At 38.4% G+C, this 110,684-nt stretch overlaps 1 protein-coding gene across 1 annotated transcript; it reads right to left on the bottom strand.

Annotated features, from left to right (window-relative positions):
• Positions 1-33,749: 33,749 nt before the first annotated feature.
• LOC129480061 (neutral ceramidase) lies at positions 33,750-94,593 on the bottom strand. The gene is made up of 20 exons (XM_055273868.2): positions 94,467-94,593; positions 91,171-91,439; positions 89,145-89,294; positions 82,856-83,032; positions 81,393-81,520; positions 80,169-80,246; positions 65,389-65,509; positions 61,866-61,991; positions 60,083-60,169; positions 58,152-58,256; positions 57,945-58,026; positions 53,115-53,230; positions 51,993-52,087; positions 50,771-50,810; positions 49,933-50,028; positions 46,159-46,254; positions 43,287-43,433; positions 39,162-39,221; positions 36,031-36,119; positions 33,750-33,939 (listed from the first exon to the last, which is right to left on the bottom strand). Exons 1-20 carry the CDS (start codon positions 94,591-94,593, stop codon positions 33,750-33,752), a joined length of 2,379 nt encoding a protein of 792 aa, XP_055129843.2.
• Positions 94,594-110,684: the final 16,091 nt, after the last annotated feature.

Genomic DNA, 110,684 nt, shown 5'->3' with positions numbered 1-110,684 from the left:
AGAAAATTCAGTAGACTCTACAATAAAGCTACTTGTATCTTATTTCTTCTTTAAGAAATAAGAATAAATTTGCTCTTAAAGAAGAAATAAAAGTAGCTTTATTGTCATATCATTTATTTGTCCTATTATTTATTATCATTTCTTTGTTCATTTGTCCTATTTTTTCTTAATAAAAAAACAATAAGTGAGTTTAGCAAGGTTTCAGGGTATAAGATTAATCTACAAAAATCAATTTTATTTCTATATACTAGCAACAAACTACCCAAAGTTGAAATTTAAAAAGCAATACAACTGGCAATACCATCAAAGAATATGAAATAGGGATAAATGTTTTAAAAAGATATAAAAGACTTATGCAATGAAAACTATAAACATTGCTGAGAGTAAATAAAGAAAACCCAAATAAATGGAGAGATACACAATGTTCATGGGTCAGAAGACCCAATGTTGCCAAAATGTGAATTCTCCCCAATAATAGTTTCAGTGCAACCCCAGTCAAAATTCCAGCAGGTTTATTTAGAAGTTGTCAAGATGATTATAAAATTTATATGAAAATGCATATAGGACCTGCTAACACAACTTTGAAAAGAAGAACAAAGCTTGAAGTCTTGTACTACCTGACTTCCAGAATTATTTTATAGCTAAAGTAACTAAGACATTGCAATATTGGTGTCAGATATTAAAGCAGATCCATGGAACAAAATAGAGTCCAAAGATATATATATATATATATATATATATATATATATATATATGTGGCTAATTGATTTTTGACAGATGTGTAAACTTAATTCAGTGGAGAAAACATAGTTGTTTCAACAAAGGGTGATGAAAGCAATTGAATATCTATTGGTAAAACAATAAAGTTCGATTCATATCTCACACCATACAGCAAAACTAACTCAAAATGCATCCTAGAAAAACATTTAAAACTTAAAACAATAAAACATCTAGAAGAAAACATAGGAAAAATATTGTTACCCTAAGATAGGCAAATATTTCTTAGATATAACACCAAAAGCATGATCTATAAAAAACCAAATTGATAACTTGAACTTTATCAAAATTTAAAACTTCTGGTCTTTAAAAGAGAATGAAACAAGCCACAGACTAGGAGAAAATCTTTGCAAAGAATATATCTTATAAAGTCTGTGTATCTAGGAGATATAGAGCTCTCAACATTTAACACTAAGAGCAAAAGCCTCATTTTTAAAAATGGACAGAGATTTGAATGGACATTTCACCAAAGAAGATATACAGAGGACAAAATTACCTAAAAAGATGTTCAACATCATTAGTCATTAGAGAAATGCAAATTAAAATCACAATTACATATCCCTATACATGTATTAGACTAGCTAAAATTAAATAGACTAGCTGTAAGAAATGTTGGCAAGGTTGTAGAAGAACTGGAAGTCTTACATGCTGCTCTTGGGAATGTAAAATGATACAATGAATTTTGAAACAATTTGGCAGTGCCTTAGAAAATTAAAGGTACACTCACGTATGATCCAGCCATTCCACTTCTGTATATTTACCCAAGATAAATGAAAGCGTATTTCCATATAAAAACTTACGTATGAATGTTCCTATCAGCTTTCTCTGTAATAATCAAAATCTATCCATACAATGGAACATGACTCATCAAGAAAAAAGAAATAAACTATTGATATGCTACAACATGGGTGAAATGGAAAATAATTACATTGGGTGAAAGAACTCAAACATAAAATAACACATACAGTATTAATTAATTTTAAACAATTCTGGAAAATGGAAACTACCCTATAGTGACAGAAAGCAAGTCTGAGTTTCCCTGAGTTTGGAGCTGAGAAAGGTAGGGAGATTACAAAGAAACACCAGGAAGCATCTTTGGGTGACTGATATGTTCACTATCTTGAATGTGTTGACATTTTCACAGGTGCATACATATGTCAAAGTTTATCAAATTGTGTAATTTAAATGTGTACTATGTATTACGTATCAATTGCTCTTCAATAACACTGCTTTTTAAAAGAGTTTAACATATTCCTATCATATAATCCAGCCATTCCATTCCTAGGTATTGACCCAAGAGAAACAAAATCCTGTATTCATACAAAGACTTGTGCATGAATGTTCATAGTGGCATTATTTGTAACAGCCAATAACTGGAATAAAACCCAAACATTCACCAACGGGTGAATGAAGGAATAAACAAATTGTGGCACATTCATTCAATGGAATGCTACTCAGCAACTAAAATGTAAACATGCTGCAACATGGATGAATGTTAAAATAAGTATGTTGCATACAACAGAAGCCAAACAAAGGAGAGTAGATACTGCATGATTCCATTTATATTATATTCTAGAATATGCAAGTGCATGTAGAGTGAGACAACACAGGTTGTGGTTGTTTGGGGAGAGGGGCAAAGCAGCACTAGGAAACTTTCCAGGGTGATAGATTTGTTCATCATCTTGACTATGATGATGGTTTTGTGAGAATAGACATGTCAAAACTTATCAAATGTTATAATTTTATTTCTGTAATTTATTTGTGCAATTTATTGCATGTCAATAATACCTCAATAGAAAAACGAAAAACAAAATGAGCATAAAATAGCAAAAGCAGTAAATACTTTCTGGGTATAAGAAAGCACTGGCTCAGCTAAATTGCTGTCTGCCCTTCAGCAAGTCCTCTATCATCTCCGGACCCCCATTTCTGATTTTGTTATGTGAAAATCAGCTTGATGCTCTTTCATATTTGTTCCACTTCTAATAGGCTATGCTAATATTTTTAATCATTGACATCAAGGTTCTTCAAAAGACTTTAAAGAGCCTGCCTGTGAGCTTCCTTAAGAATCTTCAAAATTCATTAACTGAAGAGAGAGAAATGGCTCACCGTCCACATTTCTGGGTCCCCAGGGAAGGAACTACATGCTCCCCAACTTGTGCAGGATCTCAGAACAAGTGCCCCAGGTAGTAAAATGTTTTATAAGGAGACCTGACTCATTCTTGTCTTGGTAGCTCCTATAGGTCTGCAATTCTGCCACCATCATCCCACAAATAACCTAAAATTTTAGTGAGAACACAACCAGGGAGAGCTTAATTTGAAAGATGATGATCCTTCCTGCCTTTCCAAAGGCAGTGGGTATAGTTGAAGGCAATATTAGCCTATACCTTCCATCTAACAGTTATGAAAATTTAAACTCCTATTTTTAAGAGTGTGTACCCATCATGCATGTGTATGGTTACATTATAACTTATTAGTACTCAGAGTGAGCTCTCTTTGCTTGCTTTTTCTAACAAGAGCTGGGATAAATCATAACCCTTGACTTGTCTTACTGATTTCCTGTTAGAGGTTGTGGACTTTATTGTTAGCCTAATGTTTCTCTGCTAAGTGCCTTGGGACTCATAATCCAACCACAGTTCCATCCCTGAATCAAAATCATGAGACAAAATATTCATGAGATAAAACACCCAATCAAGTGTCAGTGTGAAGGCCAGAATATTTTGTGGCTTGTCATTCGACAGAGCTTAGGAGAGAAGCAGAACCAGATAATGATTCATACCATCTGCTTCTGCATAGTAGAAATTTCCTAAAGGTACATAATTTTGATGTGGCTCTAAAGTGCCTGGCTCAATGCCAGGGACCAACTGGGGAGTTCAGTGACCTGAGTTCTAGGTCCAGATTTACAACCAATTTAACCTGTGTTTTGGTCAAACCATGTAAGGTGCCTAGCTGGTCAGGCTCCTCCTTTGTAAAAGGACATAAAGGGCTCCTACACTCCCTTCCCTTAAGGAACTAGTTGGGTGACCCAAATGAGTGAAGTACACCTGTAAGACTCCAGCGAGTAGGACACAGTTGTGTCAACTCTGATCATTCTGAAGAGTGCACCTTTTGCCTTGATGCATCCAAGTACAATGAATACTGAGAAAAATAAAATGTGTGCAAAATAAAACTTGCCTACAACCCACAGTTTTTAAACTCTGGCCTCGAAGATTGCCAAAGTCTATTCTATTCCTAAAAACCTAAGATTGTGCAAGCCAAAGTGCACTGGACAGTATGTGTACAGTAGCTTAGATCAAGTATGACATCCAGTGGCCTATTTGGCTAATGACACTTAGAGACTTTGAAGGAATCTGGGGAATTCTGATCTCTTTGGCATTTAATCTTGCAGAAAAAATTTCAACTGAAGAATGGGAACTGGAACTAACTAGTATTCTCCATTGGGTTGCAGGCACTGCAAGAGGAATTTTTGCCATTTATTCTGAACACACCTCACAGTAACTATGCAACCAATATTATTAACTATCAAAATGGACAAGAAAACAGAAAGAGACATAGAGACAAACTAATTTGCCTAACTATCTTACCAACCTTGCAAATAAGAATTTCTAAATACTGACTCCTGAAAACATGCTGCACCCATCATTCCAAGATTTCAGAGAACATGTTTCCAAGTTTCTATTTTACAAATGTGGAAATTAACCTGAGGCAGGATAAGTGATACCCAAAACATAGCTACTTAAGGACAGAGATGAGGCTGGAACCCAAGGATTGCAGAAGATCTACCAATTAATTTTGAGATCCAATATATCATAGAAATGTCTTTACCTCCAAACAAGGCCCTTAAAACACAGACTATGTGGAGGAGGAGCCAAGATGGCCAAATAGGAACCGCTCCAGTCTAGAGCTCCCAGCATGAGCAACACAGAAGACGGGTGATTTCTGCATTTCCAACTGAGGTACTGGGTTCATCTCACTGGGGAATGTTGGAAAGTGGTTGCAGGACAGTGGGTGCAGCGCACCAAGCATGAGCCAAAGCAGGGCGAGGCATCGCCTCACCCAGGAAGTGCAAGGGGTCAGGGAATTCCCTTTCCTAGTCAAAGAAAGGGGTGATAGATGGCACCTGGAAAATCGTGTCACTCCCACCCTAATACTGCGCTTTTCCAACAGTCTTAGCAAACGGCACACCAGGAGATAATATCCTGTGCCTGGCTTGGAGGGTCCTACACCCAAGGAGCATCACTCACTGCTAGTACAGCAGTCTGAGATCAAACTGCAAGGCAGCAGTGAGGTTGGGGGAGGGGCACCCACCATTGCCGAGGCTTGAGTAGGTAAACAAAGTGGCTGGGAAGCTTGAACAGGGTGGAGCCCACCACAGCTCAAGGAGGCCTGCCTGCCTCTGTAGACTCCACCTCTGGGGGCAGGGCATGGCCAAACAAAAGGCAGCAGAAACCTCTGCATACTTAAATGTCCCTGTATGACAGCTTTGAAGAGAGTATCGGTTCTCCCAGCACGCAGCTAGAGATCTGAGAACAGACAGGCTGCCTCCTCAAGTGGGTCCCTGACCCCCAAGTAGCCTAACTGGGAGGCACCCCCCAGTAGGGGCAGACTGACACCTCACAGGGCCAGGTACTCCTCTGAGACAAAACTTCCAGAGGAATGATCAGGCAGCAACATTTGCTGTTCAACAATATCCACTGTTCTGCAGCCTCCGCTGCTGATACCCAGGCAAACAGGGTCTGGACTGGCCCTCCAGCAAACTCCAACAGACCTGCAGCTGAGGGTCCTCACTATTAGAAGGAAAACTAACAAACAGAAAGGACATCCACACCAAAACCCCATCTGTACATCACCATCGTCAAAGACCAAAGGTAGATAAAACCACAAAGATGGGGAAAAAACAGAGCAGAAAAACTGGAAACTCTAAAAATCAGAGCACCTCTCCTCCTCCAAAGGAAAACAGCTCATCACCAGCAACGGAACAAAGCTGGATGGATAAGGACTTTCACGAGTTGAGAGAGGAAGGCTTCAGATGATCAAACTACTCCAAGCTAAAGGAGGAAGTTCGAACCTGTGGCAAAGAAGTTAAAAACCTTGAAAAAAAATTAGACGAATGGCTAACTAGAATAATCAATGCAGAGAAGTCCTTAAAGGACCTGATGGAGCTGAAAACCACAGCACGAGAACTACATCACGAATGCACAAGCCTCAGTAGCTGATCCAATCAAATGGAAGAAAGGGTATCAGTGATGGAAGATCAAATGAATGAAATGAAGTGAGAAGAGAAGTTTAGAGAAAAAAGAATAAAAAGAAACAAACAAAGCCTTGAAGAAATATGGGACTGTGTGAAAAGACCAAATCTACGTCTGATTGGTGTACCTGAAAGTGATGGGGAGAATGGAACCAAGTTGGAAAACACTCTGCAGGATATTATCCAGGAGAACTTCCCCAATCTACAAGGCAGGCCAACATTCAAATTTAGGAAATACAGAGAACGCCACAAGATACTCCTCGAGAAGAGCAACTCCAAGACACATAATTGTCAGATTCACCAATGTTGAAATGAAGGAAAAAATGTTAAGGGCAGCCAGAGAGAAAGGTCGGGTTACCCACAAAGGGAAGCCCATCAAACCAAAAGCGGATCTCTCGGCAGAAACTCTACAAGCCAGAAGAGGGTGGGGGCCAATATTCAACATTCTTAAAGAAAAGAATTTTCAAACCAGAATTTCATATCCAGCCAAACTAAGCTTCATAAGTGAAGGAGAAATAAAATACTTTACAGACAAGCAAATTCTGAGAGATTTTGTCACCACCAGGCCTGCCCTAAAAGAGCTCCTGAAGGAAGCACTAAACATGGAAAGGAAGAACCGGTACTGCAAAAACACGCCAAATTGTAAAGACCATCCAGGCTAGGAAGAAACTGCTTCAACTAATGAGCAAAATAACCAGCTAACATCATAATGACAGGATCAAATTCACACATAACAATATTAACCTTAAATGTAAATCGGCTAAATACTCCAATTAAAAGATACAGACTGGCAAACTGGATAAAGAGTCAAGACCCATCAGTGTGCTGTATTCAGGAAACCCATGTCACATGCAGAGACACACATAGGCTCAAAATAAAGGGATGGAGGAAGATCTACCAAGCAAATGGAAAACAAAAAAAGGCAGGGGTTGCAATCCTAGTCTCTGATAAAACAGACGTTGAACCAACAGAGATCGAAAGAGACAAAGAAGGCCATTACATAATGGTAAAGGGATCAATTCAACAAGAAGAGCTAACTACCCTAAATATATATGCACCCAATACAGGAGCACCCAGATTCATAAAGCAAGTCCTTAGAGACCTACAAAGAGACTTAGACTCCCACACAATAATAATGGGAGACTTTAACACCCCACTGTCAACATTAGACAGATCAACGAGACAGAAAGTTAACAAGGATACCCAGGAATTGAACTCAGCTCTGCACCAAGTGGACCTAATAGACATCTACAGAACTCTCCACCCCAAATCAACAGAATATACATTGTTTTCAGCACCACACCACACCTCTTCCAAAACTGACCACATAATTGGAAGTAAATCACTCCTCAGCAAATGTAAAAGAACAGAAATTATAACAAACTGTCTCTCAGACCACAGTGTAATCAAACTAGAACTGAGGATTAAGAAAATCACTCAAAACCGCTCAACTACATGGAAACTGAACAACCTGCTCCTGAATGACTACTCGGTACATAACGAAATGAAGGCAGAAATAAAGATGTTCTTTGAAACCAAGGAGAACAAAACACAACATGCCAGAATCTGTGGGACACATTCAAAGCAGTGTGTAGAGGGAAATTTATAGCACTAAATGCCCACAGGAGAAAGCAGGAAAGATCTAAAATTGACACCCTAACATCACAATTAAAAGAACTAGAGAAGCAAGAGCAAACACATTCAAAAGCTAGCAGAAGGAAAGAAATAACTAAGATCAGAGCAGAACTGAATGAGATAGAGACACAAAAAAACCCTTCAAAAGAATCAGTGAATCCAGGAGCTAGTTTTTTTAAAAGATCAACAAAACTGATAGACCGCTAGCAGGACTAATAAAGAAGAAAAGAGAGAAGAATCAAATAGACACAATGAAAAATGATAAAGGGGATATCACCACCAATCCCAAAGAAATACAAACTACCATCAGAGAATGCTATAAACACCTCTACACAAATAAACTAGAAAATCTAGAAGAAATGGATAAATTCCTCGACACATACACTCTCCCAAGACTAAACCAGGAGGAAGTTGAATCTCTGAATAGACCAATAACAGGCTCTGAAATTGAGGCAAAACTTAATAGCTAAACAACCAAAAAAAGTCCAGGACTAGATGGATTTGCAGCTGAATTCTACCAGAGGCACAAGGAGGAGCTGCTACCATTCCTTCTGAAACTATTCCAATCAACAGAAAAAGAGGGAATCCTCCCTAATTCATTTGATGAGGCCAGCATCATCCTGATACCAAAGCCTGGCAGAGACATAACAAAAAAAGAGAATTTTAGACCAATATCCCTGATGAACATCGATGCAAAAATCCTCAATAAAATACTGGCAAACCGAATCCAGCAGCACATCAAAAAGCTTAACCACTGTGATCAAGTGAGCTTCATCCCTGGGATGCACGGCTGGTTCAACATATGCAAATCAATAAATGTAATCCAGCATATAAACAGAACCAAAGACAAAAACCACATGATTATCTCAATAGATGCAGAAAACGCCTTTGACAAAATTCAACAACCCTTCATGCTAAAAACTCTCAATAAATTAGGTATTGTTGGGACGTATCTCAAAATAATAAGAGCTATCTATGACAAACCCAGAGCCAATATCATTCCCTTTGAAAACTGGCACAAGACAGGGATTCCCTCTCTCACCACTCCTATTCAACACAGTGTTGGAAGTTCTGGACAGGGCAATCAGGCAGGAGAAGGAAATAAAGGGTATTCAATTAGGAAAAGAGGAAGTCAAATTGTCCCTGTTTGCAGATGACGTGATTGTATATCTAGAAAACCCCATCATCTCAGCCCAAAATCTCCTTAAGCTGATAGGCAACTTCAGCAAAGTCTCAGAATACAAAATCAATGTGCAAAAATCACAAGCATTCTTATACACCAATAACAGACAAACAGCCAAATCATGAGTGAACTCCCATTCACAATTGCTTCAAAGAGAATAAAATACCTAGGAATCCAACTTACAAGGGAGGTGAAGGACCTCTTCAAGGAGAACTACAAAGCACTGCTCAATGAAATAAAAGAGGATACAAACAAATGGAAGAGCACTCCATGCTCATGTGTAGGAAGAATCAATATCGTGAAAATGGCCATACTTCCAAAGGTAATTTATAGATTCAATGCCATCCCCATCAAGCTACCAATGACTTTCTTCACAGAATTGGAAAAAACTACTTTAAAGTTCATATGGAACCAGAAAAGAGCCCACATTGCCAAGTCAATCCTAAGCCAAAAGAACAAAGCTGGAGGCATCACGCTACCTGACTTCAAACTATACTACAAGGCTACAGTAACCAAAACAGCATGGTACTGTTACCAAAACAGAGATATAGACTAATGGAACAGAACAGAGCCCTCAGAAATAATGTCACATATCTACAACTATCTGATCTTTGACAAACCTGACAAAAACAAGAAATGGGGAAATGATTCCCTATTTAATAAATGGTGCTGGGAAAACTGGCTAGCCATATGTAGAAAGCTGGAACTGGATCCCTTCCTTACAACTTATACAAAAATTAATTCAAGATGGATTAAAGACTTAAATGTTAGACCTAAAACCATAAAAACCCCGGAAGAAAACCTAGGCAATACCATTCAGGACATAGGCATGGGCAAGGACTTCATGTCTAAAACACCAAAAGCAATGGAAAACAAAAGCCAAAATTGACAAATGGGATCTAATTAAACTAAATAACTTCTGCACAGCAAAAGGAACTACTATCAGAGTGAACAGGCAAACTAGAGAATTTTGCAATGTACTCATCTGACAAAGGGCTAATATCCAGAATCTACAATGAACTCAAACAAATTTACAAGAAAAAAACAAACAACCCCATCAAAAGTGGGCAAACTCCTTTGAACGGATACTTCTCAAAAGAAGACGTTTATGCAGCCAAAAGACACATGAAAAAATGCTCGTCATCACTGGCCATCAGAGAAATGCAAATCAAAACCACAATGAGATACCATCTCACACCAGTTAAAATGGCGATCATTAAAAAGTCAGGAAAGAACAGGTGCTGAGAGGATGTGGAGATACAGGAACACTTTTACACTGTTGTTGGGACTGTAAACTAGTTCAACCATTGTGGAAGTCAGTGTGGCGATTCCTCAGGGATCTAGAACTAGAAATACCATTTGACCCAGCCATCCCATTACTGGGTATATACCCAAAGGATTATAAAACATGCTGCTATAAAGACACATGCACACGTATGTTTATTGTGGCACTATTCACAATAGCAAAGACTTGGAACCAACCCAAATGTCCAAGAGTGATAGACTAGATTAAGAAAATGTGGCACATATACACCATGGAATACTATGCAGCCATAAAAATGATGAGTTCATGTCCTTTGTAGGGACATGGATGAAAGTGGAAACCATCATTCTCAGCAAACTATCATGAGGACAAAAAACCAAACACTGCATATTCTCACTCATAGGTGGGAATTGAACAATGAGAACACATGGACACAGGAAGGGGAACATCACACACCAGGGCCTGTTGTAGTGTGGGGGGAGGGGGGAGGGATAGCATTAGGAGATATACCTAATGTAAATGATGAGTTAATGGGTGCAGCACACCAACATGGCACATGGATACATATGTAACAAACCTGCACCTTGTGCACATGTACCCTAAAACTTAAAGTATATTAAAAAAAAAACACAAACTATGCTCACAAAGACCCTTTGCCTTACTTCAGAAAAAGAGGTAGAGTTACTATTAAGCCCCTACCCTGACAACTGGGAGACTAGAAATGAGCCTATTATAACGAATTGGCAGCAGAAAAGGGACAAAAGAAGAATTAATAATTTTTAAAAATATCTCTTGAATGTGTGTAGTGCTATTAGCATTGGGGCAAAAAGTCTGATGCCCTTTAAGTTCCAAAGGCTTTACCCTGTACAATCTTGCATAATCACTAATGTCCACAATGATGACACTGGGCCATTAAGGGAGACTGAATTATTCTTACAGTCCTATATTTAATCATGTAAGGAAACACGTAATCTAATTTGGAAATCTTTAAGATTCAAAATAATGAGAGTTAATATTTTGTGTGCAGCTAAATATCTTATCTTGAAGACAGGCTTTCATTTGCCACATTCTTAAACCCTTGAGTGTGGTCTATAGAAGTAGTCAGAAGTCATTTCCCATCTGGCCCAAAATTCTTCTCCCATTATTCTTTGGTTTATGCCACAAATATAAGTGCACCATTCCCAGATAAGGACTATATTCAATATCCACAGCCAGCCTGTTTTGCTATGACAAAACCTGGTCCCTTTCAGTTCAGTCTCAGAACAGTCACATTCAAGAAGCAGTTTATAAGGAATTCAAATTTTTACTTACATTTCCCAAATGACTGAAAGGAATTCAAATATAAAGTCCGGAGTAACCTTGGTAAAGGTGTCATCTCGCCTTTGTCCACTTCCCTCACATACTGCATCTTCTCTGGGATTTTCAGTAAATGTTTTTTCTGCTCCCCTATCAATGAGGCTTTTCTTCCACCTGAAATTTCTCCCCAATATCCACCTCCATTTTTTGTCTCCTTTATCTTCTTAGCCATTCCCATTTGTCAAAAGTTAACTCCTACTTTAGAGTTTAACTCAAATACAATAAAATCTTCTTTTCAAGGAATTCTTCAATCCTATCACTGAAACTGAATTCCTTCTACTACATTACAATGACTTCTTTAGTTGACATCCAAGAGTAATAGGTAGACTTAAAGAAAAGATAAGAACAGGCTCTAGAGCCATCAATCCTATTTTATTTGTTTAGTTACCATTTATTATGCCCCTTCTGTATGCCAAGCATGTTGCATGCATTTTGCATGTGTTAACTCTTTAAGTCTCGCTGCTTGCCTATGAGATAATTACTATAAACATCATGCTTTAAGATATGATAGCTATAGTTTAAAGAAATTAAGTACTTTGCCAATAATCACATAGCCAATGAGTGGCATACCCAAGTTTCAAATCCAGAAATGCTGACTCCAGAGCTGAGGTTATTAACCAGTGGGGTGGCCATGGAGGAATGCCACTCGGACCTCCTTTAAGAGAACCTGCCACAGTGAGCATAGTTGCATCTGCCACATTGTTCATACTGTTACAGTAGGTAACTAGTCAGACATGAGTAGGGCGGGAGAAGGCTCCCACTACCCCCACACACACCAAAAATGTTAGACCACTATCAGGTGATGATCAGGCAGTTGTTAGCTGTCGCTCTAAAATAATAATTGATTACAGCTGGTGCCAGGGAAAGGCAGCCTCCCAATAGATAGAAACACTGAATCTGGTGATCAGCAGCTTCCCAACAAGATCTCAGGAGTTGGGTGAGTGGGCTCAAGCATGTGCATTAAGAGGCAAATGGTAGAGTTTAACTGGTATATGACCTTCTAGGATCCTTCTTTTGGAAAGAGAACACCGTAAGTGAGCATGCATCCAACTCCAATAAACACACTGCACATGCTCACTTCCCAAGTTCTAGCAGGCCACTGCACATGTGGACAGCCCAATCCAAGAGAAGAATCAGTGGAGAAGGGACACAAGACCCCAGAAGAATGCCAACATACAAAACTCCAAGTCAAAAGGTAAAACCACACACTTGATCTCTGAAGTTGCCCACTTGGCCCTCTTCTTACTTCCTTTCATTCCTGCTCTAAAACTTGCCTCGGTCTCTCCTTCTGCCTTATGCCCCTCAGTCAAATTCTTTCTTCTGAGGAGGTGAGAATTGAGGTTGCTGCTGGCCCATATGGATTTGCCAGTAACAATAACAAGATCATACTTTCCCTGGGTTACCCCCCAAAAATGGCTAAGCACAGCACAAGGACAAGAGCTGAGCCATTATTGTCATTCTTGCCCAACACAAGATCCCTTTATCAAGCACTCTTTGCTGAGGAAGCCCTCGCCAGCCTGACTAATGCTTTCTCAAGACTGCACTGTGGTGTGAGGATCTTCCTTTTCAATCATGCCTTCCTCCATCTCTCCTTTCACAAATACCATATCTGCCTGCAGTCTGAAGGTTCACCAAACTGTTTCTGCTCCTTTCCCCTTTACCCTAAATAGGTGTTTTTCCATTAAATCTCTAGCATGCCTAAGCCCACCTCAGTTTCTGCTCCTTGAAAGACACAGGTGGTACCATAAGTGGTCCAGGAAAACAGGTAATATAATGGGGTTCCAGGACTGGCTCACTCACCACCCATTTGGCAAGAAGGACTCCATCCCAAATAGAATATCAAGTACAGATAGTCCCTAGCACAGGTGATAGGCCAACTGCTGAAGTTTACATCGATGTTGACCTGGGAAGATGCCCTAGTCACAGTTCAGTGATTCAGTGGGAACAGCTCAATGATTTGGGCATTTGAAAGATATTTGGGACCTACTCCTGCAAAGACAGCAGAGCTGGTAAATAGTTATCAAGTTATTATAAGGCTTCACAGGGACATCATGTGAAAGTGAGGATGATTGGCAACCAGCTACAAGCTAAGTGAGGAAACCATGGAGCCTCTTTGTTAATTTATCTCTTGCAATAAAAAAGAAGACATAGCCGAGGAGCAGATTTAGAACTTGATAGTTAGAAATGCAGAGCTTCAGAGACATTTAAATACACAGCCAAAGTAGGTCAGTTATACTAAGGCCAGGACTCTGGTTAGGAAAAGATGGGACCCTGGAATATGGGATGGGGATATCTGAGTGGATGGCCACAAGGATTTTGGCTCTGGAGACTATCCAGACCTTGCAGAGGTGGCCCACTGCACCACAGTAAGAACCAGCACTTCAATTAAGTGGAAGACACTTCAGAAGTTTTAACTCCACAAGGCAACGGGTAACTTCCAAAAGAGATGCTCCCATCTCCTCTTTTTACTCCCACACCACCCCAATGGGTACGATTATATCCAACATAACCCAGCTCAGGACACACTGGGCTTCATAAGAGGGAAAGGATTATATATACTTCAAAGAAATGGCAAGAATTACCTAGTAGGTACACACAGGAGCTGGGACTGGATTGGATTGGGCTTTGGCTTGATCAAGAGGCCAAAGCATAAGACTTGGAAAGGAAGAATTCATGGACTCGAAGGCACTTTCTTGAGATATAGGATTTAATGCTCTGGGAAGGGTCCCTGGGCAAGGGGCAAACTCACTACTGAGTGGGATACTAGTTTCCCATTGCCGATGTAACACATTACCACAACCTTAATGGCTTAACACAACACAAATTATGTAACTTACAGTTGCAGAGATCAGACAGTCTGAAATAGGTCTTACTGGGCTAAAATGAAGGTGTTGGCAAGCTGCATACCTTCTGGAGACTCTAAGGGAGAATCTGTTTCCTCATCTTCTTTGGTGTCTAGAGCCTGCTTATGTTCTTTGGTTCGTGGCCCATTCATCCATCTTCAAAATCAAGTGTAGAATCTTCAAATTTCTCTCCCTCTGTAACCATCCTGCTTCTGTTTTTCACTTACAGGGACCCTTGTGGTTATAATGGGATACTGGGATACACCTGAGTAATACAGGATAATCTCCCTATCCCAAGATCCTTGATTTATCCGTACCTGCAAAGTTCATTTTGCCATGTAAAATAATATGTTCACAAGTTCTGGGGATCAGGATACAGACACCTTTAGAGGGAGGGGGCATTATTCTGCCTACCTCAGGTAACTTTTTGGAACCCGAAAAACCAAAAGCCCACACTGATTGAAGCAGAAGTACTTAGATTTTCCTGGAATATGGAAAATACCTGGAGACTTTGGAGATTATTGGATATAGGATTTAAGTTTATATTAACTCCTGGAAATATCATCAAAGCATCGTCATTATCACCTGTTAAAGTGGAGCTTATTGCGTATCAGGTAATAAATGGGAACTGGCTAAAGTCTGGCTTACTGGGGCCCCACCAGGTCCACAAACCCACCTAATGCTAACTGCTATTCACCTGAGCCAGTGTTGTTGAACAACAGTCTCCCCGAGGAAAGAAAATAAAAGCCCAATGCCTGGTGGTCCTCTTTGTTTCTAGAGAGAGACCATTCCACTCCTAGATATACTGCTGTGGCCAATCTACAGGATGCGATACAAGCCGGCTGCCACTGGGGCCATATGAGCCTGCAGACCTCGTGGTGTGGGAGGGATCGGGGACAGGATGAGATGCATTGTGAAGTGTATGGCAAACCCTAAGGACACATTTACACCACAGGCCAGTGAGTATCTAGCCAGGCCATATCATCCACAGTGAAGAAACAGCTCCCGGCTCATTACGGGGCCCTGCTATCGATGAAATGCCTGACACCTGCTTCTCAAATGGTCTGAACTCACAGCCCCTCTGTTAAACTGAATCACTTGTTCCAGCCTCCCTCCTCCTAGAGCTGAGAGATAGTCCACAGGAGGCCAGGCTAGAAGCCCAGCTGAGGACCACCACACACTAACGCATGCAGCAGCCCCTCCACAACAACAGTGTACCTCACCTCAACCCTCTACCAGAGTGAGCTCCTTCCCCATCGAGTACAGGGTGTGGTGTTTAAATGATTTCCTACAAAACCAAGAGGGGTTTTCTGAAGGAGCTTCACTCTAGGAGTATATTTTTCCTTCTACCAAGCTCCTCAACTCCTAAAGCAAGTAGATCTATGTCACATTTGCCCTGGAATCTCAAGAGCTTTGCCCGTTGCTCCAGGTCCCTGGTGCAATTGTTTACTATTCTCCCATTCTATGCCATTTTACCAAAATCCTTCCTCCAAATTCACCAACCTCTCAAGGCCACAGCAGCTTACAGGCAGATTCTGAACACGGAGGATTGCACAATCATCTTGAAAGTGAACATCGGCCCCAGCTCACTTCTAGCCACAGAGTTCTATGGCTTCCCCTGGAAAGAGAAGAAGAGTAAGGAAAGATCTTCTGGCCGGGCGCGGTGGCTCATGCCTGTAATCCCAGCACTTTGGGAGGCCGAGGCGGGCAGATCACGAGGTCAGGAGATCAAGACCATCCTGGCTAACACGGTGAAACCCCGTCTCTACTAAAAATACAAAAAATTAGCCAGGCAAGGTGGCGGGCGCCTGTAGTCCCAGCTACGTGGGAGGCTGAGGCAGGAGAATGGCGTGAACCCCAGGGGGCGGAGCCTGCAGTGAGCCGAGATCGCGCCACTGCACTCCAGCCTGGGCGATAGCAAGACTCCATCTCAAAAAAAAAAAAAAAAAAGATCATCTAACTTGGGAACCCTAAAGGGAAGAGAGGGGCCAAAAAGCCTACAGTAGCACCTAAATTCAAACCAAACATACAATTGGGATGAAAAGATACAATTATTTTCATAATCTTCCATAATAAGATTTATAATCCAAAGTCTAAGCTTTTTTCCTATCTCCTCAAACTTTTTCATCCTCCTTTTGTAAGTCCACAATTGAAGAATTGAAGCCAGGGGGCAGGACAAATGAATTCTACAACATGGGGCAGACACCCAAGTTTCCTCTACATACTTCATAAATCTTGTCATCTGCTTTCCTACATAGTTGTCTTTGTGGGGTTTTATAGACCCATAATAGTTTGGAATAAGAGAATGAAATATCCAGGATCTCATTTGGTACTCAGTTCAGCCCAAAGACATAAGATAAACTATTTCCTGTTGATATGTGGAGAAACTGAGCCACAGAGGGACAGAGAGTGAGGGACACAGCCAGGATTCAAAGAGCTCACCTTGTCCTGTCCCCTGTCCTGAAGGGAAGCTCTCAACCAGCTTTCAGATATAAAGGACCCAAATAGTCATCTTAAAAAAATAGCTCTGGACAAGTGACCTTCTAGAGTTGCCCATTCTTTGATATTTGTTTCTTATTGGTAAGGTACAAAATCTGTGATCTCTTCAAGAGAGAGTCTTTGAAAATTGAATCCAATATAACTGAGTCATAAATTCTGCTTTCGTGGCTAAGAAACCCAGAGCTTAGTAGAGACCTGGAGGTGACATATCTTATCCAAATTAAGAATTCCTTGGAGACATTCTTTCTCTCCAAGTATCCCTCAAAACAGAGCCAACTTTAGGAGTAGTAAATGGCTGTGTTTTTGAGGAGTTACACACAAAGACCACTCATCACAAACAGGATACCATTTCCAACATTCAAAGGAACAAATCACTTGCTTCTCCAAGAAGAACCTTTAAAGTGTCTCTATTCCAGGGAAATGTCAACTGAAAAGGGGGGCTCTTGTGACTCACCTTGTCAAGCAAATGATCTTGACCTCAACCACGTGAAAACCAAAATGACCTATTGAGAGGCCATGTAATTCAGTGAGAATAGCATGAGCTTAGAAATCAGGCAGGCCTGAGTTTTCATTCTAGCACTGCCATTTTCTAACCATATGCTTCGTACAGGTTGCTTCAACTCTGTCAACTCCTACTGCCTCCTTTGTAAAACAGGGATAACATCACAGGGCTGTAAGGAGGTGTAGTCAGTTAATATGGCTGAAGCACCTAGCACAGTATCTGGCATCCGAGAGACCAGTATTGGGAACACATTAAAATAAACAGGCCATATTCAACAAAATGTAAGAAACATTGAATTAGACAAACTTAAACAGGTTTCTTGCCTTCAGAGCTTCTGGAAAACTGTGTTGTCCTAATGTGCATGGTAATTCTTCAAGAGAGGGACTATTATAGCAATTCCCAAATATATTGGATCATAGAACTTTTTTCGTGGCACTAACATAAACAATGCTGAAAAAAACAATTTGGAGCAAAACCTAATAGACCCTTAACAGACATTACTTTCCTCCTTTCTTCTCTCATCCAGACTTCTTTACCTCCTAAAACTAACATACAAATAAGACACTTTGGTCTTTGTGACTTCAGGGACATCAGAAGTGTACTTTTGGGTTTTGATATTTTAACCTTACACTCTATCATTTAAAATAGTAGTTTTATGAAAGGAAACAGCCAGGCACTGTGGCTTAAGCCTGTCATTCCAGCTACTTCGGAGGCTGAGGCAGGAGAATGACTTGAGCCAGGAATTTGAGGCTACAGTGAGCTATGATGACACCACTGCACTCCAACCTGGGCGACAGAATAAGACTGCAAGACCCATCTTTAAAAAACAAACACGCCCAACCCCCCAAAAAAGCAAAACAAACAATTTAACATGTATTGACAAGATACTTATGAATAAGTGTTATTTATACTGAATTTTTAAAGATGGCTTTGAGAACCTCCCCAAAGGACTCAAACAAAGCACTATAATATAAGTTCAGGCAAATTATGAGATTAAAATATATGGACTTAAATAACAAGCAAAACATTTTCCTTCATTGTCATCTGGCCTACATTTACAGTCTTTGCATTATTTCCTGTCCGATTCAGTAGATGGCGCTGCAGATTGAACATAGAGAAAATCCCATAGAGTTGGTGTGGATTCATCCTTGGGTGAATACTGATTTGTTTTGTTTTGCTAACCCTCGATGTTGTTCATCTGCCAAGAGGGGAACTTGTGTATTTTGTGGGAGTGGGATGGGGTAAAGTAGTGTAAGTAATGATTTTCTGCCCCTACTGGAAACTCTCCCTGTGCCTCCTAACCCCTTGAAAATTGGCATTTATAGAATTCCCTAGCTCAAGAAGGCCAAATGCAGGACTATCATTTGACTACCAATGCAGACCCGGCCCATATCAGACAGTGCTAATCACCACCCCAGGCCTGTGACCAGACAGTGCTGATCAATCATAGCCACTTTTCCACTGGAGCCAAACAACATTTCTCAATTCTTTTCAATACACTTTTCCAAGCAGCTACTATAAATCTCTCAACAAAGGCGCAACGATGCAATCTATTTCTAATACCTGCCAGAGAGTTCAGAGTTTTTTCAAGATCAAATCCTTGATAATACTCAAAGTTGTTAAGAAATGTATCCAAGCTTATCAGGTGATTTGTGACAGAACCAGGACAAGAATTCAGGACCCTTGACTCTCGCGGAAGAGTTTATATTCCACCCTGACTTAATGCCCTACTGCTAAGGGTCAGACTGCTGAAGTACAGCCCCTGAGGACCAAGTTCAGATAACCGAGCACAAAAGGTTTGTCTGGTCTCTGGTGGCCCCACTCATCATTTGGAGATAGGGAGGGGAAAAACAGGCAGAAATTAAACCCAAAAACAGTTGATGGGGGCCTGTACTATTTGCGCAGGCCAATTTTGTGCTGGCCCAAGATAATCCTGCTCCATGGACCCAGAAGGGCTTAGCCCTCCAGTTGCTCCTCCTTCAGGGCTGTCCACCTTCAGTTGCAAAGAATTTTTATCCATTTTTTTAATAACGCAATCAGGTATCAACTTTGAGTCAAATGGTAGGTCCCTTCATTAATATTGCATTTCCAGGAACAGCTTTTTCAGCTTCTGATTTTGCTGTCTAAACGTGTTTTGGGGAAAAAAGAGGGTGAAGCTCTTAAACTATATCCTCTGACTTTTTTCCCCCCAAACTACTGATGATGTCAGAATGAGCATTTTCAGTGGGTTTGGGGGCATTTCTAGATGAAATTCAGTCATAAATTTAAATATCATGCGTGCAAAAGTAGTATTGCCTCCCTCGGTCTCATTCCTGATTTTCATCTAGCAGTTGAAACTCTTAAAGGCACTGCTATTCTCCACTCAACTCAGATTTGAAATCTGTCATTTTGAAATCCCCCCTTTCCTTTATCCTGTTTCCACCAATCGTACTAATTCTTGTCTCTTCTGCATCTACCTTTTTTTTTAAATGTCAATGAAATATTTCAAGCCAGTACAAAAGGTCAAAATAATAACCTAATGGACACCCACGTACTCATCATTAAGTTCTGTCAAATGTTTGCATTTTGCCAAACTTTGTGGTATTTTTTTAATAAAAGTCATGTTTACGATTAAAGGCCTTTCAAATCCATCTGATTCCATTTATTTATTGCTTTAGCTAGCAAATATTTATCAGTCATTACTAAGTGCTAAGCCCTATTCTAGGATTGGGTGCACATCAGTAAATGAAAGAAAGCCCCTGCTTTCCTGGAGCTTACATGACCCAGAAGTTACCTCCATCCCAAATTTGGTATAAATGGTTTCACACACATTTTCTCATTTATTCCATTTTATATACCAAAACAGTATACACTATTATCATGCATGTTTTCAAACTTTATCTAAAGGGCACTTTATTAACATGTAGTACATATGCTTCTGCCACTTACCTTTTTGCTTCACAAGTCGATAATTATTTTGAGACCTGTAGCTCCAGTTCATATATGTTAACTAGAGTGTTCCATTGTGTAGAACACCATAATTTATTGATCTACTTTCCCTGTTGAGGAACATTTAGGTTATTTTGCAATTTTCATAAATAAAAAACATTCTGTGATGAATAAGTCCCTCTCCCCAGGATTATATTTAGATGGCCTCTTTCCCACTCATTACATTTGCCAATGCCTTGTTCCTAAGAGGAGTTCAGCCCATATGTGCTCTCTTGAATATTCTTCTAGAGTTGACCAGAAGTTTATTAGTGGACCACTCTATCTTTCAGAGAGAGTGGAGATTCCTCTCCTATCTTCAGAAAAGAATTTACATAATACAAGGATAAGAGAAAACTATCCCCATTACTAAAAGATACGATTTTATTGGAAGAAGTATAAATAAGGTGAATTGGAGCAAAATGCCCTTTGTCTTCTTTGGCACAAGCTTCCTTGAGTCCAGCACTCCTTTATTCTTCTTATCAGTATAGTAGTAATATCTGTAATGGTCTTTCTCAACCCTGACTGCCTATTAGAAGCCCTGGGAAGACTTTAAAAAGCCTGACCCTCAACCACTCATCATACCAATCAACTGAGAATGTCTGGAGTGGGTTCAAACATTAGTACATTTTTTAAAGTTCCTCAGATATCTGTAACTGCAGCCAAGGTTGAGAACCACAGAGCTAGGGTAGGGGTGATCCTCAAATTATGGGCCCCAGCATGCTGCTGTGTGCTGAGCTCTCTGCCAAATTTTGGTCAATGTGCGCAATTTATTTGCACTCTTACTAAAGATGCATGTGGTTCTTTGATTCTTAAAATGATCACCATTTAGCATTCTGTCACCATTTGTGTAGAATGGCTTACTGCGCTGACCATGTACTTATGTAACCCCAAGGCTAAGTCCTTCCATGTTCCACTAAACTTGTGACATTTCTCTGGCTTCAGTTGAATGTTGTCAATGCCTCTTACCTACAGAAGACTGAGTGCCCTTTACCCCTGTACAACATGTCACACAATTTTTTTCTTGGCTCACTGTTCTGACAGGTGCCATTATAATAGTGTGTTCCCTCTCTAGTAGTAAAAATGAATTGCACGTATTTACTGAAGTATACAGTGTTGTCCAGCCCCGTGTTCTAGAACTAATATAAGGATCTTTTTCCATCTTGAAATTTGTTCTTTATATCAGTAGTTACCTTTTAATCTCTTAAAATGTATTACCAAAAATTCAACTATTATAAATAAATCATGAAGCTTGAAAGATTAAAAAGCCACAATCTAGAGGGCTCATATTAGGTTGTGAAAAGCAAAAGGGTTCAAGGAGCCTACTTCTTCTGGTTTTAGTGTACATTCATGTTTCTCAAACTTAGGTCTTTCTAGGAGTTCAATGGTTATCTATAAGAAATTTATAATGTTGTATTTTGATTCCAAGCAAAGTCAAAATATTTATATAAGTGCAGGACTGTTCTCCAGGTGGCCTTGGACTGACCAAGTTCTCCCCTTCTTTCTTGTTTGCAGTTCTTAAGAATAACTAGAATGTGCTGAAAATACAATATCCTGAGGAAGGGAGTAACTGCATGGAATAGCATAGGCCTTATTCCTGTCCCTCCTAGGGAATGTGATATTTTGAGTTAGACAAGAACTGCCTCATACAGCTCAGGCTTTGTTCCTCTCTCCCCTGGAAGCAGGATGTTCTTCAAAGTTTTGCTTAGTGAACCACATTGCCCCTGAGGTATATAATCCAGAAGAGGCTGCCTTTCTGGGTCCTTCAGCTGTAGCACAAGTGGGACACATGGAGTTGAGGCACCATCTGCCCCAGGAAGGTTGCTTAAACTTTGGGGGACTGTCTCACATTGTATCCTAGACAGGGTCTTGCTCTGTCACCCAGGCTGGAGTGCAGAGGCAAGATCTCGGCTCACTACAAACTCCAGCTCCCAGGTTCACACCATTCTCCTGCCTCAGCCTCCCGAGTAGCTGGGACTACAGGCGCCCTCCACCACACCCAGCTAATTTTTTGGATTTTTAGTAGAGATGGGTTTTCACCATGTTAGCCAGGATGGTCTTGATCTCCTGACCTCGTGATCCACCTGCCTCGGCCTCCCAAAGTGCTGGGATTACAGGCGTGAACCACCGCACCAGGGCCCTAGGCTTCTTTTATCACTTTCTGCTGTTTGTAGTAATAAATCTACGTCATTTAACTTGTTGCATATGAGTGTGTTCTGTCTCACAAGCTGCAAACAAGTTGGTAACCAGTGCACAGTGAACTTGCTCCATAATAAGCACACTGGGAACTATATTGAGTACTTCTTATGTGCTAGGGATTCTAAGTGTTTAACATGCATATCTCATTAATCCTCACAAGGTGGGATAAAGTATTACATTAGAGTTGAAGAAAAAGCATAGAACACTTATTAGCTGGGCCTAAGGATGCATAGCTGATAGGTGATAAGGATGGGACTCAAACCCAAAGCATGTAACTCCTAGGCCCACCTTTGTAATCACTACACTATGCTATTCCTTAAACTATCACAGCTTACTGAAGAAAGAAGTGAGATGGGCTTAAATGTAATTGATGCCTTGTGCCATGTGATGATCAACTGATGCCTTGGCATCTGCTCAAATATGAACTTCATGATAGAACAAACAGAGAAGAGTGATGATTAGAAGTGAGTCATCAAACTCACTATAGCATAGTGGACTCAAAAAGACTCATACAAGAGAGGTCAGAAACATAGTCACATTATAAGTGATTTAATTTCTGTAATAGAGCTTCATGAACCACATTTAAAAATTATTATTTGATTCTTCTGGTTCATAGGTATTCAGTGTATTCAGTATTCTTTACTTATTTTTATAGTTGCAGAAGATTGATAAATAAAATGACTTATTCCTAATTTTTTCTACATACTTAATATTTTAATACCAATTTATAAGAAAATATGGGATCCATGAGGATTGTTTTTCCTTTGAACTCCATTTATCACTCAAGTTTAAGGAACACTGATGTAGACTTAAGGACAAAGATGCACCAGACGTCCCAAAGTTCACAGAGGGTCCAGTCCTGGTCCCCAGGGCTTAGGATCCAAAGCCCCAGTGTCTCTTGCCCAGCCTTGTGCTGTCTGTTTGGATCCAGCAACACAAATTATCAAGGACAGCTGACTGAGCATTCAGGTTTTCCAGGAACCTATTTTACTCCCATTTTCTTACCTCTATAACTATCTAACTTGTCCATAGATGTAGCCCACTGATATAGTTTAGATTTTGTCCCCACCCAAATCTCATGTCAAATTGGAGGACGGGCCTGGTGGAAAGTGACTGGATCATGGGGACGAGTTTTCTTCTTGCTGTTCTTGTGATAGTGAGTTCTCACAAGTTCTGATGATTTAAATGTGTGTGGTAATTCTCCCTTCTCTTTCTCTCTCTCCTGCCACCCTGTGAAGACAGTGCTTGCTTCCGCTTCACATTCCGCCTGATTGTAAGTTTCCTGAGGCCTTCCAGTCATGCTTCCTGTACAGCCTGCAGAACTCTGAGTCAATTAAACCTCTTTTCTTCATAAATTACCCAGTCTCAGGGAGTTCTCTTTAGCAGTGTGAGAACAGACTAATATACCCACCATCACAGGTGACCATACTTTAAATGAACACCCTACAAGTAGAAGAAATAATTTCAGAGCTCAGAGACAAGGCTTTTTGAATTAACCCAGTCAAACAAAAATAAAGAAAAAAGAATGAAAACAAATGAACAGTCTCCAAGATACATGGGATTATGTGAAATGGCAAAACCTAAGAATAGTTGGTCTTCCTGAGGGAGAAGAGAAGATAATAAGTGTGGAAAACTTATGTGAGAGAATAATTGAGGAAAACTTCCCTGGCCTGGCTAGAGAGCTAGATATCCAAATCCAAGAATCACAGAGAATTTCTGGGAAATTCAGTGCAAAAAAATCTTCAGGCTATCTAAAGGCAAATAGTCATCAGTCTATCTAAAGTCAATATGAAAGAAAGAATTCTAAGAGCAATAAGGCAAAAGCAACAGGTAGCCTACAGAGGAAAACTTATCAGACTAACAGCAAACTTCTTGGCAGCAACCTTACAAGCCAGAAAGGACTGGGGTCCCAGCTTCAATCTCCTTAAACAGAACAACTGTCAGCCAAGAATTTTGTATCCCACAAAACTAAGTTTCATAAATGAAGGAGAAACGGTCATTTTCCGAAAAACAAATGCTGAGAAAATTTGTCACCACCAAACCAGCACTACAAGCAATGCTAAAACATGAGTTAAGCTATCTAGGTAACAACATAATGAAGAGAACTGTAGTTCACATCTCAATATTAACATTGAATGTCAATGGCCTAAACACTCCACTTAAAAGACACAGAATAGCAGAATGGATTAAAAAAAATTACAATCCAAATATCTGCTATCTTCAAGAGACTCACTTAACACAGAAGGATTCGTATAAACTCAAGGAAAAATGGTTGAAAAAGGTATTCTATGCAAATGGAAACCAAAAGCAAGCACGAGCAGCTATTCTCTTTTTTTTTTTTGTAGACAGATTCTCGCTCTGTTGCCAGGCTGGAGTACAGTGGCATGATCTTGGCTCACTGCAACCCCGCCTCACGGGTTCAAGCAATTATCCTGCCTCAGCCTCCCAAGTAGCTGGGACTACAGGCATGTCATGTTAGCCAGGATGGATCTCCTGACATCGTGATCTACCCACCTCAGCCTCCCAAAGTGCTGGGATTACAGGTGTGATCCACTGCACCCATCCAGAGTAGCTATTCTTATATCAAACACAACAGACTTCAAGGCAACAACAGTAAAAATACATATATATGAAGATGGTCACTATATAATGATCAAATGAATTGATAATCAATTCAACAAGAAGATATTATAATCCTAAATTTATATGCACCAAACACTGGAGCTCCCAGATTCACAAAACAAATACTACTACACCTAAGAAATGAGATAGATAGCAAAAAAATAATAGTGATAGACATAGCACTAGACAGATCTTTGAGACATAAGGTCAACAGAGAAACAACACACTTAAATGACATGCTAGAACAAATGGACTTAACAGACATTTACAAAACATTCTACCTAAGATCTGCAAAATATAAATTTTTCTCATTAGCACATGAAACATTCTTCAAGATAGACCATATGATAGCTCACAAAACAAGTCTCAATCCTTTTTTTTAAAATTGAACTCATATCAAGTATCTTTTCAGACCACAGTGGAATAAAATTAGAAATCAATTCCAAAAGAAACCCTCAAGACTACAAATACATGGAAATTAATCTGCTACTGAATGATATCTGGGTTAACAGTGAAATAAAGATAGGAATTAAACATTCTTTGAATTGAAAGATAATGATGACACAAGCTATCAAAACCTCTGGGATATAACAAAAGTGTGCTAAGAGGAAAGCTGATAGTACCAAATGCCTTCATCAAAAAGTTTGAAAGAGCACAAACTGACAACCGAATGTCACACCTCAAGGAGCTGGAAAAACAAGAACAAACTAAACTTAAAGCTAGAAGAAGAAAAGAAATAACAAAGATCAGAACAGAACTAAATGAAATTCAAACAAACAAATAAAAAGATCAGTAAAACAAAAAGTTGATTCTTTGAAAAAACAAACAAAATTAATAGATCATTGGCTAGATTAACCCAGAAAAGAAGAGAGAAGATCCAGATAAGCTCAATTAGAAATGAAACTGGAGACATTAGAACCGACACCACAGAAATACAAAAGATCATTGAAGACTATTATTGTAACTGCCCAGTGGGTTCACCTTGCCCGCTGCCTAGACAGAGCAGATTTATCAAGATAGGGGTGTTGCAGTGGAGAAAAAGTAATTCATGCAGAACCAGTTGTGCAGGAGACCAGAGTTTTATTGTGACTCAAATCAGTCTCCCCGAGCATCACGGATCAGGGTTTTTAAAGATAATTTGGTGGGTAGGGGCTTGAGAACTGGAGAGTGCTGATTGGTCTGATTGGAGATGAAATCTTAAGGGGTCAAAGTGAATTTTTCTTGCTGTCTTCTGTTCCTGTGTGCGATGGCAGAACTGGTTCAGTATTCTTGCCAAAAGAAAAAAAAAAATCGACCTGAATCTAATCAAACTGTGAGATCTAGCTAATATTTAAAGGAAAGAGCAAGGATAAAATAAGTTAAAATACACCATGAATAAACAATTGGTCCAAAGAAGCAATGGGAAAATCTACCGGATAAACAACAGGATTTCCTTAACAAACAAAGGCATGAAAGAAGAGATCATGAGAAATGTTATATATTAAGAGTGACATAAGAGACAAACCAAATGCTATATATGGAACTTGTCTGCACTCTGGTTAAACAAATCCAGTGTAAAAGACATTTTTTTAGATAATCATGGAAATTTGACCACAGACTGGGTATTGGATGATGTTAGGGGGTTATTGTTAACTTTGTCAGACATGAGAATGACCCTGTAGTTAAGATTTTTTAAGTCGTTATCTGTTAGAAAAATATACCAAGGTATTTACAGGGTAAATACTCTCCAGTTCAACCTCCCTCTCCATTCCAGAGAATGGTGAGGAGACAGATGAAACAACATTAGCAAAATGTTTGTACCTTCTGAAGCCGGATAATGGGGTAGGTGGAGTATCATCAGACTATTCCCTCTAGCTGCTTGTATGTTTCAAAATTTCCATAATAAAAGGATTTTTTAAGGTCTCAGAATACTCAATGACAGTCTAAGGTTGGAATCAGAGTGGAATTCTCACGATGCGCCTCCCATGGTAGAGGCACAGGAAGAATAATATGCATGGAAGGGGATCCTCAGGTTCCCCTCGGCAGCCTTCATATTCCCCAGCAAGGAGGAAACATAGTATTTCCACAGGACCCCACTACATTTTCTGCTAAAAGGTGGACACTGTTTAAAGAAAATCAAAAGCACCCCAAAGACTGGAAGATCTCTCTTCAATAGGGTCTGTAAAGCATTCTCTATTCATAAATGCATTTCCTGAAATAGAACATATTCACGTATTTAAACGTAAAGTGAATCACTTACAGAAAACACTGTTATTACTTTCTGCAATGCCTTTCTACAATCTGAATACAACTGTCTTCTGCCTTAATTTAAAACTAGGCCTACCATATATATATATATATATATATTTTTTTTTTTTTTTTTTTTTTTTTGAGACGGAGTCTCACTCTTTCGCCCAGGCCGGACTGCAGTGGCACTATCTCGGCTCACTGCAAGCTCCGCCTCCTGGGTTCACGCCATTCTCCTGCCTCAGCCTCCCGAGTAGTTGGGACTACAGGCACCTGCCACCACGCCCATCTAATTTTTTGTATTTTTAGTAGAGACGGGGTTTCACCGTGTTAGCCAGGATGGTCTCGATCTCCTGACCTCGTGATCCACCCGCCTCGGCCTCCCAAAGTGCTGGGATTACAGGCATGAGCCACCGTGCCCGGCCTAGGACTACCATATTTTTTAAAGTACAGCACAATTCCTTTCTGGCTTTGCCTCCATGTAAACAGAAAGGACTATACACTGACATGTCCCCTATTTGCTGCAGAGCTTATAGTACTTGCATAATAAATTAGAGAGAAAAAAGACCAACTCAGTTCAACTGCAACTGAGAAGAAACTGCATAATGATACTTACCCTGATTCTGTCAACTTGTAAATATGTATAATAGATATTCACACTTACCCACAACCCATAAAAGATCAACTTCCAAAATTGCAGAATATTTATTCTCTGTAAAATTTTAGTTAGAGCTGCATCCCAGCTGATTCATTTGGCATTTAATGGTATGTAAATTAGTTTTGGAATTTACTACAGTCTTAGACAATGATAGATGACATTCATAGGCAATCAATGATAGACAAGATCACTTGCCATAAAATGACTATGTTATCCAGGAAAGTAAAGAAGAGACTTAATTACTGGCCCTCTAAACTGGAAGGCACCCAAGAATCTCTTTTAGCAGGTGACTAAAGGGGAAGACATTAATCTATTGACCAGTGTGCTTATTTCCAAAGCCTGCCATAGCAAAGTAACACAGATGGGGTGGCCTAAACAACAGAAATGTATTGTCTCATGATTCTGGAGGCTAGAATTTCAAGATCAAAGTGTCAACAGTGCTGGTTCCTTCTGAGGGCTATAATAAAGAATCTGTTCCATGTCAGCCTCCTAGCTTCTGGTGATTGCCGGCAATCTTTGGCAATCATTTGCTTGTAGAGACATCACTTTGATCTCTGCCTTCCTGTTCACATTTCATTCTTCCTGTGTGTGTCTCTCCATGCGGCATTCTTTTTTATAAAAATACCAGTCATATTGGATTACGGGCCCACTTTCCTCCAGTATGATGTCAACTTAATTAATCACATCTTCAATGATTTTATTTCCAAATAAGGTCGCATTCTGAGATACTGAGGGTTAGGACTTCAACATATCATTTTGGGGATGCACATTTCAACCCATAACAACTCAGAGAGTCAAAAAAACAAAGAGGCCACCATACCATTTTCCATAGGTCAACTAGTAAAGACCTGCTTTCTGATTGTATACACCCAGAAATAGGACCAACAGAAGCTGGGTCCCTGATAACTTGGCAGTATGCAGGCCAAGATGCTTTGAATTTTATGTGGGTGGCTCAGATTTTTAGTATTCACAAGTATTTATGAACTTGTAAGGCTGGAACTCTGAACCCTATCTAAACGGAGAGGATGGTCTTCATTGGCTATACTTGCCATTTTAGCAGGTACAACAAACAAACAAAAAACAAAAGAAATCATAGATTTGGAAATATGAAATTGACATAAGCAAAAGAAGTCTCTTAATAATTCAATTCCATGGGTTTGTCTATGGACAGGGTTATAGCCCTGAAGACAGAAGGATGACCCAAGTGGTACTGGAAACTGGGAGTCAAGGTAAGTTTTTTGGTTATAGAAAATGTATTTTATTATTAGAGCAAGTGTCAAATACATTCAAGGACACTGATGTTATAGGGGAACAGTCTCAAGGGGGAAAAATGCTAATACAAGTATAAAACCAAATTGCTATTTAGGAAGGTAAAGTTTAGTGCTGCCTCACTGTCAACTCTTTCCTTATACTCTAACTACAGACTTGATAAAGTACTCAATATTCCCTCTACATGGAATAGTTTATTTGCCCAGTACACAAACATAAACACACACAAATACACACAACACCATTGCCTTTCTTCTAGCTAATTTCTACATATCTTTTAAGTCTTAGCTTATATGTTGTTTCTTCCAGGAAACTTACTGAAACATCCCCAAGACCATATTAGGTGCCCTCTCTAATTCCCTGAACAATAACAATATGGGTCACCCTGTACAGTAATTACCTGTTCATGTTTGCTCTGTTCATTAAACTCTAAGTTCCTTTTGGCAGGGAATAGCTTTGCCTTCATTATTGTTTCATTCTTAGGATTTAGCATAATTTCTGCCACAAAGTATATAGGTGCTTGATATAAATCTGTGAAAGGAATGTATACATTTTGCAATACAGAAAGCAATTTTTTCATCATGATTCCGAAGTGTGTTCTTTTCCAAGATATATTTTCTAGAGTAAAACTAGTTCTAATTATTTCAAAGAGCAGTTAAGTTGGATATGCAGATATTATTGCTTGCCCATTGTGGTAACCTTTATGGCTGCTTGCAAACATCCTGGTTCCATCACCTGCCCAGTGAAAAATGCACAGTAATGTGGGAGCTTCACGAACTATTGCATGATTCTCCCTGTCCCTTCCCCGTAATCATGGAAGCACCTGTTCCTGTTCCCTCACAATGGAAGAATGTTTAGAATGGAAGTCTCTGTCAGGCTGTGAACTCAAATGAGATGTGGAACAGATCCTTCAGCTAACCCCAATGGACAGGTCGTGAGATCAAGAAATAAATCTCTAATGTTGTAGCATAACTAATCTGTCTTGACTAACATACTTTTATAACAGTTACTTTGGCTATCTCGTCTTTCTTACTATCAGAACTTGCCTCACTCTCTAGAAGCACAAAATACTAAATATTCTTTTTTCCAGCCTCCCGTGCAGGTAAGAGTAGCTGTGTGGCACAGTTCTGAACAAGGAAATAGAAGGAAAATTCAACTTGTCTTCTTACTATTTTCCAACTTCCAAAAGAGCATTATAAAGAGAACTCTCTCCTCCCATTTTGCTGCTGCATTCAATTGTATGTAGACATGAGGTAGCGATCTTTCAGCTAAGGGGATAAGCCTAAGGATTAAGTCAATATATTAAGAAGAGCCACGAGTCGCTGCACCAAACCTGAATTTATCACTTCAAGACTTACTGCTATGTGAGGTTATAAATGTCTTTAGTGTTTGGATGGATGTTGATCAGGAATATTTTCTGAGTTACAGCTGAATGCATTCTAACTAATTGTGTAAGGAATGTGCAAATTTCCCTCTCTGATACCCTATCACTCTAAAATTTCGGAAGCCAATATAAACCACAGCAAGTCAGGTTGGATACCCAGGAAGCAAGAGCATCATTTGGAAGAACTAAACACATGAGAAGTTCATCTAGTGATGAAACCTTTTGGCTAAAGATAGAATCCATGCGCTAATCTTAGAAAAAGACAGTAAGCTTACTTACATTGGAGGAGAAGCATAAGAGGGCACATTAGAAAAGGACATTCATAAGTAAATTCATTCTTTGTCTTTTTGTTCAGAATTAGCTCATGAAACAATTTCATAGTTAGCTACCTGCCTGGGAAATTTTTTTGCCCAACTAGTAAAAAAGAGAAAGAAAATAAAAGAAATGCCAACCATACATGTGTTTTACCAGCAGTACATCTTCAGAAGTTGGAAAGGAACTGATAAAGAAGTGGTTCCCTTGTTCTTCAGCGGTTATTTACAAGTCATTTGCATCACTTTCCAACCTAATTTACATGTAATCTACCACCTTTTGTTCCACCTCTTTTTTTAAAAAAGTGTTCGTTTGTCTACATTACCTTTCATTAGACAATACTTTTATGAGTGTAATTCTTAATTTATTATTAAATAATCCATTGAATATTGACAATTTTACACAGTACTCATCAAAAAGTCTAGACCTGGAAAAGAGATTATTCAGTGCTTTTCGAAGAAGTCACAGAATCCTCAAAACCAGAGTAGGCAGGGTACAGCAAATTAAATGCAGACACTTTAACATGAGAAACAAAATCTCCAAAATTGTTCTTCTACCTACCCAATCTGCCATGTTCCACTTTTTCCACCAATTTCAGGAGCTTCCGCCACATGGTTTTGCTCCAATGAGCCAGTCCCTGCAGCATCCACAGACGCAAATTGGATCTGTGTTATTATATCAACAGATAAGTTCAATTACTTCATGATATTCTTTTATGCACAGGTAAAGAACTGATGATAATCCAGGAATTTGGTTTTATTTTTACACATGAACTGCAAACATAGAACTGCATGCCCTAGAAGAAATGACAGCTGGTGAGAAAATAGGTTTCTGTGGATTATCTGGGGCCAAGAGTGCTAGGTGCAGAAGGATCAGTAGATGATACAGTGGCCACCTTGGTACAGTTGCCAGTGAGCTATCAGGAATCACAAGTAGATTGAGGAAAGCTTCAATAGAAGGAATAGAGGTAGTGGAAACTGATTCATGAACCCTTCCGAATAATAACAAATACTTTAAAAAACCACATCATGAGTTCTAATATAATTTTCTTGTCTGGGATCAGCTACTTTCAGGATCACTTGTTCTTGTAGGCTTCTGAGCTTTTACACTAAAGACTGTGGTGTCATTAGAAAAATGATCACAACACTTGGAATCCCTGATTACCTAATCCTCCAGCAGTTAATGTCCACGGAAACAGCCTCTAGGATACCAATTCATCAGAAAGTGTTCCAGGTTCATTCTAATTCAATAAATTATGTTGAGATTAAGTTATACATAATGGATGTTAATATTACCATTATTAATATTGTTATTATTTTCAAACCTTAAAGTTTATTTTTGAAATACAGATTGGTTTTTTTTCCCTAAAATGCTAAAGCTTTTACATACATACAAAAGTATGACCTGGGGTTTGGAAATTTGCTTTGCAGTCTGGGAGCTCGTAGTTAACTTAAAGAATTTTAAACGCAATTAGTACTTTCAGGCAATCAATGTCAGATTGTCATATCGTATTCTTTGGGGCATGAGGCTAGGTATTTTACAATGCCCAAAAATAACTTTCAAAATAGTATTTAGCAAACTGTCTGGAGCCTTTTTCCCCCAAAATTATAGTATCCAACACAGATGATACACAAGACGTAACTTGAACGTTACTGATTTTTTAAATACCTCCCCAGAATTTACAATTAAATTGATTATTTTCTCCTTCATAATAGTTACCTTTTGACACTTACACATTCACCCCAAGTACAAATTCACTAATTATCAAGGCCTAGGCACTATTATAATTCTGCATATAAACCTTCAATATTCTATGATTGAATGGGTCCCTGAGTGAGTGAGTGAGCAAATGGTAAAAGAACAGATAAATTAATTTAGAACCTCTGCTTTGAGGAGTGCTTTCCCAGCCAGTAATACTTTTAATATCTACGCTAATGGCAAAACTTTCTGGTTTGGGGTGAATTTGATTAATGAAAAGAGTCAAAAATCATTTGGAATAAGTCTTGGGAGTAAGAGACACAATCCAGTGGGATAAGGACACTTAGGAAAACACAAGACATGATCAAAATATTAGAAGTCTGACTTTCTCATAATTGGGTTCTGAAGGCAATTCCAGAAATGATTTGAGCATCCACAGCAGCTCTGAACTAGGCATGTTAACTCCAGAATGACTGCTGAGAAAGACTATGTTATTTTGAATGAAGGAAAACTGACATGCTGATTTTCTGTTTCTCTAATTAGGCTCATACATTTATGGTCAAGGTTTATATCATATTTTCTAAATGCGATTAGAAGAAAAGACCATTTTTCTTATATGTAAGATGAAGGGTAAGACCAGATGATTTCTATAAACTTTCCCAGTAGTAACATTCAGTAATTCTATATATAAATAAATAGTTTAAACATTGTTCACATTAGTGAGCCATTCTCACTAATATTTCAGAGGTTTTATATTGAAGGGACTCTCCTTTAAACAACCCCAAGACTTCAAGGGAAATCATGCTTTAGGCTGTAGACCACAAAGTATATGGCTGCTGGAACAAGATATATGGGACAAACCTCTCTCTCTCTCTCTCTCTCTCTCTCTCTCTTTCTCTCTCTCTCTCTCTCTCTTTCTCTCTCTCTCTCTCTCTCTCACACACACACACACACACACACACACCTCTGCCCCATCAGCAGTAAACTATCTGTCCCCAAATAGGGACGATTATAGAAGTCAGCATAGCAGTTCACTAGTTCACATTCATTTGAAATCACTTATATAATGTGTACAGAGTAAAGCTGTTCTTTAAATGATCTGTCAAATTTTCACTAAGTAGTTACAACTTCAAAAGACGGGGAAGTGCCTTCAAATGAAAGTATGACAGCAGGCTTCAGAATGTCCTGCTTCCGATTGTGTCCAAAATATCTTATTCTGTAGATTCCAGGCTGGGCAGTGTCTGGAATATGCCATTCTACTGTTGCATTACTCAGACCCAGGAGTCCCTTGTGCCAATAAAAACTGTTGATAAAAAACAAACAAGCAAGCAAAACTCAATTTTACTTTTAAAAATGTGTAATTAGAAAAATACGTGATTATTCATTTAATGAATATTCAGGGAATACCTACAATGAGCAAGGCACTATCAAGACATTGAAGATACAGCAATGAACAAAACAGACAAAAACGTCTATTTTCTAGAAGAGAAACTTTAAAGAATAGCAATTTGTAGAAATAGCTTTATTTGTTCTACCTTTCTACCTACCTAAATTACACTCACCCCAGGAAACCTTACCTGACAGCCACAAGATGTCTCTCCTGCTGTAGAATTGCAAAGCACTCTTTTAGCCCTTATCTGACACTTATTTTCACATCTAGATTCATTTGTTTTATAGATAGATAGATGATAGATAGATAGATCATAGATGATAGATAGATAGATAGAGGATAGATAGATAGATGATAGATAGATAGATAGATAGATAGATAGATAGATAGATAGATAGATAATAGATAGATAGATGATAGATAAAATGAATACATGTCAGACTCTCTTCTAGAAGTACTGAGGGTACAGTAAGGAGCAAGATAGACATGGTCCCAAGTTTTATGAAGCTTATGTTCTACTGAGTTGAGGATGGAAATAAATGCAATAAACAAAAAGCAATAAATATAAAAATCTTAAGAATGACAAGTGTAATGTAGAAAACAAGACAGAAGTTTTTTTAGGGAGATGTCATTTAAACTGAGTCTGCAGAAAACTGGAGGAAAAAACATTCTAACAAGAAGGAACAGAAAATACAAAGTGTCCAAAGCAGGAACAAACTTGATGTGGCCACAAAGCAGAAAGCAGGTCAGTTGGTACAGGGAATGGTAAACTATGGAAGAGTGCTTGAGATGAGAGAAACAGATGGACCAGATCATGTTGGCCCCTGCAGATCACAGCAGAGAGTTCAGACACTCTTCTAGACTCAGTGAGATACAACGGGCTAACTGATTGATATCCTCAGTTACGCTGAAAGTAAATCTCTTGGGCACAGAAAGTGTGCTCGACATTCTATGTTTCTCAGTGATGGGTTCAGTACTCTCAACATTTGATTATTCTGCTGCTAATGAACAAGGCAGAGATCTAAACATATCCTCAGTATTGACTGCTATTAGCTAAAAACTTTTAGCATTTAAATATAAATCATTCTTTTTATTACCCGTATAACCTTTTTAACGATAAGCATACATTACTTGTTTTAAAATGTACCTATACTCTACAGCTCTAAATACCAAAGAAAAATTTTGCCCATATTTGTATATGGCTATCAAGTGGGCCATGGTCAAATTCCTATGTTCAGTTAACCATCTGAACCATACTAACAGACTTACATTTAACAAACTAATATCACTTAGTTTGAGGCAATCTGAATTAGACCCAAATTGCCAAAAACTGTACCTACTTCCATGCCACTGTCATGGAATGTTAAATTTATAGACTTAGAAACAGAAATATTGTCTTATTTCAGACACATTGTCAAACCTTCAAAATATCTATTCAGCTCAGGAATTTGGTAGCAAAAGGCAGAGATATGTCTCTCTGGGGAAATTGCCTGAGTATATTATCTCCTTGCTCAAGTCATTAAGAGTTAAACACCCAAGCCTCTAGTGTTTTAGTAACTCAAATGAAGAATCGTTGATCATATACAAACATGCGATACGTGTCAGGTATAGACTCATTTTCCCTATAGAAATATCAAGCTCTACAGAGACATCTCAACACTTTTACTCTACACTCCTTTCAACCAATTTGCAAGGAAGCTAGTTAGATTTTACAAATAATACCTGTGTCCATGGGAAAAAAAAAAAACAGAACAGATGTCTCTAAGAATGGAAGCCATAACCTCATTAGCACCTAATCTTACAGAAGCACACACCACATTGTTTTGTAGAAAAATGAATCAAAATGAAATCTAATAAATCAACTAAATATGTCCAGAAACCTCCTTGGGAATTTGATATCATTAATACCTTGTATTTAGCCAATCTTTTCATTTGTCTTCCCAGCATTACAAGCCAACTGTTTTCAAAGCTTGAAAGACAAAAATATTCAATAAACGTGCTCACCGAGTCTCCCAGGAGGCATCATTATACACTATCTGCCATGATGTTGAAGTAGCCTCATATTTCTCCACAGTGAGGAAGGTCTGATGGGTCTGAAATGCAATTAATAAAACTGATCAGGTAATGCATAGTCACAGAAGGAACCTGTTTGTAAATACTCCCCTTGTTGACCATATGTTAGCCTACCAATACCTTGTGTGAAAATGTGTTAGAATTTCATCCAAATACTTAGGCTTTCCTCTTAACATTCTATGCAATGTACTCAGAATGTTAATTTATCCGGCCTATTAAAAAACATGACTTTTTTAGAAATGTGAAAGAAGTATAATTTTAGAGTTAATAGCAAATTTTGGAAATTAGGGCAGAAAAGAGGCTGAGAATAAAACTTACTTGAGATTTTAAAAAGGTATGTCAAGCCTTTTCATGATATGCCTATTGATCTATATATCCCAAGACTTTCTCTAGTCACCTCAAGATTTAGAAGTGAAAATAGTAAAGTTTAATCTACTTTCCATCTCCAGGTGAATGAATTATTAGTTAACGTACCTCCCTGAGTGAAATAATTGAAAAGAATACATAAATCTTCCCTATCCTAGGGTGCTAAAGGAGGTCTGTAGATTTTTTATAACAGATTTCTAGAAACCACATCATAAAAAGATTTTATTTCCCCATTGGAAGATTATTATAATAGAAGAATTTGTTTCAGACCAAGAATTCAGCTTCAAACAAAGCACAAATTTGAATGATATGACAAGTTAATAAAGACAAAGGCTACAAATTTCTAGTATCCCTTTAAATCCTTGAGATTGTGACCCTAAAAGGCACATGTCTAATTCACCTATATTTATCACAGTCCTTTACATCTGTCATTTACTGGTGCTCAAATAACCCCTTGCTAAATGTATCACCTATTTACATGTGGGCATGTAATTGTTTAAAATTCTTCTTTAAGTATTCGACTGATGAATTACATTCAACAAGGAAGTTTTCATAACCATAGGAACTTGTAAAGAGAGTTATTTCTGTCTCTTTATGGCAAATGACATTGGGAAGGCCTTAGATGGAGAAGATATGGTGGGCTTTTTGAATATGTCTAGAGTATAGACTGAAGAACAAGTCTAGGCCTCTGAATACCAGGGATAAAACATATGACAATCTTTTCCCAACTGCTCTACCGTAATCTCTTCCAGATGCATAATTAGGTAATATAAGTTACTTTATCTCTCTAGGCCTCAGTTTATTCATCTGGAAAATAGTGGTAATAAAACTTAACTTATTGGGTAGTCGTAAGGATGGAATTAATCATGTGATAATGCATATAAAGCACTTTAATAGGAATACTTGCAAATACTACCTGCAAAATAGTAAGCATTCCATAAATAGTGATGATAATTACTAATAAAGAAGGGTGCTAGAAATTGTTTTAAACCAAGTCCCAGAGCATTCTTTGAAATTAATTCTATTACCACTATAGTAGTTTAAATGTTTTGTTCTCCTGCTTCTCCATGGCAATAATGATGACAGAATTTCTCTACCCTAGGGATATCAGGTGACAGCTAAACATGCAGTTTTGATATAACACTTTGATATCTTCAGAAAATAATGTTATAAACATGTAACTATTGTGGCACAGATTCACTTACTAAAGAAATTACTTCAAACAGGTGCATACTGACTATCTAAGAAGTAGAAGACTTTCCTCCAATGTCATATTTGAGAATGTCATATTGCCACAATTGTTATCTTGGCAATAATGACATTTTAATGAACAGGAATGGGAAGGTTCTTTTGGAAGGAAGGTATTTTTGGATTATAAGTGACTATGGGCCCTGGGAAGAACAGCTAATTGATATAAGGAATGCATACTCAGCCACAGTGAAAACCATGACCTTGAAATCACAGTCATATGCCCACTCTTTTTCCACTATAAATTCCTTTATTATTTGAGGTTTTACAACTAGAATGTGGCCAGTTATTGCTTGTGTAGTTATAAGTACATTTTAAGGAAGTTATAGAAGTATACATTAATTTTATTAATAGATATATTACATATGTATATAGTTTATCATACATATAAAAACAAAAAAGTCTGAAATGCTTTATTAAAAAACTCTTAACAGCTATTACCTCTGGAAAGCAGGTTCGTGGGTAGAAGAGCACTTATATATTCTATTTTCTACACTTCTATATTGTTTTAACATTGGGCATGTATTTTGAATGTCATTTTTTAGGTTTAATAAATAAATGCTCTATTGGCACCGGTAGTAAATACTAGGGAAATGGCCAATGCAAGATAAAGTAAAGCACATGCACCAGGACTCCAAGCCAGGAGAATATACACCCGGGGATCTGTGGCCGTTCCACAACAGTACAGATAGGACCAGAGATGGTAGTGTAAAGGAGGAGGAGAGAGCCAAAAAGAGAATAAGAAGCCAAAGACACACATCCTTCAGCTGGCCCTTTGACTATTTCACAACATTTGGTAGAGTTCTATATATTTGAATACAGGCATATATCGGATACATCCTGAGAAGTGCATTGTTAGGCAAATTCATCATTGTATGAGCATCACAGACTTAGACTTACACAAACTTAGATGGTGTAGCCTCCTACACACCTAGGCTATATGGTATATCCTGTGGCTCCTAGGCTACAAATTTGTACGGCCCATTACTGTACTGAATGTTGTAGGCAATTGTAACACAATGGTAAGTATTTGTGTATCTAAACATACCTAAACATAGAAAAGGTACAGTAAAAGTAGAGTGTTATAATCTCATGGGACCACTGTCATAAATGCAGTTCATCTTTGACTGAAACATCATTATATGTGGCGCATAACTGTATATATGGGATTGTATTCAACTTAACATCTTCTTGACAGACAATGCAGTCATACATGCATTATGCTATACTTGGTCCTAAGTGGAGCCAATTATATGTTTCCTGTGTGCTTTTACCCAGACTCAATCCACATTAACTACCTATTGAATATTTTCCTGTACCTACAAAATAAGATGGAAAACAAGTTGGAACATTTTGTCTTTATGTTATTAACCTCTAGAGGGATATTTAAATGAATGAATGGCTAAAAAGTGGATTTACATTTGTAAAAGAAAATCATTGATGCCTACCTGGTTTTGTACTGAATTCTTCGGGTTAGCACCTACAAATATAACTTCAGCAACTTCTCCCTGAAAGTAAAAATTCATTTAATGACTTCTAATAAAAGGATTTTTGCTATAATCATATTTTGGGCATCATTTATTATAAATTATATGATTTAGGGTGCCTTTATAGATTTTGTTCTATTTAATCAAGTAAGTTATCTTCTAAGAATATTAAACCTTGCAACAATAGACATAGCAATGTTTGGCCAATGAGTCTGCTTTTGGTAGACTCAGATACAAGTGAAGATCTAGAGCTGTATTTTATATTAGTGACAGCATATTAAAATGGCTTCTTTGGGCCTTGATAATTCCTCACACCTCCCTCCCAACACAAATACAGGGAATATTTGAATCAAATTAGAACAGTCAAAACTTTCCACAGATTACTTATATTTATGCTTACATTTATAGTTAAGCTTTTATTTTTATAAGAAATAGAGTGACAGGATGTGTATTTATCCTCCCACCTGAAACAACTAAAAAACTGGAAAATATATATATATTAAACAATGGATTTTCAAGTGACAAAGAAAGACAGTAATATTTGAGTGGCAGCAGACAAACAAGAACCCTGTAATCCACCAGCTCAATGTCATCAGAGTTTAGGGCCACGGCAGAAGGAGGAGAATTCAGGCCAAGTCTGGCAGTCTAAGTTGAGGATATGGAGCTGGGTGTCCACAAAAGCCAAATAGTCTTGAGTTTATAGCACAGAGCATCATAGAGAGGATAGCTGCACAGAGACAGAAATCTGAATATTTGCAGAAAGCTCCCCTCAAGTTTGCATGCATATAAGGGAACTACTGGAAGCCAGGAAAAGAATGGGCTAACAGAATTACAGGCTCATAGAGAGTTGTGACAAGATTCTGTTCCCACCAGGCCAGACTGGAAAACCTCATAATTCAAAAGAATTTTACATCAGTGCATGAGGGGATGAGGGGTGCTGGGGGAAGTGAGGAAGGGATTTGCTCAAGATGAAAAGCTGCTCTGGTCCTGCCTAAAAAATTTAGTAATAGGTAATGCAATAGGTAAAAGCAATAAAACTAAATGCTAGTTCTTTGAGGACACTAATTACCAAAATTAGAAAGAAAGAGGGGATATCATTGTCAACTCTTCAGAAATTAAAAGGATTATAGGGGATTATCATGAGCAATAACAACTTTTATATTACACCAACAAATTAAACAGCTTATATGAAATGAGAAAATTCCTAAAACGATACCAATTCCTATAAAGATAAATTCCTAGAAAGGCACAAAATTGATGCAAGGAAAAAAATAGGACATATGAATGGGCATATAACAAGTAGAGAAATTGAATTAGTAATGAAAATTTTGCCATAAAGAAAAGCCAGGTCCATATGGCCTTGCTGGTCAATCCAATCAAATATTTAAAGAGTAAATAATGCCAATCTTTTGGATACTTTTTCAGAAAGTACAAGAGGAAACATTTCCCAACTCATTCTTTGAAATCACTATTGCCCCAATACCAAAGGCAAAGAAAACACATAAAAAGAAAACTAAAAATATCCCTCATGGACATGAGTGGAAAACTCCTTACGATATATTAGCAAATCAAATTCAGCAACATCTAAAAAGGATTACACACCATGACTAAATGATCTGGCATTTATTTAACATCTGAAAACCAATGAATGCAAATACCTTATTAAAATAACAAAAGACAAAACCACATTGTCACCTCAGTAGAAAAAAAATTGCAAAACTCCAACACTGATTTCTGACAAAAACTCTCAATAAGCTAGGCATAAAACATGAAAAAGAGAATCTACAAAAATCCTAAAGAAAACATCATACTAAATGGTGAAAAACTGAATACTTTTCTACTAATATTGGAAACAAGACAAGAGTGTCCAGTCTCACAACTTCTATTTGACATTGGATTGGATCTTCAGCAAAAAGAACAAAGCTGAAGGTACCACACAACCTGACTGTAAAATATACTACAAAGCTATAGTAATCAACACAGCATGGCATTGGCCTAAAGTAATCAACACACCATTGGTACACATAGACCAATGGAGCCCAGAAATAAGCCCGCACATTTATGGTAAATTGATTTTTGACAAAGGTGCCAAGAACGCACAATGGGGAAGTGAGAGTCTCTTCAATAAATGCTGCTGGGAAAACTGGATATGCACACGCAGAAGAATGAAATATAAAAATTAACTCAAAATTGATTAAAGATTTAAATATAAAACCTGAAACTATAAAACAACTGAAAGAAAACCTAGAGGAAAAGCTCCATGATGTTGGTGTAGGCAATGTTTTTTTTTTTTAATATGACCCCTAATGCAAAAGCAACAAAAGCAAAAACAGACACATGTTACATCAAACTAAACAGTTTCTACACAACCAAAAAAACAATTAACAAAGTGAGGAGACAACCTAAAGAATGAGAGAAAACATTTGCAAACTATGCATCCAATAAAGAGTTAATATCCAAAAGATATAAGGTACTCAAACAACTCTACAGCAAGAAAACAAATAACCCAATTTGAAAATAAGAAAAGGACCTGAATAAACATTTCTCCAAAGAAGACATACAAGTGCTCAACAGGGTATTTTTTTAAATGTTCAATGTCAGTGATCATCGAAGAAATGCAAATTAAAATTACAACAAGATATCACCTAATACCTGTTAGAATGCATAATATTAAAAAAGACAACAAGACAAGTGTTGATAAGAATGTAGAAAAAGGTAACTCTTGCACACTGTTCATGAGAATGTGAATTAGTGCAGCCATTATGAAAAGCAGCAAGAGGTTTCTCAAAAAATTAAAAATAGAACTACTGTAAGATATTACACACAATACCATTTCTGGGTATATAGAGAAAGGAAATGAAATCAGTTTATTGAAGAGATATGTGCACTCCCATGTTTATTGCAGCACTGTTCACAATAGCCAAGATATGAAACAACCTAAGTGTCCATCAATGGATGAATGGATAAAGAAAATGTAGTACATATACACAGTGGAATACTATTCAGCCATAAATAAGAATGAGATCCTTACATTTGATAAAACATGGATAAACCTGGAGAACATTAGATTCAGTGAAATAAGCCAGATACAGAAAGATAAATACCACATGATCTCTCTTATATATAGAACCTTAAAGAGTTAAACTCATAGAAGTAGAGAATAGAATGTTGGCAGAAGGTTAGTTACCAGGGGCTAGGAGGCTAGGGGGTTGAGGAGGTATTGATCAAAGAATATAAAATTTCATTTAGACAAGGGGAATAAGTTCAAGAGAGCTACTGTACAACTTGATGGCTTCAGTTAAAAACAACATATTGTGTTTTAAAAATGGTTAAGAAAGTCTCAAATTTTCTCACAACAAAAAATAATATGTGACATAATGTATATGTTAATTAGCTCAATTGAGCCATTCCCCAGGTATACATATTTCAAAACACCATCTTGTACACAATAAATATATATAATTTTTATTTATCAATTAGAAAATTAAATAAAATTTTTTAAAAAGCAAAACATTCTATTGAAGGTTCTAGCCAGTCCAATAAAGAAAAATGATTAGGTGCATTTGGAAAAGAAATACAGGAAGGAATAAATAAGTTTATTTGTATTCACAGATGACATGATACCATATGTAGAAATTCCTAAGGAATCCAGACTCCCCTCTTACTCATCCTTCCTCCCCCCCAAAAAAATTGTTGAAACTAATAACTGATTCAGCAAGCTTTCAGGGCACAAGATTGATATAAAACAGTAATGGTACAAATTCTGCTTCATTTCTGTACGTTTTTCCTATCCTTGACTTAAGAGACAACCCTCAGTGCCAGTGAATAGTTAGTTCCATGATCATTTATTTAAGAAAAGGAATAATTTGGATTTTAGAATTTCAATTTGACACGATTACTTACAAAAAATAAATATTTCCCCATTCTCATTACTTTTGCAGAGATAAGAACAATTGTCAAAATTATCATTGCTAACAGTTTGTCTACAGCATGATTAGAGGCAAATGGTGACACTAAGTGACATCCTTCCCCTCATCCCCCAAAACAACCCTCTAAAGAATTCCAAGGTCTGCGCGTGAGTCTTACCACTCTGTATTCATGTTTTGCTGGCTGCAGGACATCCCCAAAAGTTCTGCCTTTTGGTGCTCTATCCACAATATTAGGAATTAATGGAACTATTAATTGTTTGAAAAAGGGAGGTTCTGGACCTCTGCTCAGGTTGGCTACCGTGTCCTGGAACAGAGAGCATTTGTTAAGGAGTGCACATGTAGAGTTAAAGACCCTTTCCCCAGGCCTCCAGCCCCAGAAATGCCTGCATTAATGGAAGAGCGCACACACACGTATACATACTCCAAGAGCTAACAACCTTGAGCAAAATAGGAAGGTAGCCTTTCTAAGCATGAGCCTAGAAATTCATAATTTAAATTCTTGTCACTGGAAGAAAGTGTTGGTCATAGGCAACTCTTTTATTCCCCTAGACAACATAAGGACAGTGACCAGAGTACAATGTTGGAAGCATACTCTCAAATTGTCTGACTTTGTACAGGGGCCTAACATGCAAAAAGGTAATTATAACATGACAGTGTAATTATTATTTTAATTTTTAAAAAGTATTGAGCCACTCTCACCTGGAGTCAGTACCAAGTTTTTTCCTAGATTCTTGTCTGTGCTAATAAAAGAATATAATAAATATATTTTTAATTTAAAATTTAATATCATCCCATATCCTGACCGGTTTAATCTATGTTGCCCGCAAAGTTTACCATTTTTAATAGTGTCATAAAAATACAAATCTCCATGGTGTATATGTGCCACATTTTCTTAATCCAGTCTATCGTTGTTGGACATTTGGGTTGGTTCCAACTCTTTGCTATTGTGAATAGTGCCGCAATAAACATACGTGTGTGCATGTGTCTTTATAGCAGCATGATTTATAGTCCTTTGGGTATAAAAATGTGGCACATATACACCATGGAATACTATGCAGCCATAAAAAATGATGAGTTCGTGTCCTTTGTAGGGACATGGATGAAACTGGAAAACATCATTCTCAGTAAACTATCGCAAGGACAAAAAACCAAACACCGCATGTTCTCACTCATAGGTGGGAATTGAACAATGAGAACTCATGGACACAGGAAGGGGAACATCACACTCCGGGGACTGTTGTGGGGTGGGGGGAGGGGGGAGGGACAGCATTAGGAGATACACCTAATGCTAAATGACGAGTTAATGGGTACAGGAAATCAACATGGCACATGGATACATATGTAACAAACCTGCACATTGTGCACATGTACCCTAAAACCCTAAAGTATAATAAAAAATAAAAATAAATAAAAAAAAAAGAAATAGAACAAATAAATGTTATGTGAATTCTAAAAAAAAAAAAAAAAAATACAAATCTCAATTTTCAAATATCCCTATGTATACATTAGGTTGGTACAAAAGTAATTGGCATTTTGCCATTACTTTCAATGAATATTTAATGCTCTTTATTCCTCACATTATAGATTTAATCTTTACAACTACATATGAGATAGGTTATGTATTACCATTCCAATTTTGCAAACAAGAAAATAGGCTTAGACACATTCAGTGGTTTTTTTCAAGATCACATAGCTAGTTTTAAGGTGCTTGACCAGAAATTTGACTGTAAAACAAATTTCCACCAAATTAATTGCATTTTTCTTCATTGTCACTACAAAATTTGAAGAATCTATTTTCATGGGAAGAACTATAGACCTAAGAGCGTAGTGACAGTTAAACAGTAGTTATCTCTAGGGATGGGTTATAGGTTTATGCTTTTCTGTATAATCTGAATGTCCTACAAATAGATTTGGCTTTTATAATAGAAATAAATAAATACAAACAGTTATTCAAAAAAAGTAACATAAACTGAGAGCAAAATTATGATAAAATGAAAATAAATATCAATTGATTAAAATATGTGCAAAGAAATTATATAAAATACTGAAATTTCCAACACACAATAACTAATAATACAAGCATATGAAATTTTCAACATTTGACTGATGCGACCTACAGAGACAACCATTTCATTTATTTCAATTTAATATATTCAAGCTCTTTCATTAAAAGGGCTTTATTTTCTTTGCTATGCCACAATTGTTTCACATTTTTTATTGAGGCTTACATATTATTATATAAGGGGCTGCTTATTATTTTAAGCTCTTTATCTTGTTTGTTGATTAACCTCCTGACATCACAGTTGCAGCTTCATAAACAACTGTATCCAAAGGGAAGATTTCCACAAGTGAAGTTCCTTTAAATCAAGTAAACTTGTTCAGTGGTATATATTTTAGGTAGATGCAATGTGTTCATTCCAAGGCACCACTATTTTTACATCAAATCTAAGCTTCCATTGATTTAACAACTCATATTATCTTTTGAACCGCCAAGAAAGTAAAAGCATGCTACTAATTATAATAATAAACTTCCTCTGATTGGAAAATGCATCCCAATTTCCGAGATATTACAATGTGGAAAATGGGCATCTTAGAATGCTGACCTACTCAACTTTTGGAGTAAGTGGGGAGAATCTGGCAAGGATTAGAGAACACAGGTTCAACTCCCAGGTGTAGTAGGCTTCATTACTTATCTTCAAGCCTATGTGCTCCTCTGAAAACTGGGGAGAAATGATATCTCCTTAACTTCACATGATGGTTGTAAAAATAATAAGATAATATATATGAAAGAAGCTGCCACCATGAAAGCATGTTAACTAGATCCAAAATTTGGAAAGAAATTTTATTTATTTTCTTAGAGATACCACAAAGCTATAAATTTTGTAAAATATAAAAGTTGTCAAACTGAACACTCGAAGCTAAGGTTCTCTTTTGCTTCCCTCTGCATTTTCTTACCCAGACACAGACACATACAGACATACACACACACACACACACACACACACACACACACACAAATATTTGATTACCGTAGCAATAGCCTTAGCAAGGTTCCTGAAGAGCTGAATGTAAGCAGATAATGTGTGCGGTCCATAAATTGTCGATGCTGCCTCATATCGCTGAGCCTGCAGGAAAGGCAGGGAGAGTTGTATATGGCTCTGCATATTTAAATCCATTTACAGAGGTGTAGCATTTTAGGTAAATGTGATGCTTGACATCTCACATTATTCAAAACTGGCATAATCTTCAAGATTATGTATGACAAAAGAGGATGGGCATTTCCATGTACTGGCCAAGGTAAGTGACTCCTATGAACTACCTATTAAAAGCAATGGGTTCTCTCTGCTTATGCCGTTTAGACTGTCATTCTACTTACTATGAAAAAGGGTGCTAGCTCCTAAGCTTTAGTCTGTTATAAGTACTTGTAATATAAATGCTTTCCCTCAGGGCCTATATCAGAAGAAAAAAGAAAACAAAATAAAAAGAGTCCTGGTAACTTCTGGATAAATAGTTAGAAGGTACTAACTGGAGGACATTTAATCCATCATAAAGCCATGAAATTGAGCCAAATGCATGTTTTAGCTGACCTCCAGGCCTTTGGTTCTTCTACAGGAACTTCAAAGTTATCAAATCTAAAACCAACCTCACCACTCCAGACATATCAGCTTCCTCCACAACATTCTCATCTCAGCGAATGTCATCTTTCCAGTCTCCCATGTGAGGATCAGCCGGCAGTTACCTTAGACTCCTCTCTCCCTCATCCTGTATCCTGTCGGTCTCCACATCTGGTAATTCTGTCTCCTTCAAATCTCCTGAGATCTTTCATTTTCCTGTCTTACTTTCTCCTAAGGTATAAGTAGATTTTACCTTAGTTCAAACCCTCATTTCTCACCCAGATCTCTTTTTTTATATTTATATTAGGTTCAGGGGTACATGTGCAGGTTTGTTATATAGGTAAATCACATGTCATGAGGGTTGGTTATACAGATTATTTCATCAGCCAGGTAATAAGCACAGTACCTGATAAGTAGTTTTTCGATCCTCTCCCTCCTCCCAGCCTTCACCCTCAAGTATGCATGTCCATGTCTTGCCCAGATCTTAACTATACTATGGCTTCTTAATCAGTCTTCTGCCTATACACAAGCCCTTCCAATTCATTTTCTACACTGCCATCCTATTGAACTTTCTAAATCACAAAATTTTATCAAAGCATTCTCTTGCTTAGAATCCTACTGCAGTTCCCCCAAAGCCTTCCTTACTGAGTGAAGGGTCAGTAGCACAGCATGTAAGACTATCCATCAGTTAACCTGTGTCTCCCACTCTGGCTCCCATCTCCTTACCATCACCCTCCCCATACTTATTCCATGCTACTCAACTAATTATGGTCCATCAATGTGCCTGCCCTCTGGACCTTTGCATATATAGTTTCTTCTACATAGGATACATTCTTACTTTTTATTTGTTTAACTCTCACTTGTTCTCAAGAACTCATACAGATGTTACATCTTCCTGAACAGTCCCAGTCCTCAAATACCCAGTCTGGGCTGGTGCTCTTTCTCTTTATTTTCATAACACCTTGTGCATGCCTTTCATGAAAATGTAATCATTTGTTCTCTTTTCTGTCTTTCTACTAGACCCCTGACTTCTAGTGATCTTGGGGGAAGGGACAGATTCTTTTCATCATTATGCCCCAGAAAGCGGCTAGCACAGTATCTGTCACAATACATATCTGTTGAATGAATGAAGTAATTAATAGTAATCCTTGCGGGAGTATATCCCTGTGATATGGACAGGAGACAGGAAAATACTGGGTAGAAGAGAGTGGTTCCCTGGCAAAGGCCCCACCCTTAAGCCTGGAAACCTGTGGCCCTAAACAAGAACAAGCATTTCTGTTTTTGCACCCAAACATTCCTGTTTTGCCTTTTTGTTCACTATGCACCCCTATCCTGTACCCATATAAGCCCCAAACCCCCAGCTCCACAAGCAGACCAGGAGACGAACAGAAAAGCAGAATGGCAAAATGGCACAGCAGAGAAAAGAGAAGGAGCATCTGAACTCTGAGAGGAGTTCGGCTGTGGATGGTTGGAAAGGAGATTGGCCACTGGACAGCCAAACTCCAGGGGAAGATCATCTTCCCACTCCATCCCCTTTCCAAGTCCCCATTCATCCCTCGGAGAGCTACCTCTACCACTCAATAAAACCCTGAATTCATCCTTCATGTCTATTTGCAACCTGATTCTTCCTAGACACTGGACAAGGACCTGGGTACCAAGAGGGCACTGAGCTCTTTAACACTTAAGCTATCTGCAGACAGCAAAGCTAAAAAAGTGCACTGTATGTAACACATGCCCACTTGGGCTTCTGGAGTAGCAGGCACCCATACCTAGATACTGCTGCAGGGACCACATGGAATTTGCTCCTGCCAGCGCCCAAAAGCACTTACCTTGGCTCCTGCACCTGCCTGTCTGTGTGCTCCCCTTCCCATTAAGGGTTTGAGCATATACAGCAGCCAAACAGATGAGCCACACCCCTGTTGCACATACTGCAAGGGGGTTCAGGGAACTTTCCCGTCTCACTTGGACCAGGAGACAAGCTAGTAGGGGTTCCTAACCTTGTTTGTGACATGGACTCCTTTGGCAGCCCTAAGGACCTCCCTCAGAATAATGTTTCTAAAGGTGTAAAATAAAAATACATGGAATTGACAAAGGAAACCAGTTAGGTTGAAATATATTTACCATACTATAATAAACCAATGTTGTGATACAGTAATGTATGTGCTTCTTTATTATGCTATTGAATAACAAGATATATCTGTGGATCTAATAACTACTGTGATTATAAAATAGCAATAAGAGTAAAAGACATTTCTAGACCTGCAATCACTATATGTGATATGAAAATATCTGTGGGGCCTATTGGTGACAGAGGTACTGCTAAAATAATTTGTTTGTTTCCTATATTTATAATTGACAGAAATGCTTAATAATAGTAAGAGGTAGTGAAGAAAGGATGTAATTATTCCTATCCAAGTTTAGCATCATTAAGACCCCTTTCTCAGTGGGAATTCCTAGAAGGCAGCGACCTTCAGGAAAGCCAACAGAGGGTAGCAGGGCAGAGTCTACTCTTAGTATCACTGAATATTTACCAAGGAGTAGACTGTATGCCGCTGTATGCACTGCTGTTATATACCAGCAGATATATTATTAACAGAAATTATTAATTATGAGACTCTTGACTGTTTTCATGTTTTACTTAAAAAGTATTTGGGCTGCTTTCTGGACTATTTATAAACAATGAAATATTACCAGCTACCAGCCTCCCTCAAACTCTCTGGGACTCTGTTTCTTAATATATATCATCAATATAATAATACCCTACTTCTGGATATACTGTGAGGATTACTTTAAATAACATTTGCAAAGTCTTAACCAGTGCATTCAATAAACAGCTACTAGTAGGAGTTTTCTCCAGTGCTACAGAGGCTTAAGGCATCAAATGCGTTCAGAATAGTGTTAGAAATGTTTTATGCCACAACCCAGGCTTATTACCAGTGCCCCTGACAAAATAATTAATTTCAGGGAAAATGTAAGTCAGTAAAACTAGAATTCTGACCTGGCCTTAAAATGATGTATTCGAAACTCTTAAATACGACCTCTGGCTTATCATTCTCTTACCTGCTATACCTAAAACATAATCATCTCTCAGAAACATGACTGGGAAAGTTTACAAAGCAAGTCTGCATTTGACACAATAGTCTTTACTGGGGTATAATTCATTTAAATGATGAAAACGTTTTGCTTTACCTGGTATTCCTCATAAGTGGTAATGTAATGTGTATAGACATTGCATAGACCTGAAATAACAACAGTCATGTTCTGCATCCCATGAGATGCAAATTCCTAGGAGAGAAAGGTAAAACCCAATAAAATTACTCTTCATCTTTAATTATATTTTCATTCTGTTATCCTTAACACACAAGCATTGATTACATTATTAGTTTAAGATATTTTTCTTAATAAAATTTTTCTAACTCTGCACTACAGTTGGACAAGTCAATGGATCTATAAATACCTTGATGATCACAGTTGCAGATGTAGAAACTTCTTACTACTAAAATAGGGATTTAAAAAATCAACTTATTAAAAAATCTAATGGGTGGCTACTAGCTAACCAGAATAGTAATTTCCAGGGCTAAGTAACAAGACATTTTTGACATGTCATTTTAGAACCATTTACAATACTGCCTGAATATAAAGAAAATTCAAAATACAGCACAGATAAAACACAGAATTCCCAAAATGTAATACATTTTATTTAGACTGTTCACAGGAATTTAAGATATTGAGGTACTTAGAGGTTACTTAGCATTTAATGTATACAAACATTATCAAATTTTTAAAAATTGATACATAAATACCAATAAAATATTTTTAACCTAATGATAATTCCCTTATGTTTTTTAAGTCTAGTTTTTATACTACCAATATTTCATATTAACCTTAGCCATTAATTTCAAGAAATGTGGAACTCTAGTCATCTTAAAAAAGATTAATTTAAAAGATATAGGATCATAGAGATAGGATATACTTTCCTCTTTGCCAAATATGAACATGTAGATATGTTATTTTATTTTTAACTTACTGCCTGAACTGCCTCTCGAAGTCTTCGTCCAGACATGGTCCTGAGTCAAGAAAACAATTATGTAAACATTTTCCTGCTCAGACGTGTGCAGAGTATGCAGAAACACTTGCAGTGAAAGCCAAAAAACTACCCTGGCTCATCACACAATAGTAAAATATGTAGGAACCCAATCACTGTGAAAAGCTAAACTTGAGCTTTTTTCCTGCCTGTCCTAGCTTCAGAATAAATCCTAAACTGAAAACAGTCAATCTGACTAAAAGAAGGAAACAGAATCAGTGGTTATCACTGGCAAAAATCATCATTATTTTCCATTCTTGAGTCAACAAAATGATCAGTTGCAGTCTATGTTTATAAAAGCTGAGGTAGGTAGAAAATACATTACTGTATAAGTGTAATAAAGCCAATGTGGCTGAATCAGAGGTGAGGAAAGGGGAGAGAGGTAAGAAATCAGATAGGAGAGCTTGATGAAGAACAGATCATGTAGGAGCTTGCAAGTTTGAGAATTTACCTGGAATGAAATGAGAAGCTACTGGAGGGTTTTCAGCAAAGACATGATATTATTTAATTTATATTTTAAAGGGCTTAATCTAGCTGCTGTGTTGAGAAAAAAAACTGCAGAGGAGTAAAGGCAGAATGAAGCAGACCAGACAGCAGGTTATTGCAAAAATCTGTGTAAAAGATCATGGTAACTTAGACCAGGAGGGGAAGTGACAGAAGGTGTTGGGTAGAGTGTACAAAATTTGCTGAAGAATTTAAAGAGGAAAAAACAGAAAAAGAGGGAATTCAAGGATGACTCCAAGAGATAGGACCTGCTGGAAAGATATAAAATTGCCAGTTACCGAGATAGGAAGACTACGTATCAAGGAGGTTTAAAACATTCTTCCATGCTTTTAATACCTAATCTGATTATTTCAAGTACCTGTATTTTAATATGACTGCAAATCTTTCTACTGATATAATAACTCATGGCATCATTTTAATTTGGGATAAGTTTTTTTTTAATTTTCATGTCTGCTTCAGGTTAGCCATCAATAATAAGCATAGAGATAGTTATTCTTCAGAGGCCCCAGCAAAAGAGGGTAGGAATATTTGCCACTGTCACCAAACAGTACAGTAGGATACCAAGGGGTCAGTACAGAATGATCTTTTCATAATAAGAAGCAATTCCAACAGAACATACAACAAACACATTTTTAACTAAGTAATAAAAAGAAGAACTTACGTAAACTCCCCAGGGACGGCAGTTATGGCCAAGGACCCAAGGGTAATAATCTGAACATCAACAATGTCTGGATGCCAGGGATGAGGTTTTGATAGCTGAGAACCCAAAACAAGAAAATTATGTTAGGGATAACACTCTCTCTATGGTCAACAGACACATAGTGGTCCCAGAAGTTCCTCTAGTTTCTAATTTATGATGTAGTATTAAATATTCTATATGGGCATTTATGTCCTAGTGATAACATGAGAATTTCAAATGCCAAAGCCCCATTAACCTGCAGAAATCAATGAAGTTTTTGGTGGATCTGTCATCGTGAAATCACAATGTGTAACAGATAACCAAACATTTTTCTAGAGTACTGTTGGTGACTATTCTTATACACAATAAATAAGGAATTCCATTTGGAATAGTTTAACTTAATAATTTCTCTTCTTATTATAATCGCACTTTAAGTTTACAATTTCCAAGTGTTGCTTTATTTTCCAAGATTTTCCCAAAAGAATTTAACCCTTTCCATATTCCGAATAATATAGCCTGTCCCTCTATTCCTTCCTTTCCTCTCTTCTTTCAAGAATTTTAATAGGATATTAGGAACAAAATGTATTTTTAAAATGCTTCTAACTCAACAATCCAAGTTTTTATGAATACTGAAATGACCTTTTGACATTTAGAATGCAAAATATATGTTTCAAAGGAGTGTAAAAGAAAATTGCTTTAGTTGATAACGTTGCCTGAACTGTGAGAAAATTTAGACATGAACTTGTTTTGTTTTAGATGACCTGAAATGTTTTCTTCTGCAGAAAATTTGGTGCTGACTCCCTTCTTGGAGCCAACAAAAATAAATTCTGAATAAGATAAATGTTCATCTTATTCTGCCTTTCCCACTGTCCTAATTGTTGTATTTATTAATCATAAGTGCCATAGGTAAATCAATATACTTCATAACCATAACCTTCATTCCTTAGAGTCATAGAACTCATTTTTTAAATATTAAAAACTTGATATGGGAATATTTAAATAAGACTTCCCATCTCAGTAGATATCTACCATTCATTACCTGACAGTTCACAAATTTAAAAATAACAATATGCTAATTTCACTATGATAATGAAAATGCATTACTTCTCCAGTGTGAAGAAGGATGGGCTTTGGTTTATGACATTCTTTAATTTCTTCAGATGGCTTTCCCAGGATCTGGTCCCGAATGGTGTCCCAAAATGGATCCCCTTCTTTTTTCCCTATTAGAAATGTTGTGATTAGTATACTTCCTTGAACCAACCCTCTGAAAAAAGTCATTATTTTGACAAATATTGTACAATAATGTTTTAAGGAGTTTCAGAGATTTTATTAAGGTTGTTTTTCAATGATTCCAAACAGTTTGAATAATAGAATAGGAAAAATGTCCTGTGCATCCTAAGACATGAGTCATTGTTTAATTAGATCTTCAGTGTGGTCAAGAGAACAACAGAGTATATTTTGTCAATGTCCTTAAAGTTTTGTTTCTATTACTCCTGCTCATTCATGTTGCAAATAAAAACGGTTTGACATAATTAACTGCAGATTTGTGAACTAAATCACTTTTTTCCTGTTTTGAAAGTGAAAAATGACGCCTCCAACTCACAATACCAGTTGTCTGACTTATGGTCCCTGAAATAATTTCTCCTGAATACCCATTTAATTATCTACACACACACACACACACACACACACACACAAAGGCAGTAAAAAACAAAAACTTCAAATGTGTAATCTGGGGTAAAAGGTTTTGTAACTATAAAACTTATGAATTAAGACTCTATACTCTATTCGAAAAATGTAATAATTATAAATGTCTGTGCAGCATAAACTGAAAACTCACAGAAATGAAGGAAGAAATACACATTTCAGTAACAATACTGAAATTTTCAATAACCCACTCTCAATCATGGATAGAACAACTAGGCAGAAGATCAACAGAAAACTTCAACTAGACCTACGCAATCTATAGAATACTCCACCCAACAACAACAGAATATACATTCTTCTCACGTGCACATGGAACATTATCTGGGATAGATCATGTGCTGGCCAAAGGACAAACCTCAATAAATTTAAAAAAATAGAAATAATACAAAATATGTTTTCCAAATACAATGAAATGAAATTAAAAATAAAGAATAGGAAAAAATGGGGAAACTTACAAATATGCAGAAATTAAGCAATATGATCTGAAATAGCTAATAATCAAGGAAGAAATCAAAGGAAAATCTGGAAATACTTTATCATGAATGAAAATGAAAACACAACACATCAAAACTTAGGGTATGCAGTGACAGCTGTATTCAGTGAGACATTTATAGTTGTAAATGCCTGTATATTAAGAAAGAAGAAAGATCTCAAACCAATAACCTAACTTCTACCTGAAGACATTGGAAAAGGAAAGCAAACTAAATCAAATGTTGAAAAAGAAGGAAATAATCAATATTCAAAAGAAAATCAATTAAAAAGTGAGTAGAAAGAAAACAGAAAAATCAATGAAACCAAAAGCTGGTTTTTTGAAAAGGTCAACAAAATTGGCAAAACTTTAGCGAAATTGACCAAGAAAAACAGAGAGAAGACTTAAATTATTAAAATCAGAAATTAGAGAGAACATTAATACTGACTTTAAAGAAATAAAAAGAATTATAAAGGAATACTATAAGTAGTTGTACGCTAACAAATTAGATAACTTAGATAAAATGGAAAAATTCCTAGAAAGACAAACTACCAAAATTGACTCAAGAAGAAATAGGCAATCTAAAAAAAAACTACAAAAAGCAAAGAGATTGAATTCATAACACATTTTTAACTACTTACAACAAATAACAGAGCTCAGATTGCTTTACTGCTGAATTCCACCAACCAAAGAATTAGTACTAGCTTTTCCAAAACTTTTCCAAAATAATAGAAAAGGGAACACTTCCTGATTCATTCTATGAGACCAATATTATCCTGATATAAAACCAGACAAAGATATCACAAGAAAAGAAAACTACAGAACATTGTCTCTGATAAATAGGACACAAAAACCTACAACAAAAAACTAGCAAACTGAATACAGCAACACAGAGAAAGAATTGTTATAGAACATGACCAACTGGGATTTATTCCAGGAATACAAAGTTGGTTAAACATTCAAAAACTGATTAATGCAGTACAACATATTAATATAATTTTTTAATTACATGATAATCTGAGTAGATACAGAGAGAAACATTTGCCAAAAAACTAATACCATTTTATGATAATAACACTCAACAAACTAGGAATAGAAGTAAATTTCCTCAACCTGATAAAGGATTAAAAACCCAGAGCTAACATTATACTTAATGATGAACGACTGAATGCTTTTTCCATACTATTAGGAACAACACAGAATGTATACTCTTCTCACTTTTATTCAACATTGTTCTGAAGGTTCTAGCCAGGCAATTAGGCAAGAAAAAGAAATAAAAGGCATTCAGATTGGAAAAGAAAAATTAAAACTATTAATATTTCTATTTTAAGATGACATGATCTTGTATAGAGAAAAATCCTAAATCATCCATTAAAATATTAGAACTAATAAATGAGTTCAGCAAGGTTGTAGGATATACGGTCAATACAGCTATCAGTTGTATTTCTATACATTTTCTATTAACAATCCAAAAATGAAATCAAGAAAAAATTTCCATTTACAATAGCAAAGAGTGAAATACTAAGAAATAAACAACAAAAAGTACAAAATTTATTTTTTTGTATTTGTCTTAAAATTACAAAACATTGTTGAAAAAATTAAAGAAGATCTAAATGAATCCTAAAACATCTATGTACATGGATCAAATTACATAATATTGTTAAGATGGCAATACTTCCCCAAATTAATCTGTAAATTCAATGACATTCCCATCAGAATCCCAGCTGACTTCTTTGTAAAAATTTACAAGCTGATTCTAAAATTCCTGTGGAATCGCAAGAAACTCAGAAGTCAAAACAATCTTGGAAGAGGAGAACAAGGTAGAAAGACATACTTTCTGATCTTAAAGGAAACAGTAACCAAGAGACGGTTATACTGGTACAAGATTAGGCATATAGATCAATGGAATATAATTGATAATCCAGACATAAAGCCATGTGTCAACTAATTTTTAACAAGTGTGCCAAGATTATAGAATGGGTAAATAATAATCTTTCTAATAAGTGGTGCTGGGATAACTGAATAGCCATATGCAAAAGAATAAAGGCAGGCCATTACCTCCATGATACACAAAGTTTAACTAAAAATGGATCCAAGACTTAAATGGAGAGCTAAAACCATAAAAATCTTATAAGAAAATAGGGGTAAATCTTCATGACATTGAATTTGGAAAAAGATTCCTATATATGACACAAAACCATGAGTAACAAAAGAAAATTTAGACTTCATAAAAATTAAGAATGTTTGTGCTTCAAATGATACAATCAATAAAGTGAAAAAACTACAGAATGGAAGAAAAAAAATTTGGGGGGAGACAGTCTCACTCTGTTGCCAGGCTGGAGTGCAGTGGCACGATCTTGGCTCACTGCAACATCTGCCTCCCGGGTTCAAGCGATTCTCCTGCCTCAGCCTCCCGAGTAGCTGGGACTACAGGCGTGCGCCAGCATGTCTGGCTAATTTGGTATTTTTAGTAGAGACAGTGTCTCACCATTGTTGACCAGGATGGTCTCGATTTCCTGACCTTGTGATCTGCCCGCCTCAGCCTCCCAAAGTGCTGGGAAAATATTTTTATATCACACATCTGATAAGGGAATGTATACCGAATACACAAAGAACACTTATAACTCAATAATAAAAAGAAAAATAACCCAAATTTTAAAATGAGAAAACTATGTAAATGACATTTCTCCAAGGGAGATATACATGTGGTTAATACGCACATGAAAAGGTGTTTGACATCATTAATTATTAGGGAAATGCAAATCAAAACCACAATAAGATATCCCTCCACACCCACTAAGGTGGCTAGATTCAATAAGTCAGATAATAACAAATATTGGCAAAGACATTAAAAAATCAGAAATCTATACACTGCCTGTGGAAATGTAAAATGGTGCAGCCATTTCAGAAATAGTCTGGCAGTTTCTCAGATGATTAAATATAGAGTTATGTAATCCAGCAATTTCACTCCTAGATATATACCCAAGAGGAAAGATGAAAACAAACACCCACATAAAAATCCCATGAATATTTATAGAATATTTATAGATTCATAATAACCAAAACATGGGATAACCCAAATGTTCATCAACTGAGGAAGGCTTAAACAAATCTGATATGTTGACACAATGGAATATTATTCAACCATAAAAAAAGAATGAGGCTGGGAGCAGTGGCTCACACCTGTAATCCCAGCACTCTGGGAGGCTGAGGTGGGTGGATCACCTGAGGTCAGGAATTCCAGACCACCATGGCCAAATGGTGAAACCCCACCTCTACTAAAAATACAAAAATTAGCCGAGCATGGTGGCAGGTGCCTGTAGTCTCAGCTACTTGGGAGGCTGAGGCAGGAGAATCGCTTGAACTTGAGAGGTGGAGGTTGCAGTAAGCTGAGATGGTGCCACTGTACACCATCCTGGGTGACAAGAGCAAAATTCTGTCTCAAAAAAAAAATGCATGCAACAATATCAATGAACCTTTGAAACATGATGCTAAGTGAAAGAAGCCAACAAAAAATGCCACATATTATATGATTCCATTTGTATTAAGTGTCCAGAATAGGAAAATACAGAGACAGAAATATTAGTGGTTGCTTAGGTCTGGCGGGGGTGGTACATCGTCATGTACAAGCCTGGAAAACCAGCAGACCCTGAGTTTAAAAATTAATAAATGTATTGGCTACAATGAAACCTGATCAGAGAACAGAACCCAGAAGCTTCAGAAGCTGAAATCATAGATTTCACTGGACTTCACCTTACCCTGTGTAAAATTGAGGCCTCCAACTCCATCAATAGTGCCAGCCGCAAAACTGTAGCCCAGTGCTGGTTTACATGTTTTTGCCTAAAGGAAAAGTTTTAAAAACAAAACAAAAATGAAAAAGACAAAAGTTAAGCTGAAAGTAAATAATGAGATCAAACCAAAACTTCACCCTTGGCTCATAACCAGGGTGTCTCAGCAGCACTTACTGCATGTGTGGAATTGAGCCAGACGGTCACATTTGTCATATCCACCCACTGGTGTGCTGAAGCCAGTGGTCCCGTTACCTCCTGGGAGGCAGAGGCATACAGTTCCTAGAAAACACACAGGCTTACTATTCCAAGCAAAAAGGCTAAAGTGAGTATCTCCAACTGTACTCAGGAAGTACCAATTTGATGCAATTTGGAAATGCATCTCTCAGCAAAGCTTTTGTTTTACTGGTTGCTTAGAATTGGCCACCAACCACATGGGTCTCTCTCTACCAAACCCAGGAGTTTGCCAGAAGCTTGAAGTCTCCGAGGCTGTTGACCTGTGTCAACTCCCCACAAAAATGAAATTATAGTGATACAGGCTGTGGCACAAAAGGCCCCAATCTCACTTGAAAGATCACCAAGAAAATTTAAGATTAGGAATAACTGGACCAAATTACTTTCTTTGCTAGAGTGAGAGTGTATCTTTGTGTGTTCTTATAGGGTCTTCCTTTCAGAATACTTGAGTCCTGCAGCAGGTTGGGGCCAAGGTGGCTTGGAGGACTTCAAGCCCTGCTTTGTCTGCAGCAGCTCGCCCACCCACAATCCACTCTTTGGTGCTTTTGCTTTTGTGTTTTAATATGGTCAATTGATGCTTTTTCAACCTTATGGGAAACATGAGTCAAAACAAGTTTAAAAAACTCTTTGTTTTTATTAATTCACATTATATAACATAGGCAAATCCTGTTTCATCAAACATTCTCTTGCCTGACACTTAGCTCATTTCCACTCTGTCCCCACCCCAGTTTCAATGGCCACATGAGAGCTCTCGTAAGTCATCAGCAAGACCAGCTGCAGCCTGCCACTCCTAATTAAGAGAGAAGTTGTGCCTTGCTGAGAAGATAATGCAGAATGTGGGTCAAATCTCTATGACTCTCAGGCTCAGAATGGGAACAAAATTTCTGACACTAAAGTGCGTCACGGGTGCACACCCTAAATAGAAGCTGTGCATTTAGAATAATCCACTGATAATACCACAGTAATTAAAAAGAAACTGCAGCAATTAGGCTGGCTGTTGCTACCAATTTTGTGTCAGATTGTTGTTTAAAGGTGCTTTTGTCCCTCCTTAGTTGCTCTTGAAAGATTTTAGAACCTTGGAATAAACTAAACACACACACACACACACACACACACACACACAGCAAAGGTATGAATAAGCTATGAAAAGAAAGAGATTTAACCATATCAAGGACATCTCAGTTCGAGATCTTTTTTTTGTCTTTTTGCCTAGAAATCTGTCTCTACAGAAGCTGAAACAAAATATGGGGACAAAATGGGAAATAAAATTTAGGAGAGGGAGGAAGTCAGAGTAATTCATAGTAATCTCACTGGAGACCAGATTCTCTCTTCATCAAAAAGTTTTGTAAAAAGAAAAGAACAGGTGGATGATCTTTGCATATTGAAGAACACTGGGAACTAATTTAAATCCAAGTTTCAAGAACTGGAGTTCTATGGCTCAGCTTCCTCTTGTCACCAAAAGAAAAGTTAAGAGATAGTTGGGTGACTTTTGGCAAGCAAAGGCCTTAGAGACTTCTGAGAATTTGAATCAATCTGGTCATATCTAATGCCACAAGAAATTGAAAACCTTATAGTCTATCTTCCTACTAACTGAAGCAAGCACTCTGGCTTTCTAGACATTCTAAAATAAAATGTTTTCCTGATTACTTGGTTTTAAATGTACTTCCTATAAGAAGTCAGACCTGAGCAGTCAGACAGAGCTCCCCGTGTGGATTGCAAAGGCCACCTCCCAAGCTGACCTCTTCCATACTCCCCAGCACAACCTGAGCGTTTGCTGTTTTCTTTACAATATTCAACTTCCTAATGAAACATGTCAATGGATTTTTAAAAGACAATTTTAAATGAAGATTAAAGGAGCGAGGCCCATGGCTTACCTTTGCTCTCTGATACATGGCCCGTCCTATAATTTGTGTGCTGTCAAACATATCCTGTCCGGGTCCCTTAGCAATGCACATGCTAGGCTGGAACAAAATAAGATAGGATGCATTCTTGGACAAGTAAGCAATTATTTTAAGGAATGAAGAATTATAACTGAATCTGAGCAAATAGATTTTTAAAACCACATTCTAACATTTCTTTTCAGGTGGTCTCTCAAAGTACAGACTATAAAAACAAAATCATATGTGGAATTAGAACAGTGAATGTCTTTAGAAATGATCTATTCTGGAGCCTTTCTTTTGAAAAAAAAAAAAAAGGAAATTGAGGCTTAGGTTAAAAGATGTGTTGGTGATTATCCAGGTATCTAACATCTGAGCTAAGACTTGAAGCCAGGTCTTTCTATTGACTGCACATCTTTCTACTTGCTTGTTCTTGCCTCTGATTCTTACTCATGATCACCTTTAATTGAAACTCAGTTAAAATTATGTTGGAACAACCAGCTGGACTTCTGGGGAAAAAAATCAATAAACAAATCTGGCCCTATTTCCTACTTCTTATATCAGAAAAAAAATTGAGATTGATCAAGCACTTAAATATTGTAAGTGGAATCAAAAAATTACTAAAAGAAAATATGGATAAACATCTTTTGTAGTATGAGGGTGTGGGCAGACCCTCCTGAAAGTTATCTAGAACAAGCTTAGTTAAACTGGACAGCTTAAACATCTTAAATTTCCATAGGGGGCAAAAGACATAAATAAGACAGAAAGACAACTGATAAACTTTAGGAAAAGTTTGTACTATTTTGACAAAACTAAGACTTTAATATATTGGGAGCTTTAAAAAGTTGATAAGAAAAAAATATCTTTATTAATACTGGTATTAACCCCATTGGGTGGAGTTGACTGGGATGGAATAAACATCCCAGAAATAGCGTACAAAAAAGCATTATCACAGGTGAAATGTTCTACAAACACAAAGAATAAGAACCCAAAAAGTAGCATCTACTGCTCATGTCAAAGTTGAAAACAAAGCTAAATGAACATTGTGGGAGTTAAATAAATGATGGTATAGCCTTACTTGCTGTCTTTAAAACATATCACACAGATCTGGATATACTCATTGAAAAGTTTCTAAGACAAATTAAGTGGAAAACTCAAGTCCTGGATACAAAACTCAAAATCCATAAATAAGTCATATAATGTTGTTTATAAATGCATAGGTAAATACATAGGAGGAGGTATGAGAATAGTAACTTCCTGGAAGAGCAAAGTATAGAAGAAAGGGAGGCGAAGAGGTACTTTCATTTTTTACTATTCTCTGCACTTCTATGTTATTTGAATTTTTACAGCAATTTTTTTTGCTTGTAATTTTTAAAAAAGGAAAAGGAATGTTGGTCTTACATTAAAAACCCTATAAACTTTATAATCCATGAGAAATGTCTCAGGCAGGCAGTTTTTAGTACAAACTTGTGACTTTCGAAATTCCAAAGCAAAATGTTTCAGATTGAACAAGTTTGGGGATGGGTAGAGTTAATCTCTGACAGTTACTGAATTGTCTCATCATTCAAAAAACTTAACAGTCACTCAGATGGAAAAATATAACTTCACTCAGTTAAAATTTAGTGGGTTTGGACAGGTGCTTTTGAGAAGAGCAGATGCTAGGGAGAACTAGGCCAGTGTATACTAGAAGACAAGGTATTTGTAAATTAATGATAAATGTTCAAATATAAAATGTATTTGAGATGCAAAAACAAAGATTTCATGTGCCATAATTACCTACCCCACCAATGGGACAAGTGCTATTGGCGTTATCACAGGACTCTCCCGTGTTGATGCAACGTGGGCCGAGAATGTTGGGGGACACATCTCCTAGGTTTGATGAAGCAAAGGCTGCTACAAATGGCCCCTGCAAAAAGAAATGCCAAGTTGCCTTTTATTCTTTCCTATTTCCTATAATGACTGCCATTAGAAATACAAACATTAAATCCACTCTGGCAAACTATTCAAAATCATTTGCAGACAATAAAAAGAGGATATAAAATATTCTGTAGGTTGCCTGTTCACTGATGATAGTTTCTTTTGCTGTGCAGAAGCTCTTTAGTTTAATTAGATCCCATTTGTCAATGTTGGCTTTTGTTGCTATTGCTTTTGGTGTTTTAGTCATGAAGTCTTTACCAATCCCTGTGTCCTAAATGGTATTTGCCTAGGTTTTCCTCTAGGGTTTTTATGGTTTTAGGTCTTACGTTTAAGTCTTTAATCCATCTTGAGTTAATTTTTGTATAAGGTGTAAGGAAGGGGTCCAGTTTCGGTTTTCTGCATATGGCTAGCCAGTTTTCCCAACACCATTTATTAAATAGGGGATCCTTTCCCTACTGCTTGTTTTTGTCAGGTTTGTCGAAGATCAGATGGTTGTAGATGTGTGGTGTTATTTCTGAGGCCTCTGTTCTGTTGCAATGCTCTATATATCTGTTTTGGTACCAGTACCATGCTTTTTTGGTTACTGTACCTTTGTAGTATAGTTTGAAGTTAGTTCAACCATTGGGGAAAACAGTGTGGTGATTCCTCAAGGATCTAGAACCAGAAATACCATTTGACCCAGCAATCCCATTACTAGGTATATACCCAAAGGATTATAAATCATTCTACTATAAAGACACATGCACATGTATGTTTATTGCGGCACTATTCACAATAGCAAAGACCTAGAACCAACCCAAATGCCCATCAATGATAGACTGGATAAAGAAAATGTGGCACATATACACCGTGGAATACTATGCAGCCATAAAAAAGGATGAGTTCATGTCCTTTGCAGGGACATGGACGAAGCTGGAAACCATCATTCTCAGCAAACTAACACAAGAACAGAAAACCAAACACCACATATTCTCATAAGTGGGAGCTGAACGATGAGAACACATGGACACAGGGAGGGGAATATCACACACTGGGGCCTGTCGGGGGGTGGGTGGCTAGGGGAGGGATAGCATTAGAAGAAATACCTAGTGTAGATGATGGGTTGATAGGTGCAGCAAACCACCATAGCACATGTATACCTGTGTAACAAACCTGCATGTTCTGCACATGTATCCCAGAACTTAAAGTATAATAAAAAAAAAAATCCAGAAAAAAATATTCTGAGAAAACTTTTTATTCCTGTAAAGGCTCACATTACAGTCGGTATACATATTATTACTGAAAATATTCCAATTATCACTGATTCAAGTGGGAGAGTTTCAAATTATGTCCCTAACAGAAATATTTTAACAAGAAACACTGTGTGCAACAACAAATTATAAAATGCTGACCAGTCAATCTAGTCTATTGTGTTTTATCTGGAGCTCAGAGATCCCTTTGCCCTTTAAAAATAAATATGCTATTGGCTTAAACAGAAAAAAGCAAATACAGACTTTCCTGTTGCACAATGAAACTAAATACACCATCCACCATCTGGACTTGCCCTCGATGTATCTTTTCTCTCTCTCTTCAACCTAATTAGAGCCACCCAAGGCCTCTGTCTCAACCCAAACACTCTACCATTCTACCTTAAATGGCTCTAATTTTCTTAGGGAAAGAGATAACTAAGTATTGGAGATATAAATCTTTTCTGATACTAAAAAGATAACTTATTTCATAGTGCCTAGCACTCAGGCAGTGATCATAAATAGAAAACTCTCTTCTTTTCCCTAAAATGCAGGCTAAAGTGAAAAAATAGAAAGAGTGAGTTTTGCCAACAAAGGAGCTTGCTTTGGTTTGGATGTGGTTTATTCCTGCCAAAACTCATGTTGAAATTTGATCTCCAATGTGGCATTGTTGAGAGCTGTAGCCCAGTAGGAAGAGACTGATCCCTCCTGAACAGAATAATGCCCTCCCACAGGATGAGTGGCTTCTCACTCTCTAGGGAATGGATTGCAGTAGTTCCTGCAAAAGCAGGTTGTTAAAAAACAGCCTGGCTTCCTCAGTTTTTCTCTCTTGCTTCCTCTTTCACATGTGATCTCTTTGCACATCCTAGTTCCTCTTGTTTTCTTTTTTTTTGAGACGGAGTCTCTCGTATTGTCCCCCAGGCTGGAGTGCAATGGCACGATTTTGGCTCACTGCAACCTCTGCCTCCCGGGTTCAAGCAATTCTCCTGCCTCAGCCTCCCAAGTAGCTGGGACTATAGGCACACACCACCATGCCCGATTAATGTTTTGTATTTTTAGCAGTGATGGGGTTTCACCACGTTGGCCAGGCTGGTCTCGAACTCCTGACCTCGTGAATCACCCGCCTCTGCCTCCCAAAGTGCTGGGATTACAGGTGTGAGCCACTGCATTCAGCCTCCTCTTCTGTTTTCTATCATGAATACTTATGTACAATATTCTGAGAAAATTTTTATTTTATTGGTAATAGCATGAGGCCCTCACCAGATGCAGTTGTTCAGTCTTGAACTTTTCAACCAACAGAATCATAAGCCAAAATAAACCTCTTTTCTTTATAAATTACCCAGTCTCAGTTATTCTGCTAACACAAAACAAACTAAGACAGAGCTAAATGATCAGGCTGAATGTTAGTGGAAGCTAATATCTTTATAAGGGAATATTAATTGTAGGTAAGGGCCTGGGACTTTTATTCCATTATATAGTCTTCCAAATTTGGGCCTGGAGCAGTGGCTCACGCCTGTAATCATAACATTTTGGGAGGCCAAGGTGGGCAGATCACTTGAGGTTAGGAGTTCAAGACCAGCCTGACCAACGTGGCGAAACCCTGCCTCTACTAAAAATACAAAAATTAGCTGGGCGTGGGGGTGTGCACCTGTAATTTCAGCTACTGAGGAGACTGAGGCACAAGAGTTGCTGAACCTGGGAGGCAGAGGTTTCAGTGAGCTGAGATCGTGCCACTGCACTCCAGCTTGGGTGACAGAGTGAAACTCTGTCTCAAAAAATAAAAATAAAAATAAAAATGGTGCTTAATCCTTGTATAGCTCTAAAAACAAAAGTAAATATCAATAGTTTGTCATATTTTCAGCTTAATCAAAAACTGTTATTATAAAAATCTTGAACTTTGCCCTTCCTTATTCAAGTAATAACTTTATGAAGCAATGAATATAGGGACTATGTAACACAAAAAGCAAATGGAGTAGTACTCATTTTTTACTTTTCTTTCTACATTAGGGAGGATGGTAAATGCTGTCTATCCAAGCATACCAATATGTGAGATTGATGATGACACTTTATTCTGGAGATTTGAATCACCTCTTCTGAATGCAGCATGAATGATGACAGTCAGTGAATCAAGATGAAGCTTTCAATGATATAAATTCTCACCTGTCCAGGTAGATATCCTTTGTTCTTCTCTTGCTCAAGCAGGTAAGATGCATAGCCCACATTGTCACTGTTTACAAGATGGTTACTGTTGTTCATGCTGACCGGATGGATGGCAAACCAGCTGTAAAGGAGCAAGAAGCTCTAAGTTAATCAGGAGAACCAGAGAACTGGGGCCAAGAACTATGACTGGGAGCTTAAGTTTTCTCCAGCAGGAAAAAAACATTTTTAAATGATAGATATTCTACATCTAGATTCTTTCATTGTTCATGGGCTTAAAAATACAATGCAAAAAATGTACTCAAGAAGTCTGATCATTTTCTTAAATTAAAAATACAAAACTCCATTTTCATGACTATTTCATCATTGGCATCATCATTGGACTGGTCAGTTACCAGATGACATACCTAAAGAACTGTATATACATGGACTTTGTCCTTCAAGATAGGCACACAGGTAGTAATTATTCAAATTTATCCAATCCGACACTTACTAAGGGTTACCTGTATGCTAAGCACTGAATAAACTGTGGTTTACTTTCAGAATCTCACCAAAGACACAGATGTGAACAAATGGCTTTAACACAGTGTGACAAATGTTGCGAAGAAACAGGCATAAAGTTTTCAGGGACCACAGATGACTAACAATTAATTCTTGAGGACATTACAGGGAGAGGAAATGGCAGGGTAAATGCACAGAGGCGTGAAAGAGGATGTTAGGCATAATTCAGTATATCCTTATGCCTAGTAATACCTTGTTTAAGTGTAAAGCTATACAGTTTACAAACTAATTTCACATCTGTTACCTTATTTGAACATCACAACAACTCTGAGAGACAGGCTGTTTTACCTCTACTCTGCATAGGTGACCCAGAGAAGCAAAATAATGGTCCACTGTTCATAGAGGCCCAGGACTCAAGTCTGGGTCTTGTGACTCCGTGTCCAGTGGCCTTTGTAGGTTCAAACCCTCAGACAGGTGAAAAGGATATTTACAGAGTGGAAGGCAGTAAAGCAGATTAACTGGAATGCTCAAGAAAAGAGAGATGCCAGTTCATAAAGTGTCAGGTTAACTAAGAATTTAAAAAAGAAAATTGTTGATTCAATTCTTTGTTGAAAAATCTTTAAACGTTTTCGCTTACATTCCTACCTAAGCAATGTAATGCACAAAACTAAGCATCTATTTAATGGCTAGGAAGGGTTTAGGACTTCAAGATCATCTTTCAAGCATCAGTTCTTATTGCCTATCAGAAGCAGATGTAGGGCAGAGGTGGCCTGCTCAAAGCCCATTGGCGCTAGGCAGGCAACACAAATGAGTCATACTAGTTGCTACAATAGGGACTGGTGTGGACTGTAGAAAACTTGCAGGGTCTAAATTTCACAGCCTCTACTCAGCTCCAGCCAAGTGTTGCCTTATGGGAGTATAAACCAGTGCTGCCAGCTCTTCTCATTTATTCAAAAGTAGCCACAAATCCATGTTTTCATATGTATTTATCAACTTTAAAATTGTTCAGGAAGTAAATGTCATGGAAACAAAGTACGGGAACTGCTATACATTAAGAGACTTAAAACATGTAGCCAACAAATGTAGTTTGTGGTCTGATTCAAACAAAACAACTATTTGAAACAAACAAACAAAAAAGACTTTTTGATAAAATCAGGGAAGACCAAACACAGATTGGGTGTCAGATCATATTAAGAAATTAATTTTAATTTTGTTGGTTGTAATAAATGATTGGGGTTACATATTTTTTAAAGTCTTTATCTGATGAAGATAAATACTGAAATATTTATGAGTGAATTGTATCTAAAGACACATGTACACGTATGTTCGTTGCAGCACTATTCACAATATCAAGACATGAAATCAACCTAAATGCCCATCAATAATAGACTAGATAAAGGAAATGTGGTACGTACACACCATGGAATACTATGCAGCCATAAAAAGAACAAGATTATGTCCGTTGCAGGAACATAGATGGAGCTGGAGGCCATTACCCTTAGCAAACAAACACAGGAACAGAAAACCAAATACCACATGTTCTCACTTATAAGTGGGAACTGAATGATGAGAACACATGGACCAACAGACGCTGGGGCCTATTGGAGAGTGAAGGGTGGAAGGAGGGAGAAGATTAGGAAAAATAACTAATGGGTACTAGGCTTAATACCTGGGTGATTAAATAAAATCTGTACAATGAAGCCCCATGACACACATTTACCTATGTAACCAACCTGCAAATGTACCCCTGAACTTAAAATAAAAGTTAAATTTTTAAAATAGAAGTGTATAATGTGCTGGTATTTGCTTTCAAATACTCTAGCCAAAAAAAAAAAAAAAAAAAAAAAGGGAGGGGAAGTATAAAACAGAATGACAGAGTCTTGCTAATTATTGAAGCTGGGCAATAAGTTATATGGAGATTCATTACATTAATCACTGTAGGCATTCAAAAATTTCTATATAGTTTCTTTCTTCATGTTGGCATCCATTTTGAATTTTTCAAAACACAATGTCAAGCCAAATCACCAATAAGTGAGCTGAATTCAGTCCCTGAAATGGCTATTTGCCCCTGTGCTAAGGAATAATCATTTATTAGGCTGAAGATATTCTAAGAGTCATCCCCTCGCAATTACTTGCAAGGTGTTTACATTTAGGAATATTCTTCTATTAGGTTTGTGTGTGTGGTCTGTCTCTTTCTCTTAGAACTCAAGTATCAGGAAATTCTAATCAACTAGTGTTTTCCAGTTACATGGATTTTGTTTTTTTGGAGTTTCTTTAGTTTGGAAGAAAATGTGGTGATGGCATTTTGGCTTCCCAACCAAAATATTTCCATCTGATACCATCACGCTGAGGTCAGCCAGCTTCAGCCAACACTGAATATTTCCATTACAATCAAAGAAAAACCATAGAACTATTCTGCTGACATTGACTACATTTAGCTCTTATTAGACAAAGGACTTTATATACAAGATCTCATTTTATTCTCACAGGGAACCCTTTGAGTCAAGTACTATCATTATCTTCATTCTGCAACTATGAAAACTAAGTCCCAGAGTGGTAAAATTACCTGACCTAGGTCACACAATGGTAAGTCAAGAAGCAGAGCAATGAATTCAGGTTGTGTGTGTGTGTGTGCGTGTGTGTCTGTGTGTGTAGATAGATGATAGATGATAGATAGATGATAGATAGATAGACGATAGATAGATAGATAGATAGATAGATAGATAGATAGATAGATAGAGATACAGATAGAGATACAGATACAGATATAGATATAGATATAGATATAGATATAGATATAGATATAGATATATGCTCTTATCCACTGTGGAATCCTGGTTCTGTCCCTTCACTTCATTCACTTGCTCATTCACTACACATTTGGTTAACTTTGACTCTGTGCCAGCCACTAGGAACATAAAGATGAATGAGGTATCATCTTGGCCTTGAGAATGCTTCATAAAAGTTGTGACACTTGATCTAGGTCTTAAAAGATGAGGAAGAGCTATGCAAAGGAATCACTAGATAACAAGTAATCACAGCAGAGGAAATAACATCTGCAAAGGCATGGAGATATGAAGGAGGGCCCTGTGCTCAGAGAATGGATAGTCAGGGTGGCCAGAGCATAATGGATATGGACAAGGAAAGATGGCAGTTGTATCATTCATTCAATCAGAATGAATTTATTGGGAATCATGTTGATTGGCATTGTGTGAAGGATAGTAAAGAGGAATCAGATGCATTTCCTACCATCAAGGACCTTACACAACTGGCCACAGTGATATCTGTGGAGAAAGCATGTACTAAGAATTTCACTCTACTAGTTAGATACAGACTTGATTTCGTCTTCTTCTTTTGAAAAAGTGTCTCACTCTGTTGCCCAGGCTGGAGTGCAGTGGTGCAATCATGTCTCACTTCAGCCTTGACCTCCCAGACTCAAGTGGTCCTCCTACTTCAGCCTCTCAAGTAGCTGGCACTACAGATGTGCACCACCATGCCAAGTTAATTCTTTTTATTTTTTGTAGAGATGGGGGTCTCACTATGTTGCCCAGGCTGATCTCCAACTCCAGAGCTCAAGCGATCCTCCTGCCTCACCTTCCTAAAGTGCTGGTTTTACAGGTATGAGCCACCACACCTGGCTTGATTTCTTCTTTATTCCATTTATTTTAAGCCTTAGAAAATAAACTGAACTTTTTCTCTAGAAAATTAAAATAAGTGTTCAGAAAAAAAGTTATTTAAATTGAAGGAAAGGAAGATGTCATATTTTTCCTCCTTTGTCCTTTGAAATGTGCACTATTAAAATAGCAAACTTGTCACAGCAACCAAAGTACTATAGTTATGGATGAATATTTATAAAGATATGCAGAAAGGTGATCATTTTAATTTTAAAACACAGTACTTATATTTTATTTTATCTGGCCAAAAAATATTCTTCAAAGCAAAGTTCAAAAGGAAGGAAGAAAGCTTTAGTTTCAGAAGTTAAGAATTCAGACATAAAAGGATGAATACATCCCTGATAATAAGCATTTTTAAATAATGCTTATGTCACAGCTAAATGTAAAATAGGGAGCAAGGTGCTACTTGAATCAGCATGATGTAATTAAAAGTACTGCAGAAAGTCAAGAGATTGGGGACCTTATCCTGGTTTGTAGCAAAGTTAGTCAAAATTTCTGGACTAAAATTTAAAAATTATTGAGACTGAAAAATAATAGATTTCAACTATTATAGAATCAGTAAACAACACATTAATATAAAACACTACAATTTTTTTTCCTTCTGTGTAAAGGAGGCATTTGCAGAAAAAGATCTCTAGTGATTCTTTCAATTCAGACATTGCATGTGCCCTACTCTGAAACAAAGATAAAAGCAGATTCCGTGCACTCAGACCTGGGCCTCCATGTCCAGTGTGCAAGTTGTTTCCTGTACAAAGAACACTGGCAAAGGGGGTAAGTAGGTGGTTAAATCCAGCCTCCGTGCAGCTCACTGAGCCAGGTACTTCAGCCAGCCCAGAAGAGGATGCATTTGTGTAACTTAGACAAAGGTTCTATGTGCTAGCATGGGCCTCCCCGACCTAAATGTCCACAAATAGGGAAATAGAATACTGTGTATCCATTCAAAGGTACTGTTCATGAAGATTCATAGCAACATGGGAGCTCTTTAGGAAATAAAATATAGGAGGCTGTAATGGGTTGAATAGTGTCACTCAAAAAATGCATGCTCATCTGGAACCTCAGAATGTGACTTACTTGCAAATATGGGTTTTATAGATGTAATCGAGGTAAAGATTAAGTGGTATTATACTGACTGCATGTAGACTCTAAATCCAATGACTAGCATCCTTACAACAAGAGGTAAGGAACAGAGAGATACCCAGAGACATAGAGAACAAGGTGATATGAAGATGGGGGCACAGATTGGAGGGATGTGTCTACAAGCCAATCAAGCCAAGGATTGATGTCAACCACTAGAAGCTGAAAGAGATGCATGGAACAGATTCCCCCTTAGAGCTTCCAGAAGGAACCAACCCTGCTAATGCCTTGAATTTGGACTTCTGGCCTCCTGACCTGTGAGAGAATTCATTTCTGTCGTTTTCAGCCACCTAGTCTTTGATAATGTGTGGCTTCCCTAGGAAACTAATACAGAGGCTAATATTGCATTACAGTAGCTGAAAATACCAGCTCTGGGGTCAGACATGAGTTACTTAATTTATTTGAACCTCAGTGTTCATACCTGTAACATAATGATAATAGTAGTACCTGCATTTGACAATTAAAATAACTAATACATGTGAGGTACTTAGCACAAAGACTGGCTGATACCAAGAATGGAATAAATGTTCACTACAAGAATATTGGTGATGCTATACTGATACTACTGCTGCTGCAGCTGCAGATGATGATAATGATGATTAAGGAAAGAGATACAAAGCTCTGAGCATAAATAAATATATATACACACACATATATCTATGATTCATAAGATTAATACAATGTTAAATATATGGGGGCAGTGTTCAACATTCGCAACACATGTATATTCAACCCATATGGTATGGGCATGAAATGATTCAGTGAGGATAGCCTGCCCTCTTGTGACAGAGACATGAGTGCTCACAAAATGCCCATGTACTCTTCTATTTCCCAGTCTCATTTGCAAGGTGGGGCGTGTGAATAGCTCTGACTAATAACATGTGTGCAGAAGGACTACCCAATCTTCGTTAGACTTTCCATGAGTGGAAAATAAGTCTTCAATGTGTTAAGCCACTGAAATTTCACATTCTATCTTGTGTGGCACTTGCCATTAATTACCTTCACACCCTCGTTTTCACTCCCTCACAATCATCCTCACCCCAACCCACCGCAAACTGTTTGGAGAAGAAGAGGAAAGGGTGTTTCATTGTCTTATACTGGAAGCATTATTGGGCCCAGACTTTTACCCAAAGGGAAAGTTAAATTTTAAACCAGCAGAAGAAAAGCATACACAGCGGACTGCTCAGATTTTAAAAAGACAATGAGCTGTAGCCAGAAGAGCCCTCCTAAAGTTACAGGCACACCTGGGACAAGCATCCTGCAGAATATTTCTACCATCTCCACCCCAGAGAAGAGATGTACATTCTCAAGGAATCCTTTTGTTATCTTCAAAAATCCTGAATGAAAAAGTCCTTCTAAATAACAATATTGGAGAAATATCTCATTAGGGTAAATTCCATTAAGTTACAGCAGTCAAAATCCTTGCACCATGCCTTTAATCCCAGCACTTTGGGAGGCCAAGGCAGGAGTTTGAAACCAGCCTGGCCAACATGGCAAAACCCCATCTCTACTAAAAATATAAAAATTAGCCGGGAGTGACAGCGCACAACTGTAATCCCAGCTACTCGGGAGGCTGAGGCAGGAAAATCACTTGAATCCCCAGGAGGCAGAGGTTGCAGTGAGCTGAGATCAGGCCACTGCACTCCAGCCTGGGCAACAGGGCGAGACTCTGTCAAAAAATAAAAATAAAAAAATTTAAAAATCCTTGCACATTACATGGTAAGTGCAACAAGAAACAGGAAATGGCCAATAGAGTATTTTTTTTTATTTGAGCCAAACCATGAATTGAAGAAATTCAAAGGAAAACAACAGTGATTTGACTTTTTTAAGCCTGTTATTTGGCAACAATTGTAAAGCATGATAATACTAAGATTGGCAAGAGTATGACAAACAACATTCTGCTCATGTTTGAGTAACGGGAGAGTAAACCACCAAAGGGGTGTTTGGCAATTTATAGGAAAAGCTTTAAAATATAGACATTCTTTTTGGCTCAGGAATCCCATTCTAGGAATTTAGCTTAAGGAAATCATTGGCAAATATGTATCTGTTCAAGAATGCTTATCATGGGCCAGGTGTGGTGGCTCACAATTGTAATCTCAACACTTTGGGAGGCCAAGGCAGGCAGATCACCTGAGGTCAGGAGTTTGAGACTAGCCTGGCCAACATGGTGAAACCCCGTCTCTACTAAAAAACTACAAACATTAGCCAGGTGTGGTGGTGCGCACCTGTAATCCCAGCTACTCAGGAGGCTGAGGCAAGAGAATCGCTTGAACCCAGGAGGTGGAGGTTGCAGTGAGCCAAGATTGCACCACTGCACTCCAGCCTGGGCAACAGAGCAAGACTCCATCTCAAAAAAAAAAAAAAAAAAAAAAGCTTATCACGATGTATTTTATGACGGAAAACACTGTAAACAACCTAAATAACAAATGATCGCTGATTAGTTGAGTACATTATGATACATAGAATGGAATACTACATAGCAATTTTTAAATGGTGATTTAAAAAATACTAACTGGCACTGAAAGATATTCATAAGGTATTGCTAAATTAAAAATAGAGTTAACAAACTGTAAATATAATAAAATCCCACTTTTTAAGAAAAATATTATAAATGTGCTTAGAAAAAGTCTGAAACACTATGTAACAAACTTTTAATAGAAGCTGGCTCTGAGTGTCAGGATCCCCAGATGATTTTTTGACTTTTTAATTTTTTTTCTTACTGTGGAAATTTTAGAAAATATATAAAAGAAAAGAAGACTTAAAAATTACTTGATACAACACCAAGAATGAACCCTAAGGTAAACTATGGGTGATGATGATGTGTCAGTGTAGGTTCATCAGTTATAAGGAATGCACCACTCTGGTTGGGGATATTGATAGTGGGGGAGGCTGTGCATGTATTAGAAGAAGATGCATATGAGAACTCTCTGTACTTCCTGCTCAATTTTGCTGTAAACCTGAAACTGCTTTTAAAAATATAGTTTATTAATTAAATAATAATAAAGTAAGTCTATTTAAAAAAAAAAAAAACTAGGCCCAGCACTGGCACAGTATCATTTCTGCATTGTTCTATTGTTCAAAGCAGTCACAGGACCAGCCAAAGTTCAAGAACTAGGAAAATAATCTCCACCTTTTAATGGAGAGTGGCAAGGTCACTTTGGATAAAACATGGAATAAGAGCAATTGTTGTGTTGTTGCAGCCATTTTTATAAACTACAATCTGCCATTTAAATATATATTTTAAAAATAGCTATCAATCCAAAAAAAGTAAGAGGTGAGAGAGGAGGAAAAAGAAGCACTGAAAAGGTGAGACAAATAGCACAAAGTGAGGAGATACAGAAAAGTTCAGATATAATAATCACAATTCCTGAAAATACAATAAATTCACTTAAAAAACAAAGATTGTCAGAGTACAAAAGAAATAACTAAAGCTATATGATATTCATAAAAGACACCCTTAAAATGTAAGAACAAAGAAAGTTTCAAAGAAAATGATAGAAAAATATACATGGCAAATTCTGGGTTAGTGACATTAACAGACTATGTAGACTTTAAGACAAAAATTCACATTATTAGATAAGAAGAGGATCACTACAAAAACAAACAGATACTTGATGGTCTCAGTACATGGAGATAACATTGTTAATATTTATATAGTATTTTAAAGCTTCTAGTGCACAGTGAGTGAAACCAAGTGAGCACTCACATTTACAGAATGACCTTTTAGTCATGTGTATTTCTTATTATATGTTCCACATAGAAGAACGAACAGAAGCAAATGCACCTGAATATTAACCATGATTGATTTGAGGTAGTATAATTTTAATTTAATTTTTCCTTCCTTTCTACTTTCTTTATTTTTCAAGTTTTCTATGGTAAGCACACACTATTTTTATACCGAAAAAAAAAACTTAGAAAAAAATAATAATCGCCCAGATTTTTTTCAGGTTAAGTAAGAACTTTCCAGAAATCTAACAATCAAGTTGTCCAATATCTCCAGCCAACTGTTTTTTTATGGCTTTGGTCTAAACTTGGGACAATTTAAACTACACAAGGCTGATCAATCTTTGTTATCAGTCAACAGTCACCTTCTTGGTCATCAAAAAGCCCTTTTAGGCACCTTCACCTACGGGGCAGGGGAGGGGGGTTTACCTGATCCAGGATGAAAGCTCACTGCACAACCATGACCAAGCTCCACTGAAGAAGAATACAGGCAAGCAGAAAGTAAAGTTAGAGCAGGAAGACAGCATCAAGCTTCACAACATGGAGCAGAACAAGAAAAAAGGTTCCGTGAAAGATATAGAAAAAGAAAGCAGGGGCCAAGCACAGTGGCTCAGGCCTGTGATCCCAACACTCTGAAAGGTCAAGGTGGGAGGATCCCTTGAGTCCAGGAGTTCAAGAACAGTCTAGGCAACATAGCGAGACCCTGTCTCTATTTATTTTTTAAATAAAAGCAATAAATAAAATAAACAGAGAGGAAGGCTTTATAAAGCAGAATTCATGCTAATGATAGAGAAGGCATTTAGGAAGACAAAGACAAGATGAGATGAAAAAAGAGAACAAGAATGGTTTGGTAGAGGGCAGTCACTAAGGTTTCAGCATTTGCAATTCGAGTGGGGTTAAGTGGACAGAGGGGAGAGTATAGAGTCAGAATACAGAAAACCGTAGAGAATAAACAGTCAGACATTACAATTAAAGAAAAATAATTCAATTATTCTGTGTCAATTAAAAACAAAACAGTTTTATGTAAAAAAAGTTTTTAAATAAAGAAGTCATAGTCATAGATGATAGAGAAGATTTATATATATACTGCAACTGAGTTCTATAAGTCAATACCATTTGAATAAATTAGTGTAATAGCACAAATAGGATTTTTCTAAATTTTTACACAAATGATTCAAACAGTTTACACAACTCACTGCCCCTGTCATCTTAAAAATATGCCTTTAAAGGGCTCCCTTACAAGACCACTGACTATAAGAATAAAAGGGCTTGCAATATATAAATAGAAGGCAGTAGAGAGGAGAGGAGAAGAGAGGAGAGGAAGAAGAGGGGGGGGAGGAGAAGGGGGATGAGGAGGGAGGAGGAGGAGAAGGGGGATGAGGAGAGAGGAGGAGGAAGAAGAAAAGAAGAGGAAGGAGAAGGAGAAGGAAGGAGAAGAGGAGGCCATGTGACTGCTGCAAATTCAAGGAAGAAAACTTGGCAGAAGAAAAGAGGAAGGCAAAGAGAAGAAAAGCAAGACAAAGCCTTTGCAGTTGCAGCATCCTTGAAGAAATAAGTCGGCCTCTTCACCTGTCTCAGAGCTGCCTTCATAAGTGTAGCTATGTGAGTAGTAGCTCTTCCACTGACAACCGCCACTCAAATTATCTGCACTTGTGACTTGCTTCTTGATGTAGACATTTGAAACCTGTTATGCTTTCTCCCATCATGTTTTCTTCATACACATAGTGTCTTATTGCATCCGAGACTCTCAAGGTTCTGTTTATTCTCCTCTATTGGATGACAAACCTTACAGAGTCTCCCAAACTGAATTTTGTAAATGTTACGCAGCTTATATTTTAATTAACAATTCAGAGCATCCACATGTTCTCCATGTCTGGAGAAAAAAACATTGAATGCTTTTGTGTAAGGGGAAAAAGGCACAAAGATAGCAACATTTTTCTGACATAGAATTTTCTAACATAGATTTTTCTGACATAGAGCAACTAGAGCAAATGGTGTCCTCACAATTGTAGAGGGCTTAACGGTTCATGGAATAGTTTCAGGAACATAATTTTATTTCATTCCTCAAGTCTACACTCTTCCCAATCCTTTGACAATCCCAACTCCCAACCCAAGTTTGAAACACTTTAATGAGTTTTCATTCCTCTTGGTATAGAAAAACAAATTCTTTGTCGTGCCATCTAATCTCTATTTCTTACTTTGTCTTGCAACGCCCTGCCCCGTTGACCTCTGCACTCACGCCACACACACCTTTTACCAGTTCTTCAAATGCTTCCCCATTTGTGTTAAATGTTCTTTTCCAATCCCCCCATTTTGCCAGTTAATTCCTACTCCAGTTTCCAGCTCCCATTGTTGTCACTTCCTCAGGGAAACCTTTCCCAATCTCTCTGACAAGGTCAAATTCCTTTAAGAAAGTTCTACACACCTGCCTTTCTTAGCACTGAGCCCAATTATAATTTTACATGTATTGTATGCCTATCTGTATGCCTTCTGTCTCACTCAGTAGACTGAAGTCCTATAAGGGCAGCAACTCCATATATATTTGTTCATCAGTGTATCCCATAATAATCTCTGTGTGGAGAGAAGATATGATAGCCACATTTGAAAATATGGCAACTGAGTCTCAGAGAGTTTAATGGATTCATTCCAGTAGCACAAACATGGCTGCTAGATTCCAAGGTACTAGATTCCTGATTTCAAGGCCAAGGAATACATCATTCCAAGGAAGTATTGCATGGCTCATAGCAGGTCCCTAGTGCAGACTTGCTGAATGAAAAACTGAAAACAAAAATGAAAGTAAGAAGGAATGAATTATGAACTCAAATATGGTTTTCATTGTGAAGAAGATAATCTTGGCTGTGATGCTGGGCAGGCCACATCACCTTTCTAGGCCCTTGTCCCTCTGCTGAAGGTTGAACTACGTCATCTCCATGCTCTGTGATTCTGAGTTGCTGTGCTTCCAAACTCCTCACACCTTGGGATTCTGTCTAACAGCAGGCACCTACATATGGTGGGTGAGTTACCTAGCAGCCCACATTTGACTTTATATTTTGGATCATTTTTAACGTATTCAAAGAGCAATTACACTGTGCAACAAGAGGCAATTGCAGGAGCAATTACATCAAAGATAACATACGGCAGCTCAGAAACAATGGAAAGTTATTGCAGGGTGTTAAGCACAACAGATGGAAAAGCTTTGCTATAACCTTGACAGTTGACCGAAAGACTTCCAGATACATGATATAATTGTATTTATGGAAGCAAAGAACATCTGGCCAAAATAATAGTATTTTTGAATTTTCTGTTCCAGTTATTAAATGATTCAAAAACTGGCCAGGTGCAGTAGCTCACACCTGTAATCCAGGCACTTTGGAAGACCGAGCTGGAGGATCACTTGAGGCCAGGAGTTTGAGATCAGTCTGGGCAACAAGCAAGACCCCATTTCTACAAAAAATTTTAAAAAGTAGCCAGGTGTGGTGGTGAGCGCCTGTAGCCCCAGTTACTAAGGAGGCTGAGGCAGGAGGATCACTTGAGCCTAGGAATTTGAGGCAGCAGTGAGCTATGATCATGCCATTGCTCTCCAGCCTAGGCAACAGAGCAAAAGCTTGTCTCAGGAAAAAAAAAAAAAAAAGGTTCAAAAACTACTAAAAGGGAATTGTAAATGGTCTTGATCCTTCAGCCAAGAGTTAAATAGAAACTATAAAGGCGACTCTATCTCCTTGTCCCAACAAATTTGGGATACTCAGTGTAACTAGCAGAGATGTATGCTCTTATCCTGCCCTTCTTGTAATTGAATGCCCCACTAAAGTCCTCTAGAATCTGGACCTGTCTTACCTTTCCAGTCCACCTCTTACTGATGCCCTGACCTCACCCACACTCTGGCCTCATGACTGTTTTTCATGACTCCATGAGAAATCCCACGACTCCTTGAAGGTCCAGCTCAAATGTCATTTTCTCTTGGAAGCCTTCCACAGTGCTCTCAGGAAAAACTCAGGGCTACCTCCTCCAAACTCCCACAGCATTATTTATGCCCATGTGATAGCACTGCTGGTCATCTGATTCATGTTATGGTTACTTGTCTATATATTTATCTCTGTCTCCTGTCCCAATCACCCCACCAGCTTGTGAGACCCTTAAAGATAGAAACCTTGCCTTATTCTTCATAACATACCCCACTCACACAGTTACATGCCTGACATTTAGAAAGTGTGCTGAGTTAAATGCTAAGGGGCAACTAATCAAGAGATAAATTTATTGTAATAGAAGAATAAGTCCTATTATGTCAGCCCATATAGGAAATTTTATTAGGGAGTTTTTAGTGACTTCACTTTTAACACAAAGAGGAACTCAAATGCTAAGAATTTCAAGCATTCTAATATGCTAGTAATGGAACTATTTAGAAGAGGTAGAATATGTTTTCTATTCCTTTTTAGCTAAAATGATTAAACTCTTTTCTATGTCAAGCACAGAACTAGAGTTTTGTATGCATTATCTCATTTAATCCTCAGACAACCCTATGGGGTATTATTATTCCCACTTTCAAATAGGATAGTTAAGGTCTAAGTGGATTAAGTTACTTTCTCCAAGCCACAGGGTTAGTAAGTGGCAGAGGGCTGGGACTTGAAGCCAAGTCAACCTTACCTCAAGACCTGAACTTTTTATTACCATGTTGTTCTCCACCTAGTTTTCGGGCCAGCTCTGGTGTGTGAACTGTGAATCATAGTTTTTAATGTTTTTCTTTACCACTTTGTCAATCTTACTGCAAGTTTTATTCACATAGCATCTTTCACTTAGATATTTTATAATTCTATTTGGCAGACCCTTTATCATCTTTCTCATCATTATTATTAACATTTAAAATACTTACTTTATCCCATGGTATGCACAAAAATGCTTAGGGATGAGAAACAGGAAGACAGGGTAGTCACAGAACTTGTCTAAAGTCACATTGCTAATAAGGACAAGAGCCCAGAGTGAACCCAAGCCATTTGACTCTAGCACCCAGCGCTATCTGGTACTTCCCTAGGGCATGTCTGCATCATTTGCAAGTCCATAGGTCAAAGAGTCTGGAACCATGTTACCCACCCAGTCAATTCCTGAGTCAGGCCAGTTGCAGTAACCAAAATCACATATGAATGCAAATGCCTTATTTTCAAGAAAATAAAACCCATGTGTTTTCCTAAATACTGTCACTCCCAGATAATTGTGCTAAAATCTGGCCCCAGCTGTAATTTTCCCTCACTTGCTTCCTTTAGGTGTTCTCAGTTCTATTTTATCCCTACTTGGCATTGTCCTGCATTGGACTTAATCCTTTTAGGGAAACACAGGTAAATAATCTCAAAGCCATAATCACTTTCCTGGTTGGCCAGATTGTTTTTTCATTTTATTAGGAGATAACTGTTTACCATCATGGAAGTTCCACATATGAGATCTTGATAACATAATAAGCGTTAATGTTTACTGAGTTTTTATATCATACGCAAGATGCTGTGCCAAGCTCTTCACCAAGATCCCTCATTTATCTTCCCTGTATTAAATCTGTTTTGCAAGTGCAGAACTAAGCCCTGAGAGACTGAGAACCCTGTACAAGGCCCATGGCTGGACCCCAGTTGTGTCTGACTCCAGGGCCTGGACTCTTAACCACACAACTTATTCTCAGTGTGTGCTGGTACTATTCGAGTCTCTTTTCCCTTCTCTTTAATTAAGAAAAGCTACCCAGACAGAATTATTTTTAAAAAGGAAATACAGTACCTGATAAGGCCCAAGTCATCTCCATTCAAATCTACCATTTTCAAGACTATCATTTCCTTGTCTGTATTTGAAGAATACCTAGTCAGTAAAACAGAAAAGCACAGTCAGTTCTGTGTTAGAGCCTGACCCTCATGTGAGATGAACAGTAGCAGCTGACACAAAAACAAAAATGCCTCTCAGTAAGTGAGATGTCTTGACAAGCAGTAGTTCTGTGAACTGCATCCAGTACCTCATTTATCAGCTAAGGAAAGGGTATGCCATTGCGATCAAAGTTTGGGGGACTAGGTCAAGCAACTGGAGCTGAAATACACATATTTTTATATAACATTCAATATTATATAACATATATCTATTTCTTACAAAAGGGATTTGTTTGTCTTTGAAATTTCTACTCATACCAATTTTTAATGAAATCTCTTTAAAAGAGCAGGGAATTTGCAAAATCAAAAGAATTCACGACCCGCAACTTAAGTGTTCTTTTATGTCCTCTCAAGAGAAATCAGATTACATTTTCTAAAAATCATCTCCTTTGAAAGCTATTGAAAAATATGCAGAAAAATATTAAATGTCAAATGGTCAAGTTGAAACTGTGATATTATTTTACAGTGGTACAGTAACCAAGCACCTCTCTTCTGTCACAAACCTGGTTCATCACTTAAAAAAAGACAAAGAGGCAAAATAATCCTCTCCCTTAGTTTTTCCATTCAAGTATGTGGATTTATTTCTTACTCTTCTGTCCATATTCTTTATCCTTTCATTTTCTCTGTCTTGCCACACTCTCACGGACTAAGATGATTTATTCTGGATAACACATAATAAAAGAGCGATTCATTAATTTAATAAATATGCATTGTGCACATTTTTATCTCCATTTTACTGATGAAGAAGCTGAGTGACAATAAATTAAGATAAGTAAATCACTAAAGGTCACATAACTAGAAAGCAATAAAACTAAGCTGAGATCACAGTTGTTCCTGATTTCAAAGCCCAGAGTCCTTCAAACATCCACACTGGCTCCCATAATCAACAAAGTGGAAAGATACATTAATAAATTGGTGTTTGTTTCTACATTCACTTTTTGTTTCTGCTTGTTTTAGATTATGAAGATGTTTTTAAGATATAGCTGTAATACTCTCTTGGGACCTCACCATATTCATCTACTTAGATTTTGTTGCTGTTCCCTAAAGGGAATGAAACGATTTCATTTTGACGATTCCTCCTCACCTTGCTCTCTCTGACTGCGGATTTTGAAGGTAAGAATAGGGACTTCTGTTGATCTGCACACCATCCACATTTCCTTTATTGATGAAGATTTTGCCTGGTTTCATATTTGTGTGTGCTATGTCAATGCTCTGAAGGTTAAAAAAGAGGGGGATGTTATAAGCTTAGAAATCCTGGTGGGGATAATAACTTAGTCAACATAAACAGAAGAGCCCTGTGAACAATTTCCTTTGTCTCTAATGTGTCCACATTATGGGATAAAAGCTGGAGAACCACATCGCTGTTGCCAATCTGGAGGTAAACAGAAATGGCTTTCAAGGTTGAGATAAAGGAAATGCCGTGTTATACAGAAGCACAGTACTGATTAATGCCTGAGCTCACAAAATGTCGCATCTCCTGCTCTCTCAGGACTGCTAAATGAGGCTCAGTTTGTCACTTCAGATAGCCAAAATGGGAGACTTGACTCCTACAACACTAATACAAGTTTTGCTAACATGTAAGTGTTTCCACCTCCCTCCCCTTGCCATTCTACCACCACGGCAGAGTTGTTCAAACTTTTTTGACTGTGAACTACAGTGAGAGATACGTTTTTCATCATAACTTAACACACATCAACATATGCATCCCAAAACAAAAGTCCACAAAGCAAACTATATCCTGACTGTGTGTCATACACTATATCTTAGAATCTATTTTTTAGCGTTTTTTATGTAATGCTTTTTGCAATCCATGAAATTGATTTCGTAAGCCTTTAATACATTGCAAGCCTCAGTTTGCAAAACATCAATGTAAAGAAATTTCTGCCTATGCCAGCTGGATCTCTGAATTTTGGGGGTGACATTGTAAGAAAAAATCGAGAATAAGCCTGGAATACAATAAAATGAAGCAAAACATTAGCAGGGATCCTATGCAACAAAATAATAAGCTGAAAGACAGAAAAGAGAGGAGCATAAGCTACTGAAACCAGAAACAGGAGAGGAGTTTAAGGGTATTTGTCAGGAGCTCCACGGAGGTCCGTATCTATAGTAGAGAACTTGAAAAATTGGGATGTGTGTTTATAAGTTGGATTCTCTTTGTACTTTGGGAAATATTTTAAAATTTTAGAATTATTTGTAATTACATTTGGCTCCTTCATGGGTTTCTCTTTGTGTGACTTTGTGCAAAGAACAGGCCATATAGTGCCCTCTATAAAGAACCCCAAACCAAAATGTTTTCTGTCTGTTTAAATATCTACATTGGGCTTACTCCCATAGAAGCCTTCTTTTCTAATCATCCATGCCTCATCCCTAATAGCCCATAGCTCAGAACAAGAAGCTAAGATAGAGTCAGGGAGGAGAAAGAATGGTACATGCTAATACTATGCTCAGACCCAAATCCTACAGGGACTCTTCATATCACATCCAATCACTCCTAAAATACCTATAAGCAATGTTAAAGAACAGCTGCCTCTGGGGCTCTTTGCCTACCTTCAAGATACCAGTGACCATGTGCTGAAAAGTTCGATTGCTAAATCCTTCACTGGCAATTACAAACACGGTATACTGGAAATATCCTGCAGGACCTGAATGAGTGTGAGTGCCACTCAGGATGACATTATCTCTTCTGTACAGGGAGCCATATTTACTCTGCAGTCTGTTCAGGACCTTCAAGAAAAAAAGTAATTGAACTAAGAAGAGGGATAACATAGGAGCTCAACGTTAGAAAAGGCTTTGATGAGTTCAATCACTGATCCAATAACATCTGTATGAGTCCATTCTCATGCTGCTAACAAAGATATACCTAAGATTGAGTAACTTATAATGGAAAGAGGTTTAATTGACTCACAGTTCAATATGACTGGGGAGGCCTCAGGAAACTTATAATCATGGCAGAAAGGGAAGCAAATACATCCTTCTTCACATGACGGCAGGAAGGAGAAGTGCAGAGTGAAAGGGGGGAAAGCCCCTTATAAAACCATCAGATCTTGTGAGAACTCACTGTCTTGAGAACAGCAGCATGGGGGTACCCACCCTCATGATTCAATTACCTCCCATGGGGTCCCTCCCACGACCCATGGGGATTATGGTAACTAAAACTCAAGACAAATTTTGGGCGGGGACACAGCCAAACTATGTTAACATCTCTTTCAAATGGCCCCTCACTGTATGTTTGAGGATATTATCATAGTGATAACAACTAAATAATAATAACAATACCTAACATTTTATAGATTCTTGCTATAAGCAAACACAATGCTAGGTATGTTATATATAGTACATATTTAAAAATCTTTATTACAATTTCAAGAGCTACACAGGTATTGTTAAGCCCATTTTTAGCTGAGAACATTGAATTATACAAAAGTTAAATAAATTGCCTATTGATCTAATAAGTAGCAGAGCCAGACTCCAGACCCACGTCTAAATAGAGAACCAGTACTCTTATTCATTCATCATTCAACAGGTGCTCTAAGCAAAAGAACATATGAGGTTCCTGTCTTGAAGATATTTTTATTCTAATGAAAGACAAAGACAGTAAGCAAGCAAATAAATATTAAATATTATATCATAGAGTGATAAATGCTATGAAGAAAAACATTGTTGCATAAGGAAAAGGAAAGTAGTGGGTGTTAATGAGGAAAGATCTTCTAAAGAGGGGCTCTCTTTTACCAGAGGCTTAGATGAAGAAAGCAAGCCGGCTGTGCAATATCTGGGGGAAACACAACTCAGGCATAGTGAGCAGAAACTGCAAAGGTTTTAAGCTACTCTAGTACCTCATGTCCCAAATGAAGAATTCAGTATGCCTTGAAATGAACTCTTAGACTTGTTGGTCTAGGGGAAGCCATCCACTATGCTGCAAGGACACCCTAATAATCCTGTGGAGAAGCCTAACTGGATAGGAAGCAACCTGTCAGCACTAACTTGCTAGCCATCTGAGTGAGCAACCTTAGAAGTAATTTCTTCCGCCTTGGTCAAGCCATCAAACAACTGTGGCCCTACCCAGCATCTGAGTGCCACATCATGACACAGAAGTGACGATATATGACTTGTTCTAAAACAAGTCAGAATCATCTAACCAAGCCACTCTGGGAATCCTGACACACAGAAACCTTGAACAGCATTTATTATTGTTGTTTTAAGCCACTAAGTTTTTAGACGACTTGTTGTACAGCAATAGACAACTAATACGAAGAGACTTAGTGAATGAGTCAATCAATGAACATCCAAATGCACGACTAATGTCTTCATATGGTGCATACACATCCAGAAAACACCAGAGAGAATACTGGTGATGTTGCTGAGTATCTGTTGCTGATTATGCTTTAATAAGTTACAATCTAAAGTTTGGTATCATTGTGGCTTTTTTGTGAAAGATAATTAAAAAATGATCCAGCAGTTTGTAACACAAAGGATAAATGCTTGAAGGGATGGGTACACCCCATTTTCCATGACGTGATTATTAGGCATTGCAAGCCTGTATCAAAACATCTCATGTACCCCATAAATATATGTACCATGTACACATAAACATTAATTAAAGGAAAAAAAAGATCCAGCAAAAGTGTCAAACCCAAAGCAATGGTTAGCAATGTTTACTTTGAGTATGGCATGGGCACTCTGATAAGCTGTCTCTCTGGAACATACAATAAAATTAAAAGCCCTCATTTGTATTGTTCACCAATTTCTGTGGTGTAAAAACTTCCTGTCCTGCCTCACTGCACAGAGATCTTCCATAATCTTCGTTCTGTGCTGGAAATTTCATCTATCTTAAAGCCGAGACTGAGAACCTACATAGAAGCAGGCGTTATAAATAATCCTAATGGCACTTATTTAGCTACATTTATTTTTCACACCTTCCTTTGGGTTAATTTGGGAAAACTAAGTGAGTTCATTTAACAGCCTTCCCACTGGGTCTTAGATTGCTCGGGGATGTAAAAATAGGAAGAGATAGATAAATGGTGCCCACTATTGACTTGATAACATCTACAAACCAACACATTAAACTCCTCCCCATTCTACCCTCCAAAGTCTACCTTTTGGTTCTTTTATTTCTGCTAATGACCATACTATTTCCCAATTAGAGCCATTTCATTTTTCAGAAAAGCCGTATAGTATAGTAGAAATGAGCATGAATTCTGACACCAAGATGCTTAAGTTTGAATCCCAGCTCTGATAGTTCCTAGCTGTGCAACCTTGGGTAAGTTACTTGGCCCTCTGGAAACTTGGTTTCTCAATCTGTCAAATGACATAATAATAATACCTCCCTCATAGAGTCATTTGGAGGAGTAAGTACATTAATCCATACAAGGCACTGACGAGAGTTCCAGACTCAGCATGAATGTTATGTTAGGTATTGGCTTTGTATGTCTATTCATCTCCAAATCTCACTCACATTTAATTTCTTTTTTTTTTTTTTTGAGTCAGAGTCTTACTCTGTCACCTAGGCTGGAGTGCAGTGGAGTGATCTTCGCTCACTGAAACCTCCACCTCGCAGGTTCAAGCGATTCTCCTGCCTCAGTCTCCCAAGTGGCTGGGACTACAGGCGCCTGCCAGCGTGCAACTGATTTTTGTATTTTTAGTAGAGACAGGGTTTCACCATGTTTGCCAGGCTGGTCTCAAACATCTGACCTCAAGTGATCCAACTGCCTCAGCTTCCCAAAGTGCTGGGATTACAGACGTGAGCCACCACACCCAGCCGACTCACATTTAATTTCCTATCCCACCACCACATAGTCTCACTGCCATCACATTGGTTTAAGATCTTTGTGCCAGCCTCACGTGATAAAGGGGGAAATTGTTAGGCAAAGTTATAAAAAATAAACACCCTTCCAGCAACTCCAACTTCCCTTTCTTGTTCCTTCAGCCTTTTAATATCTTGTAAAACTCCCCTGGGTGAAATCCCTCTGTTTGAAATACCTAGTATGATGATTACTGTTTTCTTAACTGGACCCTCACCAATAGAGTCTCAGTATCATTTTAAAGAATCTGCTAATTTTTGTCCTCACTTCTAGTTCCACTCTATTCCAATCCATATCAAACATCTCTACCTGCTTAATCATCCTAAAACAAAATGGTGTTTACATCACTCTGCCACTCAGAAGATTTCCCAGAGTCCATATCACCCACAGAATTAAAAACAAGCCGGCATCTCAGGCCCTCTGCAATTATGATAAACATATCTTCCAGATACATCTCCAACTACATGCCTCCATATGTCCTAATAGATCTCCTCTGTTCCCTCATAAAAGAGTCTACAACCCTCCTTTGTGCCTCTCTGTGTTCATTCTGTTTCTTCCATCAGATTTCTCTCCCTTCCCATCCTAACCATTTAAAATTCTGCTCACTCAAGTGTCATTTCCACCATGAAAATGTTTTCCTAATTTGCATTCCTGAATCCCTATTGGTGATCTTAAAAGACCATATGTCCACAAAGTCTCAGATATTTTGTCCTTCAAGAAGTAAAGCTTACTTTTTCACCACTGAGTGTGGGCTGGACTTAGTGATTTGCTTAATGAATAGAAAAGGGTGAAAGTAATGGTGTATAACTTCTAAACCTGGGTCATACAACGCACTGTAGCTTCCTCCTTGCTCCTTCTCTTGGGTCACTCACTCTGAGGGAATCTAGCTGCTGTGTTGTAAGGATAGGAAGAGTGAGGAACTGAGGCCTTTGGCCAACTTCCACATGAACAAACCATCTTGGAAGTGGACCTTCAAGCTTGGGTCAAGCTTTCAGATGACTCATACTTCGCCATCACCTTGATTGCCATAGAACCTAAACCAGAGCCACCTAGCCAAGACAGAATTCCTGACCCACAGATCATGTGAAATAATAAATGTTTGTTGTTTTAAGCCACTATAGTTTGGGGTAATTTCCTACCCAGTTATAGACAACTACTATCCCACTGTACCTTCCTTCAGTTAATTATAGCTATCTGTATATTTCTGTATATCTCTATATTTCATAGTCCTTCCTTCTATCCACCAGCTAGAAAATGACCTCCTAAGGGAGATGAATTGTGACTTATTTAGTTGTGTGTCCCCTGAAGTGACACTAGCAAAGTACCTTACAAAAAGCAAGTGGTCAATGCATTTTTCCTTCTAAGAGTATAGAATAATGTCACTTTTAAGAATGTATCTACTATACAGACACTTGCACACATATGTTTATTGTGGCACTATTCACAATAGCAAAGACTTGGAACCAACCCAAATGTCCATCCATGATAGAGTGGATAAAGAAAATGTGGCACATAAACACCATGGAATACTATGCAGCCATAAAAAGGGTGAGTTCATGTCCTTCGCAGGGACATGGATGAAGCTGGAAACCATCATTCTCAGCAAACTAACACAAGAACAGAAAACCAAACACCACATGTTCTCACTCTTAAGTGGGAGTTGAACAATGAGAACACATGGACTCAGGGAGGAGAACATCACACACTGGGGCCTGTCGGTGAGTGGAGGGCTAGGGGAGGGATAGCATTAGTAGAAACACCTAATGTAGATGATGGGTTGATGGGTCCAGCAAACCACCATGGCATGTGTATACCTATGTAACAAAACTCCACGTTCTGCACGTGCACCCCAGAACTTAAAGTATAATAAAAAATAAAAAAAAGAATGTGGACTCTGGGATTAACCATACCTGTGTTCAGTATCCAGCTCTACCATTTGCTAACTGTGTGAAATTTGGAAAGTTACCTACCTTCTCTAAGACTCAGTTTTCTTATCCAGAAAATGGAAATAACAACAAAGCCACCTCACTGTTTTGTGGTAAGTGCAGGAGTGGGGAAAACACTTAATCCCCTGTTCCTCATGTGGGGATGCTTCCCACATATGATGGGGGAGGCTTCCACTCTCCACCCCAAGAGGGAGCAATGTTAAAGTGATGCTTTTAGGCCATCTCATTATCCCTCTCACTGGCCCCTTCACACAGCAGGAGGAGAAAAGTGTTTAATAGGTGAGGCTAGTAGAACCTGACATTGAATGATGGACATTTATGGTCATTGTTCTGGTCAATGCTCCAGCCGCTCCTCTTTCTCACATTCATGAATATGTTAGCAGACGTTAACAGAACACATTGTCTCTTAGTGACCTGATCCCATGCAGAAAATATAACTGGGTCAGGGCTTCGAAATTGCCTTAGAAACATAGAACTGGAAGTTCTATCGTTCACTTGCTTGGTTGCTTGCTTGCTTTCTCTCTCTCTCTCTCTCTCTCTCTCTCTCTCCCCATCTCCTCCTCCTTTTGTATGGATTTGACAATTTCAAATTCATACAAAAATAATCAGAATACTATATGTGCCTATTACCCAGCTTCTATAACTACCAATTCACGGTCAACCTCATTTCAATGTTGTGTTTTAATTCACATCCAATTCCTCACATGTATTCTCAATTGTCTGAGAACTTGAGGAAGCACTTAGTGATTAACTGGTGCTCTCCCAACTTCTAACAAGGAGGATTAAATAAGGGAATATATATATAGAAGTCACCTGACACATTATAAGCTTTCAACAACAACATTAGCACTAATAATGATGATGAGTCATCAGCAAAATTGAAAGCAAATTTTGACCAAGATAACTTAGATTGAAATAGTGAGGATCATTCTCCTTGTAAGATTATCTGGTATATTTTCAAGAGTGTATAATATTGAAGGTAGTAGAATTTCACTGAATGAGAAACCAAGAGGAATTAGTTTCTGTCACATTCATCCACTTTTCCTTAAACCATGTGATTTCTTCATTCATTTCTCCTCTCAAATCACTTACCTCCAGCCTGAGCCTTTGGGATACCATGCCTATGTCGATGCTGACAAACACTGTTCGATTGGACCCATCAGGTTCTGCCATGATGAAAGCACGACTGTATAGCCTGGTGAGGATACCCTGTGCATTCTGGCCAGATTTGCCATAGCCCATCTAAAGAGGAAGAGACAATCAGAGCTGCTCTGTCTCACTCCCCTGTTACTAGAAACCAGACACAAACATACAATATAGGCGACTGAAGAAAGACAAACATCCACATGACATGGTGGCTCTGAGCGAGAGAATATATGTTTTCAAAAACTAAAAAGAAAAAGGAACAAAGAAAGCCAAAAAATATCATAAAAGAGGCTTGAATCTTCTGTGCAGAAAAATGCAAAGGCAAAAAATCAATCAGGTTAGCAGAAACTGTTCCCTGGCTTATGGGCAGGAGGGAGCTGGTGAGGCTTTGGAAATTCTATTACTAACACTAACACGGGAGATCTTTCTGGCCTTTCTGGTTTTGGCAATGGCTCTTTTTCTCCTGCCTGTCTAAGATACTACAGGAAAAAATATTTCCTCTACCTCCATTCCACATTGCCCAGGAACATTTTAAAGAATGAAGGCTTTCTCATGTTGGTTGTTTAGTGTATGATTTTGTTTTCTGTAGAAAATGGTATATTTGTAATTAAGTATTCTTCACAGAGGGTACCTCACCCTGGCTTTTACCATAGTAAAAGTCGTGGGTCCTGTCGTGGGTGAAACTGGCTGGTAAATTCCTATATCGCTCACAACATGGGGCGGTAAAGAAATTTACCAAGACAGTCATAGGTAAAGAAAGACAGATTTTTTTAGGCAAAGTATGAAAATATGTTGCAAGGGTTCAACAGGCAGCACAGCAGAGAAGGGGCTGTCTGCAAAGAAGCAGGGGCTGGAGGGAAGTTTCATAGGGCATGCTGAAGCAGGGCATATGCAGAATGACGTTGTGCTGCTGGGGCTACATGCAGAGTGAGGTATTTGGGAACAACATGTTGTGGCAGCAGGTTGTCTATGATTAGTCATCTCTCAGAACAATTGTTCTCCCCAGCCCTGGGACCCCTGACTTATCAGGACTCTACAACTCCCCAAGCCAAATCAGATCACATATACCTATCCCAAGCCACTTCTCTCACCATGTCATAAAATTTACCCATAAAACTACACCAAGATCTTTAGAATGCCCCCTCTACTGTTTGCATTACCCCTCCTGGGAGTGTTTATTTAGGGTTCACATTCCAGGATCACTTTTCAGAACACATAGTCAAGAATCATACCAGGAAAGTAAAGATTACTTGGAGGGAGGGAGTGAATCCCATCAGACAACTTCATGCTCTGGTTTCCTAGGGAAGCACTGACGTAAATGGGTATTTCCATCACATAGCCAAGACTAGCAGTCAGTAGGGCCACACCTGTCACATAGAAGTTTTATTTGCTTTCACAGTATGGTCCAACCTAGGTTTCCAGTTTTAGCTAGAGTTGCCTTTATTTTTTAAGTAAGAGATTTGAATCTTCAACTCTGTAATCTGGGGATTTGGGGGCTTCTTTTAAAAAACTGCAAGATAGGGCAGCCCTGAGCCACCATTTCTTATATGGCAACAATCAGCCAGATCCATATACTTTCTTTGTGCTTTTTTTTTTCCCTCAAAGTTCCCACCATTCCCTACTACCTCTCACCCCCAAACTTAGGATTCACTAGACATTTCTTATGTTACACTGGCCTGGTGATGTCATTTATGGTACCTGCTCACTCCCTGTAATATTTGAGTTTGCCATCTCTGCCACTTCTGCTCATAAAAAAAAAAAAAGGCCAATGGATTTTACAGGGGACTGTGATCGAATAAAAGTTTTCCTCTTCCTTCTTGTATGAAATTCATAGTGCTAGACAGCAGCAAGGTCAATTAAAAAGCTAGAAGAAGATAATGACGATGTTGTAATAATCAGAAATGAATGCAGGTTGTAAAATGATAAAATTACTTGTTTCACAGTCTCCTTAAGGAGCCCATTGTCTACTTGCCAAATTGATATCTGCTACTTGTCCTGTGCAGTCAGCTCGTCCAACACCAATATGGTAGCCACTGAAGTTCTGAAATAGAGGAGGCTCTGGGGTTGAAGTCACTGGAGAAGTTTGAGTGGCTGTGGAGCCCTGGGTGGCTGTGGAGCTCTGGGTGGCTGTGGAGCCCTGGGTGGCTGTGGAGTGCTGGGTGGCTGTGGAGCCCTGGGTGGCTGTGGAGCCCTGGGTGGCTGGAGGGCTTTGGGTGGTTGACAAAAAATGGCCTCCTAAATCTAAAACCGAATAAGAGATTTGAGAAACAACATTTCAGCCCTCTTATTTGTCAACATCAATTAGAGTACAATATATAGGCTCAGGTTCATAAGGAAAACTCTTTATATATTTTCTTAAACATAAAAATATATAGAGAGAAACATCTCAAGAACTTGTTTAAAAATCATAATCCTAAACAAGATGAGAGATGCTTCAGACTAACAATCAAGGCCTCTGTCAAATATCCTTCAACTCCTCATCACGAGCTGTTCTTTGTCAAACTCGCTGCCTTCACTCAACACCCTGCTCTTCTTTTCCAGCTAAACTAAACAGGTGCCAGGTTTACTAAATCCAACATCTGGGGATTGGTTTCTTCCGTTTTTTCTATCCAGACTCCTCACTCCTTTCCTCTCCACCTACCAAACTCCACCACCTGCTTCAGAGTTAGTCCATTTCCATCACACCTAGATCTGACTCAACTCCTCACCTGCAGGATGCCACCCCACTGGCTCTACCTTGGCTCTGATCCTCTTTGACCTTCTAAAGACTTATTTTTAATGCAACCTAGATCACTGTATACATGTTGATATAATTTCATCTTAATTATTCTAGTATTTATATATTCATATCTATATGTGTATGTCTTTATACACATATATTCTATATTAATGTATGCATATATATTTATTATATACACACATACAAATATCAAGGGAAGCAGAATGACATATAGGATTTTTGCGAGAAGACAGATGCGGAAACAAACTGCCTGGGTTTGAAACCTGAATCTACCACTTACTAAGTGATCAAATCGCTTAACCTATTTCACCCCAATATTCTCCTCTATAAAATGAAGATTATAATAACATCCTGCTTCCTGGGGATGTTTTGAACAATAACTATGTTCACTAATATTATAAACTTGGAACAATGGCTACTATGTAGCTTTGATTTTCTTTACCTATTTAGACATGTTATATATTCATCATTTTGTTTATTTCCCTTCCTCAGACAATAGTCAGGAGTTGCCAAGGCATCAAATATCAGTGTCACAAGGCATTTGTGGTCAGAAAGTACTTAGGCAAGAGATTTATAGCTGATTCCTTCTGAAACCCTGGAAATCCAGAGCTCAAAAAACTTAAGAGATCACCTAACATAGTCTCCTCAGTGTTACAGATGAGAAAACTGAAAATCAGAAAAGTGACTTAACCAATAGTTAATGGAGAGCATGTGATGAATCTGGTATGCAATCCAGATCCTCAAACTAAGGATCTGATGCTCTTTTGACCAAATTCTAGGTGGAGTTAGAATCCATGTCTTCTCATTCCCAAGCTGAGATTTTCTTGAAGACGTCAAATATTGCAAGGAGTGGAGCAGGTACCTTCACTATTGCTTCACTGCTACCAGCATAGGAATGTCATACCAACTAAAGCCAAACTAACACATAGCCAAGGGTAAGTTATTTGCAATCTCAGGGTCTCCGTTTCCCCAAGTGTAAAATGAAACTAATGTAAACAGTAGGACTAGCATCCACCCTTACAGGATTTTTGTGAGAATTAGATGAGAAAATATTCTAGAATCCTCACTATAGTGCTCAACATAGAAACCATTTAATAAACAGTAACTACTGCTGTAAGAATAGTTACTATAATTATTAATAACCTCCCCGAGTCTCAGCCTCCTGATTTCCTAATTTTAAGAGCTAAAACTGAATAATTCTTTTTCTTTTTTTTTTTTTTTAAATGGAGTCTCACTCTGTCACCCAGACTGGAGTGCAGTGGCATGATCTCAGCTCACTGCAACCTCTGACCCCTGGGTTCAAACGATTCTCCTGCCTTGCCTCAGCCTCCCGAGTAGCTGGGATTACAGGTATGCACCACAACCAGCTATTTTTATTTTTTTTATTTTTAGCAGAGACAGGGTTTTGCCACGCTGGCCAGGCTGGTCTCAAACTCTTGACCTCAGGTGATCTGCCCACCTCGGCCCCCCAAAGTGCTGGGATTATAGGTGTGAGCCACCGGGCCCAGCCAAAACTGAATAATTCTTAATGATCCTTTCACTTCTATCAGTCTATGACCCTGCTGTGCCTACTGCTGGATCAGAGGATCTCTGATCCTCTGTGTTTGCCAGGAATTCAAAGCCCTGGGACATGGTAGAGAATGTGCAGGAAAAGACACAGGCCACAAAAGGGAAAACTGAGGTAGAAAATACCATCTTCTCCATTTGGCCTAAGGCCAGACCTGTCTTTACTTTGGTCAGAGCTTCAATCTTTACCTGTCTTCTCTACTCATTTAACAGTTATGTAACCTAACACTGACTGGAACAGAGGCTCCACCAAGACCCACTGCCAATCTTTGTGTAAATGTAGCCTACATTGTTCTCAAAAACTTTGTTTCCAACATTTTAAAAAATCATGAGATATCTAAAAATTCCAATTTCCAGCTTCTCTGGAAAACTCAGGAGATCTGAGATCATGTGTTCTCTCTACAACAAACAGCTGCCACCTGGGAGAGGCTGTAGGCCTTCTTCACAAGCATTGCACCTGTCTCCTCCTTGGTCCACCTCCTCACTCCACCTCATCTGCAAAACTTGATTAGCCTTGTAAGGATTCATGTTTGAGACCCCTTTCTCTAAAGCTCTTCACAGACTAATTGACATTCATTCAGTGAGTCTTTCATTCTCCTTTTGCCCCCAGGAGAAAATGATGTCTACAAGGAGGCAAATTGAAAGATTAGAGGTTCAGGGCAAAAGCTGCCATTACTAGACCTTGACAAATCTTGGGCTGTGCTTAGATCAATGGAAAAACTAATGGCAAACAAGTACATGTCAGAATGCCTGTCAGCTGGCTATTGGGGACAAAGGTAAACTTGATAAAAACTGCTCTCAGTGCAGAATGGGCAATTAATGCAAAGGGAGATGGCTATTCCAGGCTGCTTAAGTACGTGTAGAACTATCAGCAGACACTGTTTTTCTCTTTGGTGTCCACAGTAATCAAGAAGTTTCATACAGCCCTAAAAACTGCATCTAAGAGAGCCCACGACACTTGCCTTTGTGATTTTCAGTGGTCCCACTGGTGATAAACAAGAGGCTGAGAAGGGCCACTGTGATGGCAGTCATCATTACAAGGAGGAAAATCAGGAATGTCTCCAAGTTAGAGAAGGTGCGTTTGGCCATTTCTTCTCAGGTACAGCAGAGATGGAAGAAGAAATACTGAAGAGGAAGAAACCACAAATTAAAATGCAAATGCTTTAATCCAACCGAGGTTAAGATATTTTAGCTCTTTCATATTAATAGACTACACCAAGGACGACAAGTACAGAGCACTTACCACTCGTTCCATAGACCAAGCCCATGGCAGACAAGACCAATCAATTACAGCATTCTTATTGAAAAGCTTGAATGTGGTTTCCAAATCTTTCTCAACACTCCTCCTGGCAGCAACCATTCATGATTTAGCATTGGCCACTGAGCTCAACTGAGCTAAAATCTATTTGCATTCCTCAGCCATATCACACTGCTTTCATTTATGGTAATGATGCTGTTTATGGATCTGTACCACGGGTCTGGGCTGAGAGTGCCTCTGTTAACAAGGATGACTGATGCACGCATACTTCTTGTATTTGGGAGAAGACTGGCTGGGGTTAGAATTATCTTGTTCACCTGGAGGTGAATCCCGTAACTTTGGCCTTTACACTCTTATGTTTTAACTTTCAATTACTATCTGGTGAGAAATGGGCATGGAAAAGGGAATTAGTACCTCTGGTCTGAAGGCAGGCATTACAAAAAACATCCCCCTTCAGTGATCAGAAGGATCCCAAAGATTTTGCAAACCCTGTATCAAAGGATGAGAATTTAAAATGTTCCTATGTTCTACAAAAGTATCAAATGTCATTACAGATTCCTTAAGATGTTTTAAGGGAGGGAGAATTAATCATTACTCAGAGGAACTATACAAGTTAAAACCCCATATAATGTAATAGAAAGAAATATAATATGGTGGTTAAAAATTTAGTTCTGAAATCTGACTCCAGCAGTCAAATTTCATTTCTGCCACTTACTGGGTGACTTTGGGAAATCTTCCCCCAATACTGAACATCAGCATCACCATCTATAAATAGGAATATGATTATGATCATCTTATCTCAAAGTTCTCATAAAACCTATCTCATAAATTTCTTATAAAAATAAGATGAGATGAAGCAACAGTACTTCTTTTGTTCAATAAATGCTCAAACTGGTAGCATTTATTAATAGATTCCAAAGTAGCAAAGAGTCTGTGCTCTTCCCTGTCCTTTAAGGGAATTTACAGGAGGCTATTGTTAAAGGAGGATTGGAATCACAGGTGGGACCTTCAGAGCCAATTTTCTTAACCTGTGCTTTAGGAAGCCTGAGAGGTGAAATGGTATTGGAATCCCAGGATTTGCCCCCAAAATAGGGGATTTGTGGCTAAGATGCTGCTACCCCCAAGAGTTAAAAAATGGCAACAATGTAGGTGTATTTAGTACAGTCAATTTTTTATTCAATTTGACTTAGGTAACAAGATATACAAAAAAATAGCATTTAGAGTTTATAAAGAGTTTAAATTTACAATCCTGAAATTTCAAATTATCTCTTAAAATAATTCATAAAATATGGTGACACTGAGCTAGCATTCCCATGTGGCAAGAGTTTCCTAAAACTCAGTGCTGTTGTTCTCTTTAGATGGGGGATATATTCTTCAACCTGCCAATCTCTACCCAGCAGGCCTTATTTATCTAACTTACTACCTGGTCTGTGCAAGCATTTGATTTTGCAACTCCTGGGCTAGAGGTGAAAGATCAGTCTAACAGCAGACACTTCAGAGGGTAGGCTGAACTGGGAGTGGGCAAAGAGACTGGAACATCTTCCCAAATTTTCTGGTTATTGGGAGGCTTTCCTCATCCACTTATCACCACCATAATCCCCTTAACCACCAGCAGCAGGGACAACTTCAAATGTGGAGCAAAACAAATCAGATCTGTGACTTATGACCAACTTCTATTGTCAGTTCCCAGGAGTCGGGAAACACATCTGAGATATGCCTCTGAACTCTAAGGATCTACAGAGAATTACTACTCATTAGCAGCTGTTTCACCAGCAAACTTCAAACCCAGTATCTCTAGTTTTTGCTCAGAGCTTTGGTTCTCTAAGCCTTCCTACTAGCCAAGATGACTGACAGCTGGACCTCCCAACCCCAGAGCATGGACAGGCAGACTGTGTACGTAAATGTGGTCATGTGTTAGAAACCTGTGTATCAAACAGAGAGGGTACAAAATAATACTTTTTTGTTTCTAGTTTTGCATTGGTGAGCTGATGACATTTTATACCACTCAACAATGGCACTTGATTTAACATTAGTGTTTCCACCTATTACGTGGACTTGAATGATCTACCTCATGTGTTTCGCCATTCTGTTTAGCTGCCAGAACTGTTGCCAACACAGTAACATTCTTTTGAACCACTTTGGCTGACTTGACCACCACCTTTAAGGAAATTAAAACTTGGGTTAGCACTATATATTTCTCATTGGTGATTAAAATCTGAATTTGAATGCTAAAGCAGATGCCTTCCCTGCCTTTAGAATGCAAACACTCTTTGGTAGAGCTAAGCCAATAATTACATCTTAAAGGATTCTAGATTTTATAATGGTTCACACTTAATCTGTAGTAATCCTGAAAACTCAATAATGAGGCTGTAATGGCACAATAGCAAGCCATTTGCCACATCTTCACATAACGGGGTCCCTGTTTTTCAAGGAGAGAGTAAAAGGTAACAATTTGGCAAAAGAGGGTTCCAAAGCTATGAGATAAATTGAAGCTTTAGGGTCTCTTCAAGATCTCCGAGACAACAGGATAATTCAAGAGCGCTCCTTCCCTCCTTCCCCAAGAAAACATAGCTGTCCTTACCTGATTCTAGTACTTAAAAGAGGTTTTGCATCCCAGTGAAGCAAATGGCCATCCAGAATCCTGTCCCCTCTCCCCTTGCACGTTGCTGGGCTTATACCTCTCAGCACTTTCTGAAAACTACTGAGAAAAATTTTCAGTCAAGTCCAGGAGCCTTAGAGCTCTCATTAGCATACCTTTGTGGGCTTGGTACAAGTATGAGATTAAAGAATATTGATAACAAAAGGCTTATACGTGAACTCTCTCTCAGGGCAGACTGTTATCAGAGGTAGAAGTTGCAGAAGGCCTGCTGGACTGAAGGTCATTTCACTTTTTCTATAACTTTTCCAGCATAACAAGTTCTGTGCAAAGCTTATAACCTGAATCACAAAAAAAAAAAAAAAAAAGCACCTACTTCATTTACCACTGGTCGTTCTACAGCAAAAAGAGTAGTAATATATGCTGGACATCAGTGTGGGCTATGGATAGCAATGGGCAATATTTCCACCAATTTCAGAACAGAAAACTAATCTTAATTTTTATGAGTGCTCATAAAAAGAATGCAAAATTTTAGATTTACTAAATGTCAGTAGTAAATAATACAGCAAGACTGCTATGCAACTATTAAAAATCATACTGAAAATGATTTAATGACATGAAAAATTGCCATATATTAAGTAATTTTAAGTTTACAAAACAATACGATCCCATTTGTAAAGTAAACATATGTAATGTTTACTTTACAACATTACATTAAACATTACATATGTTTACTTTATATACATTATATACTTTATATATATTATATATTAAAGACTGTAAGTACAGGAAAATGTTAAGTTATGTGGTGATTATGGGTGGTTTTCTTTTCATCGTTTTGTCTCTTGGTATTTTCTACCATGGGCATGCATCACTTTTGAAATGGGGAAATAAAATGTTTTTCTTCCTCTTGGAGAATATAGACTACAGCATGAAGTTAAACAATGGGCCACGGAGACAAAGATAGCAATAAAGAAACCAACGAACCCATTCCCTTTTTTTCCCTAGTAAAATCTAAGCTGTCTAGGACACTTTTAAAGAAGGCCACAAAAGCCGCTTAATTCCTTGCAGAGTTTGATCAGAGACAGGCCTGCAAAGTTCCAACTGAAGTATTAAAGACACAAGTTTCTTCAGATAGGGCATTTAGTAATGCATCTTAAATTTCTCTCTGCTACTACAGAGGGGGAAAGATTAAATCATGATATTAAACAAGGTTTTTTTAGTGCATTTATGTTAGAACTCTTGGTTGCAAGCAAACACCAAATCTAGTTAATGTAGAACAAGAGGGGAAAAAGAGACGAAAAGTAAATTCACTGGAAGACAGCAAGAAAAGCTGCAGACCCAGTCTCAGAATGGCCAGGAATCAGGGCATCTCTGTGGATCTAGGTAGCAGGAGCTACCGAACAATCTCTTCAGGGCATCACCATTGAGATGGATGGACTGCAACTGCTTTAGGTCTTGTGTTGCTCCACTCAGGGGCCAATTTCTGAAAGACAGCTATATAATAACTTTATCCTTTCATTTGAAGGGATACTTAACTGGGAATCTTAAAAAAAAACATTCACAAAGAGAGAAGAGTAGTTCTCCAAAATAAAATCAAGGTGCTATAGCTGATGAGCCAGTAAAAACAACAAATACCCAGTAGTGACCTTCCATTGGATTTCCTTCTCCCACCTTTCTCTCTTGCAGTGGGGAGGCCTCTTGACTGCCCGTGTGGTCTCCTCCAGACTTCCCCAGCCATCTTCCTCATCATAAAAAGGAGCCATGCTATGGCCCATTCAGAATCCTGCTCAGTGACTCACAATCTAGACAGACGAGATTATTTTAACCAGGGTTTTGGTAGACGACAAAGGCATAACATGTCACCTTTCCTAGACTACATTTGAGGGTCCACACCTGAACAATAATAGGGTGAGAATCGAGAAGATTCCAAGTGCTATGGAGAGCCAGTGGAGAAAAGACGTTGGGCCCAGGGGACTCATAATGTCCATCAAAACAACTGACTCCTACAGACAGGAACAAGACTCAAGACTCCCCTGGGGTGAGATGAAGATACGGTCACTGTGAATATTTTAACTTGTGCACATATTTTATTTCTGTCTGGAATGATCCTCTCATTAATCCAATTAGCTAAGATAAGCTAACTGTTCTTCTCTACACTACACTCCCCAAAATTCACTCATGTACACGTACTCTACCCATTTTACAGAGGGGGAAACAGACACCAATTTTCAGAACATGTAAGGGTGGTTAAAAGAGCATGATTCAGCAATGGTATTCAAGGATGTAAGCCCAAGTCTCCAGACTCCTAGACAAGAGCTTTTGCCTCTCACCAAATTCTAATTGTCTGCATCATCTTGACCTGAACCTTGGCATGGCAGCCTCTGAGGATATGAAAGTCCATGTGCTCACTCCTTACTAGCAATTGATGAAGCAAAGCTATGTCCTCTGTCTCTTAACACCCCATCACAGAGGGAAAAACTAATCAGTGCAAAGTAAAGGCAGCTGATGAATAATTGTATTCAAGCTGGAAGAATACTTCTCCCAAAACCCTAACTCCTAAATCATTAAGCAATAATCACTAGCATCACAATTTTTCTTAATATTTGACTTATGGAGTCTTAGAAGGCATGGTGCTAATTTCATACACTTTGTGCTAAGGGTCATATTCTTTCATTCTTTAACTCTTAGAGTCGTTAAAGATTAAATAACTTCTGGCTGGACTTGGTGGCTCACGCCTATAATCTCAGCACTTTGGGAGGCTGAGGCGGGCGGATCACGAGTTCAGGAGATCAAGACCATCCTGGCTAACATGATGAAACCCCGTCTGTACTAAAAATACAAAAAATTAGCTGGGCATGGTGGCAAGCACCTATAATCCCAGCTACTTGGGAGGCTGAGGCAGGAGAATTGCTTGAACCCGGGAGGTGGAGGTTGCAGCAAGCCAAGATCGCACCACTGCACTCCAGCCCGGGATACAGAGAGAGACTTTGTCTCAAAAAAAAAAAAAAAAAAAGAAAAAAAGAAAAAAACTTCTAGAAAAAGTATACTATTATATATAGCATCCAGATTGTCATCTCTAAATAACATTTCTTGCTGAAAGGAACTGGAAATCCTTGGAGAAACAGCTGGTTCTGGGTCTGGGCAGGATTTACATGAACTAAGCCGGGAATATTTTATTATGCCAGAAGTCAAAAAAGTCATCAAAATTAGGAAGACAGTATCTAAAGAACTAGAGCGCTTCCCACTAGCCAAAGATCAGTTAACTTGAGCATCAATTTAAAAAATAACTGCAATGGGTTGAAGCAAATCAAATATGCTTAAATCCATGATGTCATAATGATACTTTTTAAAAGATGCTAGGGAACCAATTTGTTATTCTGAAAATTGGTTTAAAAAAAGGGCAGGAGTAGGAATCAAGAAGTCAAGGATATACTCTGCTTTTCCTGCATACATGTACAGCAGGAAAGCCAAATAGTTGATGAGGGACAGTTCCTCATGATAAAAGTATTCCAGCTAATAAATGAGGAAGGAATGACAAACTTGAATCTAAATATTTTGCAATCCCTGATGAAATGATGGATCTAGAAAAAGATCATCAATAGCTGATTAAGTCACCAATAGAGAAAAAGAGAGACAACAAGATACTGCAGCCTCTGAACCACGTACACAACCGCATACTGCAACCTCTGAAACATCTACACAACATTCTCAATGTTACCAAAAAGCAAAACCTAAATCGGATCAGCCTCTAGATCTAAGTGCCTGTTCATAGGAAATACAAAAGACAACTGAATATGTATGTTAAGGACAACATGGGGGTACAGGAGGCAAAATTTAGACTGTGAGATAGTAAGACCAATGATACAGTTTGTTTAAAAAACATGTTAGAACTGAAGAGAAAGAGGAAGAATTAGGAAGGGGGAGGTGGTGAGGGGGAGACAAGAACAAGAGCAAGAATGGGTTGGGGAGGGGAGAGAAGGACAGAGGCAAAGGGAGAATGGCCAGAGAAAGGGAGGGCAGAGGAGAGGAAAGGCGAGAAGAGGCTGCAGATTAAAAGAGGCTTAAGAGACAGGTCAAACCACTGTATGTTGTAGGCTCAGAACCAACATTATTTGGAACCTGATTCAAACAAAAACAAAAAATTTATGAAACGGGAAATTTTAACACTGACTAGATATACAACGATGTTCAGGGATTGTTTAAAATATAATAATGGTATTGTGATTATAATTTTTAAAGAAATTTTTATGTTTTAGAGACGCATTCTGAAACACAGATTTAAAAAAAGAAATGGTATATTAATAAAAAGTGCAAACATCAAACGGATGGATGGATGGACAGATGAATGGATGGATGGTTGGTTGGACAGTTAGCAGAACAGATGGGAGGACAGATGGATGGACATAAGCTTTATTCTTGAAAATGCTAGTTGACAGGAGATAGGCAGGTAAGGAGCACTGTAGCAGATACTGCAGAATGCTCCAGTCAACACCCATTTCAAATTCTAGCATACAGAGAAGCTGGACCCCCATTTGCCTGGAGTTCCAGATAGAGCTTAGGTTCTGCCTTTCAGATGCATTGGCATGAGACTTTGATTCAGAACTGAGCCAGTTGGGGAGTGAAGCAGGGCATGGGCCATCCATTTTCATGGTTTGGATCATGGCAGCACAGCTCTGAGCTGGTAGTTTGGTGGCTGTTTCCAGATGCTGCAGCCTGCTTCCTTGCTGTGTGAACATGGGCAAGGTAGCCCACCACTAAGAAGCTCAATTCTGCAATTTAAGCTGGGGAGTTGTTCCTGAGGGCTCAGCTTCAACTCTCTGTCTTCAGCCTTCACAATAATACTGCAAGTTATCTCAATCCCTTAATAAATCCTTTTCTTTTTAAGTTCCCTATAGTGGATTCTGTTATCTCCAACTAAGAACATGGTCAAGCTAAATCTCACAGAAGTGAGTGTTGGACCTCACTGTAAAGAATACATGCATTCTAATCAACTGGACCCTGTGTATGCCACGTTGCTTCTGGGAACATTTTTAAAGTTAAAAGTAGTGCGCAGTCTGCCATAATGCATTTTTATTGGATCCAAAAAGAAATTTGTTTTCAATACACAGGGATGCTATGGTGATACTTTACTACTTCATGGGTTTTTCATAAGACTGAAAAATCTCTTTGAACCCCAAAGCAGTCTCATCATAAGTTAACTGTGGATTCACCTTTTCAATGGTCTCTATTCTACTTTGAACTCAACCTGCAAGCAAGAGAGGAGGAGCATCTTTTGTACTGAGCTGAAATGAATGTTTCTTATTTAACCCCTTATGCATCCATCATATATTAAGCCTGAGACTGCAACTAAAGATTGCCCAGTGTGGTGCAGAGCCCAGGTTGATTCCGTGAGGGAGTTCTCAGCTCTGACCAAAGTGGCAGGGCTTGGAAGAAGATAGAGCATGACAAGAGAGCACACCATTGCCCTCCTTCCCCCAGGAAATTTACAAAGCCCCTGATTCCAGCAAAGAGTACAGGTAGATGCTGACAATCTTCTGCTTTTCTCAGAGAGCAGGGCAGATAAAACTATTCCAGGATTACAGAGTTTCTTCCCTCAAATTTACCCCAGTTCTGCCTTCAAAACAAAGGAAAAAGATAAAGGGAAGCATTGCAGATATGAAAAGAACTGGGATTTAAATCTAAAGTTTAAGATGTGTATGTTTGTATGTTTGTTTGTTTTCAGGGACTTTAATTTCCCTGAGCTTCATTCATTTCCTTATACATACATAAAAAAACCACAGAGACTAACAAGAACCCACCTACCTTGTTAAAAGATTACATAGATAATATGTTTTTTAAACTTCTCTGTTCGCTCTATAACAGGAGGCAAATTAGTTTTTTTAATTATGGACTAATTAATTCTGGATGCCCCAAGAGTGGCAGGTTGTATGCATTTTAAACTCTATAGCACAGTTACGTTTTCCTGGCATATTCCTCACACTTGGTTCTAAAGATCTCTCCATTGAACTTTGATAAATTCAACCTTAAGGGAAAAAAAGTATCTTTTGCTATTTTTGACACATCCAGAGAGTTTAAATTCTAGATAAAATTAGAATTGCAAAACGTCCCTATTTCTCCACTGTTAGATAAACACTGGGGCGCTGTATAACCTTTTTCAGAGTCTTTGGAAATTATTCTTTGATGATTTATCTTTTTCTAAAACCACAGATAAGAATTTATTTCATTTGGCAATGACAAATTTGACCTGTGTGCTATACAAGATTACAAAGGCAGATTGGGAGAAAGCAGGATGCAGTCGCATTTATCATTATTTCAAGGACAGGGTGGCAATATCTTCTGATGTAATGCTTGCCCTCTATATAAATCTCAGATGGTTCATATCTCTCACCTGTGCTGCGCACCTGTGGAAAAAAAACCACACTGTCCTTTGATAGATCTTGAAAAAGAAAGGACCAAGAGAAGCAGAAAGCAAATGATAATATCAAAGTCCAGCCTGATTCAATCGATGCTCCCTCAGGCCAATGTGAGGAAGGAGGGAGGAGAGTCTGAGAGGAGCTTGGCGTGGAGGCATGAGGCATATGGTCTTTCTTATATTGGGCAGAATCAAACCTGAGGAGGAAACCCACCAGGTAAGAATTGCTTTCTTTCCTGGAGCAATCTCACTGGCAACCATTCAGAGAATGCCCCCATTAGATCAGCCAAGAAGTAAAAGGTGAGGGGAACCAGACCTTCCCTATGCCAGGAAGTGAATGTACAGCATTTCTCACATTCTCTCTTGCTGCAATGGTCTAACTCCTTCCCAAGGACAATCCACTCTGACCCAGGAAGAAAAAGAAAAAGTTATTGCTCATGTATATCTACCTGGAGGGATAATGCCTGCAGGAGGACTTAACATCTTGGATTTATCACTGATGTGGGATGGTTATAAGGGCCAGGAGACATCTGAAATACCAGGCTCAATGGTGCAGTCAATGAAATAAAAGTAGGTGATGTAGGAAGTATATGATGTTCCCTCAACTTTGTGGATGCCAAGACATTTGAACTGGAGGCTGAGGCAGGGGTTGGATCTTAAGAGGCTGAGGTTAGGGGAGGAAGTTCCCACCTGAGCTAGATGGGTTCCCTAAGAGTCAAAGGGGCCAGCCCAGGAAAGTCTGTGAGAGAAAGGCAGAGTTCGATGACAAGGGGGAAACCACGAGGAATCTTGAGCTTGCAAGAGCCAAAGGCAGGATCCAACTCAGATTTCAGAGCCAAGATGAAGCCAGGCCAGGATGGAATCTAAGCTAAAGCAGATGAGGCGCAAGTCCAAAGGGGTTGGCAGTCTTGGCCCCAGGTCACCTACAGGTAGTATTTGTGACTCTATTTTATTATTAGTCAGTAGATTAGAGAGATCTGTGTGGGTTGGGCTGGCTTATCCAGCCAGAACAAGAAAGATGGTTATTAAAACAACAACAATTTATTGCGCTCTTACTATGTAGATACTTATCAAGTGAGGGCAAGAAGGACAGTCATCTTTTTAAATAATAAAAAATAAAATGCAATTAACTTACTGAACTTATTATGCTCCAGACACTGTTCTGAGGCTATTACAAGAATTACTTCATTTAGTATTCACAGTAACCCTGTGAGGGTGGTACTATTCCTATCCTCATTTTACATTTGAATTAAAAAATAAAAAACTAAGTCATAGAGAAGTCAATCAAAGAGCTGATAGTTGGAGGTCGTATAGCCTGTAAGATATCAAGCTGGATTCAAAACAGATCATCTGCCCTCAGAGTTCTCTAGCTTAACCATCAGCTACACTATGCAACATAAGCATCTGCCTTCTACTAGTATCAATATATTCATGTTTTTATTTATTTATTTATTTGGAATGGAGTTTTGCTCTTGTCGCCCAGGCTGGAATGCAGTGGTGCAATCTCAGCTCACTGCAACCTCCACCTCCTGGGTTCAAGCAATTCTCCTGCCTCAGCCTCCCTAGTAGCTGGGATTACAGGCACACACCACCACGCCTGGCTAATTTTTATATTTTTAGTAGAGATGGGGTTTCATCATGTTGGCCAGGCTGGTCTCAAACTCCTGACCTAAGGTGATCCACCCGCCTGGACCTCCCAAAGGGCTGGGAGTGAGCCACCACAACAGCCTATATTCATGTCTTTAGAGTAACAAAAAGATAATGCATGTCAATTTGTGAAAGCCATAAAGCTGTTGTAAGAAGAAATCAAACCTTTTGTCTCAGTGACTGTGAGAAGAGGTAAGGATTCTGAAGTCATCTAGGCCAACCCCCTTGTCACAGAGATAGTTATTCACCCAAGGTCACTGTGGTGGAGTCTTGCAGTGCCCATTCATATCTGGTTCTCCATTCCTTTATGGGCATATGGGAAGGTTATACTTTCCAGCCTCCTGGTACTGGCAAATGGGCTGTGAGTGGCAGTGACATGCATCACTTCTGGAATGAAGCATTTAGTGCTGAGGCATTTGAGAGGGGGTGTATGTTCTGCATGCTCTCCCTTCCTCTGCCTTGGTGACCCTGAGTGTCACATGTCCCAGATGACAGGTTACAAGTTCCTTGAGATGCCACTTGGAAGCAACTGACCTCCAAGAGTTGCCAGACCAAGAATGGGCTTTGCATAAACAAGAAATAAATGTTTACATATTAAGCAACTAAGATTCAGTGGATTTATTTGTTACCACAGCAAGCCTCCTGCCCATCCTGACTAATATGCTTATAATGCCAGCTTATTAAGATGATTTCTTAGCTAAATCATAAATATTACTTTTAAATAATTTCAGCCCAATAAACATCTCAATCAAATGATTTTATTTCTACTTTTCAAAACATATTAAAATCCCTCTAATTCAGAGATAAAATTTCATGCAACCTCAAATACAAAACATAGCTAAAAACATAGAGGAAATATGAAAGGCTTATAGGTTACAAAAATTCATGACATAAAGTCCACATATTTTACACTACAGGAGAGGCTTCATTCAAACAGAGGTAACTTTAATTTACATAAAATTCTAACCAGCTGTCCTCTCTCTTTTGATCATAGAAAATTAACACAGGTTTCTAGAAGCAGACACACAGGTAGTAAAAGTGATAGCTTAAAGAGACTCAAGTGAAAATTACTCTGTGCAGGACAATAATTAGTGGTCATAGTGACAATTTGAGTCTTTTAACAACCTCTAAAACAGCAGAATCTGAAACACATTTAAAAAGACTTTTTTCTTTTAATTTTGAGGTTTAAAAGAAAGAACTCCAAGTAGTAAAGCTACCTATAATATGAAGAGGGAGACAAAGAGACAACTAGACTAATCCAACTCAAAATGTAACAGTGTTTTGTTAGCATGGGATTTAGGGAACTCTTTACTTAACCATATTTAAATTTTTTCTGCAATGATAATGTATTACTTTTGTGATATAAAGGTAATTTTTTTAAGGGGTTGAATTCAGGTGTACAAAAAAGTCACAAGGAGTGAATAATTCCCCAGATAGGCTAAAAAAGGGAAGTGTCAACTCTACTAGCCTATTCTTACGCATCATCAGATGAAGAATAACCACTGCTAAAAATAGAGTTTCTGTTTCTTTTCTTAGACATATGAGGAGGACTGTGCTGACCTCAGATTCTATCTCGGATGAGCTCAGAAGTCAGTGGTCTGGGTGCATGGGACTTTTGGAAGTAAAGAATCATCAACCAATTCATTCAGGACTAATGGAACAGAACAAGTTCTACTGCTTACTCATGTCACTAATCAGAGAACAGGCTGAGCTACCTATTCATACCCAGATGAGCTGAACCTTGGATGCACCATAAGAGATAAAGATTCTTCTGAATAGGATAATTACCATGGTGTTTACAGAAGAGATTTGATAAAACCAGGTTGCATGGAGCTGTCACCAAGTTGTTGCCTCATAAATAAGTCCACAGTTCAAGATAATCTTGAAGACTAGTATTTTTTTCCATTCCAATGTGTTGGCTCTATGACTGATATATTCAAAATATGTAAATACTGGTTCAGCCTGGGCACTGATCAATTAGAGAAGATGCAAGAGTACACACGTGGTAGACCAGTCTGGATGTATTCCTGCTGAACTTCAGCCTTGGTGAGCTTCTCTTTAAAACATGGAGTTATGCATTGGCTGAGGGGTTTCTTCCTTCCAAGTCCCAATTATTGAGTTACAAGCCTTATAAACAGAATGAGTAGTCATTTTTTAAAACCTTCAATTTCATCATTTCACACTGCTGAAAAACTACTTCAGTGCATCATGAGGGGGACATGCCACCCATAGCACTTATATGTTGCATCTTAAGAGTACCACTAGAGGGAAAACCATCAGAAAACTGGCAGGATGGCCAGGCGAGGTGGCTCGCACCTGTAATCCTAGTGCTTTGGGAGGCCGAGGCAGAAGGAGCACTTGAGCTCGGGAGTTCAAGTTCAAGACCAGCCTGGGCCACATAGCAAGACATTGTCTTTACAAAATTACAAAAATTATCTGGGCATGGTAGCATGTGCTTATAGTCACAGCTACTTGGGAGGCTGAGGAGGGAGGACTGCTTAAGCCCAAGAGTTTGAGACCTCAGTGAGCTATGATTATGAGACTGCACTCCAGCCCTGAGAACAGAATGAGACCCCATCTCTAAGTTGGAAAAATAAAATTAAATAAAATTAAAATAAAATAAACAGGAAAGCTGGCATGACATCTTTCAGACCAGCCAGCATGGCTGTGTGTGAATACTTCCAACCAAAGCACAATTGCTGCCCTAATAACACTGAATTACATGACAAAGGAAGAAAACAGTTTAGGCAGGTTATAAGATGAATTACACTTGAAAGCCCTTTGGAGAGAGAGAAAACAAACCTAATTTGCAGAAGAGGAAAGTGAGACCATAAGCAATGCTTAAAATTGTGCCCAGGAGGGAAGCTGCCTACATCACACTCATATTTAAGGCAGAAGTAAATAAGTGGGCATATTTGTCAAGTGCTCTCCTAAGTGCTGAGTGCTTTATAACAGGTATGTATGTGAGGGAAACTTGTAGATGTCTGCAAGAGAACAGCACAGAGTGGCCGAATAGGAACAAATCCAGTCTACAGCTCCCAGCGTGAGAGATGCAGAAGATGGGTGATTCCTGCATTTCCAGCTGAGATACTGGATTCATCTCACTGGGGAGTGTCGGACAGTGGGTGCAGGACAGTGGGTGCAGCGCACCGAGTGTAAGCCAAAGCAGGGCGAGGCATCGCCTCACCCGGGAAGCACAAGGGGTCAGGGAATTTCCTTTCCTAGTCAAAGAAAGGGGTGACAGACAGCACCTGGAAAATCAGGTCACTCCCACCCTAATACTGCGCTTTTCCAACACTCTTAGCAAACAGCACACCAGGAGATTATATCCCGCGCCAGGTTCGGAGGGTCCTACGCCCACAGAGCCTCGCTCATTGCTAGCACAGCAGTCTGAGATCAAACTGCAAGGCAGCAGTGTGGCTGGGGGAGGGGCACCCAACATTGCCGAGTAGGTAAACAAAGCGGCCAGGAAGATTGAACAGGGTGGAGCCCACCACAGCTCAAGGAGGCCTGCCTGCCTCTGTAGACTCCACCTCTGGGGGCAGGGCATGGCCAAACAAAAGGCAGCAGAAACCTCTGCATACTTAAATGTCCCTGTATGACAGCTTTGAAGAGAGTAGTGGTTCTCCCAGCAGGCAGCTGGAGATCTGAGAACAGACAGGCTGCCTCCTCAAGTGGGTCCCTGACCCCCAAGTAGCCTAACTGGGAGGCACCCCCCAGTAGGGGGAGACTGACACCTCACATGGCCAGGTACTCCTCTGAGACAAAACTTCAGAGGAATGATCAGGCAGCAACATTTGCTGTTCAACAATATCCGCTGTTCTGCAGCCTCTGCTGCGGATACCCAGGCAAACAGGGTCTGGAGTGGCCCTCCAGCAAACTCCAACAGACCTGCAGCTGAGAGTCCTGACTGTTAGAAGGAAAACTAACAAACAGAAAGGTCATCCACACCAAAACCCCATCTGTATGTCACCATCATTAAAGACCAAAGGTAGATAAAACCACAAAGATGGGGGAAAAACAGAGCAGGAAAACTGGAAACTCTAAAAATCAGAGCGCCTCTCCTCCAAAGGAATGCAGCTCCTCACCAGCAACGGAACAAAGCTGGATGGAGAAGGACTTTCACGAGTTGAGAGAAGGAGGCTTCAGATGATCAAACTACTCCGAGCTAAAGGAGGAAGTTTGAAACCATGGCAAAGCAGTTAAAAACCTTGAAAAAAAATTAGACAAATGGCTAACTAGAATAACCAATGCAGACAAGTCCTTAAAGGACCTGATGGAGCTGAAAACCACGGCATGAGAACTATGTGACGAATGCACAAGCCTCAGTAGCCGATTTGATCAACTGGAAGAAAGGATATCAGTGATGGAAGACCAAATGAATGAAATGAAGTGAGAAGAGAAGTTTAGAGAAAAAAGAATAAAAAGAAACAAACAAAGCCTCCAAGAAATATGGGACTGCGTGAAAAGACCAAATCTACATCTGATTGGTGCACTTGGAAGTGACGGGGAGAATGAAACCAAGTTGGAAAACACTCCGCAGGATATTATACAGGAGAACTTCCCCAATCTAGCAAGGCAGGCCAACATTCAAATTCAAGAAATACAGAGGACGCCACAAAGATATGCCTCGAGAAGAGCAACTCCAAGACACATAATTGCCAGATTCACCAAGGTTGAAATGAAGGAAAAAATGTTAAGGGCAGCCAGAGAGAAAGGGAGGGTTACCCACAAAGGGAAGCCCATCAGACTAACAGCTGATCTCTCAGCAGAAACTCTACAAGCCAGAAGAGAGTGGGGGCCAATATTCAGCATTCTTAAAGAAAAGAATTTTCGACCCAGAATTTCACATCCAGCCAAACTAAGCTTCATAAGTGAAGGAGAAATAAAACACTTTACAGACAAGAAAATGCTGAGAGATTTTGTCACCACCAGGCCTGCCCTAAAAGAGCTCCTGAAGGAAGCACTAAACATGGAAAGGAACAACTGGTAGCAGCCACTGCAAAAACAGGCCAAATTGTAAAGACCATCGAGGCTAGGAAGAAACTGCATCAACTAACGAGCAAAATAACCAGCTAACATCATAATGACAGGATCAAATTCACACATAACAATATTAACCTTAAATGTAAATGGGCTAAATACTCCAATTAAAAGACACAGACTGGCAAATTGGATAAAGAGTCAAGACCCATCAGGGTGCTGTATTCAGGAAACCCATCTCACATGCAGAGACACACATAGGCTCAAAATAAAGGGATGGA

This window comes from Symphalangus syndactylus, chromosome 4, assembly GCF_028878055.3.
Source record: "Symphalangus syndactylus isolate Jambi chromosome 4, NHGRI_mSymSyn1-v2.1_pri, whole genome shotgun sequence".
In the NCBI taxonomy this organism is placed as follows: Eukaryota; Metazoa; Chordata; class Mammalia; order Primates; family Hylobatidae; genus Symphalangus; species Symphalangus syndactylus.
This window is presented reverse-complemented; position numbering and strand designations above follow the sequence as displayed.

Bases quoted from the DNA above. Each gene is read 5' to 3' on its own strand.
- LOC129480061 (XM_055273868.2), bottom strand. From the start codon at position 94,593: ATGGCCAAACGCACCTTCTCTAACTTGGAGACATTCCTGATTTTCCTC. The intron at 61,992-65,388 runs GTGAGAATTTAT...TTCTTTTTGCAG, and splicing joins AAGGATATCTACCTGGACAG to GGGCCATTTGTAGCAGCCTT. The intron at 46,255-49,932 runs GTAAAGCAAAAC...CCTTTCCTGCAG, and splicing joins CCACTTATGAGGAATACCAG to GCTCAGCGATATGAGGCAGC.